Here is a 140,405-nt window from a genome sequence, read left to right on the forward strand (position 1 = left end):
CTGTCGGCTGGTGATGGACAGAGAACAGGGCTCCTATGATGATGTCACCGGGGATGTGTGCCACGACTCGCCGCTCGTTAGACTGGGCATCGCCAACAGTCCCACGCCACGCCCATACAGGCAGGGCCAGGATGATCCAGATCATCTTATTGGTTAATTTGTTAACAATAGAAAATGTCTTGATGATGTCCAGTTTGGTCAAGAACTACTATCCTTCGTGAGAGTAAAGTTCCTCTCCATTGTGAAGAGTGGTGGCAAGCCAAAAATAATAATACAAATGTGGACTTCCTCCTCCTGCTGTGGAAGTCAAGGACGGGCCATTGTCACGTTACCAATAAGGAGTGCCAGAGAGAAGCCGTGTATGTTGGGAAATACTTTAGACTCCTTCTGGTCGAAACTGGACTCCCCTCTGATTGGTTGAGGAATATCCTCCTCTATGGTGAAGCGGTGGTCTCCATGGTAACAGGTAACAGACAGGTAAAGGGGCTGGTCATTACCTGTAAACAGAGAGGTAGTGGGGGGTTCGGGTCTGAACGCAGCAGGGGACATCAATCCTTTATAGGGGCTTACTTTGCTGTTTTCACATCAATCTGTTATCTACCTGTGACACATCAGGGAGCAGGGAAGGCTGTCAGAGAGGAGGGAGAACAATAACATTCAACCAGACCAAGTCTCAGAGCACAGGAACCATACCCAGTGGGAACCTATCCAAGCAGTTTATACTCTCACATGAATCCTACCACAGCTTCACACCATTGCCTCATCAGAATATATATAATACGTTTGCATGCTTTGAGGTCTTGTGTAGCTTTTCAAAGGATCAGAGACACAATTCACAAAATGATCATGATGAACAACACTCTCACTCTACCTCATGTCATATAGGCCTTGTAAACTATAACTAAAACGCTTGTGTATTTCAAGCAAATATATTTAACCTCAATTATGCATAAGAACATATTGTAACCACAGGTAGAACATATGTCAATAGATTTCAGCAGCTGAAAGCACTAAGTAAATGAGTTTGAAGGGGATGGGTCCAACTTTGCGCAAATAGACTTGATCAAGGTCGTCGGAATGTCGGCAGAGTTGGGGGCTCAACAGTTCGAGCCCGGCCGGTGTCCCCTCGAGCGCTAGGCGAGAAACGAGGGGGTCAAGGGAAGTAATTAATAATGACAGCGTCATTACAGCGCCATTAACAGGAGAGCTGTTCGCTCGGGATCCATTCTTCCTAAGAGCCATTCATCCTGCAGCCCGCAAGACCGATTTATCATAATCAGATTCCTCCACCACCACCGTGTTTCTCTCTCGCGCGCTCTGTCTCTTTCCCACCAAGGCTGCGCGCGGTATTACATACCTGTCGCTCTGTATGTGCTCAAGTATAGGTCACATTTCACTTTATTACGGAACCGGGCGGTATTACATACCTGTCGCTCTGTATGTGCTCAAGTATAGGTCACATTTCACTTTATTACGGAACCGAATGAATTTATCCTCTTCTCTATCACATAAACATACATCTGCTCAAATAGGCATGAACGTTGTTCAGCCCGTTGGCTACAGAGGTCACTGCGCTTCTCGCCGGTATAAATTCTCAATAGGCTAGCCTGCCACATTCAACACACCACGGTTATCCCGTTAAATAAACCGCGTTAATACGCCGAACAATCAATAGTCTGGGAGATTTAAGTTGCCCATAGATTTCGTCATTGATTGGGTGAGTAAACAACGGGAGAGGATAGCAGGATTTTCACATGATGTGCCTGTGCCCATTGAATAGGATATATGTGCCTTTGTAGCCTATGGATGCCATTGTGAAGTCTGCCAACGGGAATGTGTTCCCAGCAGGGGCAGACTGGCCATCTAGCATTTCGGGCAAATGCCAGATAGGCTGGTCCCTTTTTAGCCCAGTGGGCCTAACTAACTTGATGTTTTTTTCTCAGCAAAATGATCATTAGCCAGATAATGATGGTATTAAGGGAAAAATGGGGCGGTGTGTTAGAAATGGCAGGGACGATTTCTGATCCCAGTCTGCTCCTGGCTCCATGGCTAAACAATGTCAAATAAGGAGACATGGCAATGGTCTGTCTGTCTTTCTGTCTGTCTCATAGCTTGTGTAAACGGGACGGATCTGGTAGCTGCATGCGCTTGTCCTCCAGAGCTGTCCGCGGTGCTGAAATTGAGTCGTCGCGCGCATCACCGTTTGCCCAGACAACCATCGCAGAGAAGAGAGTTCTGTAACTTTTAAATTTCCCTTGACAATGTTAACATCAAAACCCTCACCGGTCAAAAAGACTTAAAGACAGAAGGCTGGCTGCCACACGGAATGATGTTACCGAGGGGAGGTGTGTGTGTGGGGGGGGGGGGGGGGGGGGGAGTAAATAGAGCGGAGGCTATCTGCTGTGTCTCACTGTTGCATTACACAGGCTGAACGCGCCGTTACGTTACATCCAAATGTACACACATAGAGCCTTACCGTGTCAATCTGCGACCTCGTTCATTTCCACGGGATAAAGGCAGAACACGCACAGAGTGCTCGCGACCAAGGCCACAGCTCGAGCTCTTCTCGTCTTCATGTCACGCACAAACTCTGCCGGTGCGATGTCTGCTCACGCATCGCGCGCCAAACCCCTAGTCTAACCCCCTCCTCTCAACCAGTATGTCTCGCGACAGGGCAGGTTACCTGGCAGCTCTCTATATCCACACACTGTGCTGAGGAGTGACTATCATAGCAGTCTGTCTATCTGACACAACTCCACTCAGGGAGAACTGCAGTTGGTGAGCTTGTGTTTTTTGTTTGGGTTATTTCCTGCGGCGCGTGCCGCTTTCAGACCGCAAGGTGACTGCCTCGCGTCCTTCGAAACACCGCTCAGCGCGCGCCCTCCCTTCCAGCGAAGATGTTTGTGAATGAATTCCCGCATCGAACCTGTGACACTAGGCTGAATCACCAAATACACACTGATCATCAGATCACACACACGTGTGTGTGTGTGTGTGTGTGTGTGTGTGTGTGTGTGTGTGTGTGTGTGTGTGTGTGTGTGTGTGTGTGTGTGTGTGTGTGTGTGTGTGTGTGTCTATGTCTGTGTCTGTGTGTGTGTGTGTGTGTGTGTGTGTGTGTGTGTGTGTGTGTGTGTGTGTGTCTATGTCTGTGTCTGTGTGTGTGTGTGTGTGTGTGTGTGTGTGTGTGTGTGTGTGTGTGTGTGTGTGTGTGTGTGTGTGTGTGTGTGTGTGTGTGTGTGTGTGTGTGTGGCCTTTCAAACGGATTATGTCAAGTCTACCACCCGATGGCCGTCCTGAGACATTGATGGAATGAGCGACTAGGTGCGTTTATCGATCCAAGACACTGTCACTAATCTCTCTCTCGCTCTCAATCTCTCTCTCGTTCTCTCGAGCTCTCTCTCTCACACAAACACACACACACACACACACACACACACACACACACACACACACACACACACACACACACACACACACACACACACATGCATTAGGCTCAGTAGCACAAACGGCAGTCTGAACCAGGCGGGCACAACACACAGATGCGGGCTATTACCTACCTTATAAGCTCTCTAATAGTAGTATCGCCCATCACACAGAGCTTTGAAGGTTGTATTGCAGGCAGTCAAAATGTACTTTGGTGCTAAAACGTTCCCGATATCATATATTATTTAAAATTAATAGAAACATTGAATATCGTCCACACTAATTCCAGGATGACACAAATAGCGCGGGAATCGAATCAGACCAACCGGGCTCTGACACAATGGCCGTTAATACACGGTAAAGCTCGAGTAAACAGCCGTCTGCCCTCTGCTGGCCTGCCCGCCTCTCAACGTGAATACACACATCTAACATGTTCATCATTCGTTTAGAACAAAATAATACAACTCAACAGTATCAAAGAAAAAGCTTAAAGGTAAATGAAAAATGAATGACTTTGTATTTGTTGCTTTTTACAGATTGACTGTTCTGTTGATAACGTGTTTTTCCTGAATGTAAGACTAGCCCAAAAGTTAAATGGGAAAAGCTATTTGAATAGGCCTACCTCAACTAGACCACCGTGCATGTTCTGGAGAAACCCCACTCCACGTACTGATCAGAGCATCATGGTCGTGATGAATCCACGTTTTCACTATGGCAACGACGGAACACCGAGTCTGTTCCTGCGCTCTTTCGCTCGCTCGCTGTCTGTCGCGCTTGCTCTGCGCGGCTCCAATATGGGGGCTTCATCGCGGCCACGCTCTGCGCGTCACAGGCCAACTACCGATCTGACAGTCTCCTCTCTATCTCTCTATATATATATCCCTCTCTATCTCTCTCTCTATGTCTCTCTTCCTCTCTCTCCGTATCTCTCTCTGTCTATCAAGCTACACTCTGTTTGCTCTCTCTTTTGAATACAGTATGTACAGGCTAAGTGTGTTTGTGTTAATGGATGGAGAGATGTGCAGATACAGATTCAGGGGGAGTGTTTAGGGGCTTGGCCAGAAACAAGGCCAGAATTAAATCGCCAGCCAAATGCAAGAGGGATTAGAAGACACACACACATGCACACGCACACACACGCACACACTCACACACACACGGCAGCGCTGGGTAGGGTGCACCTTTTGCAGGCTCCCTAGACTTTGCTATTTAGTGTGTATTTCTGTGTTAATTCTTTGTTTACTCAAAACATTTGTGCTTGCTAAAATACTATTCCATTTTTTATCTCATTATTATTAGTATATATCTTTATGACTTTCTTTACTCATTCATTTATTTTATTGTTGCTGAACTGCTGAGAGGTGAGCCTGTCCATAGGTGAGCCTGTCGATAGGTGAGCCTGTCGATAGGTGAGCCTGTCCATAGGTGAGCCGGTCGATAGGTGAGCCTGTCGATGGGTGAGCCTGTCGATGGGTGAGCCAGTCGAGGGGTGAGCCTGTCGATAGGTGAGCCTGTCGATAGGTGAGCCTGTCTATAGGGGATCCTGTCGATAGGTGAGCCTGTCGATAGGTGATTCTGTCGAGGGGTGAGCCTGTCGAGGGGTGAGCCTGTCGAGAGGTGAGCCTGTCGATAGGTGAGCCTGTCGATAGGTGAGCCTGTCGAGGGGTGAGCCTGTCAATAGGTTAGCCTGTCGATAGGTGATCCGGTCGATAGGTGAGCCTGTCGATAGGTGAGCCGGTCGATAGGTGAGCCTGTCGATAGGTGAGCCTGTCGATAAGTGAGCCTGTCCATGGGTGAGCCTGTCCATGGGTGAGCCTGTCGAGGGCTGAGCCTGTCGAGGGGTGAGCCTGTCGAGGGGTGAGCCTGTCGATAGGTGAGCCTGTCGATAAGTGAGCCTGTCGATGGGTGATCCTGTCGATAGGTGAGCATGTCGATAGGTGAGCCTGTCGATAGGTGAGCCTGTCGATAGGTGAGCCTGTCCATAGGTGAGCCTGTCCATAGGTGAGCCTGTCCATGGGTGAGCCTGTCGAGGGGTGAGCCTGTCGAGGGGTGAGCCTGTCGAGGGGTGAGCCTGTCGATGGGTGAGCCTGTCGATAGGTGAGCCGGTCGATAGGTGAGCCTGTCGATAGGTGAGCCTGTCCATAGGTGAGCCTGTCGATAGGTGAGCCGGGCAATAGGTGAGCCTGTCGCTAGGTGAGCCTGTCCATAGGTGAGCCTGTCGATAGTTGAGCCGGTCGATAGGTGAGCCTGTCGATAGGTGAGCCTGTCGATAAGTGAGCCTGTTGATGGGTGATCCTGTCGATAGGTGAGCATGTCGATAGGTGAGCCTGTCGATAGGTGAGCCTGTCGATAGGTGAGCCTGTCCATAGGTGAGCCTGTCCATAGGTGAGCCTGTCCATGGGTGAGCCTGTCGAGGGGTGAGCCTGTCGAGGGGTGAGCCTGTCGAGGGGTGAGCCTGTCGAGGGGTGAGCCTGTCGATGGGTGAGCCTGTCGATAGGTGAGCCGGTCGATAGGTGAGCCTGTCGATAGGTGAGCCTGTCCATAGGTGAGCCTGTCGATAGGTGAGCCGGGCAATAGGTGAGCCTGTCGCTAGGTGAGCCTGTCCATAGGTGAGCCTGTCGATAGTTGAGCCGGTCGATAGGTGAGCCTGTCGATAGGTGAGCCTGTCGATAGGTGAGCCGGTCGACAGGTGAGCCTGTCTATAGGTGAGCCTGTCGATAGGTGAGCCTGTCCATAGGTGAGCCTGTCGATAGGTGAGCCTGTCGATAGGTGAGCCTGTCGATAGGTGAGCCGGGCGATAGGTGAGCCTGTCGCTAGGTGAGCCTGTCCATAGGTGAGCCTGTCGATAGGTGAGCCGGTCGATAGGTGAGCCTGTCGATAGGTGAGCCTGTCGATAGGTGAGCCGGTCGACAGGTGAGCCTGTCTATAGGTGAGCCTGTCGATAGGTGAGCCTGTCCATAGGTGAGCCTGTCGATAGGTGAGCCTGTCCATAGGTGAGCCTGTCCATAGGTGAGCCTGTCCATAGGTGAGCCTGTCGAGGGGTGAGCCTGTCGAGGGGTGAGCCTGTCGAGGGGTGAGCCTGTCGAGGGGTGAGCCTGTCGATAGGTGAGCCTGTCGATAGGTGAGCCTGTCGATAGGTGAGCCGGTCGATAGGTGAGCCTGTCGATAGGTGAGCCGGTCGATAGGTGAGCCTGTCGATAGGTGAGCCTGTCGATAGGTGAGCCGGTCGATAGGTGAGCCTGTCGATGGGTGAGCCTGTCGATGGGTGAGCCAGTCGAGGGGTGAGCCTGTCTATAGGTGAGCCTGTCGATAGGTGAGCCTGTCTATAGGGGATCCTGTCGATAGGTGAGCCTGTCGATAGGTGATTCTGTCGAGGGGTGAGCCTGTCGAGGGGTGAGCCTGTCGAGAGGTGAGCCTGTCGATAGGTGAGCCTGTCGATAGGTGAGCCTGTCGAGGGGTGAGCCTGTCAATAGGTTAGCCTGTCGATAGGTGAGCCTGTCGAGAGGTGAGCCTGTCGATAGGTGAGCCGGTCAATAGGTGAGCCGGTCGATGGGTGAGCCGGTCGATGGGTGAGCCGGTCGATGGGTGAGCCGGTCGATGGGTGAGCCGGTCGATGGGTGAGCCGGTCGATGGGTGAGCCGGTCGATGGGTGAGCCGGTCGATGGGTGAGCCTGCAGGTAAGCATTTCATTGCCAGCCAAGTCACCCGTGATACAAGTCAGTATCTGACGCCGATCCATGTCTGAGGACGCCAGGAGATGACATGGACACCGGACAGTAGGGGCAACAGAGAGCGTTGTTACCTTCAAGTACGTTTCAGTTTTGTTTGTGCATTGTGGACAAGGATGGTGGATAGGTGTCAGCATCTGCCTCTGGTTGCAAGTTCAAATTCAGTAATAGAAAGTCGTTTTTTAGTATTTTGTTTTAAGCCTATCACAAACCTTAACCCTAACCTTAACCCTAACCTGAACCCTAACCTTAACCCTAACCTGAACCCTAACCTTAACCCTAACCTTAACCCTAACCTGAACCCTAACCTTAACCCTAACCTGAACCCTAACCTTAACCCTAACCTTAACCCTAACCTTAACCCTAACCTTAACCCTAACCTTAACCCTAACCTTAACCCTAACCTTAACCCTAACCTGAACCCTAACCTTAACCCTAACCTTAACCCTAACCTTAACCCTAACCTTAACCCTAACCTGAACCCTAACCTTAACCCTAACCTGAACCCTAACCTTAACCCTAACCTTAACCCTAACCTTAACCCTAACCTTAACCCTAACCTTAACCCTAACCTTAACCCTAACCTTAACCCTAACCTTAACCCTAACCTTAACCCTAACCTTAACCCTAACCTGAACCCTAACCTTAACCCTAACCTGAACCCTAACCTTAACCCTAACCTGAACCCTAACCTGAACCCTAACCTTAACCCTAACCTTAACCCTAACCTGAACCCTAACCTGAACCCTAACCTTAACCCTAACCTTAACCCTAACCTGAACCCTAACCTTAACCCTAACCTTAACCCTAACCTTAACCCTAACCTTAACCCTAACCTTAACCCTAACCTGAACCCTAACCTTAACCCTAACCTTAACCCTAACCTTAACCCTAACCTTAACCCTAACCTTAACCCTAACCTGAACCCTAACCTTAACCCTAACCTGAACCCTAACCTTAACCCTAACCTGAACCCTAACCTTAACCCTAACCTTAACCCTAACCTGAACCCTAACCTTAACCCTAACCTTAACCCTAACCTTAACCCTAACCTGAACCCTAACCTGAACCCTAACCTTAACCCTAACCTGAACCCTAACCTTAACCCTAACCTTAACCCTAACCTTAACCCTAACCTGAACCCTAACCTGAACCCTAACCTTAACCCTAACCTTAACCCTAACCTGAACCCTAACCTGAACCCTAACCTTAACCCTAACCTGAACCCTAACCTTAACCCTAACCTTAACCCTAACCTTAACCCTAACCTGAACCCTAACCTGAACCCTAACCTGAACCCTAACCTTAACCCTAACCTGAACCCTAACCTGAACCCTAACCTTAACCCTAACCTTAACCCTAACCTTAACCCTAACCTTAAACATTCATAGTTAATGCCTGAACTTAACCTTAAACACTTTTGTTTGATGTTTGCAATGACTTTGAAATTTGACGTTTGAGAAACATGGATGTGTATAGGACAAATCATCTAACTGTGTACTCCATGTACTGTCTATATGACAAATCAACTAACTGTGTACTCCATGTACTGTATATAGGACAAATCAACTAACCTGAACTTGAACACACCTACATGCATGCTGAACATTCAGAGCTTTAATGCAGTGACAGTCTGACTATAACATTCACGTCTCCCCCATCTCTCTCCCCGCTCTCTCTCCCTCTTTACCCATCTCTCCCCCTCTCTCCCTCATCTCCCTCCCTCATCTCCCTCATCTCTCTCTCTCCCTCCCTCTTTACCCCTCTCTCCCTCATCTCCCTCTCTCCCTCATCTCTCTCCCTCCCTCATCTCCCTCATCTCCCTCTCTCCCTCATCTCTCTCCCTCCCTCATCTCTCTGTCTCCCTCCCTCTTTACCCCTCTCTCCCTCATCTCCCTCTCTCCCTCACCTCTCTCCCTCCCTCATCTCCCTCATCTCTCTCTCCCTCCCTCATCTCTCTCTCTCTCTCCCTCTTTACCCATCTCTCCCCCTCTCTCCCTCATCTCCCTCATCTCTCTCTCCCTCCCTCTTTACCCCTCTCTCCCTCATCTCTCTCTCTCCCTCCCTCTTTACCCCTCTCTCCCTCACCTCTCTCTCTCCCTCATCTCTCTCCCTCCCTCATATCTCTCTCCCCCCCATCTCCCTCATCTCCCTCTCTCTCCCTCATCTCTCTCTCCCTCCCTCATCTCCCTCATCTCTCTCTCCCTCCCTCTTTACCCCTCTCTCCCTCATCTCTCTCCCTCCCTCATCTCTCTCTCCCTCCCTCATCTCCCTCATCTCTCTCTCTCCCTCCCTCTTTACCCCTCTCTCCCTCATCTCTCTCCCTCCCTCATTTCTCTCTCCCTCCCTCATCTCCCTCTCTCTCCCTAATTTCTCTCCCTCCCTCATCTCTCTCTCCCTCCCTCATCTCCCTCTCTCTCCCTAATTTCTCTCCCTCCCTCCCTCCCTCATCTCTCTCCCTCCCTCATCTCCCTCTCTCTCCCTCATCTCTCTCCCTCCCTCATCTCTCTCCCTCCATCATCTTTCTCTCTCTCCCTCATCTCTCTCCCTCGCTCATCTCTCTCTCCCTCCCTCATCTCCCTCTCGCTCCCTCATCTCTCTCTCCCTCCCTCATCTCTCTCCCCCTCATCTCTCTCTCTCTCCTTATCTCTCTTTTTCTCTCTAATACACACACTCATACTCTGATTCTATTCTCTCACAGCACACACAATTACACACCTCCATTAATAATATGGGCTACACTCTGCTATGCTACACACACACACACACACACACACACACACACACACACACACACACACACACACACACACACACACACACACACACACACACACACACACAAAGCCTGTCCTTCCATTGGGAGATAAGAGTGAAATAACTTTCCTTCCGTTCACTGCCACACAGTTCAGCTGGGCCAAATTAAATTACCTCCTCTGTGTGAAGGAGAAGAGACCTGAGCTTCATTAACACAGAATGTGTCTGTGTCTGTGTGTGTGTGTGTGTGTGTGCGTGCGTGCGTGCGTGTGTGTGTGTGTGTGTGCGTGCGTATTAAATTTAACCTCCAAACTCCATCATCACTGAGACACAACTGGTCAAACCAGACATATGACTCAGCATAAAAGTCCTGGGACACTATGAGTGTTCATGTACACTCACACACACACACACACACACACACACACACACACACACACACACACACACACACACACACACACACACACACACACACACACACACACACACACACACAAACATGAATAGCGCAACGTCCATTTAATTTGCGTCTGTGATATGTAAACCCTGAAAGAAACTGCTCATCACAGATGTAAACAGAGAATGTTCCAGTGTCACGTCACCATGGCAACCACTGACAGCTGTTGCAAAAGAGATGTAATGACAATCTCCCAATGGGACGGCTAATCTGTAATTGCTCTCACAAACGCCAGAGTCAAGCTAACACACACACACACACACACACACACACACACACACACACACACACTGCAGTGTTAAAGATCTCTTCCACCCCAAGACGATATCGATATTAACTGAAGACATTATTTGGATCATAATGGTCCATACGCACAGAAAGTCTGCGTCCAGGGATTTGTTCCAAAAAAAAAGGAGAGGAGAGGAGAGGAAGTTTGGGTCAATGCTTGAACGCTCTGTCAAACATTCTGTGACCCATGGGGTTATATGATATCATATTAATCAGAATGTGATCAATAACTGAATTTATATAAATTGACTTGAATTTTTAACCAATAATATGAGTGAAAGAGGAGGGTGTCTAGATTAGGAGAAATTTGATTGGACGTTTTCATCCATCAAATACCCAATAAAACGTCATCCTGTCTGCTCAATTAGTGACATTCATAAAGCAATATCTCAGAGCTGCTATGACAGACACTACACAAACACACAAACACACACACATGTGCACGCACACAAACACACACACACATGTGCACGCACGCACGCACACACACACACACACACACACACACACACATGTGCACGCACACACACACACATACACACATGTGCAAGCACACACACACACATACACACATGTGCACCCACACAAACACACAAACATGCTTGCACTACCACACACACAAAAACATTCCCTCTCTCTCTCTCTCTCTCTCTCTCTCTCTCTCTCTCTCTCTCTCTCTCTCTCTCACACACACACACACACACACACACACACATGTGCACGCACACACACACACATACACACACACACTGTACTCCCACACACACAAAAACATTCTCTCTCTCTCTCACACACAGACACACACACACGTAAAGACACACACACACACACACACAAAAAGAGAATGTTACAGTAAGTAAATAAATGATTCAATGGCATATCAAAACAACACTGGGTATCCTCTGTTTCCATAGAGACACCATTGATTTAATGTCACTACTCAGTGATTTTTCTCTCTTTGTCTAACTAGGACAAATATACACACATACACACATACACACAAGTACTGACAAATCTGCGTAAGTGGAGATTTAAATGATGAAACATGTGCTCTCTAGTAAATTGCTCACGTCTATCTTGTCTGACTAACCAGGCCTGGGAAGGCAATCAGAGAGACATCATAACAGTCATCTATAAAACACCTCTCTCTCACACAAAGCTGACACAAGTTGGCCCTACACTGAAGGTGTTTTTTTGTCTCTAGGGTTATTATTTACTCTTATTTCAACAGGGAAGTCATATTGAGACTAAAAGTCTATTTTGTAAATGAGCCCTGCACAATACAAAAACGAAACACATCAATAGGCAAGTGTGGATAAATATACACATTAAATACAGTGCCTTGCGAAAGTATTCGGCCCCCTTGAACTTTGCGACCTTTTGCCACATTCCAGGCTTCAAACATAAAGATATAAAACTGTATTTTTTTGTGAAGAATCAACAACAAGTGGGACACAATCATGAAGTGGAACGACATTTATTGGATATTTCAAACTTTTTTAACAAATCAAAAACTGAAAAATTGGGCGTGCAAAATTATTCAGCCCCTTTACTTTCAGTGCAGCAAACTCTCTCCAGAAGTTCAGTGAGGATCTCTGAATGATCCAATGTTGACCTAAATGACTAATGATGATAAATACAATCCACCTGTGTGTAATCAAGTCTCCGTATAAATGCACCTGCACTGTGATAGTCTCAGAGGTCCGTTAAAAGCGCAGAGAGCATCATGAAGAACAAGGAACACACCAGGCAGGTCCGAGATACTGTTGTGAAGAAGTTTAAAGCCGGATTTGGATACAAAAAGATTTCCCAAGCTTTAAACATCCCAAGGAGCACTGTGCAAGCGATAATATTGAAATGGAAGGAGTATCAGACCACTGCAAATCTACCAAGACCTGGCCGTCCCTCTAAACTTTCAGCTCATACAAGGAGAAGACTGATCAGAGATGCAGCCAAGAGGCCCATGATCACTCTGGATGAACTGCAGAGATCTACAGCTGAGGTGGGAGACTCTGTCCATAGGACAACAATCAGTCGTATATTGCACAAATCTGGCCTTTATGGAAGAGTGGCAAGAAGAAAGCCATTTCTTAAAGATATCCATAAAAAGTGTTGTTTAAAGTTTGCCACAAGCCACCTGGGAGACACACCAAACATGTGGAAGAAGGTGCTCTGGTCAGATGAAAACAAAATTGAACTTTTTGGCAACAATGCAAAACGTTATGTTTGGCGTAAAAGCAACACAGCTGAACACACCATCCCCACTGTCAAACATGGTGGTGGCAGCATCATGGTTTGGGCCTGCTTTTCTTCAGCAGGGACAGGGAAGATGGTTAAAATTGATTGGAAGATGGATGGAGCCAAATACAGGACCATTCTGGAAGAAAACCTGATGGAGTCTGCAAAAGATCTGAGACTGGGACGGAGATTTGTCTTCCAACAAGACAATGATCCAAAACATAAAGCAAAATCTACAATGGAATGGTTCAAAAATAAACATATCCAGGTGTTAGAATGGCCAAGTCAAAGTCCAGACCTGAATCCAATCGAGAATCTGTGGAAAGAACTGAAAACTGCTGTTCACAAATGCTCTCCATCCAACCTCACTGAGCTCGAGCTGTTTTGCAAGGAGGAATGGGAAAAAATTTCAGTCTCTCGATGTGCAAAACTGATAGAGACATACCCCAAGCGACTTACAGCTGTAATCGCAGCAAAAGGTGGTGCTACAAAGTATTAACTTAAGGGGGCTGAATAATTTTGCATGCCCAATTATTCAGTTTTTGGTTTGTTAAAAAAGTTTGAAATATCCAGTAAATATCGTTCCACTTCATGATTGTGTCCCACTTGTTGTTGATTCTTCACAAAAAAATACAGTTTTATATCTTTATGTTTGAAGCCTGAAATGTGGCAAAAGGTCGCAAAGTTCAAGGGGGCCGAATACTTTCGCAAGGCACTGTACATATTAAGATACAAAACACAGTCAATTAAAACAAACACATTCTTCAGAATGAAAATCCTCTGTCAGCTACCTGGATTGCCCTAGCGACAGCAAAGCATCCAATCCAAAAACATATTTTGGAGATTCTTCCAAACATAGGGTGCAATGAAGTTAAAGGCAAATAAGACTCCAGAGTTAACCAAACCTGTGAACGGGTTTGATAAGAGTAAACTGATCCTAAATCTGTTCCAAGGGCAACTTCTACCTTTACAGCCAAATCATCTTCAGTCACTCCCTCTAGCGAGAGTAGTCCTGTGGGCCAGCCCGCTCATTAGGCAGCTGCCTATGGCGTCAGATTGACGAGGGCGGCGTTTTCTGAGCTAAACTGACCACGATGCACCTCCAACAACAACACATAAACTAACACATATTTCTACCCAAAGTCAATGACAGTTCCTCTCAACCAGTGGCTTATGGGCTTTTTAGGTGAGAGCTGATGCCGCCCTTTGATAATCAGTGTCCACTTTGTCAAAGCAGCGACGTAAAATATGTTGTTTGTCCTTTCCCATCGTTGTTCTCCAGGGTGCTGTGGAGAGACGCATCTCTTCAGCGCTCCTCCAACGTTCCGTCAAAACAATAATCTGACATAAATCATATAGCAGACATAAAATATGTTAGAAAGACTATGTGGCCTTTTCTGTAGCCTACAGGCTGGAGATAAAAATGTATGATAATGTAATGAGACACTTACGTCATGCAGGTTTGTCCAATCAGATAGCATAACCTAAACGGCGCTCAATCAAATAAAAAAAGCCCTGTCATGTTTACAAAAACACATATCCTTAAAAACAAGACAGTTCAAAATAAATGGACAATCTGGAATGTTCAATCACACGTGTTGTCCCGGAGTTTCACCCCGTTGTCATGACCAGTGGTTTCAAGTTTTGTATCCGTCAAGCTGATCCTAGTGGCAAATAAAATACATTTTTGTCGCTGTGCGAAAACATTGCAAATAGGCTCAGGATAACTCCTGATAAAGTTGGGTAGTTGATATTCAGAGCTTAAATCACCAATGCATTGGCGGGTTTTACAGATGGTGGGCTGATCACATGGTCACAACCTTACATTGGGGGCGGACATGGTAGGCTACACCCCAGTAAGCATGGACCGATGCCGACACCTTTTGGAAGTCTTTTTTTGGTGCAGTTCCGGACCAGCCTTGATTTCCATATCCACTGATATATATCGGATATATATGGTCCGGTCTGGACCAGCCTTGATTTCCACATCCACTGATATATATCGGATATATATGGTCCGGTCCGGACCAGCCTTGATTTCCATATCCACTGATATATATCGGATATATATGGTCCGGTCCGGACCAGCCTTGATTTCCATATCCACTGATATATATCGGATATATATGGTCCGGTCCGGACCAGCCTTGATTTCCATATCCACTGATATATATCGGATATATATGGTCCGGTCCGGACCAGCCTTGATTTCCATATCCACTGATATATATCGGATATATACGGTCCGGTCCGGACCAGCCTTGATTTCCACATCCACTGATATATATCGGATATATACGGTCCGGTCTGGACCAGCCTTGATTTCCATATCCACTGATATATATCGGATATATATGGTCCGGTCTGGACCAGCCTTGATTTCCACATCCACTGATATATATCGGATATATACGGTCCGGTCTGGACCAGCCTTGATTTCCATATCCACTGATATATATCGGATATATATGGTCCGGTCTGGACCAGCCTTGATTTCCATATCCACTGATATATATCGGATATATATGGTCCGGTCTGGACCAGCCTTGATTTCCATATCCACTGATATATATCGGATATATATGGTCCGGTCTGGACCAGCCTTGATTTCCACATCCACTGATATATATCGGATATATATGGTCCGGTCTGGACCAGCCTTGATTTCCATATCCACTGATATATATCGGATATATATGGTCCGGTCTGGACCAGCCTTGATTTCCACATCCACTGATATATATCGGATATATATGGTCCGGTCCGGACCAGCCTTGATTTCCACATCCACTGATATATATCGGATATATACGGTCCGGTCCGGACCAGCCTTGATTTCCACATCCACTGATATATATCGGATATATACGGTCCGGTCCGGACCAGCCTTGATTTCCACATCCACTGATATATATCGGATATATACGGTCCAGATTTTGTCCGGTCTGGACCAGCCTTGATTAGGTCCAAACATATACGTCTATAAATGACTTATTTTCAACTTTTATTCAGAACAAAAAACGAGCCTGATTTTATCATCCTGGAAATATATATATTTTCAACTTTCATTCAGACCCAAAAATGAACCTGATTTCAACATCCGGGAAATACGTTGTTTTTAACCTCCAGAAAATATGCATTTTCAACATCCTGAAAAATATGAATTTTAAACATAGGGAAAAACTTTTTTCACCTTTCATTCATAACCTAAATTTAACCTAACGTCAATGTCTGGAAAATACTTATTTTAGACGTCGTTTCAACTTCAATGTGCTTTCTGGGACTATTCTAGTTTATTTTGGTGGGCCGCATTTTTTGCTTTCGTTTGTTTCGTTTGTGGGATATGCTCATGTCATACCTCCACCCAGTGGTGAGTTGGCTGTACAGACACAGCCGGTCATCCAGCCAGCCAATATGAGTGGTTATTCTGTTTTAGACGTTTCCAAATCGCATTTGATGCTTCATTTGTCTCTGGTTTTCTTTAAATCCATTAAACGTCATCGCAGAACCGTAATATAAGAATAGAAAAATGTCTTTGTTGTAATTGAACGTGTTGGTTTGTTTCTTAGAAGCCACGTTGTAATATAATGTAGGTCATGAAACATGGTGTGACTGACATGACACGACCATTTCAGCTGTTTTGGTGTGACATTTAGCCTATAGAGACCAAGTAGTTGATTATGTATGCTAAATGCAATATTATTTCTACAAGGGGTTATCTAATCATTATTTCCTTCCTATTTCTGTTTGGGAAATTGCCTACCTGACTTCAACTCACGCCTAGGTATTCAACAGAGCCAACATCTGATGAGAAATCAAACTGCTATAATTGCACTCAATTACTTGATCTTATCTGACCACAGATCTGACTGCAGGCCAGGGACACATATTTCACATATTGTGTGTGTGTGTGTGTGAGAGAGAGAGAGAGAGAGAGAGAGAGAGAGAGAGAGAGATACAGAGTGCGAGAGAGAGAGAGAGAGAGAGAGAGAGGGTGAGATATTGCTGTTGGAGAGACTCTCAGCTAGCTGAACAGGGGAGCCCCGTGGACACCGTAATCCTGTGACGTTCATGTCCACACGCTCCAGTGCGTTTTCATCGGGATTAGCCGCACCTCGTGCCCCGCTACGGGAGCATGTGAGTGGCTTATGATCTCGAGTTGTGCACCAGCCTCCCTCAACAACCCCACAGCAGAACATGCCCCTTTCACCGGCTCATGACAAGATGTCTGGATAATACCCACTCATACAGTACATACCCAGTTCAAAAGGCTTCATTCATTGTTATGTTGTGCGTAAAGATTCGGTCATACTACAGGCTGCAATGTGGAGGAGGGGTGACTGTCCCTCAGACCCCTCTGATCAATTAGATGGTATTACTAAATTTTGTGTAACATCGCTAATTACAGCATCACCATAGAAACAAATTGTTAACCAAATGATGCCTACTGTTCATCTTTGAGTGGGGTTTTACCTATTCGTTCCCAAGAGTAAATGCTCAATCTCATTGTGTTCTACTCTATAATATAGTAATACTGTCACTGTAATCTTTCATCTCGTTCCTTTGGGCACTTAGCAAATTGCAGGTCTGCTAAACCCAAACTTGAACGTTGTGAACATTCTGTACTTCTTTTAACAGTGGCCAAGTAGGCTACAGTGGCTATTTGATCATAATGAAGGTCTACCAACGTTGCCTACCATCAAAAACAATGGAGAAAATGCATCCCATAACATTTTAACAATAGCTGTTCTATCATTCAGCCTACAATAGCAGCCAACGCCTGGTGTTGATATAGGCTACATTCCATAAAACCTTTGAAAAATACATGCAGTGCTTGACATTGACCTGGTTACCCACTTGTAACAGACAAGGAGATTACAGAAAATGTTGTTGTGTTGTTTGATGCAAGAAACCACTTTACACGGCGGTCTCAGGGGAGCTGCACGGCGGTCTCAGGGGAGCTGCACGGCGGTCTCAGGGGAGCTGCACGGCGGTCTCAGGGGAGCTGCACGGCGGTCTCAGGGGAGCTGCACGGCGGTCTCAGGGGAGCTGCACGGCAGTCTCAGGGGTCTCAGGGGAGCTGCACGGCGGTCTCAGGGGAGCTGCACGGCGGTCTCAGGGGAGCTGCACGGCGGTCTCAGGGGAGCTGCACGGCGGTCTCAGGGGAGCTGCACGGCGGTCTCAGGGGAGCTGCACGGCGGTCTCAGGGGAGCTGCACGGCGGTCTCAGGGGAGCTGCACGGCGGTCTCAGGGGAGCTGTACGGCGGTCTCAGGGGAGCTGCACGGCGGTCTCAGGGGAGCTGCACGGCGGTCTCAGGGGAGCTGCACGGCGGTCTCAGGGGAGCTGCACGGCGGTCTCAGGGGAGCTGCACGGCGGTCTCAGGGGAGCTGCACGGCGGTCTCAGGGGAGCTGCACGGCGGTCTCAGGGCTACTGCGCACCAACACACTTGCTCAGTTTCGAGGGAACATTGTGTCACTGTGTTTGTAACATGGTTGACCCGAAGACCTATAAGGTGCCTTGACCATTGAGCACTAAGTAATTTCCAAATAGTTTATTAATTATTTATTCTAACAGTAGCCGACAATAGGCTACTCTGTTCCTGTTTTGAGCATTCCACTGGGATAGGTGTAAATCTTCTCCTGTGTCCTTTTCCCTCTCTAGATAATGTCCTAAAACAGCAGACATTAGCATGAGGTTATGGTACAGGAGCTTGTCTGTTCCACGCTGTGAGATGGGCTATTATGTGAGAGTTCCTCACAAGTTGGAACCACTCCACTCTCTCACCCCAGATCATGCACACACATTCCAGGCCGGCAAGGCCTGGGGGAAGAGGGATGTGGTCAGCTGGTCTCGAGACAGAATGAGGCTGAACTATATTATCCCAAGCATGTGATGGTATGGGGAGGGAAGCAGAGGGGAGAGAGAGGGTGTGGGCAAGTGGAAGTTACATTGTGAGTTAACATGATTCTTTCTTTCCCCCGGACTCTGCGTTACAGACTTATACCGGCTGGACCTGCTGTGTGACTACAGCCGGCTGCACTCGCTTCTTCGCCGTGCGCTTTGGTTAGTCTGGCTGTGTAGTGAGCTCTTGGGTGTGGTAGTTGATCAGTCATGGTTCTTCTGGGTGTGTTGGGTAGCCTGCTCCAGATGCTGTTCCTGCGGTCGTGTGTGGGCCAGTTCCCCCGGCCTTGCGCCAACACAGAGGCGCTGCGTACCAAGCAGTGCTGCCCGGTGTGGGAGGGGGACGGGTCGGCCTGTGGAGCCACGTCAGGCCGAGGGTTCTGTCAGGACGTGACGGTATCGGAAGAGCCCCACGGGCCACAGTACCCACACACTGGGATAGACGACCGAGAACGGTGGCCGCTGGCCTTCTACAACCGCACATGCCAGTGTGCAGGTAACTACGGGGGTTTTGACTGTGGAGAGTGCAGGTTCGGCTACTTCGGCCCCGGCTGTGCCGAGCAGCGGGAGTCTGTGAGGAGGAACTTCCTCTCGCTGTCGGTGGCGGAACAACAGCGGTTCATCGCCTACCTGAACTTGGCCAAGAACACCGTCACCGCTGACTACGTCATTGTCACAGGAACTCGCGCTGAGATGGGTACAAATGGAGAGAACCCAATGTTTTCAGACGTGAGTGTATACGACCTGTTTGTGTGGATGCACTACTACGTGTCCAGGGACACACTTCTTGGGGGACCAGGAAATGTTTGGCCGGACATAGACTTTGCACACGAGTCTGCGGCGTTCCTGCCATGGCACCGAGTGTATCTGCTGCACTGGGAGCACGAGATCAGGAAGATGACGGGGGATTTTAACTTCACTATCCCATACTGGGACTGGCGAGATGCAACAGACTGTACGGTGTGCACGGACAACCTGATGGGTGGGCGGAGCCCGCTGAACCCCAACCTCATCAGCCCAGGCTCTGTGTTCTCTTCATGGAAGGTAAACAAACACATGTGACACAGGTAGAGTGATGTGAACAGTAGTGTGTGTGTGTGTGTGTGTGTGTGTGTGTGTGTGTGTGTGTGTGTGTGTGTGTGTGTGTGTGTGTGTGTGTGTGTGTGTGCGTGTGCGTGTGTGCGTGCGTGCATACGTGCGTGCGTGCGTGTGTGTGTGTGTGCACCATGTGACATCACTGAATCATGAGCCAAGAGTCTGGAGCTGTTATACACATTGATCACAGTGATGACTACTCCTAACTAGGGCCAATCCCTGGGCCCGAGCCCACCAACATTACAATATGAGGTCACATTCTAAACCGCTCATCTAGACAAGTGCCTGAGATAGCAAATAATACCTCTCAACCAAAGCCTCCTTCCTATGTGATTTGAGACCCAGCCTGAGAGAGTTCTGCTTAATTCAGAGCAGAGGAATGACAGGGGAAACAGAGACTGGAGAGGGACTATTGTTCAGCAGTCCGTGTCTGTAGTCTGTGTATAGTCAGTGTATAGTCTGTCTATAGTCAGTGTATAGTCAGTGTATAGTCTGTCTATGGTCTGTGTATAGTCAGTGTATAGTCTGTCTATAGTCTGTCTATAGTCTGTTTATAGTCTGTTTATAGTCTGTCTATAGTCTGTCTATAGTCTGTCTATAGTCTGTCTATAGTCAGTGTATAGTCAGTGTATAGTCTGTCTATAGTCTGTTTATAGTCAGTCTATAGTCTGTCTATAGTCAGTGTATAGTCAGTGTATAGTCAGTCTATAGTCTGTCTATAGTCTGTCTATAGTCTGTCTATAGTCAGTCTATAGTCTGTCTATAGTCTGTCTATAGTCTGTCTATAGTCAGTCTATAGTCTGTCTATAGTCTGTTTATAGTCAGTCTATAGTCTGTCTATAGTCTGTTTATAGTCAGTCTATAGTCTGTCTATAGTCTGTTTATAGTCTGTGTATAGTCAGTGTATAGTCTGTCTATAGTCAGTGTATAGTCAGTGTATAGTCTGTCTATAGTCTGTTTATAGTCAGTCTATAGTCTGTTTATAGTCTGTGTATAGTCTGTCTATAGTCTGTTGATAGTCTGTTTATAGTCTGTCTATAGTCTGTCTATAGTCTGTTTATGGTCTGTCTATAGTCTGTTTATAGTCTGTCTATAGTCTGTTTATAGTCTGTTTATAGTCTGTCTATAGTCTCTCTATAGTCTGTCTATAGTCTGTCCATAGTCTGTGTACAGTCTGTGTACAGTCTGTGTATAGTGGGGGATCTCTGACACAGCTAATGTTGTGTGACTTGTTCAGACACATGGTTAATTTAACACAGCAGATGTACAGGTAATGGAGTGGGTTATTTTATCACAACCAGAGAGCAGAGAGAGAGAACGAGAGAGTGTGATAAAGAGAGAGAGAGAGAGAACGAGAGAGTGTGATAAAGAGAGAGAGAGAGAGAGAGAGAGAGAGTTGTCGGCTCCATGTAGTAACCTAGAGAGAGAGAGAGAGAGAGAGTTATCTGCTCTATGTAGTAACCTAGAGAGAGAGATTGAGAGAGAGAGAGAGAAAGAGAGAGAGACTGAGTGTATGTGTGCATGCCTGTGAGTACCTGTGTGTGCCCGTGTGTACCTGTGTGTACCTGTGTGTACCTCTGTGTACCTGTGTGTACCTGTGTGTACCTGTCAGTACCTGTGTGTACCTTTGAGTACCTGTGTGTACCTGTGTGTACCTGTGTGTACCTGTGAGTACCTGTGTGTACCTGTGTGTACCTGTGTGTACCTGTGAGTACCCGTGTGTACCTGTCAGTACCTGTGTGTACCTGTGAGTACCCGTGTGTACCTGTGAGTACCTGTGAGTACCTGTGAGTACCTGTGTGTACCTGTGTGTACCTGTGTGTACCTGTGAGTACCTGTGTGTACCTGTGCAGTAGAGTATGCATCCAGACATAGAAGAGTACAACAGCAGATGTGTATACTGTATGTGTGTTTGTGCTGTATTGTAACATGGCGTTGTGTGTGTGTGTGTGTGTGTGTGTGTGTGTGTGTGTGTGTGTGTGTGTGTGTGTGTGTGTGTGTGTGTGTGTGTGTGTGTGTACCTACCTGTGCAGGTGATCTGTACCCAGCCAGAGGAGTACAACAGCAGAGCAGCACTGTGTCCCGGGACAGGGGAGGGGCCTCTGCTGCGCAACCCTGGTAACCACGACCCTAACCGTGTGAGGCATCTGCCCACCTCGGCCGACGTGGACTTCGTGGTGGGTATAGAGACTTACGAGACGGGAGCCATGGACCGCCAAGCCAACATGAGCTTCAGGAACTCGCTGGAGGGTAGGGAGACACTCAGACATAGGCCGCCATTTTGACTTCTATACAGTTAAAACCCTATATTTTCAGTGGGATCTTCTCCTTAAGTGATGTGTATGATAAGGTGGTGCTTATTTGTGCAAGTAAACATGTGTGTGTGTGTGTGTGTGTTTAGGTTTTGCGAGTCCTGAGACGGGGATGGCTATAACAGGACAGAGTACGATGCACAACGCCCTCCACGTCTTCATGAACGGAACCATGAGCTCAGTACAGGGCTCAGCCAATGATCCCATCTTCCTCCTGCACCACACCTTCATAGACAGGTGACAACACGCACACGCACGCACACACACACACACACACACACACACAACATATACATGCACACACACTCCCTCGTCAACATGTGTGTCTGCTTCTACACAAACCCATTAGCAAGCCCACGTTGACAAACCCGAGCTAAAGCAAGCCCACATTGACAAACACAAACTAAATTGGCTTCCAATTTATAAGCGTACATAATTACATCAATTGCATTTCTAAAGGCTAAAGTAATTTGTTCCCCTCAACATATAATTAGAAAAAGAGAGAGAGAGGGAGGGAGAGAGCGAGAGAGAGGGTTACATAGATACTATAGAGAGGGAGGGAGAGAGAGAAAGAGAGAGGGAGAGGGAGAGAGAGAGAGAGAGAGAGAGAGGGTTACATAAATACTGTAGAGAGAGGGAGAGGGAGAGGGAGAGCGAGAGAGAGAGAGAGAGAGAGAGAGAAACAGAGGAGAGAGAGAGAGAGAGAGAGAGAGAGATGACTGCACATAACTTTGCCTATTTTTCACATCCTGGGAAGTGGCTGTGTAAATGCCCAAACCATTTGTCAATTTTATCTCTCTATTTTGTCTTTCTTTTTTATCTCTCCATCTAAGAGAGAAGTCCCCCTAAAGAGGGAAGAATAGAATAGATAGATCTTAACAGGGCCATTCAAAAAAACACTACTCTGCCACTGTATAACAATAACAATAATACAAGCAGCCAGTAACTGTTGTCAACTAAAACAAATATTCTCCCCTTCACCCTCTCATCCCTCCCGTCCTATCCCCCCTCCCCCCTCCCCTTCACCCTCTCATCCCTCCCGTCCTATCCCCCCTCCCCTCTCCCCTTCACCCTCTCATCCCTCCGGTCCTATCCCCCCTCCCCTCTCCCCTTCACCCTCTCATCCCTCCCGTCCTATCCCCCCTCCCCTCTCCCCTTCACCCTCTCATCCCTCCCGTCCTATCCCCCCTCCCCTCTCCCCTTCACCCTCTCATCCCTCCGGTCCTATCCCCCCTCCCCTCTCCCCTTCACCCTCTCATCCGTCCCGTCCTATCCCCCCTCCCCCCTCCCCTTCACCCTCTCATCCCTCCCGTCCTATCCCCCCTCCCTCTCCCCTTCACCCTCTCATCCCTCCCGTCCTATCCCCCCTCCCCTCTCCCCTTCACCCTCTCATCCCTCCCGTCCTATCCCCCCTCCCCTCTCCCCTTCACCCTCTCATCCCTCCGGTCCTATCCCCCCTCCCCTCTCCCCTTCACCCTCTCATCCGTCCCGTCCTATCCCCCCTCCCCCCTCCCCTTCACCCTCTCATCCCTCCCGTCCTATCCCCCCTCCCTCTCCCCTTCACCGTCTCATCCCTCCCGTCCTATCCCCCCTCCCTCTCCTCTTCACCCTCTCATCCCTCCCGTCCTATCCCCCCTCCCCCCTCCCCTTCACCCTCTCATCCCTCCCGTCCTATCCCCCCTCCCGGCCTTCACCCTCTCATCCCTCCCGTCCTATCCCCCCTCCCCCCTCCCCTTCACCCTCTCATCCCTCCCGTCCTATCCCCCCTCCCCTCTCCCCTTCACCCTCTCATCCCTCCCGTCCTATCCCCCTCCCCCCTCCCCTTCACCCTCTCATTCCTCCCGTCCTATCCCCCCTCCCTCTCCCCTTCACCCTCTCATCCCTCCCGTCCTATCCCCCCTCCCTCTCCCCTTCACCCTCTCATCCCTCCCGTCCTATCCCCCCTCCCTCTCCCCTTCACCCTCTCATCCCTCCCGTCCTATCCCCCCTCCCTCTCCCCTTCACCCTCTCATCCCTCCCGTCCTATCCCCCCTCCCCCCTCCCCCCTCCCCTTCATCCTCTCATCCCTCCCGTCCTATCCCCCCTCCCCCCTCCCCTTCACCCTCTCATCCCTCCCGTCCTATCCCCCCTCCCCCCTCCCCTTCACCCTCTCATCCCTCCCGTCCTATCCCCCCTCCCTCTCCCCTTCACCCTCTCATCCCTCCCGTCCTATCCCCCCTCCCACTCCCCTTCACCCTCTCATCCCTGTCGTCCTATCCCCCCTCCCTCTCCCCTTCACCCTCTCATCCCTCCCGTCCTATCCCCCCTCCCTCTCCCCTTCACCCTCTCATCCCTCCCGTCCTATCCCCCCTCCCTCTCCCCTTCACCCTCTCATCCCTCCCGTCCTATCCCCCCTCCCCTCTCCTCTTCACCCTCTCATCCCTCCCGTCCTATCCCCCCTCCCCCCTCCTCTTCACCCTCTCATCCCTCCCGTCCTATCACCCCTCCCCTCTCCTCTTCCCCCTCTCATCCCTCCTGTTCTATCCCCTCTCCCCTCTTCCTATCCCCCTCCCCTCTTCCTATCCCCCTCCCCTCTCCTATCCCTCCTCCCCTCTTCCTATCCCTCCTCCCCTCTCCTATCCCTCCTCCCCTCTTCCTATCCGCCCCTCCCCTCTTCCTATCCCTCCTCCCCTCTTCCTATACCCCCTCCCCTCTCCTTGCCTTCCTCCCCTCTCCTATCCCTTCCTCCCCTCTTCCTATCCCCCCACCCCTCTTCCTATCCCTCCTCCCCTCTCCTATCCCCTATCCTATCCCTCCTCCCCTCTCCTATCCCTCCTCCCCTCTCCTATCCCCCCTCCCCTCTCCTATCCCTCCTCCCCTCTTCCTATCCCTCCTCCCCTCTCCTATCCCCCCTCCCCTCTTCCTATCCCTCCTCCCCTCTCCTATCCCTCCTCCCCTCTCCTATCCCCCCTCCCCTCTTCCTCTCCTCCCCTCTCAGTATCTATGAACAGTGGTTGAGGAGACACACGCCGCCTCGCTCCCGCTACCCAACAGCCAACGCTCCGATTGGTCACAACGATGGTTACTACATGGTTCCCTTCCTGCCACTCTACCGCAACGGTGACTACTTCCTGGGCAACAAGGTCCTGGGTTACGAATACTCCTACCTGCTTGACCCAGGTCAGTACCCTGACACACACAAACCTAGCCAAATACTTGCTGGACCCAGACCAGTTACCCTAAACCCAGTCCCCAGGCTATTGCACACAGAAATGCCCCTGCCCATAACACCACCCTCCCCCTCCCCTCTCTCTCTCCCTCTCTCTCTCTCTCTCTCTCTCTCTCTCACATTCTCTGTATCTCTCTCTCTCTCTCTCTCTTTCTATCTCTCTCTCTCGCGCTCTCTCGCACTATGTATCTCTCTCTCTCTCTCGCTCTCTCACATTCTCTGTATCTCTCTCTCTCTCTCTCTCTCTCTCTCGCACTATGTATCTCTCTCTCTCTCTCACTCTCTTGCTCTCTCTCCTCACGCTCTCTCTCACATTATCTGTATCTCTCTCTCACTCTCTCTCTCACTATGTATCTCTCTCTCTCTCTCTCTCTCTCTCTCTCTCTCTCTCTCTCTCTCTCACACTATGTATCTCTCTCTCTCTCTCTCTCACTCTCTTGCTCTCTCTCCCTCACTCTCTCTCTCGCTCTCTCTCACATTCTCTGTATCTCTCTCTCTCTCTCTCTCTCTCTCTCTCTCTCACTATGTATCTCTCTCTCTCTCGCTCTCTCTCACATTCTCTGTATCTCTCTCTCTCTCTCTCTCTGTCTCTCTCGCGCTCTCTCGCACTATTTATCTCTCTCTCTCTCGCATTCTGTATCTCTCTCTCTCTCTCTCTCTCTCTCTCACATTCTCTGTATCTCTCTCTCTCTCTCTCTCTCTCTCTCTCTCTCTCTCTCTCAGGAACGAGGTTTGTCCAGGAGTTCCTGACTCCCTACATGCAGGAGGCTCAGCTGATCTGGCAGTGGCTCCTGGGAGCAGGACTCATCGGGGCCATCCTGGCAGGAATTGTCATGACGACCGGGGCCCTGTTTGTCAGGAGGCGGAGCCAGAACAGGAAGATGAAGTCGACTTCATCCTTCGGGGAGAGACAACCCCTCTTACATAGCAGCTCAGAGGAAGGATCAGGGACCTCCTACCAGACCACACTGTAATACACACACACACACAAACACACAAAGACACACACACAAACACAAACACACACACACTAAGACACAAACACACAACGACACACACACACTAAGACACACACACTAAGACACACACACACACACACACACACACACACACATACACACACACACACACACACACACACAAACACACAACGACACACACACACTAAGACACACACACTCACACACACACACACACACACACACACACACACACACACACACACACACACACACACACACACACACACACACACACACACACACACCAGAGACATTTCATTCCAATATGCCTCGTTCTGCTGCTCTTGATCTGGGGGTTAATCTGACACATATCAAACAGTAGGGAGACGTTCAGTGACAAACATGAAATGACCAATCATATTAAAGTCCAACTGCAGTCCAGTCCTGAGTCCCGTTCAGGACCACAACACTACAGTCAAACTGTATGGGACATGTATTTGGGTCTGTTAGTGTTGGTTTTGTTTCCACTCAGTCCAGTCCTGAGTCCCGTTCAGGACCACAACACTACAGTCAAACTGTATGGGACAGGTATTTGGGTCTGTTAGTGTTGGTTTTGTTTCCACTCAGTCCAGTCCTGAGTCCCGTTCAGGACCACAACACTACAGTCAAACTGTATGGGACAGGTATTTGGGTCTGTTAGTGTTGGTTTTGTTTCCACTCAGTGCTGTCCTGAGTCCCGTTCAGGACCACAACACTACAGTCAAACTGTATGGGACAGGTATTTGGGTCTGTTAGTGTTGGTTTTGTTTCCACTCAGTCCAGTCCTGAGTCCCGTTCAGGACCACAACACTACAGTCAAACTGTATGGGACAGGTATTTGGGTCTGTTAGTGTTGGTTTTGTTTCCACTCAGTCCAGTCCTGAGTCCCGTTCAGGACCACAACACTACAGTCAAACTGTATGGGACATGTATTTGGGTCTGTTAGTGTTGGTTTTGTTTCCACTCAGTCCAGTCCTGAGTCCCGTTCAGGACCACAACACTACAGTCAAACTGTATGGGACAGGTATTTGGGTCTGTTAGTGTTGGTTTTGTTTCCACTCAGTCCAGTCCTGAGTCCCGTTCAGGACCACAACACTACAGTCAAACTGTATGGGACAGGTATTTGGGTCTGTTAGTGTTGGTTTTGTTTCCACTCAGTCCAGTCCTGAGTCCCGTTCAGGACCACAACACTACAGTCAAACTGTATGGGACAGGTATTTGGGTCTGTTAGTGTTGGTTTTGTTTCCACTCAGTGCTGTCTATGGGTCCCTGTCCCCATTCCCTCCCCTATTCCCCCCGTCCTTCCCCTCTCCCCACTGCCATGGAGATGCTGGTGCTATGGGGATGTTGTACTGTGTACTGTTAATACTGTGTACGGTATGATGATGTATACTGTTGATACTGTGTACTGTATTATACTGTGTACTGTTGATACTGTATACTGTATTATACTGTGTACTGTTGATACTGTTTACTGTATTATACTGTGTACTGTTGATACTGTGTACTGTGTTATACTGTGTACTGCATTATACTGTGTACTGTTAATACTGTGTACTGTTGATACTGTATACTGTATTATACTGTGTACTGTTGATACTGTGTACTGTATTATACTGTGTACTGTTGATACTGTGTACTGTATTATACTGTGTACTTTAATACTGTGCACTGTATTATACTGTGTACTGTACTTTACTGTGTACTTTAATACTGTGTACTGTTGATACTGTGTACTGTAGATACTGTGTACTGTATTATACTGTGTGTACTGTTGATACTGTGTACTGTGTGATAACTATGCCACTATGAGAACCAGAGGGCAAATGAATAATATACATTTAATTTGAATATGGTGCATTAAATCCATCTTGATTCAATGTGTGTGTCCAGGATAGTTGTGGCTTGACTGGCTGTGGAAAGACAAGTTGGCAGAAATAGACAGTGGACACATAGTAACCATGTAGTAACCATGTAGTAACCGTGTAGTGATAATTTAGTAATCATGTAGTAACCATGTAGTAACCACATAGTAACCATGTAGTAATCATGTAGTAATCACGCAGTAACCATGTAGTAATCATGTAGTACCCATGTAGTAACCATGTAGTAACCATGTAGTAACCATGTAGTTAACATGTAGTAATCATGTAGTACCCATGTAGTAACCATGTAGTAACCACGTAGTAATCATGTAGTACCCATGTAGTAACCATGTAGTAACCATGTAGTTAACATGTAGTAACCGTGTAGTAACCATGTAGTAACCATGTAGTAACCACGTAGTAACCATGTAGTAATCATGTAGTACCCATGTAGTAACCATGTAGTAACCATGTAGTTAACATGTAGTAACCGTGTAGTAATCATGTAGTAATCACGCAGTAACCATGTAGTAACCATGTAGTTAACATGTAGTAACCGTGTAGTAACCATGTAGTAACCATGTAGTAACCATGTAGTTAACATGTAGTAACCGTGTAGTAATGTAGTTAACATGTAGTAACCGTGTAGTTAACATGTAGTAACCGTGTAGTAACCATGTAGTAACCATGTAGTAACCATGTAGTTAACATGTAGTAACCGTGTAGTAATGTAGTTAACATGTAGTAACCGTGTAGTTAACATGTAGTAACCGTGTAGTAACCGTGTAGTAACCATGTAGTAACATGTAGTTAACATGTAGTAACCGTGTAGTAACCATGTAGTAACCATGTAGTAACCATGTAGTTAACATGTAGTAACCGTGTAGTAATGTAGTTAACATGTAGTAAATAGTTCTGTATAAAAAAAGCTTTTTTAATAAGGGTTGTGTTTTGTTCTCATCAAAACAATCCAACATCCAAAATAACATTATTATTTTTCTTTATTTTAACTATTTTCTACATTGTAGAATAATAGTGAAGACATCACAACTATGAAATAACACATATGGAATCATGTAGTATCCAAAAAAGTGTTAAACAAATCTAAATGTATTTTATGTTTTAGTTTCTTCAAAGTAGCCAACCTTAAACTTGATGACAGCTTTGTACACTCTTGAAATTCTCTCAACCAGCTTCATGAGGAATGCTTTTCCAACAGTCTTGAAAGAGTTCCCACATATGCTGAGCACTTGTTGGCTGCTTTTCTTTCACTGTGCGGATCAACTCATCCCAAACCATCTCAATTGGGTTAAGGTCGGGTGATTGTGAAGGCCAAGTCATCTGATGCAGCACTCCATCACTCTCCTACTCGGTCAAATAGCCCTTACACAGCCTGGAGGTGTGTTTTGGGTCACTGTCCTGTTGAAAAACAAATGATAGTCCCACTAAGTGTTACCCAGATGGGACGGCGTATTGCTGCAAAATGCTGTGATAGCCATGCTGGTTAAGTGTGCCTTGAATTCTAAATAAATCACTGAGTGTCACCAGCAAAACACCCCCACACCATCACACCTCCACCTCCATGCTTCACAGTGGGAACCACACATGCAGAGATCATCCATTCACCTACTCTGCATCTCACAAAGACACGACAGTTGAAACCAAAGATCTCAAATTTGGACTCATCAGACCAAAGGACAGATTTCCACCTCTTCTTATTGGTGTCCTTTAGTAGTGGTTTCTTTACAGCAATTCGACCATGAAGGCCTGATTCACGCAGTCTCCTCTGAACAGTTGATGTTGAGATGTGTCTGTTACTTGAACTCCGTGAAGCATTTATTTGGGCTGGTAACTCTAATGAAGTTCTCCTCTACAGCAGAAGTAACTCTGGGTCTTCCTTTCCTGTGCGGGTCCTCATGAGAGACAGTTTCATCATAGCACTTGATGGTTTTTTCAACTGCACTTGAAGAAACTTTCAAAGTTCTTGACATTTTCCGTATTGACTGTCCTTCATGTCTTAAAGTAATGATGGACTGTCATTTGTCTTTCCTTATTTGAGCTGTTCTTGCCATAATATGGACTTGGTCTTTTACCAAATAGGGCTATCAAATTAACTTTTAACAAGGCACACCTGTTAATTCTAATGCATTCATGGTGACTACCTCATGAAGCTGGTTGAGAGAATGTCAAGAAAGTGCAAAGCTGTCATCAAGTTTAAGGGTGGCTACTTTGAAGATTCTCAAATATAAAATATATTTTGATTTGTTTAACACTTTTTTGGTCACTACATGATTCCATATGTGTTATTTCATAGTTTTGATATCTGTAACACTGCGAGTCGTAAAGCAAGTTCAGGTAGTTAATAAATAAACACGAAACACAAACAGGGGCCTGTTGCACAAAAGTAGAATTAAGACATCCGGGATAAATGACTCAGCTGAGCTCAATGAAGCCAAAACATGTGCGTCCAGGCTTAATTGGTTGCACAAAGACCAAGCCAGGATGAGCAGACACGGATTCATTAAGCCAGGTGAAACCAATCCTGGATAGGTGCGCGCTCACGGCTCACTCAAATAGACCCCGCCACAGATCACAGATTAACTGATTTACCATGGCAACTAGAGCCGCGTACTTTTCCCCGTCGGAAGCACAAATCCTCATGGAGGCATACGAGGAGGTAAAAGATATAATTAAGAAGAAAGGCAACACCGCCACAGTGATAAAGCAAAGAGAAAAAGCGTGGCAAAGTATTGCAGACCGCCTGAATGCGTAAGTAGTGCACAATTACACACTCACCGCTCCGCTGAAACATCACAATTACAATTCAAATATTTAATTCACATCTCCAAAAATGCAGTTGTACTGTAATTATGAAACGGTTAATTTTTTTTATTGAAATGCACTGCAGATATGAGTGAAATTGTGTAAAGTAACTCCATCACACTGTATAAAGCTATGATAAAATTTTTGATATTTTTACTGAAAACAAGACAAAAATACCAAGTAATTTTTTGCAGTGTGACTCCATTAAGTGTGTGTGTGTGTGTGTGTGTGTGTGTGTAGATTAAACATGAACGGGCCAAAACGGACATGGCAGCAGGTCAAAATCAAATACAAGAACATTCTGCAGAATGGTATGGTCCCTGACTAATATTTAACAAAGCACAAGCATATATTGTACCCAGAAGGTGCCTGCTCACACATTGTCTGTACTGTTTTAGCAGTGAAAAAGAATACCCACAGACAAGGCACGGGTGGTGGGTCACCAAAGGCTGACCTTACCCCAGCAGAGGACATGGCCTTGGAGCTAAATAAAGGCAGGCCCGTCTTAGAGGGGATCCCTGGGGGGAAAGAGACGAGCATAGGTTCCTCCCAAGATGCCACCCGCTTCATTCAAGGTATGTCCTTCCATCTCTACATGGGATACAACCACATTCATATTGAATCAATTTGGACTGTCTGACTTTGGTTTACCTATTGCCTTGCAGTGTCTGGCAGCACTGTGTTCCTGTTAGAGCCACCAGCACAAGCACCAGACGATGCTGATCCAGTGAGTACTCCATCAAAGGCATACTGTAGGCCTGGCATGTCTTGTCTACTAGCTTCAATATGAATCCGATTAAATGTGATAGGGTGAAGGCCCCAGTGCAGCAGCAACAGCACATGATGGAGACGATGATGAGGAGGAGACCATCTCTCTGGATTCCAGAAGGCATGAGGTATCATGTTAAGACTGTGAAAGTACTATTTACTCTACAATGGTGAGGAGTCCTCATCAAAATCAAAAAATCTAATTTCTTTTACAGGACCCAGATGCTATACAGTGGGAAAACCAGCCTGGCAACATAGTGCGTATTAATAAAAGGACACCACATCCTGCCAAATTCCAGCTGCGCTAATTGTATTGTGTTCACAGAGCTCACAAGCTATCAGAAAGTTGTATGGCAACCACCTCCGGTGCCAAATAGAACTGGCAGACATAGACATTCAGTACAAGAAGAAAAAGATGGAAAATCTTGCACTGGAGTTCGAAATAAAAAAGAGGACAATTAGGAAACTGGACCTTGAAATAAAAAAACTTGAGAGGGAGGTGAGATATGCCTTCAATGTACACTGTATGCTAACTGTAACACAAATGTATTAATCATTATTTTTCTTTCCTCCCCCAGCTCCAAGAAGATGACACAGCTCAAAATAAAAATTAGGTATATTCTCGTAAAGTCAAGTGAGCCATGACATATGAGCTCTTATTGTGAGCACACAGGACGGTGGCATCTTTCTAAGGTTTTTTTTATTTTCCCAGCAATCAGTACAACCAAGTCATCGTTATAAGGCATCGCCCTCTTTTGCCCACCCCCCCCAGCACCAGGTGTGGCCACTAGCCTATATGAAGGCCCAAAATTGTGTGTTCCTTTCTGCTCTGACAATGGCATGCCCATTCGTGCGAGATGTGGTGGATGAAGAAGCACTTGTGCTGAGGAGAGCCTTCAGGTGAGAAAGGGTCTTCAGGGACCGGTTGGACCCACTGGCCTTCCCTGATGACCATCTATATGAAAGATACAGGTTTTCTGCAGATGGCATCAGGTATCTATGCAGACTACTGGGTCCCAGGATTAAGCACCGCACTGCACGGAGCCATGCACTGAGTGTGGAGCAAATGGTTTGTGTGGCCTTGCGCTTTTTTGCTAGTGGAGCCTTCCTGTACTCAGTGGGGGATGCAGAACAGCTGAACAAGGCCACAATTTGCCGCACAATAAGGAGTGTGTGTCTGGCTATCAAAGCATTAGCAGATGTCTTCATCTCCTTCCCTGGCCACAGAAGACTCTGTGACATCAAAGAGGAGTTCTATAGGATTGCAGGTAAGAGGATCTACAAATTACAGGACAACTGTTAACACATAGTAGGATACTCATTACTTTGTGTGACAGGTTTCCCCAATGTCATTGGTGCAGTGGACTGCACACACATAAGGATAAAAGCCCCCTCAGGTGCCCATGAGGCCGATTTTGTGAATAGGAAATCCTTTCACAGCATTAATGTTCAGGTGAACATAACTTTTTGATATTGTCCATTGACGAACACTCTGCATTGCCAGTGATGTGCATTGATTGGTGTAATATTCCTCATCTTATGATTTCAGATGGTCTGCAATGCTGACTGTGTGATCAGCAATGTTGTGGCAAAATGGCCTGGCTCAGTCCATGACTCCAGAATCTTTCGGGCCTCTGAAATCTATCAGTGCCTATCACAAGGTAAGCCACACAACCCCTATTTATAACCATCATGGCTGTGTCAAGAATATCACTGTGTTTATGAGGTAGTAATGATGAGATTTTGTGTTGACAGGTGAATTCTCTGGTGTGTTGCTGGGAGACAGGGGGTATGGCTGCCAGCCTTTTCTCCTGACACCTTTCACAGACCCCCAGGAAGCACAGCAGGCCTACAACCATGCCCATGCCAGGACCAGGGCCAGAGTTGAAATGACCTTTGGCCTCCTGAAGGCACGCTTTCACTGCCTTCACAAATTAAGGGTCAGCCCTGTTAGGGCATGTGATATTACTGTGGCTTGTGCTGTCCTCCACAATGTGGCCTGCCTGAGGAAGGAGAGGGCCCCCAGAGTGCCACCAGCCATGGACTGGGACAATCCGGCAATCTTCCCTGATGACGACAGTGGTCGGCTGCTGAGGGACCAATATGTGTTGAATTATTTTAGTTAGTATGTGTGCTTTCAATTTTGGTTAAATATGTCCTGCGGTGGCAGAGGAATTTGGGTTTTTTTGGGTTCGTTTTTTGACGAATTTGGCCTCTTATGATGTTTGTGCGGTATACTGTGTGTAATACAAGGCTGCAGGGAGGCTACTGCATCCATTCATTTGTCTGTTCAGTTGATGTGTATGGATTTGTCCTGCATTTATTTTAGTGTGCAGACATGCAGGGTGTGTTATACACATTCAAAGGTCTGTATATGTATCATTTTGTATAATATGCTTAGATTCTGTGCTTTCCATCTTGTAGAGTCACTGTGACTTCAGTTTTGAAAGGAGCTGATGGTTTACCTGCTTTGTTTTGTCCTTATTCAATAAAGGAACATAATGTTACACATTGTGTTTTTATATTCATATGGAATGTGTATTTGTTTATATGACAGAGTACTAGGGCCACACTGAAGAAAAAGGATAAAGTCATAAATTTATGAGGCTGGTTCTTTCTGCAGAAAAGCTACATATTGTTTTTACAGTTTTGATACTTATGACAATGTGATACTTAATATTATGGCACATCAGCATGTCTTTGTTTATGAAACCATACTGAAGTACAATTTCACGAAATGCCCCACATCTGTCATTTTAACAACTGTCCTCTTTTAAAACAACTGGTTACAATATTATGACTTGTGTTTTTTTCCCCTCTGTGGCCCTAATATTCTAGCATTTTATATATAGCCTTATAGTCTATGGGAAACTGTAAATTATCTAATGATAGCAACATCATCTAAAAATCATTTTTTATCCAAAATCATTGAAATTAATGATCACAAACGTTTAAATAACAGTGGGTCTAGTTATATGTGATAACAATGTATAGTGAGCAGTGAAATAACTATTGGTTTCCATTTGTGGTGACTGCTGACTGACATTAGGGATGAGATTAAATAGATCCTGGAATTTAGCCTGGTCTGGAGCAGGCTAGCTCCACAGAATAAATCTCCATGGTAATTTATACCATAACATATCCTCCTGCCCCCTATCCATCTTTAGTGCAACCGGATTACGGATCAATTGAGCCAGGATCACCAAGATATCCTGGCTTAATCCCTTATCCTAGTTTTGTGCAACAGGCCCCTGGTCATCTACTGCCTCTGATCTGGCGGAGTCACTAAACACAAATGCTTTGTTTGTAAATTATGTCTGAGTGTTGAAGTGTGTCCCTAGCTATCCGTTAAAAATAATAATGCTGTCTGGTTTGCTTAGTATTTACTTCTACTTTTGATACTTAAGTATATTTTAGCAATTACATTTACTTTTGATACTTAAGTAAATTTAAAACCAAATACTTTTAGACTTTAACTATATTCTCCTACATTAATTTAACATTTCCACAAACTTCAAAGTGTTTCCTTTCAAATGGTATCTATAATATGTATATCCTGGCTTCAGGTCCTGAGCTACAGGCAGTTAGATCTGGGTCAGATGTCATTTTAGGGGATCTTTTCTGTAAAGGGTCCGATCCTTAAGAGGTTACTACTCAAGTAGTATTTTACTGGGTGGCTTTCACTTTTACTTGAGTCATTTTCTATTAAGGTATCTTTACTTTTACTACAGTACAATTGGGTATTTTTTCCACCACCACTCTGAACTGTGAATCATGAACAAGATCAAATAAAAGATGCATGATTCCCATTCCACACGGTGTCTGCTGGAGGCAGAGGGAAATTAAAAGCACTGCAGTGATAAAACACCCTCTGAAAGACTCTGTGAAAGCACTGCAGTAATAAAACACCCTCTGAAAGACTCTGTGAAAGCACTGCAGTAATAAAACACCCTCTGAAAGACTCTGTGAAAGCACTGCAGTAATACAACACCCTCTGAAAGACTCTGTGAAAGCACTGCAGTAATAAAATGCCCTCTGAAAGACTCTGTTAAAGCACTGCAGTAATACAACACCTTCTGAAAGACTCTGTGAAAGCACTGCAGTAATACAACACCCTCTGAAAGACTCTGTGAAAGCACTGCAGTAATACAACACCTTCTGAAAGACTCTGTGAAAGCACTGCAGTAATACAACACCTTCTGAAAGACTCTGTGAAAGCACTGCAGTAATAAAACGCCCTCTGAAAGACTCTGTGAAAGCACTGCTTTGTGTAGAAGGAAGATTTCACAGCCAGCGGGGCTGAATAAAGAAGGTAGTGTGCACTGCACAGTGCTCACTCACACACACACACACACACAAATAATGCACACACAAATTATGCATGCACACACACACACATACACACACACACACACACACATACACACTAAAATGTGCTGCATGGTGAATCTGAAGTCTGCATTGGCCGTGCAGCATTTACGGTGATACGGCCTCTGCAAAAGTCAGGGCATTCATACTTCTTGCGCTTTGGGGAGCAGGAATTTGTCAAGGATGTGAGTTTGTGTTTATACAGGACCTCCCGGCCTCACCTACCGTCAGCCAATCATGAGTTCGATTTGGCCTCTGCATGCCTCCGGAGAGTCCACAGTTGCATCACACACACCCTCCACACAAAGCCTCCGACCACATTTTCGGATCAAGTATAAATTGGCTTTAACACCCACAACACAACCCCAGTGGCATATATTCATGGATGCCAAAGGAAGCCAGCCCCCCCCCCCCCCCCCCCCCCCCAAAAAAAAATAAATAAGAAGAAATAAGAAAGATAAAAAATAATAATGTATCTTTCGTCTCTCTGTTTTCACAATTTTCCTTCAATTCGCAAGAGGCTGCATGTATCTCACCGGAGAAAGCATCCAAGCCAGCGAAACAGCGCCCCTCTGTCTCTGTATGTGTAGCCCATCTATCTGATGCTGTCTGGTCAAAAAGAGTATGACATTGTTGCCGCCCGTAGCATTGAATACAAGGGAAGCCAGCGAGCATTTGGCCTCCCTTGATAAAACTTTTTTATAAAATAATAGCCAATCAGTGTTGAGCTGAACTGAGTGAGCTCACCTGTGAATGGTCCTGGCGTACCAAAAAAAAAAGTGTAAAGGGAAGTCAGCTTGGATTTGGCTTCACACCAATCACATCACACCAATCATATCATACCAATCATATCACACCAATCATATCACACCAATCATATCACATCAAAAGCCAGACGTCATTGCAATCTCAACCACACTGCACACTGCCCTAACCCATCTGGACAAGAGGAATACCTATGTGAGAATGCTGTTCATCGACTACAGCTCGGCATTCAACACCATAGTACCCTCCAAGCTCGTCATCAAGCTCGAGACCCTGGGTCTCGACCCCGCCCTGTGCAACTGGGTACTGGACTTCCTGACGGGCCGCCCCCAGGTGGTGAGGGTAGGCAACAACATCTCCTCCCCGCTGATCCTCAACACTGGGGCCCCACAAGGGTGCGTTCTGAGCCCTCTCCTGTACTCCCTGTTCACCCACGACTGCGTGGCCACGCACGCCTCCAACTCAATCATCAAGTTTGCGGACGACACAACAGTGGTAGGCTTGATTACCAACAACGATGAGACGGCCTACAGGGAGGAGGTGAGGGCCCTCGGAGTGTGGTGTCAGGAAAATAACCTCACACTCAACGTCAACAAAACTAAGGAGATGATTGTGGACTTCAGGAAACAGCAGAGGGAACACCCCCCTATCCACATCGATGGAACAGTAGTGGAGAGGGTAGCAAGTTTTAAGTTCCTCGGCATACACATCACAGACAAACTGAATTGCTCCACTCACACAGACAGCATCGTGAAGAAGGCGCAGCAGCGCCTCTTCAACCTCAGGAGGCTGAAGAAATTCGGCTTGTCACCAAAAGCACTCACAAACTTCTACAGATGCACAATCGAGAGCATCCTGGCGGGCTGTATCACCGCCTGGTATGGCAACTGCACCGCCCTCAACCGTAAGCCTCTCCAGAGGGTAGTGAGGTCTGCACAACGCATCACCGGGGGCAAACTACCTGCCCTCCAGGACACCTACACCACCCGATGTCACAGGAAGGCCATAAAGATCATCAAGGACATCAACCACCCGAGCCACTGCCTGTTCACCCCGCTATCATCCAGAAGGCGAGGTCAGTACAGGTGCATCAAAGCTGGGACCGAGAGACTGAAAAACAGCTTCTATCTCAAGGCCATCAGACTGTTAAACAGCCACCACTAACACTGAGTGGCTGCTGCCAACACACTGACTCAACTCCAGCCACTTTAATAATGGGAATTGATGGGAAATGATGTAAATATATCACTAACCACTTTAAACAATGCTACCTTATATAATGTTACTTACCCTACATTATTCATCTCATATGCATACTGTACTCTATATCATCGACTGTATCCTTATGTAATACATGTATCACTAGCCACTTTAAACTATGCCACTTTGTTTACATACTCATCTCATTTGTACATACTGTACTCGATACCATCTACTGTATCTTGCCTATGCTGCTCTGTACCATCACTCATTCATATATCCTTATGTACATATTCTTTATCCCCTTACACTGTGTACAAGACAGTAGTTTTGGAATTGTTAGTTAGATTACTTGTTATTACTGCATTGTCGGAACTAGAAGCACAAGCATTTCGCTACACTCGCATTAACATCTGCTAACCATGTGTATGTGACAAATAAAATTTGATTTGATTTGATTTGATTTGATTGACAGAAGGAACTTGAATTGTTGTTCTCCGGTGGCTAGCTAGCTAAAATTGTCCCTTTCCTAAATTAGCCACGGATTGTGCCCCTTGTCTGAGAGGATGGGTGTTCAATGTGTAGCTCCAGTAGATGTAGTAGGCTAATTTTAACTAGCTGGCTCCTCGTTGCCCATGAAAGGAAGCTAGGTTAGCGAGCAATACTTTTAGCCAGGTAGCCTAGGACACCAAAAACTAAAAGGGTGTTCTGTCTGAGAGAGTCACAGACAATTTCATCAACATGAAAGAGAGGAGGACAGCATTGGCGTTTCTCGACAAGTTGGGTGACTCAACATGTTTTCTCTACTTGCACACACTCACACCATAGACATCTACATCATACTTAGCTTATGTTGATTGGACTAAATAGTGTTTTTGGTATCTTTTAGTTGTTATTGAAAACTAAACATAGGTGATTTGATGATGTTGAAATGTTAAAGTTGAAATAGTCCTGCCTGGAATAGTGGAGGCAGCTCCTGTTTTCTTTGTGACTTGCGGTAACTCTCTGTGGTTCTAAATTCAATAGTTGGTTTAGTGGTCTGATAATGTTGGAAACATTAACTTGTCTGTTACATTCAATATGCTTTGTGTACTTCACCGGACAGTGTCAGTTCACTTGCTCTTCTCTCATTTCAGAATGTATCTCTTTGTACAATCATTTCAGCTCCACCAGAGAAAATGGAAAGAAAGAGAGAAAGGAACATAGTGGGAAAGATTGGAAAGATAATGTTCTCTGGCAGTTCTGTAGAAAGGAGAAGCAGAAAGGGTGACCGAACACATTCCACCTCCATACACACTGAATGTAACTGCTGAAACAAAAAATGTGATTATTTTTCCTAGTGAAGGTTTCCGTCCTTCACTATCTCTATCCATCTCTTAGCTCTTTATCTTTCTCTCTTCACCAATCTGTGGTGTACCCTGCCCTCTACTGGCTGGCTGGCTGGAGTGAGTGAGTGAGTGAGTGAGTGAGTGAGTGAGTGAGTGAGTGAGTGAGTGACAACCAACTGTGTTTTTGAGTGTCCCACCAGTGTCTGGCTGACGAAGAGCTGCAGGTTCAGATAATCAGGTCTGTTTTCCTGCCACAGCTAGAGAGAGAGAGAGAGAGAGAGAGATAGAGAGATGGAATGAGAGAGAGAGAGAGAGAGAGAGAGAGGGAGATAGAGGTTGAGAGAGTGAAAGAGAGAGGGTGAGAGAGATGAGAGAGAGCGAGAGAGATGGAATGAGAGAGAGAGAGAGAGAGAGAGAGAGAGAGAGATGGAATGAGAGAGAGAGAGAGGGAGAGAGAGAGAGAATGAGAGAGAGAGAATGAGATATGGAATGAGAGAGAGAGAGAGAGAGAGAGAGAGAGAGAGAGAGAGATATGGAATGAGAGAGAGAGAGAGAGAGAGAGAGAGAGAGAGAGAGAGAGAGGGAGAGAGAGAGAGAGAATGAGATATGGAATGAGAGAGAGAGAGAGAGAGAGAGAGATAAGATAAGAGAAGATAAGATAGATAGATAGATAGATAGATAGATAGATAGATAGATAGATAGATAGACAGATAGATAGATAGATAGATAGATAGATAGATAAATAGACAGATAGATAGATAGACATAAATTTCAACATACCTAAAAATACTTCAATCAGTCATAGAGCCCTTCATTGCCCTTTATGGTTGTGAGGTCTGGGGTCCGCTCACCAACCAAGACTTCACAAAATGGGACAAACACCAAATTGAGACTCTGCATGCAGAATTCTGCAAAAATATCCTCCGTGTACAACTTAGAACACCAAATAATGCATGCAGAGCAGAATTAGGTTGATACCCACTAATTATCAAAATCCAGAAAAGAGCCATTGAATTTTACAACCACCTAAAAGGAAGCGATTCCCAAAGCTTCCATAACAATGCCATCACCTACAGAGAGATGAACATGGAGAAGAGTCCCCTAAGCAAGCTGGTCTTGGGGCTCTGTTTACAAACACAAATACACCCCACAGAGCCCCAGGACAGCAGCACAATTAGACCCAACCAAATCATGAGAAAACAAAAAGATAATTACTTGACACATTGGAAAGAATTAACAAAAAAAAACTGAGCAAACTAGAATGCTATTTGTCCCTAAACAGAGAGTACACAGCGGCAGAATACCTGACCACTGTGACTGACCCAAACATAAGGAAAGCTTTGACTATGTACAGACTCAGTGAGCATAGCCTTGCTATTGAGAAAGGCCGCCGTAGGTAGACATGGCTCTCAAGAGAAGACAGGCTATGTGCTCACTGCCCACAAAATGAGGTGGAAACTGAGCTGCACTTCCTAACCTCCTGCCCAATGTATGACCATTGTAGAGACACATATTTCCCTCAGATTACACAGATCCACAAAGAATTCGAAAACAAATCCAATTTTGATAAACTCCCATATCTATTGGGGGAAATACCACAGTGTGCCATCACAGCAGCAAGATTTGTGACCTGTTGTCACAAGAAAAGGGCAACCAGTGAAGAACAAACACCTTTGTAAATACAACCCATATTTATGTTTATTTATTTTATCTTTTGTCCTTTAAGCAATTGTACATTGTTAAAACACTGTATATATATAATATGACATTTGTGGGGTCTGAAATTATTGACACCTTTGATAAAGATGGGCAATAATGACTGTATAAAATAAATATTTTAAATACTGAGCTATATTGTCTGCAAAATTATATTATTTTATGCTAATACAATTGCTCAGAGAAAGAGATGTACTTTTAGCAAGTAATACTTATTTCTCAAAAAGGCAGGGGTCAAAAGTATTGGCACCCCTAAAGATTCTAAGAAATAAAGTAGTCAAAAGTTTAGTATTTGGTCCCATATTCCTAGCACACAATGACTACTTCAAGCTTGTGACTCTACAAACTTGTTGGATGAATTTACAGTTCCTTTGGTTCAGATTATTTTGTGCCCAAAATAAATTAATGGTAAAAATTGACTTTGGAGTCACTTTTATTGTACATAAACTTTGACCCTCTGTAAATTCACACTCATCATTATTAATGATCCATTCAGGATTTTCCGTAGTCATGGTAACATCCACATTAACGTAGAAGTGTTTAGAAACATTATTTTCTTATTTATAATAAAAGGGACTCCAAAATGATACAATCCATTATTTACCATTCATTTCTATTGGGCACAACATTATCTGAAACACGCCCAAAACAAACTGCAAATATATCCACCAAGTTGTAGAGTCACAAGCTTGATGTCGTCATTGCATGCTGGGAAATATGGGACTACTTTACTGATTTTATTGTCCCTGTGGGGGACATTATGTTTTGGGATCGCGTTTAAAATGGTATTCAAGAAAAAGGACAATGCTGTAGACATTAAATTCACAAAATGTAAAAATACTAAAGTATTTTATAAGAATCTTTAGGGAGGTCAATTTGTATGCCTACTTTTTCGGAGAAAAATAATAATACTTTCTCTGAGCGATTGTATTAATATAAAATATTATAATTTCCTATTTTTTTGCATACAATATAGCTCAAAAACTTTATTAACCCTAGCTCTAACCCTAACCAATACTCTGGACAAGATGGCGCTGGAGAGCAAGGCTGACGTTTTACGTATTCCTAACTAATTGTGTTTTTTTGTTTGTTTCTTTGTAACTTATTTTTTTTAAACTTATTTTGTACATAATGTTGCTGCTACAGTCTCTTATGACCGAAAATAACTTCTGGGCATCAGAACTGCGATTACTCAGCACGGACTGGCAGAATCCTTTTTTTCTTTAGCGAGCCCGAAGTGAATACACCTGTATTCATGTGACAGATGACATTTAATTTGAACCCTAAATGTAACCCTAACCTTAATCCTTAGAAACTCAGCTAAAAAAATAAACGTCCTCACTGTCAACTGCGTTCATTTTCAGAAAACTTAACATGTGTACATATTTGTATGAACATAACCAGATTCAACAACTGAGACATAAACTGTTCACCCTCGGATCCAACAATTCCCAGACGTGCTCAATGGAATTGAGATCGGTCAGCAAGACGCAGCGACTCACGTGAGCAGCTGGTGTGTCATATGACCGAGGGGAAAGTTCCTTCTGATTGTACAAAAGCGCAGAGGACATTACACAAACCCGTCTCCCAGGTGCATCGAAGTACGGGGAAATATAGTCTACATTTTTCTAGTTGTGCTTATACGTAGACTCAAATATCTGCAAACAGGAGCGTGGTGTGACGCGATGAAGGTGAGCGGTGTGTTGTTGTGTGTGTTCCTGCTCTGGGTGGAGGGCTCCCAGGCTGATACCCCGGCCAACTGCACATATGAAGACCTGTTGGGCACCTGGGTGTTCCAAGTATCGAAGGGGGGACAAGACAAAGGCATCAACTGCTCCATGATGGGTAAGAGCTGGAAATACGGAACGACCTCACGCTTTAAGCAATCAAGTAGGCTATGTAACAAACTTTTAATTGGTTAAAGTGTTAACTTGACCCGGTAGTCTATTGCCTTAGTTTGTAGGCTATTGATTTAGCTTTTATATCGAGCATTGTGTAATTGTTACAACTTTCACCTCTGCCCAATGTTACAATGTCTACCCCGTCTTACTTTGCAATACAGAAGAAGCTCACATTTTAATTGAGTAGTAATTACCAAAATGTCTCTGTTTTTAAAAAGACACCATTGATAAGTCGATAACGGTGCGCCTGGAGAAGCTGTCTGTGGCGGTGGACGACCTGGGGAACACGGGATTCTTCACCCTCATCTACAATCAGGGCTTTGAGGTTGTCCTCAACGACTACAAGTGGTTTGGCTTCTTCAAGGCAGGTTTAAGATCTCACTTGTTTCATTCAGGGTTCCACTTTAGTCTGTAACAGTAGCATACTATGATCTATGTCAAGAGGTCTGGAACATTTTTGGTGAATATGGAATTACATTGTCATTTAATCTCCAGCCTGTAGGCTACAGAAAAGACCACATCCTTGTTCTACCATATTCTATCTGCTACAGGATTGTTGATGGGATGTTGACGTGCTGCACAGATGTTTCTATAGCAGCTTCCTGGAGAGGTGTGCTGGGAATGGACAAGCAGTGGACACTGATTATCAAAGGGTGGCATAAGCTCTCACGTAAAAACCCATATGCCACTGGTTGAGAGGAACTGTCATTGACTTTGGGCAGAATTGTGAGGTTTTATGTGTTAGGTGCATCTTGGTCAGTTTAGCTCAGTCAATGCCATCTATTCCTCCTGATGACCGGGCTGGCCGTGATGGAAGTCCTCCTACCTTGTAGCCTTGTACATTAAGTTTCAGACACATGGCTGGTCACCTTTCCTGTTATTGCAGGGTTGGTAGTTCAATCACTAATCTGACTTTTACATCTCAGTTGCTACACTGATATATTCAGGCTTGTGTTTCAAAGATACTTTCAGTGTTCTGTTGATCCTTTTTCATTTGGGGTTGTATTTCGTTTGGCTTTGTCACGTGACTTCCTTGTGACTATCAGGGGAAATGTTCCGTGTTGTCCCTCCTACATGGTTTAGCTGACATCTGCACGTCACTTGTACTTCCTTATTGAAACCGTCTGGACTTGTTTCAGCACAGTGACACACCACATGCTTCACTAGAAAAGCCCATTGTTAGTTACTCATTGCTGCTGTTCATAACGCCACACTGTCTGCTCATATTGAAAGCGGTTATCAGGGTAACTGCCACCTCCACTTGCATAAAACATCACTGACTTGTAGCTCTTGTGTTTTTTAAACTTTAACTCGGGCCATAAAGATTCAATATGTGATCGTCCTCTTTCTACACAACACACAGGGATGCCTCGTACAGACTGATTTTTCTCCTCTCTGTTCCAGTACTCTGAGCAGGGCTCTGAGGTGACCAGCTACTGTGACCAGACTCTGCCAGGCTGGGTCCATGATTCTCTGGTAAACAACTGGGCCTGCTTCACTGCCAAGAGGGTTGTCCCAACACCCCCTCGCTCCATAGACACACACCGCTACCATCCCAATGACCTGTGAGTAGCCTCAGGGTTTTATAGCAGGCTTGACACTCTGTGCCCAATAATAATGCTCTCCAATAATCACCTATGTTTTCACATTAAAGTCCTATAATTGGCTAGAAGGCTATTTTCATCCATGGTCCCATTTTAGTGTGAGCATTGCTCATATTGAAAAACAAGCAGTCTGCTTAGTTTAGACTCTCTTTTACGTTGGCTGTCAGTCACTGCTCATGTGTTGTGTGAGTCATGTGTTCTGGTCTGAGCAGTGCTCTCTCCCTCTGGCTGTTCTAGTGCTCCTGCATTTGTTCATTCTGTTTTCATTCCTTCAGGCTGTGTAGGTCTGTTTACTCCTCTCATGTGGGGTATATGTCAATCAATTCATTCAAATGAATATTTATAAAGCCTGATTTTTACATCAGCCGATGTCACAAAGTGCTATACAGAAACCCAGCCTAAAACCCCAAACAGCAAGCAATGTAGAAGCAGTCTTTACGTTTGTGTCGGTCTGTTTTCTCCTCCCCCAGGTTGGTGTAGGTCTGTTTACTCCTCCCCCAGGTTGGTGTAGGTCTGTTTACTCCTCCCCCAGGTTGGTGTCGGTCTGTTTACTCCTCCCCCAGGTTGGTGTAGGTCTGTTTACTCCTCCCTCCCCTCCCCCAGGTTCCTCCAGAGGTCCTACAAACACAACCTGGACTTCATTGACTCCATCAACGTGGCTCAGAGCTCCTGGAAAGCCATGGCCTACAGCGAACATGAGACCTACACTCTGCAGCAGCTAATACACAGAGCCGGGGGACCAGCTTCACACATCCCCAGGTACAGTCATTCACTTGTGACACTATGTATTGAAACAGGAATTCAATTATGAAACTCATTTTGACTTCACACAAGGAAGAAGCAGGATGTCTGTCAGCTGTGAGATTTGTTACTTCTGAAAGAAAAGGGTGACAATCAGGGGCTTAACGTTGTTTTTTAAGTGTGGGGGGGACATCATTTATTATATTTTATCCTGTCAAACACTCCACACAGCCCACCTGACTGCTCGGCGGCGTCCGCATGGTCCTAAAGCACACCTTCGCCTCATTTTGCATCACATTCCAACGATCAAACTGGGGGTGACGAAAGCAATTTCATAATGTGGGAGGGACAGGTCCACAGTGACAGTTGTGCCCCTGGAGAGAATAGTCATGGCAGATGAGTCCAAGGCTAGAGGGTTCTGTTTTAGGATAATGGGACACAGTCTCTGGCCCCAACTCGTCTAGACTGCTCTGGTATGACGGATAGTAAGAGGCACTCTGTACAGGGGCTTACAAATGCCTGAGGTTTCTTTCTCTCTCAACCCCCAGCTGAGTTGTATTTCTCTCCACTCGTTCACTCCCCCCTCATGGATTTTAAAGGAATGGTTTGGTGTCAGAAATATGTTGAACTAAGTACAGTCATTATGGTGACACCAATCCATAGTGTGGGGGGGACTAGTGATCACCTCAGGAGACTGTGGGGTAGAGATCACCTTGGTGGTGGTCAGTAGGTATGAAACGGGACTCTAAAACAGAGGTAGTACCTAAAGGTGTTCAATAGGAACACTCATTTTGGATTCATTGCAAAACATGTCCATGGTGTACCCTTATTGTATGAGTCTATGCTCCTCCCCAGACGTGTTGGCCCCGCCCCTGTGACATCAACGCTAGCCAAGATGGCGGCCGGCCTCCCTGAGCGCTGGGACTGGAGAGATGTCAACGGAGTCAACTACCTCAGTCCTGTCCGCAACCAGGGTAACGCACACCGGGTCAAATACCTACACTTGTCTATCGTGACTGTTGGCAAAATGTCTCCTCTCACAACCCATGTGTTTAATGTTCAGCCTTGCTGCTGTGTCTGAGGCCTTAGGAATGTCCTCTACAGGGCAGGGTACCACTGCCTGTCCTAGTTAGAGAACTGCTAAATCAATGTTCCTGTCTCAACCCCACAGATAACATGCTCGTGTGTAGTGATTATTGCGTCACCCTCCATGTGACACCTCTTACCACATTTTCATCTCCAGCATAAATGGGCTTTTAGGATTCATTCCCACAGAACTCTAGTTGCAGGTTAAAGATGATCCACGGACTGCTTGACCGGGTGTCTGGTTCTTAGTGGTGACTGATATTACAGTGAGGTTTTTGATTGGTTGTGACAGTGCAGGGTTTGATTGGTACTCTGTGGGCTCCAGCTTCGTGTGGTAGCTGCTATTCCTTTGCCTTAATGGGAATGTTGGAGGCTCGTGTCCGGCTCCAAACCAACAACACCGAGACTCCCATCTTCAGCCCACAGCAGGTCGTGTCCTGCTCCCAGTACTCCCAAGGTAATGAGCGAACACACTCTGCATAATTGTACCTTAACGGTGTTTGTGTATTTCTCCCATATCTAAGCCCTCTTACTTCTCCCTCTCAGGTTGTGACGGTGGTTTCCCCTACCTCATTGGGAAGTACGTCCAGGACTTTGGGATCGTGGAAGAGTCGTGTTATCCATACGCTGGGACAGATTCCCCGTGTGACGTTCCCGATGGCTGTCTCCGCCACTACACTTCGGACTACAGCTACGTCGGAGGGTTCTACGGAGGCTGCAGCGAGTCTGCCATGATGCTGGAACTGGTCAAGAACGGACCCATGGGGGTGGCCTTTGAGGTGGGACACACACACACACACACGTTGGTTTGAGCATTGGCTAGCTCTATAGGAATAATGGCCAGTATTAGTTGTTCTAAGTCAAAATGACCAGGTGTCTTCCTCACACTGTTCTCGTCCAGGTGTATCCTGACTTCATGCACTACAAGGAGGGTATCTACCACCACACGGGCCTCCATGACTCCTACAACCCGTTTGAGCTGACCAACCACGCGGTGCTGCTGGTGGGCTACGGCCAATGTCACGTCACGGGTCAGAAGTTCTGGGTGGTGAAGAACAGCTGGGGGACGACGTGGGGCGAGGAGGGCTTCTTCAGGGTCAGACGGGGGTCTGACGAGTGTGCCATCGAGAGCATCGCTGTGGCAGCCAAGCCCATCCCTAAACTGTAGAGGGTCTACGGGGGTGGGAGGGAAAGGGTTCATTTTTAGGCATTTTCCCAATTGGAACCTAGCCTGAAGTCTACAATTGCATATAAATGTGATATTTTGAAATGGCTGGGACGTTGTCAGAGTTGGTGACTGTAAAAGTGTTCCCCCCACGCTCGCTAGACAGTCTGATCCTTGCCAGTCAGATGCAATTTTGTGAATGATGCCAAAAGGGAACCTGCTATAATTCCCTGTACCTGGGATTTGTAGTTTTATTAGTATGTTGTAGTTAGTCTGGTGATTGATAGGAGGGCAGAGAACCTCTACTCTTTATCTGTAATCTCAGGGGAGACTGTCCTGTGATCTTAAATATATTCCTTGTTGCAAGTCATCTCTGTACTGTCCTCTCCTATCTCTGCTGATGCTGTAAATTGGAGTCTCCTGGGAATGTTCAAAGGGACTGGCTCATGCTGTTGGAAGGGATGCAGTATGATTCAATGTTGCCTTTCATTAGAAATGTCAGTTTTCCAATAAGATCACATCATGCATGTTCAGATTGTCTGCGTATTTACAATTTGAAAGAAAATAAATAATATTTGTAGAAATATTTTCAGCGGTGCTGACATTTTTACTTTTCTATACTGACTGCTTAAGATTGATCAATGTGTGTGCATAACTTCTAAACTCAGCAAAAAAAGAAATATCCTCTCACTGTCAACTGCGTTTATTTTAAACAACGTAACATGTGCAAATATTTGTATGAACATAAGATTCAACAACCTGAGACATGAACTGAACAAGTTCCAGACATGTGACAAACAAATGTTATGTGTCCCTGAACAAAGAGGGGGGGGGGGGGGGGGTCAAAAGTAAGTCAGTATTTGGTGTGGCCACCCTCCACTACAGTCACTAGACGGTGCTATAACCCCAGATATCAGCCCCTCCACTACAATCACTAGACGGTGCTATAACCCCAGATATCAGCCCCTCCACTACAGTCACTAGACGGTGCTATAACCCCAGATATCAGCCCCTCCACTACAGTCACTAGATGGTGCTATAACCACAGATATCAGCCCCTCCACTACAATCACTAGACGGTGCTATAACCCCAGATATCAGCCCCTCCACTACAGTCACTAGACGGTGCTATAACCCCAGATATCAGCCCCTCCACTACAGTCACTAGATGGTGCTATAACCACAGATATCAGCCCCTCCACTACAGTCACTAGACGGTGCTATAACCCCAGATATCAGCCCCTCCACTACAATCACTAGACGGTGCTATAACCCCAGATATCAGCCCCTCCACTACAATCACTAGACGGTGCTATAACCCCAGATATCAGCCCCTCCACTACAGTCACTAGACGGTGCTATAACCCCAGATATCAGCCCCTCCACTACAGTCACTAGACGGTGCTATAACCCCAGATATCAGCCCCTCCACTACAATCACTAGACGGTGCTATAACCCCAGATATCAGCCCCTCCACTACAGTCACTAGACGGTGCTATAACCCCAGATATCAGCCCCTCCACTACAGTCACTAGACGGTGCTATAACCCCAGATATCAGCCCCTCCACTACAGTCACTAGACGGTGCTATAACCACAGATATCAGCCCCTCCACTACAGTCACTAGACGGTGCTATAACCCCAGATATCAGCCCCTCCACTACAATCACTAGACGGTGCTATAACCCCAGATATCAGCCCCTCCACTACAATCACTAGACGGTGCTATAACCCCAGATATCAGCCCCTCCACTACAGTCACTAGACGGTGCTATAACCCCAGATATCAGCCCCTCCACTACAGTCACTAGACGGTGCTATAACCCCAGATATCAGCCCCTCCACTACAATCACTAGACGGTGCTATAACCCCAGATATCAGCCCCTCCACTACAGTCACTAGACGGTGCTATAACCCCAGATATCAGCCCCTCCACTACAGTCACTAGACGGTGCTATAACCCCAGATATCAGCCCCTCCACTACAGTCACTAGACGGTGCTATAACCACAGATATCAGCCCCTCCACTACAGTCACTAGACGGTGCTATAACCCCAGATATCAGCCCCTCCACTACAATCACTAGACGGTGCTATAACCCCAGATATCAGCCCCTCCACTACAATCACTAGACGGTGCTATAACCCCAGATATCAGCCCCTCCACTACAGTCACTAGACGGTGCTATAACCCCAGATATCAGCCCCTCCACTACAGTCACTAGACGGTGCTATAACCCCAGATATCAGCCCCTCCACTACAATCACTAGACGGTGCTATAACCCCAGATATCAGCCCCTCCACTACAGTCACTAGACGGTGCTATAACCCCAGATATCAGCCCCTCCACTACAGTCACTAGACGGTGCTATAACCCCAGATATCAGCCCCTCCACTACAGTCACTAGACGGTGCTATAACCACATATCAGCCCCTCCACTACAGTCATGGAAATATCTTCAGAGGAAACAAGTTATTTCTCTTTCCCTCTCTCTCTCTATATATATATTTCTTTATTTCACCATCTCTTTCTCTCTCCACCTCTCTCTACCTATCCCACTACTCTACCCTTCTCATGTTCTTCTCGTGTTCTCAAACCCTGCAGAATACTGGGCCCAGGACTTCAGGTACTGTACATAGGATACCCTACTAATGGTGTGTGTTCTTATAAAGATGGATGTTTCTGTGATAAAGGGGGACTATAACATTCTCTCCTCCAGAATACACTTACAGGTACAGCCTGGGGGAGGGGGTGGGGCTTCCTAAGATTCCAGTGCATCCTATTGGCTATCATGATGCCATCCACTAAAGTGAGTATTATGACGGCAACTAATCAGAGCTCACACACACACACGCACATTTCCTGTGAGTAATGTATCTTCCTGTATGATGTCACCCTTGGCAGGAATATGGGAGGAGACATCCCACCCAATAACTGGAATGTGTCCTATGGGATTGGACCGGGCTTCACTGACAGCTTTAGTACACAGTAAGACACCATAGACCTGTCTCTCTCTCTCTCCCTCCCCCCTCTCAAACCTCTCTCTCTCCCTCCCCCCTCTCAAACCTCTCTCCCTCCCTCCCCCCTCTCAAACCTCTCTCCCTCCCTTCCCCCTCAAACCTCTCTCCCTCCCTTCCCCCTCAAACCTCTCTCCCTCCCTTCCCCCTCAAACCTCTCTCCCTCCCTTCCCCCTCAAACCTCTCTCCCTGAAGTCTCCTCCTCCCTAATCCTTCTCCTATTTTTCTTCATCCCCACTCTCTCTCTCTCCCCCTCTCTTCCCCCTCATTCCTTCCCCTCTCCTCCACCTCTTTCTAATTCTCTGGAGTGTTGCCCAGAGCAGTAAAATAGAGGCTCCTTGTGTGTCCTGCGTGAGAGAGAGACACACACATACATTTTCACACAATGAGTGGGGCTGAGGTAGCCTGCTCCCAGATCTGTTTGTGCTTTGGCCTACTTCATTATCAAGCAAGCGAGAAGGTTGAGGCTGGCACCCAGGCTAGGGGTGAGGGAGGGGCCTCTGGCACCCAGGCTAGGGGTGAGGGAGGGGCCTCTGGCACCCAGGCTAGGGGTGAGGGAGGGGCCTCTGGCACCCAGGCTAGGGGTGAGGGAGGGGCCTCTGGCACCCAGGCTAGGGGTGAGGGAGGGGCCTCTGGCACCCAGGCTAGGGGTGAGGGAGGGGCCTCTGGCACCCAGGCTAGGGGTGAGGGAGGGGCCTCTGGCACCCAGGCTAGGGGTGAGGGATGGGGCTCTGGCACCCAGGCTAGGAGTGAGGGATGGGGCTCTGGTACCAATGCTAGGGGTGAGGGAGGGGGTTCTGGCACCAAGGCTAGGGGTGAGGGAGGGGGCTCTGGCACCAAGGCTAGGGGTGAGGGAGGGGGCTCTGGCACCAGGGTGAGGGAGGGGGCTCTGGCACCCAGGCTAGGGGTGAGGGAGGGGGCTCTGGCACCCAGGCTAGGGGTGAGGGAGGGGGCTCTGGCACCAAGGCTAGGGGTGAGGGAGGGGGCTCTGGCACCAAGGCTAAGGTGGAGGGAGGGGGCTCTGGCACCCAGACTAGGGGTGAGGGAGGGGGCTCTGGCACCAAGGCTAGAGGTGAGGGAGGGGGTTCTGGCACCCAGACTAGGGGTGCGGGAGGAGGCTCTGGCACCAAGGCTAGGGGTGAGGAAGGGGCCTCTGGCACCCAGACTAGGGGTGAGGAAAGAGGGTTCTCTTTGTTCCCATCAACAGCAGTGGAGGACAATTGGGGCTACTAAAACACGTAGTCTCTGTCTCCTCTCTGTGGTTCTCAGGAAGGTGCGTATGAACATCCTCCCTAGCAACCAGGTGACCCGGATATACAACGTCATCGGGAGGATACCAGGGGCCGTGGAGACAGGTACCGCTTCCCACAACCTGAATGTTCTAGTAACCTGCTGACCAGGTTTATGGGAACATTGTGTGAGAGTTTGGCCCACAGCTTGTGTAGCCAGTGGACATGACGTTGGGAGACAATAGCTCAGAGTTTGTTGTGGTCCAGTAACTGTACAGAGCTTCCAGTCCATAACTCAACACCAACATCTATCATCACTGTTTCATTTGAAATACCACAACACTTGATTCATAACAGAGTGAGGAGCACAGCAGATGGTGATTGTGACCCCTCTCCCCCCTCCTCTCTCTGTTGGCAGATCGCTATGTGATCCTCGGGGGGCCACCGGAATGCTTGGGTGTTTGGGGGGGTCGACCCGGTAACGGGGTGCACGAGAGTGTGAGGAGCGTTGAGAAACTGCTCAGCAAAGGTGTGTGTGTGTGGGGAGATCAGATTAACACACACATGCATTTAAACACACACACACACACACACCACTATGTACTGAGATGAGTCTTTATGATAGCTGCATCATAAAAACAGAAAACAGTAGATACTAATTTGCATGCAAAACTCTAAGGATGACTGTTCCCATATGGTAGCAGTCTGGAGGAGTTCCAGAATGTTCTATCCATCCTGTTTCCTCATATTATGTTTGTCATTGAGACGTGGTGTATACTGTATTTTAGAGGTTCAATGCATTTGGCCCAGAATGTGTTAAGTACTTTCTGTCTGTTTGTGTATTTGGACCATTGTATTTGCCAGTTGAGACACAGGAGTTTGGACTGCTGGAAAATGGTGTGTGTGTGTGTGTGTGCTGCAGGTACACACAGAGGATAAACTGCACCACCTCTCTCCACACCTTGATGTATGACATCACCAAACAGGTCAACTTGAATCAACTGTCTATCAACTGTCCATTTCAGGATTACACTGTGTGACGCCTTGTTTTCCAGGGACTTTTCTAGACTTTTTTCAATGGTTTTCAATTGGAATGGTTCTCAGCACTGAAACACAATAAAAGGCATCTGGCAGAAGTAAATTCAAACACAAATGTAATTTTATATATAACCATGTTTTCACGAATTTCATGATTATAATCGTGAAGCCCATTTAAAAGATTAGAGGTAAAAGGGTTACCTCTAATGTGGTTACTTTCACAGGGTACAGACCAACGACTGCGATACATCCAAGTCAGACCCATCAAGTCAGACCCATCACGTCAGACCCATCAAGTCAGACCCATCAAGTCAGACCCATCACGTCAGACCCATCACGTCAGACCCATCACGTCAGACCCATCAAGTCAGACCCATCACGTCAGACCCATCACGTCAGACCCATCACGTCAGACCCATCAAGTCAGACCCATCAAGTCAGACCCATCAAGTCAGACCCATCACGTCAGACCCATCACGTCAGACCCATCACGTCAGACCCATCACGTCAGACCCATCAAGTCAGACCCATCACGTCAGATCCATCAAGTCAGACCCATCAAGTCAGACCCATCACGTCAGACCCATCACGTCAGACCCATCAAGTCAGACCCATCACGTCAGACCCATCACGTCAGACCCATCACGTCAGACCCATCACGTCAGACCCATCAAGTCAGACCCATCAAGTCAGACCCATCAAGTCAGACCCATCACGTCAGACCCATCACGTCAGACCCATCAAGTCAGACCCATCATGTCAGACCCATCAAGTCAGACCCATCACATCAGACCCATCACGTCAGACCCATCACGTCACACCCATCACGTCAGACCCATCACGTCAGACCCATCACGTCAGACCCATCACGTCACACCCATCACGTCAGACCCATCACGTCAGACCCATCACGTCAGACCCATCACGTCACACACATCACGTCAGACCCATCACGTCAGACCCATCACGTCAGACCCATCAAGTCAGACCCATCACGTCAGACCCATCACGTCAGACCCATCACGTCAGACCCATCACGTCAGACCCATCAAGTCAGACCCATCAAGTCAGACCCATCACGTCAGACCCATCACGTCAGACCCATCACGTCAGACCCATCACGTCAGACCCATCAAGTCAGACCCATCACGTCAGACCCATCAAGTCAGACCCATCAAGTCAGACCCATCACCCAGGTACAGTACTCTCATTCTACAGATGAGACCCAGGTACAGTACTCTCATTCTACAGGTGAGACCCAGGTACAGTACTCTCATTCTACAGGTGAGACCCAGGTACAGTACTCTCATTCTACAGGTGAGACCCAGGTACAATACACTCATTCTAGAGGTGAGACCCAGGTACAGTACTCTCATTCTACAGATGAGACCCAGGTACAGTACTCTCATTCTACAGGTGAGACCCAGGTACAGTACTCTCATTCTACAGGTGAGACCCAGGTACAGTACTCTCATTCTACAGATGAGACCCAGGTACAGTACTCTCATTCTACAGGTGAGACCCAGGTACAGTACTCCCATTCTACAGATGAGACCCAGGTACAGTACTCTCATTCTACAGGTGAGACCCAGGTACAGTACTCTCATTCTACAGGTGAGACCCAGGTACAGTACTCTCATTCTACAGATGAGACCCAGGTACAGTACTCTCATTCTACAGATGAGACCCAGGTACAGTACTCTCATTCTACAGGTGAGACCCAGGTACAGTACTCTCATTCTACAGGTGAGACCCAGGTACAGTACTCCCATTCTACAGATGAGACCCAGGTACAGTACTCCCATTCTACAGATGAGACCCAGGTACAGTACTCTCATTCTACAGGTGAGACCCAGGTACAGTACTCTCATTCTACAGATGAGACCCAGGTACAGTACTCTCATTCTACAGGTGAGACCCAGGTACAATACTCTCATTCTACAGGTGAGACCCAGGTACAGTACTCTCATTCTACAGGTGAGACCCAGGTACAGTACTCTCATTCTACAGGTGAGACCCAGGTACAGTACTCTCATTCTACAGGTGAGACCCAGGTACAGTACTCTCATTCTACAGATGAGACCCAGGTACAGTACTCCCATTCTACAGATGAGACCCAGGTACAGTACTCCCATTCTACAGGTGAGACCCAGGTACAGTACTCTCATTCTACAGGTGAGACCCAGGTACAGTACTCTCATTCTACAGGTGAGACCCAGGTACAGTACTCTCATTCTACAGGTGAGACCCAGGTACAGTACTCCCATTCTACAGATGAGACCCAGGTACAGTACTCTCATTCTACAGATGAGACCCAGGTACAGTACTCTCATTCTACAGATGAGACCCAGGTACAGTACTCTCATTCTACAGGTGAGACCCAGGTACAGTACTCTCATTCTACAGGTGAGACCCAGGTACAGTACTCTCATTCTACAGATGAGACCCAGGTACAGTACTCTCATTCTACAGGTGAGACCCAGGTACAGTACTCTCATTCTACAGGTGAGACCCAGGTACAGTACTCTCATTCTACAGGTGAGACCCAGGTACAGTACTCTCATTCTACAGATGAGACCCAGGTACAGTACTCTCATTCTACAGATGAGACCCAGGTACAGTACTCTCATTCTACAGGTGAGACCCAGGTACAGTACTCTCATTCTACAGATGAGACCCAGGTACAGTACTCTCATTCTACAGGTGAGACCCAGGTACAGTACTCTCATTCTACAGATGAGACCCAGGTACAGTACTCCCATTCTACAGGTGAGACCCAGGTACAGTACTCTCATTCTACAGGTGAGACCCAGGTACAGTACTCTCATTCTACAGGTGAGACCCAGGTACAGTACTCCCATTCTACAGGTGAGACCCAGGTACAGTACTCTCATTCTACAGGTGAGACCCAGGTACAGTACTCTCATTCTACAGGTGAGACCCAGGTACAGTACTCTCATTCTACAGATGAGACCCAGGTACAATACTCTCATTCTACAGATGAGACCCAGGTACAGTACTCTCATTCTACAGATGAGACCCAGGTACAGTACTCTCATTCTACAGGTGAGACCCAGGTACAGTACTCTCATTCTACAGATGAGACCCAGGTACAGTACTCTCATTCTACAGGTGAGACCCAGGTACAGTACTCTCATTCTACAGGTGAGACCCAGGTACAGTACTCTCATTCTACAGGTGAGACCCAGGTACAGTACTCTCATTCTACAGATGAGACCCAGGTACAGTACTCTCATTCTACAGATGAGACCCAGGTACAATACACTCATTCTACAGGTGAGACCCAGGTACAGTACACTCTCATTCTACAGGTGAGTGTAGTATCTGAGCCAGTCTGAAGCCACACCCTCTCCCACCCTGCCTAACACTGTGTGTAGTATCTGAGCCAGTCTGAAGCCACACCCTCTCCCACCCTGCCTAACACTCTGTGTAGTATCTGAGCCAGTCTGAAGCCACACCCTCTCCCACCCTGCCTAACACTCTGTGTAGTATCTGAGCCAGTCTGAAGCCACACCCTCTCCCACCCTGCCTAACACTCTGTGTAGTATCTGAGCCAGTCTGAAGCCACACCCTCTCCCATGCTGCCTAACACTCTGTGTAGTATCTGAGCCAGTCTGAAGCCACACCCTCTCCCACGCTGCCTAACACTCTGTGTAGTATCTGAGCCAGTCTGAAGCCACACCCTCTCCCACGCTGCCTAACACTCTGTGTAGTATCTGAGCCAGTCTGAAGCCACACCCTCTCCCACCCTGCCTAACACTGTGTGTAGTATCTGAGCCAGTCTGAAGCCACACCCTCTCCCACGCTGCCTAACACTCTGTGTAGTATCTGAGCCAGTCTGAAGCCACACCCTCTCCCACCCTGCCTAACACTCTGTGTAGTATCTGAGCCAGTCTGAAGCCACAACCTCTCCCATGCTGCCTTACACTCTGTGTAGTATCTGAGCCAGTCTGAAGCCACACCCTCTCCCACGCTGCCTAACACTCTGTGTAGTATCTGAGCCAGTCTGAAGCCACACCCTCTCCCACCCTGCCTAACACTCTGTGTAGTATCTGAGCCAGTCTGAAGCCACACCCTCTCCCACCCTGCCTAACACTGTGTGTAGTATCTGAGCCAGTCTGAAGCCACACCCTCTCCCACGCTGCCTAACACTCTGTGTAGTATCTGAGCCAGTCTGAAGCCACACCCTCTCCCACGCTGCCTAACACTCTGTGTAGTATCTGAGCCAGTCTGAAGCCACACCCTCTCCCACGCTGCATAACACTCTGTGTAGTATCTGAGCCAGTCTGAAGCCACACCCTCTCCCATGCTGCCTAACACTCTGTGTAGTATCTGAGCCAGTCTGAAGCCACACCCTCTCCCACGCTGCCTAACACTCTGTGTAGTATCTGAGCCAGTCTGAAGCCACACCCTCTCCCACCGCTGAACGTACCATGTGCTTTTAGTAAAACAACTTTTAATAAAGTCATGGTTTGTGAGCGTTAACTCTCTGGTATGAAGATAGCCGACACTGTAATTACAATGTAGGTTCAGAGGTTTATTAAGTCTGTGGGAGAGAACATTGTTTTCATACAAGGCAAATAAAACTAACTACAGCAAGTAAAGAGTGAAACTAAATCACAGATCTCAGAAGTGAGCAAAAACAATTAAAACCCTAAACAAAAAGACTGTTAAAGCAAGAGAACTTCATTTGACAGGTTACATTTTCTGGAAGGCCACTAATATCAATAAATGGCACAAATATTCTCACATGCAATTGACAAAGAACAGAAGGACTGTGTGTGTGTGTCATAAATGAAAAGGTATCAAACACATATGGAAACCACATTTGACTTTGTTCAATTCCTTCCAGCCATTCCAATGAGCCTGTCCTCCTCTGGTGTGTGTGGGTGTTTGAGAACAGTTTACATTCTGACTGGCTGTCCCCAATTGCTCCTTAGATACAGATCCTGATGAGGGATGCTAGGGTGATAGCTGCCTGCATCTCTTTTCAAGTGAGGAGGTAGTAGGAAGACCTGATGGTTACTGTGTTTCAGTAGGATGACCTGATGGTTACTGTGTTTCAGTAGGATGACCTGATGGTTGTCGCCTTCAGACAGTGTTTCAGTAGGAAGACCTGATGGTTACTGTGTTTCAGTAGGAAGACCTGATGGTTACTGTGTTTCAGTAGGATGACCTGATGGTTGTCGCCTTCAGACAGTGTTTCAGTGAAGTTTAGCCTCCGCATTCTGAGTAGAATGTCAGAAATAAATACTGCTCTCAGCCGATCTTCAACAGGTTCACTAAAACATATGGGAGGAGCATGTACCATGTGATTGATTTCATTCTGTCTAGTTCTACGCCTTTCCAATCCCATTCCCCCCCTCAGTGGGCATGTCTGTGGGAGAGGGTAGGTCCAGACGGGCCCAGGTGATTGGCTCCCCCTTCCCCATAGAGATCTCCATCTTGGAAGACATCATGTTCACCACGCTGCTACTCACATCGATCACCTAGGAGACATGAGAGGGAGATGAACTATGACTACCACAGAGATCCTATGAAATGACTTAAGAGTTCTAATAGTTACTTTATATGATGATTTCTGCCTATCCACACGGTCACAATGAACAGCTCATTACCCTCATCACTCATTACCACCATCATCTTCATCACTCACCCCCCATAAGTTGATCTTCTGCTCAAACTCCCTCAAAGACCACACGGATGATCACCTAGAACACAGATATACTAACCACTGACACAAAAGGCAAGCATTTTCAAATATCTGTTTGCCTGTGTGTGGTGTGTACCGTGGTGCCGTTGGCCTCTGCATAGCTGAACTCTGGTAGAGAGTTCTTGGCATAGATCGAGATGATGACCTGGCCGCCTGTCTGGTGCCAATCAAACCTACACGGTACCACCTTCATCCCCTGGAGGGGGCAGAGAGAATTAAAAATAGGGGGGTGGGGGCATGCGCACTTTTGATTGTGTGAATCTGTCTGAGTCAGTGCCTGAGATAAACTCTGAAGGGGTGCTGACCTTGTCTGGTTTCCTCCAGAGGTGACTTCCTGTGGTACAGCCCTCCTGGGCCAGGAAACAGTTAAAGTCAGACGTCTTCCTCCTACAGCAGCTCCAGAACTTCATCCTGACAGACAGGGGACAAGCCCAGAACAGAGGCCAACAACAGTCATTGATCACACATCTATCCAGATATACTGTACAGGAGGAGGACATCAGAATCTCAAGTGTTTTTGGGTCTCACCCCTCGTGGAAGTTAGGGACTCCAGGGTGGTGTTTACACTTCTCCTCGTTACTCCCTGGACCAGAGAAAGACTACAAGGGAGAGGAACCAGGACACACACCAACACAATACACTAAATCAAAACAGCTATTCATCTCATCACTCTCTGAGCCATGACTGGTAACTTCTACACACACTGAGAAATGGAGTAGTACTCTACCTTGGAGCAGCCTCCATTCTTACAGGACGTGCCAATCTTCACCTCCTCCCCCTCTTCCTCTAGTGAGAGACAGTGACAGAGAGCCTGTGAGCCACCCACCTCTCAATCCTATCAGAGCCAGGTTAAAGGTCCATTATGACAGCAGCATACCTGTGTTGCGAGGTTGTCCGTTCTCTGCCAGCTGCAGTTTCTCCAGAGCCTGTCTCAGAGAGGAGAACACCTTCTGCTGAAGTCTGACCAGGGGCTCATCACCACTGAAACACACACACGCGTGATCACTAAGGATAAACACAAACTGTGTGTGTGTCACCTGAGTAAAGTGTGTTACCTGGGTCTGTGTATCAGCTCTAGTGGTTTAGGAGCCTGAATGATATAGGGGTCACCACGAGGCTTTAGCTCCTCCCCCTTCTCTCTCCTCCCCTCTGAGCTCGTCACCTCCGGCAGGATCGGCTCCACTGGCTTCTCTCTGTTATGGATACCTCTGCTGCAGCCCTGAGGAGAGAAACACACCCTTCAACTTTAGCATATCCACATGTAATACTGAACACTTCTGAAACTTTACAAAGGCCTCTTCTCTTCTATCTCGGGGAGAGGGAGCAGACAGAGCCGGGGGGTTTGGGGGGGTTAACTCACCTCTATGCTGAGGAAGTCTGAGAAGTCCGTGGTGCGTCTCGTGCAGCAGGACCAGCCCTACAGGACAGTCAGGTCAACCACAATACGGGTTCATTACCCACACAGTCAATAGTCTATAAAAATCTTTCTCCACCTCGTTTCCTCTCCTTCATCTGCTTTTATCACCTGTTTTGTGTTCAGGTAAGTGGAGATGAATGAGAGGTGATTAGCAGAGGACACCACTGTACATTAACCAGATGCTTTTATCCAGAGCAACTTACAGGAGAAAGTGCCTTGCTCAAGGGCACGCGGACAGATGTCTCACCTAGTCGTCGCTGGGATTCGAACCAGCAGCCTTACCGTTATTGTCCCAACAGTCTTACTCACATACTGTGTTTAGTGGTTCTGTCAGGGTAAGGTTGACCCTACCTTAAGAGCATCGTGAAAAACAGGCACGCCAGGGTGAAAGGTACAGGCATCTATGGAGGAGAACATTCATTAATATGATAGAGCAAAATATGGACATAACTATCTAGCTTCATAAAACATATGAAAAATATATATTTCATTGTATCAACACATTCCTTTCAGATCATACAAAAAAATGTCGGTGATCCGCCCTGGTTATATTTATGTCTCCGCCGTGTTCCGTGCGATTCCGTAACGGGAGTGGCGCACAAAAATCCACAAAGGCACACGTTTGCAGCTGTCACTTGCTAATACTAAAGAACGTGGACAATATCTAACATTTAACTATTCCTAAACTGAGAATGCCGTGTGTAGACATTCATAGGTTGTTATACACAGCCAGTTAAATTCATTTTTAGCTCCACTTACCACCAGCGTTGTCGTCTGGGTCAAATCGTTGTCCGCAACCTTTGTTGTAGCACATCAACGTCATGATGAACGAACTGAGATAACTCGTCGGGCTATTCAAATATACTATATTCAATTAGGATGTAAAGCAGCCAGATTTTTAATACAATATTTTGATCTATAGTATGCAGTTGATAAGCGTGCCTGGCCACGTGTTTCCTCCTGTACATTTGCCGCACACAGTTCCGGGAAATGCCGGTGGAGTTCGGGAACTTTCGTTAACCAGCCAGCCAGTGTTGTTTGCAGGCATGTACGAATAGACGAAGCAAGAGAAATAACTGGACTCAATCTGTCAAGATCTTTCTTCTCCAGCAGGTGGCGTTTTTTTTTCGCTCATCAAGCAAGGAGTTTTTGTATGGAGGTCAATGAGTGTCGAATTTGGTTAACGAACAATGTAATTGTCTATTTGATCGAATAGATGTTTTGTAATGATTAGGATGTTACGAGTGTGTGTGAGTGAGTGAGAGACAGAGAGAGAGAGACATTGTTAAAACACTGTATATATATATATATAATATGACATTTGTAATGTCTTTACTGTTTTGAAACCTCTGTATGTGTGATGTTTACTGTTAATTTTTGTTGTTTTTCACTTTATATATTCACTTTGTATGTTGTCTACCTCACTTGCTTTGGCAATGTTAACACATGTTTCCCATGCCAATAAAGCCCTTGAATTGAATTGAATTGAATTGACAGAGAGAGAGACAGAGAGAGTGTCAGTACCTTGAAGTCGAGTTTTCCTTGGTAGATGTCGATCCCGTTCATGACAAACAGCACCTTGCAGTCTGGCTGCTCCAGGAAGTCCATGGAGTGTGTCTCATTGTGGTACGTCTGCAGCAGCTCCAACTTACTGATGTCCTTCTTCTCAACTATGTTCCGTTCCCTCAGGACTGCATCTCCCGGAACGGAAACACAAACGGAATGTCCAAATTAGCCCATTCCTCTGTCCAATCCCACTAATCATGCTGCCTGGGGAGGGGAACCGGGCCGAACCTAGTGCATGGGGTTGACCCCGCTGTGGAGATTTAGGGTTCAACGTAGACATACTTAAGGTACAGATGCTGGCGTAAAGTGTAAAGTACTACTTAAGTCGTTTTTTGGGGTATCTGTACTTTACTATTTATATTTTGGACAACTTTTAATTTTACTTCACTACATTCCTAAAGAAAATATGTCTTACTATATTTTTCCCTGACACCCAAAAGTACTCATTACATTTTGAATGCTTAGCAGGACAGGAAAATGGTCAAATTCCCACACTTATCAACATCCCTGGTCATCTCTACTGCCTCTGATCTGGAGGACTCACTAAACAGAGAACATCCCTGGTCATCTCTACTGCCTCTGATCTGGTGGACTCACTAAACAGAGAACATCCCTGGTCATCCCTACTGCCTCTGATCTGGTAGACTCTCTAAACAGAGAACATCCCTGGTCATCTCTACTGCCTCTGATCTGGAGGACTCACTAAACATTATTATTAGTTTGTAAATTAAGTGTGTTGGAGTGGGCTCCTGGCTTTAAAAAAAACAAGATAATTGTGTTGTCTGGTTTGCTTAATATAAGGATTTTGAAATGATTTATACTTTTACAATTAATACTTAAGTATATTTAAAACCAAATACTTTGACTTTTACTGAAGTTTCACTTTTACTTGAGTCTTTTTATATTAAGATATCTTTACTTTTACTACAGTATGACTTTTGTGTACTTTTTCCACTACTGTATTTGAAAGGATTTTCAAATGCAATTTGGTTGACTATTATTATTATAATGTTTTTTACAAATAACCATTCAAACACAAAGCAATTGTTTTGGGCTGTGTATTTTCAAATGGTGTGCAAATGGTGTGAGGAGGTAAGGCAATAAATAGGCCATAGTAGCGAAGTAATTACAAATTAGCAGAATTACACTGGAGTGATAGATGAGCAGATGATGATGTGCAAGTAGAAATACTGGTGTGCAAAAGAGCAGAAAAGTAAATAAAAACAATATGGGGATGAGGTAGGTAGATTGGGTGGGCTATTTACAGATGGACTATGTACAGCTGCAGCGATCGTTTAGCTGCTCAGAAAGCTGATGTTTAAAGTTAGTGAGAGAAATATGTGTCCAGCTTCAGCGATTTTTGCAATTCGTTCCAGTCACTGGCAGCAGAGAACTGGAAGGAAAGGCGGCCAAAGTAGGTGTTGGCTTTGGGGATGACCGGTGAGATATACCTGCTGGAGCACGTGCTACGGGTGGGTGTTGTTATCATGACCAGTGAGCTGAGATAAGGCGGAGCTTTACCTAGCATAGACTTATAGATGACCTGGAGCCAGTGGGTCTGGCGACAAATATGTAGCAACGGCCAGCCGACTAGAGCGTACAGGTCACAGTGGTGGGTGGTATAAGGGGCTATGGTAACAAAACGGATGGCACTGTGATAGACTGCATCCAGTTTGCTGAGTAGAGTATTGGAGGCTATTTTGTAGATGACATTGCCAAAGTCGAGGATCGGCAGTTTTACTAAGGTATGTTTAGCGGCGTGAGTGAAGGAGGCTTTGTTGCGAAATAGAAAGCCGATTGTAGATTTGATTTTGGATTGGAGATGTTTAATAGTCTGTAAGGAGAGTTTACAGTCTAGCCAGACACCTAGGTATTTGTAGTTGTCCAAATATTCTAGGTCAGAACGTCCAGAGTAGTGATGCTAGTCGGGCAGCGAACGGTTGAAAGTATACATTTAGTTTAACTAGCGTTTAAGAGTAGTTGGAGGCCACGGAAGGAGTGTTGTATGGCTTTGAAACTCGTTTGGAGGTTAGTTAACACAGTGTCCAAAGAGGGGCCAGATGTATACAGAATGGTGTTGTCTGCTTAGAGGTGGATCAGGGAACCACCCGCAGCAAGAGTGACATCGTTGATATATACAGAGAAAAGAGTCGGCCCGAGAATTGAAACCTGTGGTACCCCCATAGAGATTGCCAGAGGTCCGGACAACAGGCCCTCCGATTTGACACACTGAACTCTGTCTGCGAAGTAGCTGGTGAACCAGGCGAGGCAGTCATTTGAGAAACCAAGGCTATTGAGTCTGCCGATAAGAATGCGGTGATTGACAGAGTCGAAAGCCTTGGCCAGGTTGATGAAGACGGCTGCACAGTACTGTCTTTTATCAATGGCGGTTATGATATGGTTTAGTACCTTTAGCGTGGCTGAGGTGCACCCGTGACCAGCTCGGAAACCGGATTGTACAGCAGAGAAGGTACAGTGGGATTCTAAATGGTCGGTGATCTGTTTATTAACTTGGCTTTCGAAGACTTTAGAAAGGCAGGGCATGATGGATATACAGTGCCTTGCGAAAGTATTCGGCCCCCTTGAACTTTGCGACCTTTTGCCACATTTCAGGCTTCAAACATAAAGATATAAAACTGTATTTTTTTGTGAAGAATCAACAACAAGTGGGACACAGTCATGAAGTGGAACGACATTTATTGGATATTTCAAACTTTTTTAACAAGTCTCCGTATAAATGCACCTGCACTGTGATAGTCTCAGAGGTCCGTTAAAAGCGCAGAGAGCATCATGAAGAACAAGGAACACACCAGGCAGGTCCGAGATACTGTTGTGAAGAAGTTTAAAGCCGGATTTGGATACAAAAAGATTTCCCAAGCTTTAAACATCCCAAGGAGCACTGTGCAAACGATAATATTGAAATGGAAGGAGTATCAGACCACTGCAAATCTAACAAGACCTGGCCGTCCCTCTAAACTTTCAGCTCATACAAGGAGAAGACTGATCAGAGATGCAGCCAAGAGGCCCATGATCACTCTGGATGAACTGCAGAGATCTACAGCTGAGGTGGGAGACTCTGTCCATAGGACAACAATCAGTCGTATATTGCACAAATCTGGCCTTTATGGAAGAGTGGCAAGAAGAAAGCCATTTCTTAAAGATATCCATAAAAAGTGTTGTTTAAAGTTTGCCACAAGCCACCTGGGAGACACACCAAACATGTGGAAGAAGGTGCTCTGGTCAGATGAAACCAAAATTGAACTTTTTGGCAACAATGCAAAACGTTATGTTTGGCGTAAAAGCAACACAGCTCATCACCCTGAACACACCATCCCCACTGTCAAACATGGTGGTGGCAGCATCATGGTTTGGGCCTGCTTTTCTTCAGCAGGGACAGGGAAGATGGTTAAAATTGATGGGAAGATGGATGGAGCCAAATATAGGACCATTCTGGAAGAAAACCTGATGGAGTCTGCAAAAGACCTGAGACTGGGACGGAGATTTGTCTTCCAACAAGACAATGATCCAAAACATAAAGCAAAATCTACAATGGAATGGTTCAAAAATAAACATATCCAGGTGTTAGAATGGCCAAGTCAAAGTCCAGACCTGAATCCAATCGAGAATCTGTGGAAAGAACTGAAAACTGCTGTTCACAAATGCTCTCCATCCAACCTCACTGAGCTCGATCTGTTTTGCAAGGAGGAATGGGAAAGAATTTTAGTTTCTCGATGTGCAAAACTGATAGAGACATACCCCAAGCGACTTACAGCTGTAATCGCAGCAAAAGGTGGCGCTACAAAGTATTAACTTAAGGGGGCTGAATAATTTTGCACGCCCAATTTTTTGGTTTTTGATTTGTTAAACAAGTTTGAAATATCCAATAAATGTCGTTCCACTTCATGATTGTGTCCCACTTGTTGATTCTTCACAAAAAAATACAGTTTTATATCTTTATGTTTGAAGCCTGAAATGTCGCAAAGGTCGCAAAGTTCAAGGGGGCCGAATACTTTCGCAAGGCACTGTAGGTCTATAACAGTTTGGACAGCCTGGTTTGCGGTAGCCAGGAGGAAAGCATGGCCAGCCGTAGAGAAATTATTATTGAAATTCTCAATTATTGTGGATTTATCCGTGGTGACCGTGTTTCCTTGCCTCAGTGTAGTGGGCAGCTGGGAGGAGATGCTCTTGTTCTCCATGGACTTTACAGTGTCTCAAAACGTTTTGGAGTCAGAGCTACAGGGTGCAAATTTCTGTTTGAAAAAGCTAGCCTTTGCTTTCCTGACTGACTGCGTGTATTGGTTCCTGACTTCCCTGAACAGTTGCATATCGCGGGGACTATTCGATGCTATTGCAGTATCTGTTCTTAGTTCTACTTTTTTTGAAAGGGGCATGCTTATTCAATATGGTGGGGAAATTACTTTTAAAGAACGACCATGCATCCTCGACTGACGGGATGAGGTCAATATCCTTCCAGGATACCCCGGCCAGGTCGATTAGAAAGGCCTGCTCGCAGAAGTGTTTAAGGGAGCGTTTGACAGTGATGAGGGGTGGTCGTTTGACTGCGGACCCATAGTGGATGCAGGCAATGAGGCAGTGATCTCTGAGATCCTGATTGAAAACAGCAGAGGTGTATTTAGAGGGCAAGTTGGTCAGGATGACGTCTATGAGGGTGCCCTTGTTTACAGATTTAGGGTTGTACCTGGTGGGTTCCTTGATAATTTTAGATTGAGGGCATCTAGCTTAGATTGTAAGACTGCCGGGGTGTTAAGCATATCCGAGTTTAGGTCACCTAACAGAACAAACTCTGAAGATAGATGAGGGGCAATCAATTCACATATGGTGTCCAGGGCACAGCTGGGAGCTGAGGGGGGTCTATAACAGGCAGCAACATTGAGACTTATTTTTGGAGAGATTCATTTTTAAAATTAGAAGCTCAAACTGTTTGGGCGTAGACCTGGAAAGTATGACAGAACTTTGCAAGCTATCTCTGCAGTAGATTGCAACTCCTCCCCCTTTGGCAGTTCTATCTTGATGGAAAATGTTGTAGTTGGGTATGAAAATCTCAGAATGTTTGGTGACCTTTCTAAGCCAGGATTCAGACACGGCTAGGACATCTGGGTTGGCGGAGTGTGCTAAAGCAGTGGGTAAAACAAATTTAGGGAGAAGGCTTCTGATGTTAACATGCATGAAACCAAGGTTTTTCGAATACAGAAGTCAAGAAATGAGAGTGCCTGGGGACACCTCCACATCACCCGAGGAGCAGAGGAGGCGTAGGATCAGGGTACGGCTAAAGGCTATCAAAACTGGCCGTCTAGTGCGTTGGGGACAGAGAATAAAAGGAGCAGATTTCAGGGCATGGTAGAATAGATTCAGGGAATCATGTGCAGACAGGGGTATGGTGGGGTGCAGGTACAGTGGAGGTAAGCCCAGGAGAGGTTGCATCTCTGGACATGCTGGTTATACAGGGTGAGGTCACCGCATGTGACGAATTGCAAAAATCGCTGAAGTTGGAGACTTTTATCTCCCTCACCAACTTCAAACATCTGCTATCTGAGCAGCTAACCGGTCGCTGCAGCTGTACATAGTCTATCGGTAAATAGACCACCCAATTTACCTACCTCATCCCCATACTGTTTATATTTATTTACTTTTCTGCTCTTTTGCACACCAGTATCTCTACCTGTACATGACCATCTGATCATTTATCACTGGTGTTAATCTGCTAAATTTTAATTATTCACCTACCTCCTCATGCCTTTTGCACACAATGTATATAGACTTTTTTTTCCCTACTGTGTTATTGACTTGTTAATTGTTTACTCCATGTGTAACTCTGTGTTGTCTGTTCACACTGCTATGCTTTATCTTGGCCAGGTCGCAGTTGAAATGAGAACTTGTTCTCAACTAGCCTACCTGGTTAAATAAAGGTGAAATAAATAAAAAATGTGTGGGAGGTGGGACAAAGGAGGTATCTGAGGCATGTAGAGTGGGACTAGGGGCTCCGCAGTAAACTAGAACAATGATAACTATCCTAAACAACAGTATACAAGGCATATTGACATTTGAGAGACATAAAGCGAGGCATAAAGCAATCACAGGTGTTGATTGGGAGAGCTAGCTAAGACAACAACGGGTAAGACAACAGCTAATCAGCTAAGACAACAGGTAAAATGGCGATGAATGGGCAGAGAGGTTCGGTTAACTCCACCCAGGACCGGAGTTCGGGACTAGGGCTGACAGATAAACAAAAAATTAACAAAGTGGAATACCGTGATAAATTAACAGTCCAGCAGGTATCAGCTATGTAGCCAGTTTGTGTGTAATACCCAGTGATAGCATAGTGTGAGTGGTGAAGAGTTGTGTAGCACAGCCAGAAGAGGACTGGCCACCCCTCAGAGCCTGGTTCCTCTCAAGGTTTCTTCCTAGGTTCTGGCCTTTCTAGGGAGTTTTTCCTAGCCATCTACACCTGCATTGCTTGCTGTTTGGGGTTTTAGGCTGTGTTTCTGTAGAGCACTTTGAGATATCAGCTGATGTAAGGACTTTATAAATTTGTTTTGGAGTTGTGTAGTTCCAGTTTCCCAGAAAAGCTCTGAGCCTCTGATGTTCTCGTCCTCTTCTCCACAGAAGTCATAACTAGAGGGAGGCCTCACCTGGTTCCAGCTCCCCTGCAGGATTCTGACAGCAAATAAAACAGATTCACTTTTCTCTAAAAGGTGTATTACTAATTGCGTAGGCTGTGGTTGGTTTCAAAAGGTACAGTTGGACCTGGAAAGGCCAGTTATGAAAGTCTGCTAACAGCCTCTAGCTGTAACCATATGTACAGGTTTCTCTAACCAGGTAGCTAACAGCCTCTAGCTGTAACCAGATGTACAGGTTTCTCTAACCAGGTAGCTAACAGCCTCTAGCTGTAACCAGATGTACAGGTTTCTCTAACCAGGTAGCTAACAGCCTCTAGCTGTAACCAGGTAGCTAGCAGCCTCTAGCTGTAACCAGATGTACAGGTTTCTCTACCCAGGTAGCTAGCAGCCTCTAGCTGAAACCAGATGTACAGGTTTCTCTAACCAGGAAGCTAACAGCCTCTAGCTGTAACCAGATGTACAGGTTTCTCTAACCAGGAAGCTAACAGCCTGGGGTCACAACAAATTAAAACTTTGGTCATCTTAATGTAAAGGGAAAATAGCCCCAATGACTCATTTTTTATTTAAACATGATAACACACGAGTCATCAGACTCTAAAATCATTCAAACACTTGTTTCAGGGGCCTTACAGACAGTGATACTGAGTCCATTTCGGTTCCACTAACAGGCTCAAATCACAAGTCTCCTGTGACGGGGAAGAGATTCTGGGGCTGTCGGTGAAATGGCAGGGGGTTGAAGTAGGTAGGTAGGCTGACTATGGCCTGGTGGTACTTGTACCAAATTAAGACACTGGCAGGTTGACTTTCTGGACAGAATTTAATCAAAACGCCTTTGAAAATATTCCCAAACTATACAGTGGAATACCCTACTCACAAATTAATGACCGTGTAGTATTTGAGAATGGAAATCTTTCTGAGCATTAAATCCAGACCGTTATTTTGGATTAAGTCGCACTGCCATAAGGTAAAACGTGGAATTCCCTTCACAAAACTTCACCTTTCAAAATATTTGCTAGATTGTTTTATACTTTTTATTTGAAAGATAATACATGTGTGTATATATGATACAAAAGGTTTTAAAGCAAGTTTAAAGCAGGTTTAAAAAGCCAAAGAAGATGAGATGAAAAAGTCAAAGTGTAATGCATCATCATCATCATCATCATCATGATTCAGTGTACCAGTATACACGTACAGTAGGTGACCTATAACAGTATTGGATACCTCACCACCCCATTGAACAGGGCTTCACTAATACAATTACATCATTAGGAGGTCAAATTAAATAAAACATTGAGATTTTAAATCTCAAAAGAAACCAAATTATTAAAACCCAAAATAGCACTAAGTAAATATAATATAACCTCTGGTGAAAGTACACTTGTATTTATTGCACATAAAATGATTATTCTTGGGAGAGTTTAAAGTGTTTAGGGCGATTAGATGTTCATTCACATCTTTCTCCTGAAGTTCATCTGTGGGGAGAGAGAGAGAGGGAAAAAAACATGTTTTATTAGTGAGAAGAGAGGAACACACTGGATAATCACCCAGACACCTAAGTGAATAGCAGGTCTGCATTGATGAAATGAGTCGACTGTCAAAACGCTGGAAGTAGTGCTCCCAAAAGGCATGTTATTACACAGTCCTGCAGACAGTCAGGTGTAATGTAGCAAACAGGGAATTTAGAAAACACGTCACCACAAACTAACACCGTAACCCCAAGGGACGATCCGTACCCCCCCCCCCCCCCCCCCCCCCGACAGACACACCCCTGCAGCACAGCCCAGTTAACAAAGCAGCTGAGTGAAACAGAAATGATAGAAAACCTGCTCAGATGAATGGGCTTTCCAACCAACACCTCAGGTTCCTAAACACACACCGTATCGCTGTAGTTAGACACATGGTCTGATACGGGGTGGTGGGGGGGAGGGGTCAAACAGCATGTCCAATGTGGCTAGAAATCATCTCGTATGCAAATGATCATACAACGCTTGTCCAGAGAAAGGAAGTGGTTCTCACCTTGCGTGCGCTGGTGGGGTTCTTTGGAGACTTGCTGCTGTTGGTCCGTGGGGACTTCCTCTGTGCCTTCCCTGCCGGCTGAGGGGACTTCACACTCCCGGCTCCACTGCGGGGAGACTTCCCGTCTCCGGACCGCGGGACACGGGAGCTTTTGTTCCCTGGGGATTTACGGGTGGAGCTGCGAATCTTACTCATGCCTCTCTGTAGGAAGCCGCTCTTGGAAGCTGCCTTACGAGGCGTGTTGTCAATGGAGAACACCATGGACTGTCTCCGCTCAGCCTGAAAGAGAGGATGGGTGGATATTTTAGGCCTACTGCTTGGAGTATGCTAACAACCATTGCTGCTAAGAAAACAAACCAGAGGAAGAGAGAGACTCACAGGGCTAAGAGGCTGGCGGTTGTTGGATGAGCTGAAACGACCTCCTTTAGGGGTAAGAGGGCGCGGGAAACAGCTGGTTGCCATCCTCTTAGCCTGAGAAAAGAGAATTCAGTAACTGTAGAATTAAACAAACCGGTTAATGATTGAACCCCCACATTAACATCTACATCCTCCCCTCCACCCTCACCTCCCCTCCCCTCCACCCTCACCTCCCCTCCACCCTCACCTCCCCTCCACCCTCACCTCAGGTGTGTCTGGTTCCTGGTCTTTGGCTGAGCGTTTGAGTGACAGGTTGCTCCCCCTGAGGTTGTGCGTGTTCTGGTTGTTCAGGGTGCTGCTGGCTTTAGGTTTGGGGGGCATCAGTGAGAGGCGGTGAGAGCCGTAGGCTGGCCTGGTGGCCGTGGTGCTGTCGGCCGGTCCCGGGTGGAGTGAGAGCCGGTGGGATGACAGAGACTCCTGAATCTGTCCGGGCATCACAGAGGCTCTACGGATGGTCTCCGTGGGGTCGCCCATGCGCAGGTCATCGTCGGTGAACTCAAAGGACGGTCCCAGGCTGGGCTGCAAGGGGGAGGAGGCAGGGTTTGGAGATTGGATGATTACAAGCAAAACATATTTTTGAGAAAGTGACAGATGGCTAGATGGAGAGTGAGGAACAGTGTACCCTGGACTCCAGAGGATAGCTGCTCTTTAGATGAGGCAGACAGGACTGGTTTCTGGCCTGCAGCTCAGCGATGCGTAGCCAGTCATCAGCAGCATGCTCAGGCTCATTCTCTGCCCCCACACAGAACTGGCCCGTACCTACACAACGTGCAGAACATAAACATACTGTAGTACAAACTCTGGGCCAATCAACCTCTTGGTGCCTCCTTGAACATCTGGAAGGCAATGGAGAAGTGTCACCGGCTAAGGACAAGGGGCTCGTTGTAGAATGTGTGTAAACGTTTCGTACTCTGTGGAGCTGCAACGTGGACGGTGCTACGACGGTATCCAGGGAGACTGAGGAGCTGATCGCTCAACGCAACGGCAGGTTTTCCGGGTGTGTGGAAGATCTCCATGGAGACAGGTCGTGCAGTGTGTGTTCTTCCGGTGATGTTGGGATGGGAGTGGACGGAGGCCAGGCTGTAGAACGTCTCGTTGTCACTATCCCCTCCTGCTCCTCTGCGACCAGGAGTCGTCTGCATGGGGGGGGGAGAGAGGAGAAGTCAACCATCCCACTCACTCCTCAGCAGGTCAACCAACCTAAAAGACCGCTAGATGGGCATTGAAAACCAAAAGGTGATACAGGGTGCTCCCAAGAATGTAGCGAGAGAGAGAAGTGAGAGTGGTGAGAGAGAGAGGTGAGAGTGGTGAGAGTGGTGAGAGAGAGAGAAGTGAGAGTGAGCGCGAGAGGTGAGAGAGAGAAGCGGGAGTGAGAGAACGAGAGAGAGAATGTGAGAGAGAGAGAGAGAGAGAGAGAAAACGTGCAGTGAGAGGTGTCCCAGTGCTCCCTCCACCTTGCTCATGGTGATGTTGATGACCTGGGTGGTCCTTCGGCGTCTAGCTGAGGAGGTGGGTGGTCTCTTCCTGGCTGAGTCCAGAGCCAGCTCTCCCAGAGATGTGATGCTGCTCTCCAGCCGGCGCTCAGTACTGGTCCTGGGGAGAATAACCCTGATGAACTTCTTTATAGTAGCAGTTAAACTAGTGGTGCCGGTCCTGGAGAGAATAACCCTGATGAACTTCTTTATAGTAGCAGTTAAACTAGTGGTGCCGGTCCTGGAGAGAATAACCCTGATGAACTTCTTTATAGTAGCAGTTAAACTAGTGGTGCCGGTCCTGGAGAGAATAACCCTGATGAACTTCTTTATAGTAGCAGTTAAACTAGTGGTGCCGGTCCTGGAGAATAACCCTGATGAACTTCTTTATAGTAGCAGTTAAACTAGTGGTGCCGGTCCTGGAGAGAATAACCCTGATGAACTTCTTTATAGTAGCAGTTAAACTAGTGGTGCCGGTCCTGGGGAGAATAACCCTGATTAACTTCTTTATAGTAGCAGTTAAACTAGTGGTGCCGGTCCTGGGGAGAATAACCCTGATTAACTTCTTTATAGTAGCAGTTAAACTAGTGGTGCCGGTCCTGGAGAGAATAACCCTGATGAACTTCTTTATAGTAGCAGTTAAACTAGTGGTGCCGGTCCTGGAGAATAACCCTGATGAACTTCTTTATAGTAGCAGTTAAACTAGTGGTGCCGGTCCTGGAGAATAACCCTGATTAACTTCTTTATAGTAGCAGTTAAACTAGTGGTGCCGGTCCTGGGGAGAATAACCCTGATTAACTTCTTTATAGTAGCAGTTAAACTAGTGGTGCCGGTCCTGGAGAGAATAACCCTGATTAACTTCTTTATAGTAGCAGTTAAACTAGTGGTGCCGGTCCTGGAGAATAACCCTGATTAACTTCTTTATAGTAGCAGTTAAACTAGTGGTGCCGGTCCTGGGGAGAATAACCCTGATTAACTTCTTTATAGTAGCAGTTAAACTAGTGGTGCCGGTCCTGGGGAGAATAACCCTGATTAACTTCTTTATATTAGCAGTTAAACTAGTGGTGCCGGTCCTGGGGAGAATAACCCTGATGAACTTCTTTATAGTAGCAGTTAAACTAGTGGTGCCGGTCCTGGAGAATAACCCTGATTAACTTCTTTATAGTAGCAGTTAAACTAGTGGTGCCGGTCCTGGAGAATAACCCTGATTAACTTCTTTATAGTAGCAGTTAAACTAGTGGTGCCGGTCCTGGGGAATAACCCTGATTAACTTCTTTATAGTAGCAGTTAAACTAGTGGTGCCGGTCCTGGAGAATAACCCTGATTAACTTCTTTATAGTAGCAGTTAAACTAGTGGTGCCGGTCCTGGAGAATAACCCTGATTAACTTCTTTATAGTAGCAGTTAAACTAGTGGTGCCGGTCCTGGAGAATAACCCTGATTAACTTCTTTATAGTAGCAGTTAAACTAGTGGTGCCGGTCCTGGGGAATAACCCTGATTAACTTCTTTATAGTAGCAGTTAAACTAGTGGTGCCGGTCCTGGAGAATAACCCTGATTAACTTCTTTATAGTAGCAGTTAAACTAGTGGTGCCGGTCCTGGGGAGAATAACCCTGATTAACTTCTTTATAGTAGCAGTTAAACTAGTGGTGCCGGTCCTGGAGAATAACCCTGATTAACTTCTTTATAGTAGCAGTTAAACTAGTGGTGCCGGTCCAGGGGAGAATAACCCTGATTAACTTCTTTATAGTAGCAGTTAAACTAGTGGTGCCGGTCCTGGAGAGAATAACCCTGATGAACTTCTTTATAGTAGCAGTTAAACTAGTGGTGCCGGTCCTGGAGAGAATAACCCTGATGAACTTCTTTATAGTAGCAGTTAAACTAGTGGTGCCGGTCCTGGGGAGAATAACCCTGATTAACTTCTTTATAGTAGCAGTTAAACTAGTGGTGCCGGTCCTGGGGAGAATAACCCTGATTAACTTCTTTATATTAGCAGTTAAACTAGTGGTGCCGGTCCTGGGGAGAATAACCCTGATTAACTTCTTTATAGTAGCAGTTAAACTAGTGGTGCCGGTCCAGGGGAGAATAACCCTGATTAACTTCTTTATAGTAGCAGTTAAACTAGTGGTGCCGGTCCTGGAGAGAATAACCCTGATGAACTTCTTTATAGTAGCAGTTAAACTAGTGGTGCCGGTCCTGGGGAGAATAACCCTGATTAACTTCTTTATAGTAGCAGTTAAACTAGTGGTGCCGGTCCTGGGGAGAATAACCCTGATTAACTTCTTTATAGTAGCAGTTAAACTAGTGGTGCCGGTCCTGGGGAGAATAACCCTGATTAACTTCTTTATAGTAGCAGTTAAACTAGTGGTGCCGGTCCTGGGGAGAATAACCCTGATGAACTTCTGTATAGTAGCAGTTAAACTAGTGGTGCCGGTCCTGGGGAGAATAACCCTGATTAACTTCTTTATAGTAGCAGTTAAACTAGTGGTGCCGGTCCTGGAGAATAACCCTGATTAACTTCTTTATAGTAGCAGTTAAACTAGTGGTGCCGGTCCTGGAGAGAATAACCCTGATTAACTTCTTTATAGTAGCAGTTAAACTAGTGGTGCCGGTCCTGGAGAATAACCCTGATTAACTTCTTTATAGTAGCAGTTAAACTAGTGGTGCCGGTCCTGGGGAGAATAACCCTGATTAACTTCTTTATAGTAGCAGTTAAACTAGTGGTGCCGGTCCTGGAGAATAACCCTGATTAACTTCTTTATAGTAGCAGTTAAACTAGTGGTGCCGGTCCTGGGGAGAATAACCCTGATTAACTTCTTTATAGTAGCAGTTAAACTAGTGGTGCCGGTCCTGGGGAGAATAACCCTGATTAACTTCTTTATAGTAGCAGTTAAACTAGTGGTGCCGGTCCTGGAGAATAACCCTGATTAACTTCTTTATAGTAGCAGTTAAACTAGTGGTGCCGGTCCTGGAGAACAACCCTGATTAACTTCTTTATAGTAGCAGTTAAACTAGTGGTGCCGGTCCTGGGGAGAATAACCCTGATTAACTTCTTTATAGTAGCAGTTAAACTAGTGGTGCCGGTCCTGGGGAGAATAACCCTGATTAACTTCTTTATAGTAGCAGTTAAACTAGTGGTGCCGGTCCTGGGGAGAATAACCCTGATTAACTTCTTTATAGTAGCAGTTAAACTAGTGGTGCCGGTCCTGGGGAGAATAACCCTGATGAACTTCTGTATAGTAGCAGTTAAACTAGTGGTGCCGGTCCTGGGGAGAATAACCCTGATTAACTTCTTTATAGTAGCAGTTAAACTAGTGGTGCCGGTCCTGGAGAATAACCCTGATTAACTTCTTTATAGTAGCAGTTAAACTAGTGGTGCCGGTCCTGGGGAGAATAACCCCGATTAACTTCTTTATAGTAGCAGTTAAACTAGTGGTGCCGGTCCTGGAGAATAACCCTGATTAACTTCTTTATAGTAGCAGTTAAACTAGTGGTGCCGGTCCTGGAGAACAACCCTGATTAACTTCTTTATAGTAGCAGTTAAACTAGTGGTGCCGGTCCTGGGGAGAATAACCCTGATTAACTTCTTTATAGTAGCAGTTAAACTAGTGGTGCCGGTCCTGGGGAGAATAACCCTGATTAACTTCTTTATATTAGCAGTTAAACTAGTGGTGCCGGTCCTGGGGAGAATAACCCTGATTAACTTCTTTATAGTAGCAGTTAAACTAGTGGTGCCGGTCCTGGGGAGAATAACCCTGATTAACTTCTTTATAGTAGCAGTTAAACTAGTGGTGCCGGTCCTGGAGAGAATAACCCTGATGAACTTCTTTATAGTAGCAGTTAAACTAGTGGTGCCGGTCCTGGAGAATAACCCTGATTAACTTCTTTATAGTAGCAGTTAAACTAGTGGTGCCGGTCCTGGAGAATAACCCTGATTAACTTCTTTATAGTAGCAGTTAAACTAGTGGTGCCGGTCCTGGAGAATAACCCTGATTAACTTCTTTATAGTAGCAGTTAAACTAGTGGTGCCGGTCCTGGAGAACAACCCTGATTAACTTCTTTATATTAGCAGTTAAACTAGTGGTGCCGGTCCTGGGGAGAATAACCCTGATTAACTTCTTTATAGTAGCAGTTAAACTAGTGGTGCCGGTCCTGGAGAGAATAACCCTGATGAACTTCTTTATAGTAGCAGTTAAACTAGTGGTGCCGGTCCTGGAGAATAACCCTGATTAACTTCTTTATAGTAGCAGTTAAACTAGTGGTGCCGGTCCTGGGGAGAATAACCCTGATTAACTTCTTTATAGTAGCAGTTAAACTAGTGGTGCCGGTCCTGGAGAGAATAACCCTGATTAACTTCTTTATAGTAGCAGTTAAACTAGTGGTGCCGGTCCTGGAGAATAACCCTGATTAACTTCTTTATAGTAGCAGTTAAACTAGTGGTGCCGGTCCTGGGGAGAATAACCCTGATTAACTTCTTTATATTAGCAGTTAAACTAGTGGTGCCGGTCCTGGAGAATAACCCTGATTAACTTCTTTATAGTAGCAGTTAAACTAGTGGTGCCGGTCCTGGAGAATAACCCTGATTAACTTCTTTATAGTAGCATTTAAACTAGTGGTGCCGGTCCTGGGGAGAATAACCCTGATTAACTTCTTTATAGTAGCAGTTAAACTAGTGGTGCCGGTCCTGGGGAGAATAACCCTGATTAACTTCTTTATAGTAGCAGTTAAACTAGTGGTGCCGGTCCTGGAGAATAACCCTCATTAACTTCTTTATAGTAGCAGTTAAACTAGTGGTGCCGAACACACATTCTAAACCTACCTGTTGATCTGACGGGTATTCATGGGGGTGAAGTAGAGGGTCTCCAGTGAATCCCCTCCCAGAGCACGCCGTTTAGCAGCTACGCGCTCCGAGCTACGCACCAGGGGAGTACTGGACTCGTCAGGCTCCATTGGCCTCCTACAGGGCAGGGAGAGACGAAGATGTATACCAGTCACCTAGCTGCAAGTCAAGGTCAGAGGAGATGGAGACGGAAGAGAAGGTGGGTTACGTGGTAGTGTTGAGGGAGTCGTCCAGGCTCAGGTCCAGGCTGTCGCCGCTGATCTCCTGGTGAGTCTGGCTCTGGGGGACTTTCAGGGAGACACTCTCTCTACCCCCTCTCATCTTCTCAATCCTGCCTGGTCCCCTCTCAGGTCGAACCTGGCTCTGCTCCCGAAGGTGACGATCAGCAAACGCAAGCTGTAAAAAAAAAACCACACAAATAATGTTAGTTTCATGTCAACATGAAGCTGACATCCTGTATGATATAATGCATAATATAACCTGATTGAGAGGTATACCTGTGCTTCCAGAGTGTTGATCTTGGAGCCGAGGCTCTTCTCTTTGCTCCTGGCCTTCTCCAGCTCCTTCTGCAGCAGCTTCATCTCTGTGGTAACAGCGTTGACCTCATGCTCTCTGACCTCTAGGCTGCGCTGCAGCTCCGTCACCTGCTCCTGAGACTCCACAAGCTGCTGCTTCTTCCCCGAGTAGTGGCTCTTGGCCTTCTCAACCTGGGAACAAAAATATACCACACCTCAACCTCCAAGACAAACCGGAATAATTCTATCCACTGCCAGGGTGAGGTGTGTGTTAGCTCAGAGATGTGTTATGTGGTTGTGTTTACTGGTCAGACTCACCTGTGTTTTGTAGTGTTCCACTACCTCAGTGTTGGCAGCAAGTTGTTTCCGTAGATCTCTGACCTGCTTCTCCCACTCTGTTCCCTCCATCTGTTCTCTCAGCAAGGCCAGTTCCTCTTGCAGTACAGCCTCCAGCCTCTGGGCGGCACTACATTTAATCTCCAGGACCTGGTTACCCTCAGTCAGCCTCTCCTTCTCCAGGAGCAGGGCATCCAGCTGTTGTCTCTGGCCACTTTCTGTGCTCTCTGCCTGGGCTCGCAGCTCAGCCATGCTCCCTTCCAGCTCGCTCTGGTTCTGCTCTGCCTGGAGGGCCCGGGTTAACAGAGCCTCCTTCTCTTGCTGGAGCACAGAGAACTGCTCCATCAACTCCTTCTCCACCTGGCCTGCTGCCTGCCCTTCCTCCTTCTGCCTGGCTAGATCCTCCCTCAGGACAGCCTCCTGGTGCTCCAGGCTCTGCTGGTGGAGGGACACCTCCCCTCTCAGTGTCTCCTTGGCCTCCCTCTCCTGGAGGACTGTGGCCTGCACCTCCTGTAGCAGTCCCTTCTGTAGGGAGTTTTCCTCCTGCTGCTTGGCCAGCTGCACCTGTAAGGCAGTGTGCTCCTCTCTCAGGGGGCCCTCGCTCTGCACCTCCTCCAGACGGCTGACATATGTGGAGATCTCCTGGCGGAGTTGTGTAGCCTCCTGTCTCAAGGTGCTGAGCTCCAAGTCCTTAGCTGCTTGGAGGGCCACCATCTTCAGAGTGGCCTCCTCTCTGGCTCTCTCCTCCTTCACGGTCAGCTCTCTCAGCTCCTCCTGTTGCCTGGCCAGCTCCTCTCTCAGTACCTCCACTGACTCCTTCTCCATATGGGCCTCCTGCAGCACCTCCTTCTGAAGGGAGATCTCCTGCTCTCTCTTAGCTAGCTGCTCCTGTAAGGTAGTGGCCTCCTCTCTCAGAGTGCTGAGCTGCAGGTCTTTAGCTGCAGCCAGAGACGACACTACCTCCAGCTGAGCCTGTAGGGCCTCCATCTTCACAGTTGTCTCCTCTCTTGCGTTGCCCTCCTGCTCCCTCAGCTCCTCCTTCCCCCTCTGCACCTCCTCCAGACGGCTGACATGTGTGGAGATCTCCTGGCGGAGTTGTGTAGCCTCCTGTCTCAGGGTGCTGATCTCCAAGTCCTTAGCTGCTTGGAGGGCCACCATCTTCAGAGTGGCCTCCTCTCTGGCTCTCTCCTCCTTCACGGTCAGCTCTTTCAGGGCCTCCTGCTGCTCCTCCAGGCTCTGTTCTAAGGATTGAGCTCTCTGCTGCTGGCGGATTAACTCCTCTCTCAGCTCCTCCTGTTGCCTGGCCAGCTCCTCTCTCAGTACCTCCACTGACTCCTTCTCCATGTGGGCCTCCTGCAGCACCTCCTTCTGAAGGGAGATCTCCTGCTCCCTCTTAGCTAGCTGCTGCTGTAAGGTAGTGGCCTTCTCTGTCAGAGTGCTGAGCTGCAGGTCTTTAGCTGCTTGGAGGGCCTCCATCTTCAGAGTGGCCTCCTCTGTGCTCTTCGCCTCCTGCTCCCTCAGGGCAGCCTCCTGGTGCTCCAGGCTCTGCTGGAGCTCTGCAGCTCTCTGCTGGTGGAGGGTCACCTCCCCTCTCAGAGCGTCTACCGCCTCCTCCTGGAGGGCTGCAGCCTGGGCCTCCTGCAAGACCTTCTGTAGGGAGCTGTCCTCCTGCTGCTGGACAAGCTGCTCCTTCAGCTCTCTAAGGGCCTCCTGCTTCTCCTCCAGGCTCTGCTGGAGCTCTGCAGCTCTCTGCTGGTGGAGGGACACCTCTCCCCTCAGCTCCTCCTGCTCCTTGGCCAGCTCCTCCTGTAAGGCTCTGTGCTCCTCGCTCAACATGCTCTCCATCCGAATCTTCTCTGACTGCACGTCCTTTAGATCAGCTGCCCGTTTGGCATTCTCCTGGCAGAGTACAGAGGCCTCCTCTCTCAGAGTGTTGAGCTGCAGGTCTTTAGCAGCAGCCAGAGACAACACTACCTCCAGCTGAGCCTGTAGGGCCTCCATCTTCACAGTTGTCTCCTCTCTTGAGTTTCCCTCCTGCTCCTCCTTCCCCCTCTGCACCTCCTCCAGACGGCTGACATGTGTGGAGATCTCCTGGCGGAGTTGTGTAGCCTCCTGTCTCAGGGTGCTGAGCTCCAAGTCCTTAGCTGCTTGGAGGGCCACCATCTTCAGAGTGGCCTCCTCTCTGGCTCTCTCCTCCTTCACGGTCAGCTCTTTCAGGGCCTCCTGCTGCTCCTCCAGGCTCTGTTCTAAGGACTGAGCTCTCTGCTGCTGGCGGATTAACTCCTCTCTCAGCTCCTCCTGTTGCCTGGCCAGCTCCTCTCTCAGTACCTCCACTGACTCCTTCTCCATGTGGGCCTCCTGCAGCACCTCCTTCTGAAGGGAGATCTCCTGCTCTCTCTTAGCTAGCTGCTCCTGTAAGGTAGTGGCCTTCTCTCTCAGAGTGCTGAGCTGCAGGTCTTTAGCTGCTGCCAGAGACGACACTACCTCCAGCTGAGCCTGTAGGGCCTCCATCTTCACAGTGGCCTCCTCTCTGGTGCTCTCAGTCTGCTCCTTTAACACTCTCATAGCAACCTCCTGCACCTCCAGGCTCTGCTGGAGCACTGAAGCTCTCTGCTGATGAAGGGACACCTCCCCTCTCAGTTCCTCCTGCTGCCTGGCTAGCTCCTCCTTCCCCCTCTGCACGACCTCCAGATGGCTGACATGTGTAGAGATCTCCTGGCGGAGTCGAGTGGCCTCCAGTCTGGCGCTATCCTCCTGCTGCCTCAGCTCTTCCACCAGTGTTCCTCTGTGCTCCAGGTCCTGCTCCAGCCTCTCATACTCCTGTCTCTTCCTATCATTGTCCTGGATGGCTGAGTCCAGCTGCTGCTGTAGGGCTGACACGCTCTCCTCCAGTTCCATACGTTTAGACTCCTGTTCCCCAGCCAACTGCCTCGCCTCCTCAACTGACAGGGCCTCCGCGGCACGCCTCCTCTCCACCTCCTCCTGCTGCGAGATGACTTCCTCCTTGAGTGAGGTCAGTTCTTCCTGTCGTCTCTGGGAGGCAAGAGAGGTGGTGGACTGTAGCTCCTCCTCCAGCCTCCGGAGGCTCTCCTCCTTCTCCCTGAGAGACGACTCCTTCTCCCTGAGAGCTGCCGAGGTCTCCTCATTCCTCTCCCGGACCTCTTCGACCTGCTCCTTCACTATCCGCAGCTGCTCCAGCTGGGCAGTGTGCTCTTCTCTCAGGGCCTCCATGTTTTTGCCCTCCTGACACAACTCCTTCAGCAGAGAGATCTGGTCCATCAGGCCAGCGAGCCGCTCTCTCATGTTATTGATTTCATTCTCCTGAGCGGCAAGCTCCTCCCGTAGCTCCTCCTGCTGTAAGCGGTACTCCTCTTGTTGCATGGCTAGCTGCTCCTCCCTGGCCCTCACCTCCTCTCTCAGGCTGCTGAGCTCCAGGTCTTTGGCTTCAGCGAGAGACGAGGCAGTGGCTCTCTCTGTCTGGAGGGTCTCTATGTTCTCTGTGGACTGGAGGAGGAGACACTCCTTCTCCCTCTGAGCCTCCTCCAGCTGGGCCATCTGTTCCCCCAGGCTCCTCACCTCCTCCTGGAGACGAGAGAGCTCCTCCCTCACCGCTTCCTTCTCCCTGTGGGCTTCGGACTGCGCCTCCTTTTCTAGGGAGATCTCCTCTTGCTGCCTAGCCAATTGTTCCTGCAGAGCAGTGTGCTCCTGCCTCAGGCTGCAGAGGTCCGTAGCATGTGCAGTTATCTCCTGGTGCAGTCGAGTGGCCTCCTCTCTAACGGCCTCCTCCTGCTCCTTCAGCTCTTTTAACGCCTTCTCAGATGCAGCCATCTCCTCCTGTAGGACCTCCCTCTGTAGAGCGCTCTCCTGCTGCTGCTTGGTAAGCTGCTTCTCCCTGACCTGCACCTCCTCCTCAGCCCTCCTCAGAGAGTCACCCATGGTGTCCACGTGGCTGGTCAGCTCCTGGATCTCCTCTCTGGCCTTCCTCTCCTGCCGCTCCATAGCCAGGTTCAGCTCCCCTCTCTGAATGCACTCCTGCTGCACCTCCTCCCCCAGCGCCTTCACCTCCTGCTCCCTTTGTTGTACAGTCTGGGTAAGGCTGGCCACCTCAGCAGTCAGGGTGTGGAGCTGGGCAGTCAGGGACTCCCTCTCCTCCTTGGAGGCCAGCTCCAGAGCCTCTCTGTCAGCCCGCAGAGCACTCAGGGCTTCCTGGAGCTCAGTCACCAGGACCTGCAGTCTCTGGCTCTCTGCCTGTAGCGAGGCCCTCTCCTGGGCATGCAGGGTGGCAGCCTGCTCCTTCTCCCCCTTCAGACGGGCGATGGTGCACTCACACTCTGCGTGCCTGAGGGTGGCATCAGCCAGCTCCTGTTTCAGCTGCTCCCACTGTGGGGGTAAACAAGGAAGGACGTGTGGTTAAAAACACTGAAACTAAAATTTGGATGTAATGTCACCCTTGAACATTGTGACAAATGATCCAGCTTTAAGTATCTGGGTAAATGCTAACCTCCAAGATAGGGCCCATAACCTCTCCTTTTTCCTGCATTTTGGCTTTACTCAGCTCGTCCTCTAGAGAGGAGATCTTGCTCTGCAGGATCAGCATCTGTTCATTCAGACACTCCTAACAGACAGAAAGAAGAATGAAGAGAACGTAAAAAGAGTAAGCACAAATTGAGATCTTCTGGGCCTCTAGTCATAAAGAGTCTCCCGAGTGCTGATCTAGAAGCAGGCCCCCTCTGTCCAAGTCATTTTTAGTCATTGTGTTGTAAAATGGCAAAACTGATCAAATATCAGCACTCCTACTCAGACACTTTATGAATATGGGACCTGTTCTATAGGCCTCACCTTCTGAGCAGTGGCCCGGTTGAGTTCAGCCTGAAGGTGGCAGTGTCTGCTGCTCCACTCCCCCTGAGCAGAGTCCTGGGCCTCAGTCAGCCTGTCCACCTCAGCCTCAGCACTCGCCAACCGAGCAATCACTTCACGCATCTGACACACACAAATGATGAGACAGTTGTCCGTTAGTAAATCACTATAGGCTGTGTATGGTTTAAATGACTTGATTTCAAAAGGTTAAACTGCAGCCATTTTTATCTCAATATCAAACCTTTTCTGGGTAAACATTTAGTATCTTAATGTTGTTATTTTTTCTATTAAAATTGTCAAAAAGTAAACCAAAATAGCTCATTAGCAAAGAGCAATTTCTCAAGCAATCCTTTTTCTAGGACTGTCTGGGAGTGGTCTGAGTGAGGGGTCTAATTGGACGAGCTTAAAAGGGAGGGATATGCAACCTGAAAACTTGCTGTTATTGGCAGAGGTTTTGAAACTCTCTCTGTTGTTATTGGTCCATTAACTTTTACCATCTGGTGAGGTCACCGGTCAGGCCAAAACTCCATCCCACCAAAACAGGCTGGAATTCCAGCTGTCTTATCAAACAGATCTCACACTAAAAGGGTATTATAACTTTCACAACCTCAGTGTGGGGGAAATGTTTATATTATATATTTATATATATAAAAACAGAGGGAAAATCAAATGTTTTCCTGCACTGGGCCTTGAAGCTAGCGTGTACAAGGAGAGTCCTTCACCTGGGCAGAAAGGGTGCCATTCTCCTCTGTCAGGTTATCCACCTTCCGCTCCATCTGAGATGAGTTAGTCTTTAACGCCTGGCACTCCTTCAGCACCTCATGGAGACGGGTGCGCAGCCTAATAGAGAGAGAACGCAGTTACACACACACACCTAGCATTACCTCAGTATGACCTTGACCCTCCTCTCTCTCCCTTCCTACCCCTCGTTCTTGCTGTGCAGTTCTTGTAGCTCATCCCGGGGCTCCTGCTCCTGCTCAGCCTGTTCCCTCAGCAGCTTCTCAATACGGTGCTGCAACTGACAGATCTGACTCTCTACAGGAGGGTGAAAGAGCAGTGTTAGGTTCTAAATATCAGAGTAAGAAATCTACAGGCACTATGAAAGCTCCAACCAAGTTTAATCACCCATTGCTCGCAGTCAGCGTTCCAATAACATCTGGTGTAAACCCTCGACTATATCTTTGAATATTTCAAAGGGATACCTGATAATTAACAATATCCCAAGTTCAGCCAGAACTCATCAGCAGGAACAGTAAGAATCCAGAGGAAGTAGTGGAGAAACAGCAGGTACATCCTTATTAAAATCAGACAGAGCCAGGTAGGTAGGTACCTCTCTGGGTGAGGGTGGCGGCGCTGGTGGTCAGGTCTTTCTCCAGCTCATCCCTCATGTCTCTCTCCTGACGCAGCTGCCTCTGCAGCTTCTTCAGCTGGAACTGAGGAGTGTTCATCACATCCTGCAGGGGAGAACTGCACAGGCGGGTGGGAGAAAACAGGAAAAGGCACCGGTTACTCACAAAGATCAGTGTTCCCACCTAGCATACAGATCATTAGTCCAGCGAGCAAACATCAGCTGTTCTAGACTAGTACCTCACTAGGGCCGTAGCTAGGATACCATAGATGGGATACTAGAAGAGGAACGAGTGAGCACTAACAGAGGAGACACGGAGGGACAGAGTAATACCTGACAGACGAGGACGCAACAGTTTGTAGGTCCAGAAACTGAACTGAACCGATCTTCTTTCTGCGCCGGAAAACCGGGGACTCCTCATCGTTGAACAAGGAGGATGAGGAGGTACTGGAGATGTCACTGTTGAAACTAAACAGGGCTGAGAGAGAAAGAGTATGCGTGTTTCTGTACTGCAACCATAAGGTGAACTGTTGAACGTAACCTGAAACATGTGAGTGAAGGCTTACGCTTCTTCCTTAGATATTTCTCCAAGTTCTCACTCAAGTAGAGGCTATTCTCATTGTCCAAAACAAAGCGGAGCATGGAGGCAAGCTCAACCTTTAGGGAGGAAAAACAGAAGTTAGTCACATAAGTGCACTGCTATCGGGCAACAAGAAAAAATGTAAGTTCATGGTATGCCACTAAGAGCACAAGGACCCTCCTACCTCAAACTTGTATTCCAGTTGGTTCAGGTCAACATGGTTGTTGATCACACTATGGTAGTACAGGAGCACAAGCACCTGAGAACAACACAAGTATAAAAACAGGCCACCCAGGGGATCTGGGTTAGAGGTGGGCTGGATCATTAACTCACTGCATGTAACCAATAAACTTTGCTTTGAGAGAGAGTTGGGTCAAGTGTAGAGCTGAACACAATGCAGTGGCCTCTGAGCATTCCATCCATCAATTCATGATGTATACTTGGGCTCGAGATCACATTTGGTCAGTGAATAAAACCCAGTTGTATGAACCTGATACCTTGGATAACTCCACCTCCAAGTTTAGGCCATTGCAGATGTTGTCCCAAGAGATGAGAGCTCCCCGTTCTGTGCTGCACCTACAGTCACCTGGAAAAACACAACAGCAGGACTATTAGCCATGTGTCTGTGGGGGAAAACAAAACCCCCCTCCCCCCATGACCAGTGAGTGTGACTCACCTTGCAGGAAGTCAGAGACCACTTTCAGCCTCTCCTGAACAGGCTGGTCCAAATAGGACTTAGCGGGCTCTTCCTTTCTCCTGTCAGAATCACAAACATCAATGATCAACACAAGAAGCAAAACTACCAAATCAGCGAAATCCAGACGAGGACAAATATCTATGGTTCTAAGCTATTACGGAACATTGTTTTTACTCACAGTTTATAGACGAGCTTCAACAACAAAACGCCATCCTGTAAATCGTTGATGCGCCGCACCGGGACGTCCACATTCAGGTGGTTAACCTAGTGACGAAAAAAATTATGTATTCAATTTAGCAAGGCATACCAAACGAAGTACTTAGAGCTTATATTGGTTACGACCACAGAAAACAAAGCAGACTTACCCATTCCAACAGTGCATGCTCTTTATCAAGGTGAAGCACCATCTTTGCTGCTCACTAGACAATGGAAAACAGACAGACATTAGTATCAATCATTCCACTGTATGGAAGAAAGAAGAACGCTCAGTCTAAGAAGCTAGCTTGCTATCATAAGCTATCAGCAACTCCAACTACACTACGTGACCAAAAGTATGTGGACACCTGCACGGGAAACATCTCATTCCAAAATCATGGGCATTAATATTATGGAGTTGGTCCCCCCTTGGCTGTCATAACAGGAGAGGAGATGGCTGCAAAGTTCTTCCACACCGATCTCGACAAACCATTTCTGTATGGACCTCGCTTTGTGCACAGGGGCGTTGTCATTCTGAAACAGGAAAAGGCATTGTCCAAACTGTTGCCAAAAGTTGGAAGCACAGAATCATCGAGAATGTCATTGTAGGCTGTAGCGTTAAGATGTCCATTTACTGGAACTAATGGGGCCTAGGCCAAAACATGAAAAACAGCCCCAGACCATTAGTCCTCCTCCACCAAACTTTACAGTTGGCACTATGCATTGGGGTAGGTAGCGTTCTCCTGGCATCCACCAAACACAGATTCATCCGTCGGACTGCCAGATGGTGAAGCGTGATTCATCACTCCAGAGAACTCTTTTCCACTTCTCCAGAGTCCAATGGCGGCGAGCTTTACACCACTCCAGACGACACTTGGCATGGAGATCTTGGGCTTTTGTGCAGCTGCTCAGCCATGGAAACCCATTTCATGAAGCTCGCGAAGAAAAGTTATTGTTCTGACCTTGCTTCCAGAGGCAGTTTGTAACTCATCAGTGCGTGTTGCAAACGAGGACAGTTGACTTTGATGTGCTACGAGCTTCAGCACTCACATTCTGTGAGCTTGTGTGGCCTACCACTTCGCAGCCAAGCCATTGTTGCTCCCAGATGTTTCCACTTCATAATAACAGCACTTACAATTGACGGGGCAGCTCCAGCAGGGCAGACATTTGAGGAATTTACTAGTTGGAAATGTTGCATCCTATGAGGGTGCCACATTGAACGGTTCAGTAAAGCCATTCTACTGCCAATGTTAATCTATGGAAATTACAGGCTGTGTGCTGAAATAGCCGAATCCTCTAATTTGAAGGTGTCAACATACATTTGTATACTGTATATAGTGTAGCTATTTAGTTAACGTTACTAGCTACCTAAAGATAAAGTAACTTGTTACTTAGAGAAAGGAATATCAAAAGGATATCTGGGTAATAGCTAACGTTAGCTAGCTACTCGACAGCTATAAATGGTACTTAAAGAAAGGAATTTATGGTTACTACCTAACGGCTAACGTTACTCCCAGTGCTAACGTTAGCAACTAGCTAACAGTCAGTGAGACTAGCAAACTAAACGTTACACTAACTTGTTAATTAAACAACTATTAACGAGTAGAAGTATGTCTTACCTTTGAAATTAGCTAGCTATTGGTAGAAAACATTTAGAAATTCCGTCTCGAAAATACCAAACTCTAGGTAGCACCCGCTTACCAAAATAACTTTGTGTTTCGAACACCAGGTCTATTTTTGAAGTGCTAAGAAGTATACTCTTTCAAATTTCGGCGCTGGTGATTATCAAGCCTTCCTATTGGAGGCATTCAGAGCTGCAAGACGCCAATTGGTTATTTGTGCAGAACTCGCCATTTTGTGAGCGAATAAAAATCTAATGTAGTTTTCAGTTCATCATTTCTTATGAATAAAACATTAATAGTAATTATTCAAACGTATACACTATTCTATTGTAAGGGAACATTTCTGAACATTATTCAATGGGCTTTCTGCAACAATGTACAATTTAATAAATAAAATAAATACGTTTAATTAAATATTTAAACTACAATTCCCATATTCCGAAGACTCGTCTCCTTGGAAACCGACTGTTGTAGTGTAGTTCTCGCTCATTGTGATGAAAATACAAACAAGTGTCTAGCACATGATAGCTAGCTAGCTGTGTGTGGGGGTTTTTAGGGGTAAAATAGCTCAATTACGTTTGATTCATTGTAGGCAGAAAACTTGTTATAGAAATCTAGAAATGTAGCTATGTCATTTTTATTTTGTATGCCTTGAACAGAGATGAAGTCAAGTGAATAGACGTTGTTTGAGTTGTAGCTAACTTAGCAGGAACGTTAACGATAGCATGGACAAAATAGCTAGGCTAAGTGCAAAGATGATACAGTAATCCTCCTTTCAATTAGCTGGATTCATTTAAATATTATATTTATTATCGTACAGGTTAGCCAAAAGGCTGTAAAATGTATGGCGCTCCTGTGGATTTATCATTCAAATGCCTCAGCTCAATGACAGGTAAACCAGCAGGTTCTTTCACATGACTATTAATGCGGATGAAGGAAAGGATTCCACTATTGAGATGCAATTCAGAGCGTTGTACTTCTTCCTCAACACTTTTTTACCAGTGGAGGTTGCTGAGAGGAGGACGGCTCATATTAATGGCTGGAATGGAGTCAATGGAGTGGTATCAACCACATGGAAACCACGTCTGATTTGTTTGATACTCTTCCATTGACTCCATTCCAGCTATTATTATGAGCCGTCCTCCCCTCAGAAGCCTCCACTGCTCTCTACCCTCTTGTGCCTGTGTCTCAATAGTCGTGGCTTCCTTTCCTATTCTCAATGCCCCTTCTAAGTCCTCTCACACAACTTCTCTCTCAGACGCTCTGACGGAGGAGCCAAATCAGGGCTTGCGGCCACTGAAGCGAAATGCAGAGAAGAAGTTCTGCAGCCGCTCGCTGCGTCTCAACAACAACATCATCACAGACTTGAGTGGCTTCAATGATATGGTCTCAGCCTTCCTCTCAGAGCCCTCACAGCTCGCCTGGGTCGACCTGTCCTTCAACGACATCTCACACATAGACCCAGTGAGTTGAGTCCACGTAGTCACGTACATACAGTGGCTCTGGTCAAAAGTAGTGCACTATATAGGGGATATTGTGTAAAATCGAGACAAGTCTACTGTCTCCCTGAACAGCCACAGCCTGGCAGGGGGGTCAAATGAAGGGCTCTAGTACATTAGCAGTGATCACTCTAAACCCTGTGTGTGTGAACTTTGTGTCCCAGGTCCTGGTGGAGCTGAAGGAACTGCGGGTGTTGTATCTCCATGGTAACAGCATCTGTAACCTTTCAGAGGTGGATAAGCTGGGCGCCCTGCCCTTCCTACATACACTCACCCTGCACGGCAACACCATGGAGAATGAGGGGAGCAACAGGTACACACACACTTAGCATCACAGGGATTAAATGAGAAAGGTGAGGACAGCTGCTAAACCTACACATGCACACAGTAAACTCATCCACACACACATACGCAAACACAGGCCGGCACCAATGTGCCTCCCCTTAGCCCCAGATGGGGGGGTGGGATGGGTTACAGGGGTTGTTTATTCCACTCATACTCTTAGTGTGATCTCAACGTGCTGTCTGAATGCTGTCTGTTCGCAGAGGGCTATGTGGCTCTGAGCCCTGTGTGTAATAGGTGCTGGGTTAGAGTTGCAGCTGTGTAGCATTCTGACTGGCGCATCAAATGAGCAGAGATATCCTGTTACACACCAGCTCTCTGCTTGTCTGCATAGCAACACGGCCAAATCCTACGGAGTTTTGAGCATTCTCCCTCTCTACTCAGTGCTAAATGACTACTGGTTTACAGTGTATGTATGTGTTCAGCCCTGGAGCCTTATGGTAAAAAAAAAAAACTGAAGTTTGTGTACCTGGACAAACACCCAGTTATAAGAACCCCTGTGTGTGTGTGTGTGTGTGTGTAGGGGGTATGTGATTGCGGCTCTGCCTCACTTGAAGAAGTTGGACTTCAGTGCTGTTACACGGCAGGAGCGAATCATGGCCCAAGTCTGGCATCGCCCTGGGAACCTTGGCAAAAACACCAGGAAGAACCAGGACAACTGACCTGTCACCACAGAAACGGAGGGAGGGGGGGACACAATCGTCATGCCAACCAACCAAAAGGTTCCAGAACAACAGGCTTACATCAGGAGGCCTTCTGACTGAAGCATCATGTAAAAGTACAATATGAATCTACTCATCAGAAACTCTGTCTGGTGTCTGTCTTAGAGTTGGGGGGGGATAGTACATCTACAGTAGATGTGATTTCTGCTTAATTAGGATATTCCTGACCTTTTTGCCACCTTGACCTATATAATTATTAAACTGGAACAGAGGCCACCCAGGCTAAAGGTATAGAGTCCTCTCAATCAAACTGTCCAATATGCACCTTTTTACACTAAACAAAAATATAACGCAACATGCAACAATTTCAAAGATTTTAGTTACAGTTCATATAAGGAAATCAGTCAATTTTAATAATTCACTAGGCCCTAAATCTATGGATTTCACATGACTGGGAATACAGATACCTTACAAAAAAAGGTAGGGGCGTGAATCACAAAACCAGTCAGTATCTGGTGTGACCACCCTTTGCTTCATGCAGCGGGACACATCTCCTTCGCATAGAGCTGATCAGGCTGTTGATTGTGGCCTGTGGAATGTTGCTGGATATTGGCGGGAACTGGAACACGCTGTCGTACATGTCGATCCAGAGCATCCCAAACATGCTCAATGGGTGACATGTCTGGTGAGAATGCAGGCCATGGGAGAACTGGGACATGTTCAGCCTCCAGGAGTTGTGTAAAGATTCTTGTGACATGGAACCGTGGATTATCATGATAAAACGTGATGGCGGTGGATGAATGGCACGACAATGTGCCTGAGGATCTCGTCACTGTATCTCTGTGCATTCAAATCACCATCAATAAAATTCTATCGTATTCATTGTCCGTAGCTTATACCATAACCACACTGCCACCATGGGACACTCTGTTCACAATGTTGACATCAGCAAACCGCTCATCCACACAATGCTATACACGCTGTCTGCCATCTGCCCGGTACAGTTGAAGCCAGGATTCATCCGTGAAGAGCACACTTCTCCAGCATTCCATTGGCCGTCGAAGGTGAGCATTTGCCCACTACAGTTACAACGCCGAACTGCAGTCAGGTCACGACCCTGGTGAGGACGACGAGCACGCAGATTAACTTCCCTGAGATGATTTCTGACAGTTTGTGCAAACCCACATTTTCATCAGCCCTCCGAGTGGCTGGTCTTATACGATCCCGCAGGTGAAGTAGCCGGATGTGGTGGTCCTGCACTGGCGTGGTTACATGTGGTATGCGGTCGCACTGCCAAATTCTCTAAAACGACATTGCGCCTTATGGTAGAGAAGTAAACAATCAATAATCTGGCAATTGCCCTAGTAGACGCTCCTGAAGCATGCCAATTGCACTCTCCCTCAAAACATCTGTGGCATTGTCATGTGACAAAACTGCACATGTTAGTGGCCTTTTATTGTCCCCAGCACAAGGTGCACCTGTGTAATGATCATGCTGTTTAATCATCTTCTTGATATGTTATACCTGTCAACTGGATGGATTATCTTGACAAAGGAGAAATGCTCACTAAACAGGATGTAAACAAACTTGTGCACAAAATTTGAGAGAGAGCTTTTTGTGCGTATAGAACATTTCTGGGATTTTTTTTATTTATTTCAGCTCATGAAACATGGGACCAACACTTTACATGTTGTGTTTATATTTGTTCAGTATAGGTGTGTTACTTTGTGTTGAAATCTGAATCTGAGAATTTACACTTTACCACGTGAATCAGTAGGTATGAGATATACCAGAGAATCCCTATCATGGTAAATAATATCTTCTGAGAAAGTGTTTTTAAATGATATCCATTAGTTACGCTATGCACACTAAATGAGATGTGATTCAGTGTTCTTTAGGTTTGTTGCAATGTTACCCCACACAACTATTTCTCTACAGTCCTACAGAACACCAGTCATTGTTGAACATCTTTAATGCATTACATAATTAAATGGGTGTAACAGAATATCTTAAACGTTTTGGTACTAGCCTAAGAAATTAACAATGTAATCCCAGTAATATTACACATTGAAATAACAAAAACAAACGTAACGTTCTCAGCACACTGCAAAAAGCCCAAATTAAAGGTCTTGTGGACACAGCCTTCCAGATCATCACTTTAATGACCCCCACATAAATAAATCACTAACACCTCTGATCGTTTTAATTGAGGACACCAAGGTTATGGTTGTTTATCCCAAACTGCCATGATAGATGTTCTTTTCTAGGTTCATTTAAGTAACGCATTACAAGCAGTTGTTTTGTTTAAAAATCAAACAAACTTGGATGTTAATAGGGGTTCTTGTCATAAAAACTGGGTTTCTGTATCCTTAGTTTTGATTGGCTCCAAAAACCGCCCCATTAGAGCTTTAGCCAATCCTGACCAACAGACGCTCTACAAAGGGGAGGTGCATAGAATCCATTTTGTGACTTCGTCAAAAGCAACAATCTGTACATAGAAGGCACAAACACTTAACTGATGAATTTACATTACAAGCCCCTGAACACGACCCATCCACCCAGACCCCTACCTTCACTAAGCCCTACCCCCATCTATTGTTTCTGTGAAATCTAAAAGATACGAATCCAAGGACTGCCAGCTAAATGATTGAAGTGCTAGGAGGAAGCATGTTTCTGCTAGAAATCAGAGGCAGAGAAAACAGTGTGGATTCCCACACCTGTCCCCCACCCCCCATTCGCCCCTGCACTCCACCAGCATGAGCAGATCTCAAAGTAACACTCATACGGCTCATGTCGGATTTGACCATTCGTTCAACTATAGAATCTAAGTCCCTGTTGTTTTTAAACCTACCCAACCAAGTTCTGTCTTACTTCATTAGGTCAATCTAAAGATTCCAACAAAGATATGGAAAATTATAGTGATGGCTCTTTCTAGACATTTGTATTGATGACATGAGGGGTGGGATGTGTGTTCTGGGTGACGGGTTCACACAGTGTCAGAACAACAGCATCACCCTCTTTTCCTAGCTGTGGTTAGTTAGTACATTGCCGTAGCTGCAGATCAGACGAGGACAGCTACTCCTGAAAACGCAGAGCCAGAACAGTCTTGCCATGCCACGTTTAGTCATTAGACTCAGTCACTCTTCAAAACAAGATACTTTAAAATAACAAAAACAAAAAAAGAACCATTATCGTTACACTGCGATGAATTTTAAAATTCCTTGACACCCCTCGTGAAGGAAGGATGAATGATGGCTTTGAAAGGTCAAGGGGGAGGTAGGTCAAGCGGGTCAAGTTAACCCTCTCAGCAGGGGAGATCTGGTTGTCATAATCCTCAGCTGTAGCAGCAGGTTGCCAGTCACATAGCTGGGTAGCACAAGGACTGAGACACAGGGTGCAGGGTCGGGCATGGGAGACAGGACAGGGGGGGGGTATTATGGAGGGTAGATCAGGGGATGGCAAATTGAACCACTAGTTCTTCTTTAGCGTCCACCTTGATCTGAGAGATTGCACTGTAAGCATAGGCAGCCATCTTGGACACCTGTAAATCAATCAGAACAGAATAGGTTAACATGCATTAACCAGCTACATAATGTGTTGCTTGTTTGTTTTAGCTCCAGAGCTGCCATACACTAACAGGTTTATGGATAGGGAAAGCATAGGACTGTTATAGAAAAATGACCTGATGTATGTCTGTGAATGACACTGTGTGTGTGTGTTAGGGGTGTAACAATACACGTATTCATACCGAACCGTTCAGGGACCTCAGTTTGGTCCGCACTGTGAATCCGAATGAAAACACAACATAATAATAATATAACCCTTGGAATATAACCTGGGCCAACGCTGTGTTGTATGCCTCAATGTTTTCAGGCTATTCTGTTACAACAACTAGAGCCTATGCGCACTTTGTAAATCAAAATTCAAATCTTGATTGGCTCATTTCAAAATGTCCTTTTGTGAGGCAAAGCCAGGAACTAGTTCTGTACGGTGGCGAGCGGTGGGGTGCATAAACCAGGAGGATTGTCCATCAGCGTTTAAATATTCAGTTTGGGAACATTTTGGTTTCCCAGTAGATGACAAAACGGTGAAGGACATAGAGAGTATGTCTCCACTGCTCAAGGAGAATAACCTCTGCAGCTGCCAACATCTCGAACACCGACATCACCTCAGTATTCTTACCACTGGAGCAAGACCGGGGCGCAAAAAATATACAAATAAATGTGTTATCGCCCCTCGGCATTCAGGCAGCCCTTCGCAGCGGATTTTGACCGAACCAAAGAAATAACAAGAGCGATAGGTATGTTTATAGCCGTGGATAAGCGCCCATTCTCAGTGGTTGAGGGGAATAAGGGGGTTTCAGCACCTCGTGAAAGTGCTCGAGCCACGTTAACTAACTTCGCCCTCATGCACCCATTTCAGCAAAACCGGTAGTAACCGCTCTATAAGCGAGGTGAAAGCCGAAGTAGTCAATGAATCGGCACATCAAATGTTATGTCACATGCGCCGAATACAACGCGTGTAGACTTTACCGTGAAATGCTTACTTACGAGCCCTATCCTAACAATGCAGTTAAAATGTAGTAAAATTTGCTAATAAAAATACTAAATAGTAACACCGATAACAAGGCTATATACAAGGAGTACCAGTACCGAGTCGATGTGCAGGGGTACGAGGTAGTGGAGGTTATATGTACAGTTAGGGGTTAAAGTGATTAGGCAATCAGGATAGGTAAGAGTAGCAGCAGCATGTGAAGAGTGCGAGTGGTGTCAACATGCATGTGTGTTTTGTGCATGAGAGAGTACGTAGTATGTGCGTCTGTGTTGGAGATTCAGTGTCAGTAGAGCCCAATGAGTCTGCATAGAGTCGGTCAGCCAGAACAAGAAAGGGTCAATTCAAATACTTCAGGCAGCCATTTCATTATCTGTTCAGCAGCCATTTCATTATCTGTTCAGCAGCCATTTCATTATCTGTTCAGCAGCCATTTCATTATCTGTTCAGCAGCCATTTCATTATCTGTTCAGCAGCCATTTCATTATCTGTTCAGCAGCCATTTCATTATCTGTTCAGCAGCCATTTCGTTATCTGTTCAGCAGCCATTTCATTAACTGTTCAGCAGCCATTTCATTATCTGTTCAGCAGCCATTTCGTTATCTGTTCAGCAGCCATTTCGTTATCTGTTCAGCAGCCATTTCATTATCTGTTCAGCAGCCATTTCGTTATCTGTTCAGCAGCCATTTCGTTATCTGTTCAGCAGCCATTTCGTTATCTGTTCAGCAGCCATTTCATTATCTGTTCAGCAGCCATTTCATTATCTGTTCAGCAGCCATTTCATTATCTGTTCAGCAGCCATTTCATTATCTGTTCAGCAGCCATTTCGTTATCTGTTCAGCAGCCATTTCGTTATCTGTTCAGCAGCCATTTCGTTATCTGTTCAGCAGCCATTTCGTTAACTGTTCAGCAGCCATTTCATTAACTGTTCAATAGTCTTATGGCTTGGGGGTAGAAGCTGTTCAGGAGCCTTTTGGTCCCAGACTTGGCGCTCCGGTACAGCTTGCTGTGCGGTAACAGAGTGAAGTCTATGACTTGGATGGCTGGGATCTTTGACAATTTTTCAGGCCTTCCTCTGACCGCCTAGTATAGAGGTCCTGGATGGTAGGAAACTTGGCCCCAGTGATGTACTGGGCCATACGCACTACCATTTGTAGGGCCTTCTGGTCGGATGCCAAGCAGTTGCCGTACCAAGCGGTGATGCAGCCAGTCAAGATTCTCTCAATGGTGCAGCTGTAGAACTTTGAGGATCTGAGTGCCCATAACAAATATTTTCAGTCTCCTAAGAGGGAATAGGCATTGTTGTGCCTTTATAACAACTGTTGGTGAGTATGTGGACTAGAGATCGACCGATTAATTAGCGCCGATTTCAAGTTTATAACAATCGGAAATGTGTATTTTTGCAGAGTCAGGGTATTTGTAACAGTTTGGGCAGCCTGGCTCGTTGCGAACTTATTTGCCAGAATTGTACATAATTATGACATAACATTGAAGGTTGTGCAATGTAACAGGAATATTTAGACTTAGGGATGCCACCCGTTAGATATAATACGGAACGGTTCTGTATTTCACTGAACGAATAAATGTTTTATTTTCAAAATGATAGTTTCCGGATTTGAACATATTAATAACCTAAGGCTCGTATTTCTGTGATTATTATGTTATAATTAAGTGTATGATTTGATAGAGCAGTCTGACTGAGCGATGGTAGGCAGCAGCAGACTCGTAAGTATTCATTCAAACAGCACTTTCGTGCGTTTTGCCAGCAGCTCTTCGCAAGCACAGCACTGTTTTATGACATATCAGCCTAATGGCTGGTGTAACCGATGTGAAATGGCTTGCTAGTTAGCGGGGTGCGCACTAATAGCGTTTCAAACATCACTCGCTCTGAGACTTGGAGTAGTTATTCCCCTTGCTCTGCAAGGGCCGCTTTTGTGGAGCGATGGGTAACGCTACTTCGAGGGTGACTGTTGTCGCTGTGTTGCTGGTTCGAGCCCAGGTACGGGCGAGGAGAGGGACGGAAGCTATACTGTTACACTGGCAATACTAAAGTGCCTATAAGAACATCCAATAGTCAAAGGTATATGAAATACAAATGGTATAGAGGGAAATAGTCCTATAAATACTATATTAACTACAACCTAAACCCTCTTACCGTGGAATATTGAAGTCTCATGTTATAAAGGAACTTTCATATGTTCTCATGTTCTGATCAAGGAACTGAAACGTTAGCTTTTTTACATGGCACATATTTCACTTTTACTTCTCCAACACTTTGTTTTTGCATTATTTAAACCAAATTGAACATGTTTCATTATTTATTTGAGGCTAAATGTATTTTTATTGATGTATTATATTAAGTCAAAATAAGTGTTCATTCAGTATTGTTGTAATTGTCATTATTACAAATAAAAATAAATCAAATAAAAATACAAAAAAATTGGACGATTTAAATCGGTATCCAGCTTTTTTTGGTCCTCCAATAAATCGGTATCGGCGTTGGAAAATCATAATCATGTTAATTCCTTAGTGACGTGGATACTGAAGAACTCGAAGCACTCGACCTGCTCCACTACAGCCCGTCAATGTGAATGGGAGCGTACTCAGCCCTCCATTTCCTGTAGTCCACAATCAGCTCCTTAGTGTTTCTGACGCTGAGGGAGAGGTTATCGTGGTTCATCTGTGGTTCTGTTGGGGCGTTATGCAAATTGTGATGGGTCTAGGGTTTCTGGGATGATGGTGTTGATGTGACTCATGACCAGCCTTTCAAAGCACTTAATGGCTACAGATGTGAGTGCTACGGATCCATAGTCATTTAGAGACAGGTTACCTTAGTGTTCTTGGTCACAGGGACTATGGTGGTCTGCTTGAAACATGTAGGTATTACAGACTGGGTCAGGGAGAGGTTGAAAATGTCAGTGAAATCACTTGCCAGTTGGTCAGTGCACGCTCAGAGTACGCGTTCTGGTAATCCATCTGGCCCCGTGGCCTTGTGAATGTTAACCTGTTCAAAGGTCTTGCTCACGTCGGCTACGGAGAGCAAGATCCCACAGTCGTCTGGAACAGCTGGTGCTCGCATGCATGGTTCAATGTTGCTTGCCTCGAAGCGGGCACAGAAGGTATGCAGCTCGTCTGGTAGGGTCGCGTCACTGGGCAGCTCGTGGCTGGGTTTCCCTTTGTATTCTGTGATAGTTTGCAAGCCCTGCTACATCCAACGAGTGTCAGAACCGGTGTAGTAGAATTCGATCTGTCCTGTATTGATGCTTTGCCGTTTTGATGGCTCATCAGAGGCACCCTTAGTTGTGCTTACTACAGATGGACCTCCAGGGCTACAGAGAGCTACTTAACAGTGACAGCCCATCACCTTACACCGGAGCGGGAAATGATCTACCGTGCTACAGACACGTCCCCTTTATGAGAGTCACACACGTGTGCATCTTTTTCTCTTTGTAAGAAAACATTACAGCATAGGTCTATACAATGTCTAAGCCATGTTTATATATTGATTTCACACACATAGTGCACTTTATTTTAGTGTTGTTGTGTAATCAGGTGTTTTCATTTAAGAAAATACAAAGTGTTGTTATTCCTGATTATGCTCATTAGGCCCTAAACAACTGATGATCATATAGAATCAGGAATACCAATTTTTGTTTATATAAGAAAATGTTAACTAGAGTAACTGTTGGCATTTTATTTTCCTGCTTTACCGAAACCGAACAGTGACTTCAAAACCGCAATATGTACCAAAACGTGGGTTTGGTGAACCGTTACACCCCTGGTGTGCGTGCGTTTACCTGTTGTACATCCGAGTATGGCACCAGATCACTAGCGAGCACTTGGTGTGGCTGGCTGGTGAGGGAAGGGAGAGGGAGGGGCTTCTTCTGAGACAGACTGTTACTCAACAAGGCCAGTTTTACACTGAAACACACAATAAAGACAGGTCAGTACCGAAACACATGGCCGGTCAAAACCCACTCCAAAACACAGACACATTAAGCAACTACCTCCACACACCAACCTGTATTGCCGAGCTTTATCCATATACTCATGCTGCTCCATGCCTTGAGAGTCCGCAGCCGAGACATCAATGATATTCCTAAGAAACAGAGACAAAGGTAATCAGCAGAATTAAATCCCAAATGGATAAATCCACAATGAGGGAGGAGAAGAAACATGTGTGTCTTACAGGGCTGTCTTGAAAAGGATGGATGTGAGTAAGGCCTGTTCGTCTGTGCGGGCTGAGGGCACACTGCCGGAGCTCCATTCTGTACTGTTGAGGGGCTTGCTGTCTGGGTTCGGGTGGGGGATCAGCGGCTTATACACGTCAGGGTCCTGAGGCACAACATACGCATCACACTCACAAACTATCACAACATCCTCCATCACTTGCTGTTAAGGTACCCAGATTGACCATGCTTATTGTTAAAATGAGCATGATATGACCTCTGAACTAAAGTATAAAACAAAAAGGCACCCTACAAACTATGACTACTCATCCCTGATCACTAAGTCCATAGGGATCTGCTGCTGCGACAGGCAGATAAGAATGAACCCAAAGAAAAGATAGTTACCTAAGCCTGATGATATTGGAGAGTATACTTCAACAGTATTATCCTGTGTTATAACAGGGTTAGCAAAGCAGTGGCAGGCTCTGTGTGTACAACAGTCATCTGATAAATGGTAATACGTTATCCCCCCCACCTCACATTTTCCAAACGTGAAAATAAAAACAAAAACTTTATTTCCCCTTCAGCAAATTCCATTTTGGCCCATGTCACAACTGGAAACCTGAGATCATATGACATGCATCTGGGAGAAGTTAACGCGCTGGCAAGTTCAACTGCGTTACCGAATGTGAACCGTTGAGGCCCAATTAACAGAAGTGGTCACGTTTTACCGGACCTGATTGATGATCATCATGACAGGTGAGAATTTAAACAAAGTGTTGTCTGCCCTGCAAGTAGCTAGCTACTGACGTACAGATTAACTGGTTAAGGTAATTAGCAAACTAGATACTGCCAATAATTTGTCAGCAAAGGTTGTCACTATTTTGAAACTTCACTTAACGAGCTAATGTTGTTAGGTGTGTTGGCCAATTTGCCAATCAGGTTACTACATTTCCATGGCCCAATCTTTCTTGCACAGCTAACAGTTATCTGAAAGGTCTGACTAGCTCAGCTATCTATCTGTTGGGTCGTAGTTGGCTAACTTAGAAATTGTTTCCTTTTAACGCGCAATGATGCACCATCTTTTCACTTTTGACTAGTGGAATTTGATACAACAAAACTGTCTCGCAACGTCCTGATGACCCCCAAAGAAAGTAACGTTACTGTTATTATCAAATAGTATGTTGCAACCTAGATAACCAACTAGCCTATAGTGAGTTACCTGCTCGGTGTTCTCGTTTTCCCTGCTATAACAGCAACCCATAGCGTCCGCTGGACGTTCGCTAGTCCGCGAACGCAATTTCCAACTACTTCTCCCGGGAAACTATATAATAAGAGAAACAGTCTCGGTCCACTTTCTCTCTTACCGCTTCTGTCAGCGACTACTACAAACGAAGCCTATCACATGACATCAGTTTTTGAGCAGCCAAAGACCGGGCAACAAACATAATGACATCCGGCCACTGTGAAGCCAGCATGGGAACACAGACTCCCCAATCACGTGACATGGGGTATTTCATGTTTTAAGACTTGCGAAGTGTGACTTGTTATTGTTTTATTTGGGGTACGGAACCTGCATACAACAGACGGGGCGAAAGGGAAATACAGAACGACGAGATGGCAAAAATACATTGTTAACACATGCTCGTTGTGGGCATGTTCTGCGGAGACTGCTATCGCAAGATAAAAGAGAAAAGTAATCTTTCAGACGCCCCCCCTGGTCTACAGAGCCACTTTTACAGCCCTCAATAACCATTGCATTTGATGAAAGAACACGTTTGACGAGTTTGCATGACTGGGTGACGCCAGACGCCCTCTCATTACACATCAGACTACTAGCTACTAGGCTGCGTACTTCTCTTCCAGGACTGCTAAACAACCCCTGTGCTGCTTTGTTTTTATCTACGCCTGTTGTCAGTATGGCTCAGCTGATAATATCACTTTGCGTGTTGGTGTCTATTTGTCTCGCCTCGGTTTTGACCAAAGACAGCAGCCACGTTCAGTTTGCGCCCGAAAGTCTCAGTACCTCCACGGTTCGCTCGGTGTGTAAGCCCATCCCCAGCACACTTTCTCTGTGCTACGGCGTCGGTTACCGGGAGATGCGGCTTCCCAACCTGCTGGGGCACGACTCGTTAAAAGAAGCCCAGCAGCAGTCGGCCGCGTGGCTACCGTTGGTCTCCAAACTCTGCCACCGGGATACCAAGAAGTTCTTGTGCTCGCTCTTCGCCCCGGTGTGCTTACCGGAGGGGGCGGTGCGCCCCTGCCGTGGGCTGTGCGAGGCTGTGAGGGACGATTGTCTTCCGGTGATGAGCGCTTTCGGGTTCCCGTGGCCCAACATGTTCAACTGCACTCGGTTCCCGCGCGGGACCCATCTCTGCATTCCCACCACGACCCGAGACACAGAGCGTGCGCAGAAGGAAGAGGGACACGAGGAGGCATCAAAGGGTTTGTACCTATCATCATTGGGAGGTGAACCTCTGCAAAAAATGTCCACTCTCTTTCACACACATGTTCACCCTTCTCGGTGGCATGTCTCTTGGTGTCCTCAGGAACAGTGATCTGTGATGCATGCAGTCTGGCTGCTGAGGGAGAGATAGACAACCAGAACAACTTCTGCAAGAGTCCATATGGTGAGTGATATGTATATGGCATTGGTTGCACTTTACAAAAAGGTTTATAGAGGTCAATAACGTGTTTACATGTTTTTTAAAAAGTGTTTATAGACCTGTATTTCTGTGTTTCCTCTCAGCCTTTAAACTGCGTATTGGGAGTGTTTCTGTAGTGCAGGGTGACCGCAGGGTCGTCCCTCTGGCCCGGAGTCGCATCCTGAGGTGGGAGGGTGGAGGCGCAGAGAAGGCCGAGGGCGTCGGGGGGGCCATGGCCTACAGTGCCCTTTGGTTGCAGGAGGGGGGTACCTGCACCTGTCCTGCCCTGGAGGAGGCAGATGTGGGGGAGGGGAAGGAGTCCCTGGCAGGGGTGTGGTACCTGGGCCTTGCTGACACACAGGAGGGCAGGCTGGTCCTCACTAGGCTGGTGAGGTGGAGGAGGAGCGACAAAGAACTCAAGAAGTTAGTCAGGAGACTGCTCAAACAACCCTGCTGATGATGTCATCATACAAACATAGAGAGACTTTCCAATTTGGCGAATTGGATGCGGATGAGGACACCACAGCCCTGTTACATTTCAGCCTCTAGACCGAGACAATATCTCTTCCATATCCCTTTCATTTTCATGTCACCTAGCTCTGGAGAAGTGATGCCTTCATCATATTTCTGTCAACTGAATGGACTGGATAGATAGATCTATGAAGACCTGTGGGGAAGAGAGACCACCAGAGGTCCAGTGTCTGTGTGTTTGGATCCATGTTCTGGACACCTGTCACATGTGAGACATTTAGAAAAATGTAAATGATGTATTACGTTCTGAATATAAAAAAAATCATGTTTTTTTTAATCAATTGTGAGGACATGATTATGATTTGTGTAAGCCGAGTCAGACGACACAATTACCAGTGAGGCACAGAGCAGCATTAGTTCCATTCAAAGCAGAGTATTATTGTCTGATAGTAACATCAAAGACTGCCGGGTAACAGTGTCTAATAAACGTTATATTGAACCATAAATACTGGTCACCTTTTAATTTCTGTGTGTGTTTTCTGGATCCTTCTGTTTGTGGCAAGAGAGAAACCTGACTCTAGACTCACTCCACACCTGTGACTGTACACCTGATCCACCCATGTCTGCCTGTCTGTCTCTGCCTGCCTGTCTGTCTGTGTCTCTCTCCCATTCTCCACCCACCATCATCTGTGTGTTGAGTCAGATCCACCATAATTCCCTGTAGCCTACCAGTGATGTCTTGCTGTATGTTTACTATGACATCAGAATTAGTCAATAATAAACTCATTGTGAGAAACAATGGGCGGGGGAGGGGTACTGTGAATAAAACAGACATGCCCCAGGTGGGTAGTGAATAATTCAGATACCCAGCTCCCTTACTTGAACCCCCTCTGCCCTCACCTGCGGAGCTATGACTACAACCACACACGATAACCATTCAGCATTTCTTCTGTCTCTGCCAAACATCTACAGCCAGGTGAGTCTTTATTCACAGCCAGCAGGTGAGTCTTTACTCACAGCCAGCAAGGTGAGTCTTTACTCACAGCCAGCAGGTGAGTCTTTACTCACAGCCAGCAGGTGAGTCTTTACTCACAGCCAGCAGGTGAGTCTTTACTCACAGCCAGCAGGTGAGTCTTTACTCACAGCCAGCAGGTGAGTCTTTACTCACAGCCAGGTGAGTCTTGTTTTTACTGCACAGCGGGAATGTGAGAGAGAGTATTCTTTTTACAAGAGGCTTGTGTTGTGGGATGGGGAGTTGTAGTACAATGTAGCGTTGGTTGTCAGTGAGGTGCAGGAAATCTCCTGTCACTCAGTGTAAAGCTTTAGTAACTGCAGTTTGGAGTTGGCCAGAGGAGCATCTGTGTATGTGGTTTATATCCAAAATACATGGACTGTAGTGTTTTGTGTGTAGAGACCTGAAATAGGAGGATTTTACATGAATTCAGGAATATGTATTTATTTGTATGTATTTTATTTTGTGTGCTGGCAGTCACCCATCTCCTGGTGTGTGTTCAGGTATGTGTGTGTGTGTACCTAGCTGTATGTCTGTGTACCACTCTCATTGTGTCTGTCCCTTGCAGCAGTACCATGGTGTCTGGTGCTATAGCGTTGGCCTTCCTCCCCCTGGTGTTGACTTTCATTATTCGTTACCGCTACTACTTTGTGCTGTTCTACCGGGCGGTGCTAGTCAGGATGTGGTATGACTGTACGACGGGGCTGAGCAGGGAGGAGAGGGCCTTCCAGTACGTTCTGACCCACGCCATCCCCGGCGACCCAGAAAGTATCCTGGAAACCTTTGACCTCTGGTGCAGCAAGGTGGAGTTCATCAGCAACATCGGCCCCAAAAAAGGTGACCCACTGACCACAACCCTCCCCCTAATTCTTATATTCTGTTCTCTCATCTGACCACAGCATTGTGTCTGCCTGTGTGTGCAGGTAAGATCATGGACCGGATTCTTTCTGAGCACTGCCCTCTGACCGTGCTGGAGCTAGGGTCCCACTGTGGGTACAGCACAGTGCGTATCGCCCGGGCACTGCCCCTGGGTGCCAGGCTCTACAGTGTAGAAATGGATGCGATAAACGCTGCCATAGCAGAGAAGATCATACGGCTGGCGGGCTTCGACGATGACACGGTGAGAGCAGAGCGCACACACACGGTGAGAGAGTAAAACACAAACACAAAAAGACCCGGTGAGATCAAATCTGGTCATACCTCCCCCACCCCCAGGTGGAGCTGATAGTGAGTCCGTCAGATGAGGTAATCCCAAGGTTGCGGGCAGACTACGGTCTGGAGCGGTTGGACTTTGTGTTCATGGACCACTGGAAAAAATGCTACCGTCCTGACTTGCAGGTAACTAATTCATTCATAACCCCCTATGACCTCAAGTCTGTTTATATGTTGTTGTTCCCGTCTATGTAAATCAGGAGTGTCAAACTCATTCCACGGAGGGCCAAGTGTCTGCAGGTTTTGTGTTTTCCTTTCAATTAAGACCTAGACATTCAGGTGAGGGGAGTTAGTGACCTTAATTCACCAATCAAGAACAAGGGTGGAGCAAAAACCCCGCAGCCACTCGGCCATCTGTGGAATGAGTTTGACACGATGTACACTATATATACAAATGTATGTGGACACCCCTTCAATTTAGTGGATTCGGCTATTTCAGCCACACCCGTTGCTGACAGGTGTATAAAACCGAGCATACAGCCATGCGATCTCCATAGACAAACATTGGCAGTAGAATGGTCTAACTGAAGAGCTCAGCGACTATCAATGTGGCACCATCATAGGGTGGCACCTTTCCAACAAGTCAGTTTGTAAAATTTCTGCCGTGCTAGAACTGCCCCGGTCAACTGGGAGTACTGTTATTGTGAAGTGGACTTGGCACTCCGGTACCGCTTGCCATGCGGTAGTAGAGAGAACACTATGACTGGGGTGGCTGTTATTGCAGCAAAGGGGGGACCAACTCCATATTAACGCCCATGATTTTGGAATGACAAGTTTGACGAGCAGGTGTCTAAATACTATTGGTCATGAAGTATATGGTATTTTGTGTGGACACCAGGAGGAGCCGTTGCTTCAGTAACAGCTCACTGTGCTGTGGATACAGGAATTCCACGGATGGCCGAGTGTCTGCGGGTTTTAGCTCCTCCCTTCTACTTGATTAATGAATTAAGATCACTAATTAGTAAGGAACTACCTCACCTGGTTATCTAGGTCTTAATTGAAAGTGAAAAAACAAAAAATCAGCAGGCACTTGCCCCTTCATAGAATGAGTTTGACACCCCTGATATAACACTTCAAATCAAATTAAAATACAACAGGTGTAGACTTTACTGTGGAATGCTTACCTACAAGCCCTTAGCCAACAGGTGTAGACTTTACTGTGGAATGCTTACTTACAAGCCCTTAGCCAACAGGTGTAGACTTTACAGTGAAATGCTTACCTACAAGCCCTTAGCCAACAGGTGTAGACTTTACTGTGGAATGCTTACCTACAAGCCCTTAGCCAACAGGTGTAGACTTTACAGTGAAATGCTTACCTACAAGCCCTTAGCCAACAGGTGTAGACTTTACTGTGGAATGCTTACCTACAAGCCCTTAGCCAACAGGTGTAGACTTTACAGTGAAATGCTTACTTACAAGCCCTTAGCCAACAGGTGTAGACTTTACTGTGGAATGCTTACCTACAAGCCCTTAGCCAACAGGTGTAGACTTTACAGTGAAATGCTTACCTACAAGCCCTTAGCCAACAGGTGTAGACTTTACAGTGAAATGCTTACCTACAAGCCCTTAACCAACAGGTGTAGACTTTACTGTGGAATGCTTACTTACAAGCCCTTAGCCAACAGGTGTAGACTTTACAGTGAAATGCTTACCTACAAGCCCTTAGCCAACAGGTGTAGACTTTACAGTGAAATGCTTACTTACAAGCCCTTAGCCAACAGGTGTAGACTTTACTGTGGAATGCTTACCTACAAGCCCTTAGCCAACAGGTGTAGACTTTACAGTGAAATGCTTACTTACAAGCCCTTAGCCAACAGGTGTAGACTTTACTGTGGAATGCTTACCTACAAGCCCTTAGCCAACAGGTGTAGACTTTACAGTGAAATGCTTACCTACAAGCCCTTAGCCAACAGGTGTAGACTTTACTGTGGAATGCTTACCTACAAGCCCTTAGCCAACAGGTGTAGACTTTACAGTGAAATGCTTACTTACAAGCCCTTAGCCAACAGGTGTAGACTTTACTGTGGAATGCTTACCTACAAGCCCTTAGCCAACAGGTGTAGACTTTACAGTGAAATGCTTACCTACAAGCCCTTAGCCAACAGGTGTAGACTTTACAGTGAAATGCTTACCTACAAGCCCTTAACCAACAGGTGTAGACTTTACTGTGGAATGCTTACTTACAAGCCCTTAGCCAACAGGTGTAGACTTTACAGTGAAATGCTTACCTACAAGCCCTTAACCAACAGGTGTAGACTTTACAGTGAAATGCTTACCTACAAGCCCTTAGCCAACAGGTGTAGACTTTACAGTGAAATGCTTACCTACAAGCCCTTAGCCAACAGGTGTAGACTTTACTGTGGAATGCTTACCTACAAGCCCTTAGCCAACAGGTGTAGACTTTACAGTGAAATGCTTACTTACAAGCCCTTAGCCAACAGGTGTAGACTTTACTGTGGAATGCTTACTTACAAGCCCTTAGCCAACAGGTGTAGACTTTACTGTGGAATGCTTACCTACAAGCCCTTAGCCAACAGGTGTAGACTTTACAGTGAAATGCTTACTTACAAGCCCTTAGCCAACAGGTGTAGACTTTACAGTGAAATGCTTACCTACAAGCCCTTAGCCAACAGGTGTAGACTTTACTGTGGAACGCTTACCTACAAGCCCTTAGCCAACAGGTGTAGACTTTACAGTGAAATGCTTACCTACAAGCCCTTAGCCAACAGGTGTAGACTTTACTGTGGAATGCTTACTTACAAGCCCTTAGCCAACAGGTGTAGACTTTACTGTGGAATGCTTACTTACAAGCCCTTAGCCAACAGGTGTAGACTTTACAGTGAAATGCTTACTTACAAGCCCTTAGCCAACAGGTGTAGACTTTACTGTGGAATGCTTACTTACAAGCCCTTAGCCAACAGGTGTAGACTTTACAGTGAAATGCTTACTTACAAGCCCTTAGCCAACAATGCAGAATAAAAATGTAAAAGTAAGAAAATATTTGCACAAAAAAACAAAAGTAACACAATAAGGAACAATACAATTACAATAGAGGCTACAGACAGGGGTACCAGTACCGAGTCAATACAGACGTACAGGTTAGTCAAGGTAACTGAGGTAGTGTGTACATGTAGGTAGGGGTAAAGTGACTATGCAGAGATAATAAACAGGTTAGTTGAGGTAATTGAGGTAATATGTGCATGTACGTAATGGTAAAGTGACTATGCAGAGATAATAAACAGGTTAGTTGAGATAATTGAGGTAATATGTGCATGTACGTAATGGTAAAGTGACTATGCAGAGATAATAAACAGAGTTGCAGATACATGAAAAAGGGGGTCAATGCTATTAGTCCAGGTAGCCATTTTATTAACTGTTCATCAGTCTAATGGCTTGGAAGTAGCTGTTAATGACGCAGAGGAACCTGAAGCTCTCAACCCGCTCCACCACAGACATGTCGATGTGACTGGGGGCTTGCTCCCCCTTTTCCTGTAGTCCACGATCAGTTCCTTTGTCTTGCTGACATTGTGGGAAAGGTTGTTCTCCTGGAACCACACTGCCAGACCACTGACTTCCTCCCTGTAGACTGTCTCATCGTTGTCGGTAATCAGGCCTACCACCGTTGTAGTTGACAAACTTAATGATGGTGTTGGAGTCGTGTGTAGCCATGCAGTCGTAGGTGAACAGGGAGTAGAGGAGGGGTCTGAGCACGCACCCCTAAGGGGCCCCCATGTTGAGGATCAGCGTGGCGGATGTGTTGTTACCTACCCTCACCACCTGGGGGCGGCCCGTCAAGAAGTCCACAATCGAGTTGCAGTGGGAGGTGTTTAGTCCCAGGGTCCTTAGCTTAGTGATGAACTTTGAGGGCACTATGGGGTTGAACGCTGAGCTGTAGTCAATGAACAGCATTCTCACATAGGTGTTCCTTTTGTCCAGGTGGTAGAGGGCAGTGTGGAGTGCAATAGAGATTGTGTCATCTGTGGATCTGTTGGGGCGGTATGCGAATTATGGTGGGTCTAGGGTTTCTGGGATGATGGTGTTGATGTGACTCATGACCAGCACTTCAAAGCACTTCATGGCTACAGATGTGAGTGCTACAGGTCGGTAGTCATTTAGGCAGGTTACCTTAGTGTTCTTGGGCACAGGGACTATGGTGTCTGCTTGAAACATCTAGGTATTACTGACTTGGTCAGGGAGAGGTTGAAAATGTCAGTGAAAACACTTGACAGTTGGTCAGCGTCCTGGATAAGTCTGAATGTTGACCAGGTCTTCTTTATCCCCCTCTATAACTCCCCTTCTTAACCCTCACCTCCTAACCCTCCCCTAACCCTCACCTAGCCCTCCTCTAACCCTCACCTCATAGCCCTCCTCTAACCTTCACCTCCTAGCCCTCCTCTAACCCTCACCTCCTAGCCCTCCTCTAACCCTCACCTCCTAGCCCTCCTCTAACAGTCACCTCCTAGCCCTCCTCTAACCCTCACCTCCTAACCGTCCTCTAATCCTCCTCTAACCCTCACCTCCTAACCGTCCTCTAACCCTCACCTCCTAACCCTCCTCTAACCCTCACCTCCTAACCCTCACCTCCTAACCCTCATCTCCTAACCCTCCTCTAACCCTCACCTCCTAACCCTCACCTCCTAACCCTCACCTCCTAACCCTCACCCTCCTCTAACCCTCACCCTCCTCTAACCCTCACCCTCCTCTAACCCTCACCCTCCTCTAACCCTAAACTACTTCGAGGCAAGTAACTATGAAACATGCATGAGAGCACCAGCTGTCCTGGAAGACTGTGTGATCACGCTCTCTGCAGCCGATGTGAGTAAGACCTTTAGACAGGTCAACATTCACAAGGCCAGACGGATTACCAGGATGTGTACTGCGAGCATGCGCTGACCAACTGGCAAGTTTCTTCACTGACATTTTGAACCTCTCCCTGTCCGAGTCTATAATACCAACATGTGCGTGTTCAGTCTCCTCCTGTACTCCCTGTTCACTCATGACTGCACGGCCAGGCACGACTCCAACACCATCAATAAGTTTGCCAATGACACAACAGTGGTAGGCCTGATCACTGGCAACGATGAGACAGCCTATAGGGAGGAGATCAGAGACCTGGCCGTGTGGTGCCAGGACAACAACCTCTCCCTCAACATGATCAAGACAAAGGAGATGATCATGGACTACAGGAAAAAGGCCGAGCACACCCCCATTCACATCAACGGGGCTGCAGTGGAGCAGATTGAGAGCGTCAAGTTCCTTGGTGTCCACATCACCAACAAACTAACATGGTCCAAACACACCACAACAAAACCTATTCCCCCTCAGGCATGGGTCCTCAGATCCTCAAAAAGGTTCTACAGCTATACCATCTAGAGCATCTTGACTGGTTGCATCACGGCCTGGTATGGCAACTGCTCGGCCTCCGACCGCAAGGCACTACAGAGGGTAGTGTGAATGGCCCACTGGGGCCAAACTTCCTGCCATCCAGGACCTCTATACCAGGCGGTGTCAGAGGAAGGCCCTAAAAATTGTCAAAGACTCCAGCCACCCCGTTCTCTCTGCTACCGCACGGCAAGCGGTACCGGAGCGCCAAGTCTAGGTCCAAGAGGCTTCTTAACAGCTTCTACCCCCAAGCCATAAGACTCCTGAACACCTAATCAAATGGCTACTCAGACTATTTGCATTTCTCCACCCGCTTTACACCACTGCTACTCTGTTATAATTTATACAGTCACTTTAATAACTATCTACATGTACATATTACCTCAACTAACCAGTGCCCCCTCACATTGACATCTGTACCGGTACCCCCGTGTATAAAGTCTCGCCATTGTTATTTTAATGCTGCTCTATAATTACTTAGATTTTTAAATTATTTTTAAACTGCATTGTTGGTTAGGGGCTCGTAAGTAAGCATTTCACAGTAAGGTTGTATTCAACATTTCACTGTAAGGTCTACCTACACCTGTTGTATTCAGCATTACACTGTAAGGTCTACCTACACCTGTTGTATTCAACATTTCACTGTCAGGTCTACTACACCTGTTGTATTCAACCTTTCACTGTAAGGTCTACCTACACCTGTTGTATTCAACATTTCACTGTCAGGTCTACTACACCTGTTGTATTCAACATTTCACTGTCAGGTCTACTACACCTGTTGTATTCGGCGCATGTGACTAATACAATTTGATTTGATTTACAACTCACCTCTTAATACTCACCTCTAACTCCTAACCCTCCACCTGTATTGTGGTCTGCAGGCTCTGGAGGGCTCTGGTCTGCTGGGAAAAGGCTCTGTAGTGCTTGCCGACAACGTCCTATTTCCGGGTGCTCCTAACTTCCTCCGACACGTCCGCAAGAGTGGCCTCTACGAGTGGAAGATCCACAGGGCCACTCTAGAGTACAGCAAGGGCATCAGGGATGGGATGGCTGAACTTGTTTACCAGGGGATCAAGTAGGGTGGGGGCATAGTGACGGACACACTCATCTGTTACCTAGACATACGAGACTGAGGTTGGGGGCAACTTACTTTTGTTCTCGGAGCCTACTAGTCTTCTGCTATTTTCTGCTTAGTGCCCCCTGCTGGTTGAATATCATTCTGACAGTCTCTCACGTGTTTTACAGGTCTGTCTGTTGCATTAATAAATCCATTACATACTTTCTCTGTACATTGTTTTTATTTATTTACATAAGAAACTTGACCAATTAAAGTTATTTACTTTACATACAACTGAGCTTCTGTTAAGTTCCTTTTTACAAATTGTTGAATACTGACATTCTATAGCACGTGTTCTTACTCTCCAGGTTTCTGTTGGCTACACACACACACACACACACACACCACACACACACACACCTCAAGTGCTGTGGTTTATGCCAATTCAGCGGTTTTAAGAGAACCCATTCAGATGTGACACATGACTGGCGGCTGGGGGGTGTCAAAGTACACACTCCAACAGAATAACGAGCACCAGAGAGGGGAGTGAGTTCGCACTCAATGTCCTTGAGTTAAATGTGTGTGTAGTCTAAACAAGGGGTCTGACTGTCTCGACCTGTTGGGGAGGACAGAACTGGCAGAGGGGGGGTTGAGGTGGAGGCCGCTTTCTTTTTCCTAATGTTGCAAAACCACTTATCTGAAGAAACTTTTACAGTTCAGTCTTCACACATTGCAACTGTAAAACACTGAATGAGAGAACACACACTTTCTCCATGCAGTAAACCATCACACAGCTCACCCTGTCGTGTCCCATGGTGGGTGTGAACAGCAGGGAAAGTTCACCAGCCAAGACACACTGTCAGGAAGAGTAGATGAGCACCTATCCTGCTGAAGAGCTACTAAGGGGAAATCAGAGAGTAGCGAGGATTACTCTGGTCTAGATCATCCACTGGTCTTGGTCTTGGTCTGCTCCCTCCATGTCCACCTGCAGTTTGAGCGAGATGACAGAGAGATGACTAAAATGTATAATAAGAGGTTCTAGTATTTCCCTTTGATACTGTTCCACAGACGTGACCCCTAACCCCTGATTGTGTGTGTGTGTGTTTTAGACCTCGTTGACCTCGCCGTCATCCGGTGACTCGTTGTAGTCGTTCATCTCATCTATGTCCTGCATGTCCTCTTCATCCTCAGAGTCTTCTTCACTATCTTCCTCATCCTCATCCTCCTCCTCTTCCTCCTCGTCAAATGTCTGCTACACACCCACAGAGAACAAAAACAAAAGCCACACACACCCCAGAGTGAGTATGGAAAATGACAAAAAAACACCCCTCAGCAGAAATACAGTACCAGTCGAAAGTTTGGACACGTCTACTCATTCAAGGGTTTTTCTTTATTTTTACTATTTTCTACATTGTACAATAATAGTAAAGACATCACAACTATGAAATAACACATATGGAATCATGTAGTAACCAAAAATGTGTTCAATCAAAATATATTTTATATTTCAGATTCTTCAAAGTAGCCACCCTATGCGCAAAGCTGTCATCAAGGTACTCTGACATTGGTATAATTTAAAGGACAACTATGTCTTATTTTCATCCAAATATTGACACAAAATTGTAAACTATGTGTATAATTTGAGGAATGAAATGTCATGAGATAATAAAACCTAGTTGGTAATCTTCCCTTTCTGTGTACCACACCACCATATCAACATGCCCAAGTTCACACAGGGTAGGGGGTTTAGGATCACCATCTTTAACTTGGTTTGAATTCGAGCTAGCGAGCAACACAAACACCAGTGTTTTACTTTTGCATGTGCTGTTCTCTCCTACTGTAGCCTCTCCTCACTGTCTTTGGATGGTATAATTAAAGCTTGTGCTTTTCCTCCCTCCTCTGACCCTAATGACTCTACCTAATCTGGGAGCTGTTAGGAATAAACACAAAATGCAAACATTAACGTCTCTATTTTATTGAATTGTAATGCCTTTCCACCCCAGCACATGGAACCAACTACAAAATACATTACAATTGGATGTACTGGTGCATCTCTGGCAATATACAATATTGTTTGGGGACCTTCTTATCGTGGAATGTAATTGTTTGACTTTCTTATATTGTATTAGATTTTGTCTGATGTAATTGTATATGCAGGGCTCCCTTGTGAAAGTGAACCTGGTCTCAATGATTTTTCCCTGCTTAAATAAAGGTTAAATAAAAAATGTGAACATAGTCACCCTTTGTAATATCTCATGACACTTGGTCAACATCCATACACATCTCATATACATTTGGGTCAACTATTAGATGAAAATACAAGTGACTGACTAAAATAAATGTTATTTAAAGCTCTGATACCTCGAAGATTGGCTTCCCAATAGGCATCAGGTTATTGTCCTTCTCTGCGATGCTTTGTAACTAAGGGGGAGAGAGAGAGGTCAGTGTTGGTCTGAACTCAGATTGGCTCTGTGACTCCTGCCAGTGCTGCTCTGTCTTTTCTCTCTCAGTGTGTGTGTGTGTACCCAGGTCTGGTGCTGCTCTGTGTTTACTCTCTCGGTGTGTGTGTGTACCCAGGTCTGGTGCTGCTCTGTGTTTTCTCTCTCGGTGTGTGTGTGTGTACCCAGGTCTGGTGCTACTCTGTGTTTACTCTCTCGGTGTGTGTGTGTACCCAGGTCTGGTGCTGCTCTGTGTTTACTCTCTCGGTGTGTGTGTGTACCCAGGTCTGGTGCTGCTCTGTGTTTTCTCTCTCGGTGTGTGTGTGTGTGTACCCAGGTCTGGTGCTGCTCTGTGTTTTCTCTCGATGTGTGTGTGTACCCAGGTCTGGTGCTGCTCTGTGTTCTCTCTCGGTGTGTGTGTACCCAGGTCTGGTGCTGCTCTGTGTTTACTGTCTCGGTGTGTGTGTGTACCCAGGTCTGGTGCTGCTCTGTGTTTTCTCTCTCGGTGTGTGTGTGTACCCAGGTCTGGTGCTGCTCTGTGTTTTCTCTCTCGGTGTGTGTGTGTGTACCCAGGTCTGGTGCTGCTGCTCCTGTTGGTGTAACTCTGTCTCATCCACACACGGCCGGTCCAGGTTGAACCACAGAGACTCTGTCAACCGGGGAAACAGCGAGGGAAACAGCATGGACATCTCTGTCTGAAAGGAAACACACTTCCCTGAGGCAGGATAGATATCAGCACCCACCTAGATAACAGACCTGGCTAGATTAGTACACAGCTGATCAGACGTTGGTTTCAGTGACCCAAAAAAACTGATTGGGGGGTGTAGCTAGCGATAGATAGCTGTAAGAAATGACACAACAATGTTTTCAACATAGCTAGCTAACATCTGCTAACTTGGGTAGGTTAGCTACATTGCTAGTTACTGTAAGTACTGCACGGTTTGGGTTTTGCATGCTTTAAATTGTATCTGCTAAGCTATTACAAATCTGTCTTACTAACTAGCTAGCTAACTCTCTTCATCCTGCATAATGTAGCTAAGGTTAGCCAGCTAGCTAACACTGCAATAATGTTAGCTAGCTATGTTACGAAACAATATCTTATACCGTTACATCAATAATAAAAATACTGTAAATGTTCACCGTCTTACCTGTAAAACCACTATCCCGTCTTGCTGTCAAAATAGAAATTTCAACTGACCGGAAATCGGTGTTCGTTTGTAAACGCTCCGGGTGTATAGGCATATAATTTCAAAAAGATTCCGCTTTATGAACCGTTCTCAATGGTTTAAATTATATACTATATAGATTATAAACTGCAAGGATGATCATACTCTTTGACCATACTGCGAGAAAGTTTAAGTTTCGGCTTAGTAAAGCAGGCACACCTATGTATAACGCTTTAGTTTCATTAAACTTTCACTTGAGGGGTAGCTACTCTCTGAGAAACTGTAAAAAATAGTTTCAGAACTTATTTTGAATAGAAAATATACTTTACACCTGTCTCTGTATGTTATAGGTAGTTTATTCATGCAAATGTGACTTTGAAGGACATTGAAACCTGCCTGAAATAATTACCCTGCCTGAAATGCATATCACATGATCAAGTTAAACACTTAATATGAGCTCATGACCTTTGGGTGCAGTAAACCAGTAATTTCCACATTCACTAATTAACAGTGAAGAAAATATTATGTGAGGCTTGGTGATAACGGTTTTATGCTGCATAGTATGCATACTCTGACCTCTAAGTCAGCTGTCATAAACCTGAGGAGTTACACACATTGTATATAACAAACTCTGAACCAATTATATTAATTTGGGGACAGGTCAAAAAGCATTAAACATTTATGGCTAGTTGGCTTGCACTTGCTAGCTAATTTGTCCTATTTAGCTAGCTTGCTGTTGCTAGCTAATTTGTCCTGGGATATAAACATTGAGTTATTATTTTACCTGAAATGCACAAGGTCCTCTACTCTGACAATTAATCCACACATAAAACGGTCAACCGAATCGTTTCTAGTCATCTCTCTTCCTTCCAGGCTTTTTCTTCTCTTGACTCTATATTGCGATTGGCAACTTTCATAAATTAGGTGCATTACCGCCACTGACCTGGTTCATCTTTCACTCACCCCCTTGCGTATAACTAATGAGGAGATGACATGTTGGTACCTGCTTCCAGAAACCAATGAGGAGATGGGAGAGGCAGGACTTGCAGCGCGATCTGTGTCAGAAATATAACTGATTTCTATTTTAGCCCTTGGCAACGCAGACGCTCGTTGGCGTGTGCGAACAGTGTGGGTGCAATGATTGAATAACATAGATTTCAACATTCATTTTGCAACGCATGCGACGCGAGTGGTGTGGTCAGCCCATTAGTGTGGTGCGCGCTAATAGCGTTTCAATTGGTAACATCACTTGCTCTGACACCTTGAAGTAGTTGTCTCCATTGCTCTGCAAGGGCCGCTACTTTTGTGGAGCGATGGGTAACAATGCTTCGTGGGAGGCAGTTGCTAATATGTGAAGAAGGGTCCCTGGTTCGAGCCCAGGTAGGAGCGAGAATAGGGACGTTAGCAACACTGTTACACGATGACAGATAACTGCAACATCCTGTGTTAGATATGTCACAAGACATGTTCTCTTTAAGAGTGATTTGTTTTAAAGTTTCTAGAAGTTTTACTGCAGTAATCTATCAGGTCATGCTGCCATTTTCACACCTTCAGTGCATAAACTACTGGTGGATGGAATCTTACCGTGACGAGGCTGAGACCTTGGCTTGAGATAACAGGAAACCTCCCTCACAGAGAGACCTCACAATACACACACACACACACACACACACACACACACACACACACACACCCAGAGGCAGACTTTGCTCCGTTGAGACCATTCTCATGTGGTTGCATGTCAGGGAGTTTCCCACAAGCCACGGACACATATGATCATACACACACCTGAGGTTACAAAAGCTGCCCTGCCATTGTAAAGGACTCAAAATCACGTTTAGGTGATTGAAACAGGACTTCTGCACCACTGCATTTGACAAGGTATTGTGAATCCATTGTTGTATTATTCTAATTGGCTCATGCATCATATGTCTAGATGTTGGTTAATTTGAGAGAGTGTGAGATTTACAGTAAATTGACAGATTATTAAGATGACTATGCTTTGTGAAGAATGTGTGTGCTGGAAAGGTTTAATACAACACTAAAATGTTCCTCCTGTAACAGACCAGCAGTTAGTTAACTGTTAGACATCTTTTTCAATGTGTTTTTAGCAGATTTCTGGGTTGTTCATCTGTTCGCGTGTGTGTGTGTGTGTGTGTGTGTGTGTGTGTGTGTGTGTGTGTGTGTGTGTGTGTGTGTGTGTGTGTGTGTGTGTGTGTGTGTGTGTGTGTGTGTATCTGTGTGTGTGTGTGTCTGTGTGTCTGTGTGTGTGTGCTTTACCCATGCAGTGTGTTGATAGAAGTGTAGTTAGTATCTGTGTGTTCTCTCCTCCACCGACCCAGCTGTAGAGACATGTGGTGGGTATTGATCCTGCTGCTTTCCCTGGCCAGCCAGGCTCAGTCTTTAGAAAAGCTCAACATGTGTATGGATGCAAAACACCACAAAAAAGAGCCTGGCGCCGAAGGACAACTCTATCAACAGGTGTGTGTGTGTGTGTGTGTGTGTGTGTGTGTGTGTGTGTGTGTGTGTGTGTGTGTGTGTGGAAGTAGAGTGAGTGGAATGGTGGAAAACTGCATACATTTATTAATCTTTAAATTAACAATGAATCTATCTATGTTCGTTCTTTTCCTCCTGTAGTGTGTTCCACGGAGGGATAATGTTATTTTCATCCTGTAGTGTGCTCCATGAAGGGATAATGTTAGTTCCTCCTGTAATGTGTTCCATGGAGGGATAATGTTATTTTCCTCCTGTAGTGTGCTCCATGGAGGGATAATGTTATTTCCTCCTGTAGTGTGTTCCACGGAGGGATAATGTTATTTTCCTCCTGTAGTGTGCTCCATGGAGGGATAATGTTATTTCCTCCTGTAGCGTGTTCCACGGAGGGATAATGTTATTTTCCTCCTGTAGTGTGCTCCATGGAGGGATAATGTTATTTCCTCCTGTAGTGTGCTCCATGGAGGGATAATTACATTTTCCTCCTGTAGTGTTCTCCATGGAGGGATAATTACATTTTCCTCCTGTAGTGTGCTCCATGGAAAGATAATGCCTGTTGTACAGCTAACACCAGTGCGGAGGCCCATGATGATAACTCCTACCTCTACAACTTTAACTGGAATCACTGTGGTATCATGACCTCCAAATGCAAGAAACACTTCACCCAGGACACCTGCTTCTACGAGTGTTCACCTCACCTGGGGCCCTGGATACAGCAGGTAAAGGCATACATCATTTCCTAGGCAGATAATCTATCAGTTGGCCAGACTAGACAAAGGCCCCCAGCATTGAGGGAATTTGAATAATCTGGCCCGGGCAGGTGTGGTTTCCGTCAGGTGAAAAGTGATTTCATTCGTTTTGAAACTGGGCTGCCTCCCGGGTGTGATGCGGGTACCTCGTTCTGGCTGACTGAAAAGTCGGCTCAAAACAAAAGTGATGTAGTCCTAGGTTACGCACGTGAGTAGGATTCAGTAGGATTAATAAATAGGATTCAGTAGGATTAATAAATAGGATTCAGTAGGATTAATAAATAGGATTCAGTAGGATTAATACATAGGATTTAGTAGGATTAATACATAGGATTCAGTAGGATTAATAAATAGGATTCAGTAGGATTAATAAATAGGATTCAGTAGGATTAATAAATAGGATTCAGTAGGATTAATAAATAGGATTCAGTAGGATTAATAAATAGGATTCAGTAGGATTAATAAATAGGATTCAGTAGGATTAATACATAGGATTCAGTAGGATTAATAAATAGGATTCAGTAGGATTAATAAATAGGATTCAGTAGGATTAATACATAGGATTCAGTAGGATTAATAAATAGGATTCAGTAGGATTAATAAATAGTATTCAGTAGGATTAATAAATAGGATTCAGTAGGATTAATAAATAGGATTCAGTAGGATTAATACATAGGATTCAGTAGGATTAATACATAGGATTCAGTAGGATTAATAAATAGGATTCAGTAGGATTAATAAATAGGATTCAGTAGGATTAATAAATAGGATTCAGTAGGATTAATACATAGGATTCAGTAGGATTAATAAATAGGATTCAGTAGGATTAATAAATAGTATTCAGTAGGATTAATAAATAGTATTCAGTAGGATTAATAAATAGTATTCAGTAGGATTAATAAATAGGATTCAGTAGGATTAATAAATAGGATTCAGTAGGATTAATACATAGGATTCAGTAGGATTAATACATTGGATTAACGGCGCAGATTACTGTTTAACTTGAGCGAGGCGCATCGGCTTCGCCCAGCCATGTGACGGGCCATAGACCGGTTCAACCCAGACCAGCTTAATTGAATCCCCTTGGTGTCTCAGCCATGGCACAACCCCTGAAATAAAGTATGTGCACCACAAAAAAATGGAGGGAAATCAAGGAGTTTCCCATAGCTAGCTTCTATATGTATTTTATACTGTACAATGTCAAATGAATCAACATTCTATGACTTTTATTGTGTAGGTGGACCAGTCTTGGCGTAAGGAGCGGATCCTATACGTGCCTCTGTGTCAGGAGGACTGCCACAGCTGGTGGGATGACTGCAAGGATGACTTCACCTGCAAACAGGACTGGCACTACGGCTGGGACTGGACCACAGGTACACACACACACACACACACACACACACACACACACACACACACACACACACACACACACACACACACACACACACACACACACACACACACACACACACACACACACACACACATACACACACACACACATATATACACACACACACACACACATATACACACACACACACACACACACACATATACACACACATGTACACACACATATACACACACACACACACATACACACACACACACACACACACACACACACACACACAAGATTGAACTCTTTGGCCTGAATTCCAAGCTTCACATCTGGAGGAAACCAGGCACCATCCCCATGCTGAAGCATGGTAGTGGCAGCATCATGCTGTGGGGATGTTTTTCAGCAGTGGGACTGGGAGACTAGTCAGGATCGAGGTAAATATTAATGGAGCAAAGTACAGAGAGATCCTTGATGAAAACCTGATCCAGAGCACTCAGACCGGGGCGAAGGTTCACCTTCCAGCAGAACAACGACCCTAAGCACACAGCCAAGATAACCCAGCAGTGGCTTCGGGACAAGTCTCTGAATGTCCTTGAGCGGCCCAGCCAGAGCTCGGACTTGAAGGCGATCTCACATCTCTGGAGAGACCTGTAAATAGCTGTGCAGCAACGCTCCCCATCCATCCTGACAGAGCTTGAGAGGATCTGCAAAGAATTAGAGAAACTCCCCAAACACCGATGTGCCAAGCCTGTAGTGTCATACCCAAGAAGACTTGAGGCTGTAATCGCTGTCAAAGGTACTTCAACAAAGTACTGAGTAAAGGGTCTGAATACTAATGTAAATGTGTTATTTCAGTTCATTTTATTTGATATTATTTGCTAAAATTTCAAAATAATCATTATGGGATATTGTGTGTAGATTGATGAGAGTGAAAAACAATTGAATACGTTTTAAAATAAGGCTGTAATGTTACAAAATGTGGAAAAAGTAAAAGGGTCTTCATACTTTCTGAATGCACCCCAATGACCTCGTACCCCTGCACATGGACTCGGTACTGGTACTCTGTGTATATTACCAAGTTATCCTTACTCATTGTGTATTTATTATGACTTTTATTATTACAGGTTATAACTTGTTATTATTATTTCTCTAGTTTATTTCTCTCTGCATTTCACAAGGAAGCATTTCACTGTTAGTCTACATCTGTTGTTTAAGAAGCATGTGACAAATAACATTTGATTTGACACACACACACACACACACACACACACACACACACACACACACACACACACACTAACATACATACATTGTTTTCTTTAAATGCAAAATAAAACATTGTTTCTTCATCCCATCCTCTCCACCCCGTCTCTCCTCCCTCTCCACCCCTGTCTCTCCTCCCTCTCCACCCCTGTCTCTCCTCTCTATCCCTCTTCCATCCTCTCCACCCCTGTCTCTCCTCTCTTCTCTCCACTCTATCTCTCTTCCATCCTTCCACCCCTGTCTCTCCTCTCTTCTCTCCGCTCTATCCCTCTTCCATCCTCTCCACCCCTGTCTCTCCTCTCTTCTCTCCACTCTATCCCTCTTCCATCCTCTCCACCCCTGTCTCTCCTCTCTTCTCTCCACTCTATCCCTCTTCCATCCTCTCCACCCCTGTCTCTCCTCCCTTTCTCCTCTCTTCTCTCCACTATATCCCTCTTCCATCCTCTCCTCCCTCTCTCGTCTCTTCTCTCCACTCTATCCCTCTTCCATCCTCTCCTCCCTCTCTCCTCTCTTCTCTCCACTCTATCCCTCTTCCATCCTCTCCTCCCTCTCTCCTCTCTTCACTATTTCCCTCTTCCATCCTCTCCTCTCTTCTCTCCCCTCTATCACTCTTCCATCCTCTCCTCCCTCTCTCTCTCAGGCCGTAACCGTTGTCCTGCTGAGGCTAGTTGTCGTAAGTGGACAGATATCTTCCCTACAGCCCAGATAATGTGTGAGAAGATCTGGTCTGACTCCTACAGCTACACCAACCTGCCCAAGTCTTCTGGCCGCTGCATGCAGCTGTGGTTCACCGGGAAGAACCCCAATGAGAAGGTGGCGGAATACTACCTGAACCACGCCCCCTGGCAACGTGCTATCCCCGCCTCACTCCTCCTCCTGGCAACAATGTCATTAAGCGTTGTCCTGCTCTGAATAAAACCACAGATGTTCATGTCATGGATGGCTTTATGTGTCCTTGTCTCCCTACACACATTAACCGTCTCTCTGTGACTATATGTCTCAAATCAAATCCTATTCCACATGTGCACTACTTCTGACCAGAGACATAGGGGAATAAGTGCTTCAGTCCTCACCGTCACTCCCTCTTCCTTCTGTCCTCTTCTCCCTTCACTCCTCTCTTTCCTCTACTGTAGAAGGGTTCAGCGTTTAGCTTGAGTCCCTCCCTGGCACTCAGACTGCCAACAGAACCTTACTCTCTGTCTAGGATGTTGGGATATTTCAGGGAACCAAAAACATGACCAGTCTGAGAGGGAGGCCAATCGGCTTCAGTTCTCAGTAATTAGAGGGTTCCAATCCCCAGTGTGTGTGTGTGTGTGTGTGCGTGCGTGCGTGCGTGTGTGTGTGTGTGTGTGTGTGCGTGCGTGCAGTCTGTTCTCGTCTTTTATTTTTCTGTTTGTCTTAAGGGTGTGGCTAGCCTCCCGTTACTTGTGGTTACCAGGCCATAACCCCTGCTACCTAGGATGCAGCACACACTCTCTCACATGAGCACATAAACACACTCACACTCATGTTGCCTCCACACACACTTACAGAACACACACATACACACCACACTCTGTCTGATGACATAGCCAGAAATAGCAGAAAGATGGACATGGTCAATATGGCTATTAATACACAGCCTCTCTCTGAGGTCACACACACACACTCACCTCACTCTCTGTGTGTGTGTGTGTGTGTGTGTGTGTGTGTGTGTGTGTAAGTGGAGAGTGGAATGGTGTAAAACAGCATACCCGTATTCATATTTAAATTGAGCTTTAGGAATAGGTTGAAGGATCAGGCTTTTGGTTTACAGAATCATTTACAACAAAACAAACGTGTTTAGTAGCAGTCCTGTTGGAGCGCTGCTATTTTCTGACCACTAGGTGGACTCACACTTCGCATAGAAAATGCAACACTAAAAACATGAAGTGAATTCCTATTAATTAGTACTATATTAATAAACATTAAGATGCACAACACAAAATTACGTTTATTTGTTTTGTGAGGCCTAGTCTTGTGTCTTGGTTGAAATGAACAGCGAAAGGGACAGAGTTGAGGTCGCAGTAGCTGCAATGCCTCCCACTCTCCGGTTACTCCATCTCCATGATTTCCGTGGGAAGCGCCGCGGAGCCTCTATGGCAGACTTTCAGGAACTGAGGAAGCGTCAGAAACGACCTACCGAGAAGTATTAACTTCTCACTTTTCTCGCGTTTCCCAACTCTGATTCACACTACTCGCACTCGAATCTTTGTCGATTTATCGCCTCGTTCAGCTTGTTTAACTCAGGAAACCGTGTGTTTTCTGGGGCTGTTGCGATGGCCGGTGGCAGCGGGGTGTCGCCGCTGGGGCTAGCGCCTCCGTTGTGGTATCACCGGGACCTGAGTCGAGCTGCTGCCGAGGAGCTGCTGGCCCGCGCGGGACGAGACGGGAGTTTCCTGGTTCGGGACAGCGAAAGTGTTAACGGGGCGTACGCCTTGTGTGTGCTGTGAGTAACCGGATTTACTGTTATCATTGGGAAAGTGTGGCTTTACTCAGGATAGACTAGCAGGGTTCAAACTTCTGAGTTGCCTGTCTTTCATTTGTCCCATGGTTGGCAGGGACTAACTAGTTATTTCACTAACTAGGACTATCTGGAAAAGTCAGTTTCTTAAAACAGCGCCTGTCAACTCATCACAACAACTCAATTTAAGTTTGTAGTCTTGTTTTTCTACAGCCAACAGTAGCCCTATTTCAACCGCAACCACTACTATGTAGCCTAATATAATCATTGTGGAGGTAATAAGTAGGAAACAGTGCTCAGGGAAAGGAGGAAAAGGGTTGACTGCATATCATTGAACCAGGGCCTTTGTCCTGTCCGCTATGCGAGTGGGTTGCATGGGCAGCCATTGTCGCTACTACTGTGTAATAAAATGAGTATTTCCAATCTACTCCTTGGTACTTAGAGAGACGTGTTACCTGGTCAGGTCACTTGGTCATGTAAAACAACACAGACATGACCTAGGCACAATACACACACAAACACAGTTCTTCTGGTCCAGACAGTACAGCGTTAGTCACATGTCATGTCACACACACACACACAGGAGACAGGAGTTCTCCCTGGTGGCTGTCATGGCATCACCTCACACAAATTTACAGCTCTCCCAGGCCTCTCCCTAGCGTGTGACACACACACACACTTCCCCTTCCTATCAGACAGGAGCATTTTCTGAAAATAGGACTAGCTGATATTTCAGAGCACTGATAAATAGTGGTGGTTGACAGATACTACAGAGAGGGAGAGGAACAGCCGTGTCATCTGTCTGTGGAACCAACTGTCACAGATGAAGGTGGGGAAGTGTGTAGGTGTTGTGGAAGTAGGAATGGCTGTGTTAAAAAGATGAGAGTGCAGAGACAAAGTGGTGGTTTACAGATACAGTGGGACGAACAAGTATGTGAACCCTTTAGAATTACCTGGATTTCTGCAGAAATTGCTCATAAAAAGTCACAACAATAGACAAACACAGTCTGCTTAAACTAGTAACACACAAACAATTATAATTGTTCATGTCTTTATTGAACACACTGTGTCAACATTCACAGTGCAGGGTGGAAAAAAGTATATGAACCTTTGAGGTTTAATAACAGGTTGACCCTCCTTTGGCAGCAATAATCTCTACCAAACGTTTTCTGTATTTGTGGATCAGACCTGCACAACGGTCAGGAGGAGTTTTAGACCATTCCTCTTTACAAAACTGTTTCAGTTCAACAATATTGTTGGGATGTCTGGTGTGAACTTCTCTATTGAGGTCATGCCACAGCATCTCAATAGGGTTGAGGTCAGGACTCTGACTGGGCCACTCCAGAAGGTGTAATGTCTTTTGTTCAAGCCATTCTGTTGTTGATTTACTTCTTTATTTTGGGTCGTTGTCCTGTTGCATCACCTAACTTCTGTTGCGCTTCAATTGGCGGACAGATAGCCTAACATTCTCCTGCAAAATGTCTTGATACACTTTGGAATACATTTTTCTGTTGATGATAGCATGCTGTCCAGGCCCTGAGGAAGCAAAGCAGCCCCAAACCGTGATGCTCCCTCCAACATGCTTTACAGTTGGGATGAGATTTTGATGTTGGTCTGCTGTGCCTTTTTTTTCTCCACACATAGTGTTGTGTTTTCCTTCCAAACAACTCAACTGTAGTTTCATCTGTCTACAGAATATCTTGCCAGTAGCACCGTGGAACATTCAGGTGCTCTTTTGCAAACTTCACATGTGCAGCAATGTTTTTTTTGGACAGCAGTGGCTTCTTCCGTGGTGTCCTCCCATGAACACCATTCTTGATTAGTGCTTTATGTATCGAAGACTCGTCAACAGAGATGTTAGTATGTTCCAGAGATTTCTGGAAGTCTTTAGCTGACACTCTAGGATTCTTCTTAACCTCATTGATCATTCTGCGCTGTGCTCTTGCAGTCATTTTGGCAGGACGGCCGCTCCTAGGAAGAATAGCAACAGTGCTGAACTTCCTCCATTTATATACTATTTATCTTACCGTGGACTGACCTTTAGAGATACTTTTGTAACACTTTCCAGCTTTATGCAAGTCAACAATTCTTCATCTTATGTATTCTGAGATCTCTTTTGTTCGAGGCATGGTTCACATCAGGCAATGCTTCTTGTGAATAGCAAACTCACATTTTGTGAGTGTTTTTAATAGGACAAGGCAGCTCGAACCAACATCTCCAATCTCGTCTCATTGATTGTACTCCAGGTTAGCTGACTCCTGACTCCAATTAGCTTTTGGAGAAGTCATTAGCCTAGGGGTTCACATAGTCTTACCAACCTACACTGTGAATGTTTAAATTATGTATTCAATATAGACAAGAAAAATACAGTGAGAGGACTGGAGGGAAACTGTGAGAGGACTGGAGGGAAACTGTGAGAGGACTGGAGGGAAACTGTGAGAGGACTGGAGGGAAACTGTGAGAGGACTGGAGGGAAACTGTGAGAGGACTGGAGGGAAACCGTGAGAGGACTGGAGGGAAACTGTGAGAGGACTGGAGGGAAACCGTGAGCGGACTGGAGGGAAACCGTGAGAGGACTGGAGGGAAACCGTGAGAGGACTGGAGGGAAACCGTGAGAGGACTGGAGGGAAACCCAGAGAGGACTGGAGGGAAACCCAGAGAGGACCGGAGGGAAACCCAGAGAGGACCGGAGGGAAACCCAGAGAGGACCGGAGGGAAACCCAGAGAGGACCGGAGGGAAACCCAGAGAGGACTGGAGGGAAACAGAGGGATGGAGGCATAATGCACTAAACACAGCACTGGTTTATCATAAACTCACACATAGGGGGTCCGAAGCTTACTGTTGACCTCTTAGCTCTCAGCCCGCTACCTCCCACTCTACCATATCTCTCTCTTTCTCTCCATTTCTCCTCTCGCTCTCAATTCAATTCAAAGGTCTTTATTGACTTGGGGAACATATGTTTACATTGCCAAAGCAAGTGAAATTGGCCATAAACAAAAGTTCAGTAAACAATCATAAATTAACGGTAAACATTGCACTCACAAATGTTTTTAAGTAATATAGACATTTCTAATGTTATATTATTGGCTATGTAAGGGGAAGGTGCAAATAGTTGAAGTATGGAAGGGGAAATAAATAGACAGTAAATATAGTTTATTTTTACTATGTTTATTCTTCATTGGTTGCTCTTTTCTTGTGGCAACAGGTCACAAATCTTGCTGCTGTGATTTGACACTGTGGTATTGTACCCAATAGATATGGGAGTTGATCAAAAATTGATTTTGTTTTCAAATTCTTTGTGGGTCTGTGTAGTCTGAGGGAAATATGTGTCTCTAATATGGTCATACATTTGGCAGGAGGTGAGGAAGTGCAGCTCAGTTTTCACCTCATTGTGTGGGCAGTCTGCACATAGGCAGACCTGGCTCTCGAGAAGACCGGCTATGGCAGCCTCTCTCAATAGCAAGGCTATGCTCACAGTACATAGTGAAAGCTTTCCTTTATGTTTTTGGAGTCAGTCACAGTGGTCAGGTATTCTGCCACTGTGTACTCTCTGTTTAGGGACAAATAGCATTCTAGTTTGCTCTGTTTTTTTTTTGTTAATTACTTGACATATTGGAAATAATTATATTTTTGTTTTCTCATGATTTGGTTGGGTCTAATTGTGTTGCTGTCCTGGGGCTCTGTGGGGTGTGTTTGTGTTTGTGAACAGAGCCCCAGGACCAGCTTGCTTAGGGGACTCTTCTCCGGGTTAATTTCTCTGTAGGTGATGGCTTTGTTATGGAAGGTTTGGGAATCACTTCCTTTAACCTTTCTGATCTCCCCATCCCGGATCCGGGTTCGTGAATACAGACTCAAGCTCATTACCATAACGCAACGTTAACTATTCATGAAAATCGCAAATGAAATGAAATAAATATGCTAGCTCTCAAGCTTAGCCTTTTGTTAACAACACTGTCATCTCAGATTTTCAAAATATGCTTCTCAACCATTGCAAAACAAGCATTTGTGTAACAGTATTGATGGCTAACGTAGCATTTAGCATTAGCATTCAGCTGGCAACATTTACACAAAAAAACAGAAAAGCATTCAAAAAAATCATTTACCTTTGAAGAACTTCAGATGTTTTCAATGAGGAGACTCTCAGATAGCAAATGTTCAGTTTTTCCTGAAAGATTATTTGTTTAGGACAAATCGCTCCGTTTTCTGCGTCACGTTTAGCTATGAAAAAACCCCTGTATCCAGGATTGTGTAAATCTATCAGCAAGCTCATTAGCATAACACAACGTTAACTATTTATGAAAATCGCAAATGAAATGAAATAAATATGCCATCTCTCAAGCTTAGCCTTTTGTAAACAACACTGTCATCTCAGATTTTCAAAATATGCTTCTCAACCATAGGAAAACAATAATTTGTGTAAAAGTAGCTAGCTAGAGTTAGCATTTCGCGTTAGCATTTAGTGTTAGCATTAGCGTTAGCATCCAGCACGCAACATTAACAAAAACATAAAAGCCTTCAAATAAAATCATTTACCTTTGAAGAACTTCTGATGTTTTCAATGAGGATACTTACTCTCAGTTAGATAGCAGATGCTCAGTTTTTCCAAAAAGATTCCTTGTGTATTAGAAATAGCTCCGTTTTATACATCACATTTGGCTACCAAAAAAAATCCATAAATTCAGTCCTCAAAACGCAAACTTTTTTCCAAATTAACTCCATAATATCGACTGAAAACATGGCAAACGTTGTTTAGAATCAATCATCAAGGTGTTTTTCACATATCTCTTCATTGATACATCGTTCTTGGACACATGCTTTCTCCCCTGAATCAAATGGTAAAGTAGAAGCAGCTGGCAATTGCGCACCGAATTCGACGCAGGACACCAGGCGGACACTTGGAAAATGTAGTCTCTTATGGTCAATCTTCCAATGATATGCCTACAAATACGTCACAATGCTGCTAAGACCTTGGGCGAACGACAGAAAGTGTAGGCTCATTCGTTGCGCAATCACAGCCATATAAGGAGAGAATGGAAAACAGAGCTTCAGAAATTCTGCTAATTCCTGGGTGATGCATCATCTTGGTTTCGCCTGTAGAATGAGTTCTGGGGCACTTACAGACAAAATCTTTCCAAAACTGTCAAGAATATGCATAGTCGAGCATCTTTTCGTGACAAAATATCGCGCTTAAAACGGGAACGTTTTTTATCCAAAAATGAAATAGCGCCCCTAGAGCTCTAACTGGTTAAGGTGGTTGTACAATTCAATGGCTCTTTTCTGGATTTTGATAATTAGTGGGTATCGGCCTAATTCTGCTCTGCATGCATTATTTGGCGTTTTACGTTGTACACGGAGGATATTTTAGCAGAATTCTGCATGCGGTGTCTTAAGTTGTATTCCTGGTGTAGTTGAGTGTTGCAACAGGAACAATAGCAGTGTTCTACAGTAGCCAACTACCCTATGAGATCAGAGCAGGAAGAGATGTCTAACTCCTCTCCACCACTCACACACACCGTGAAAGACTGTGTGTGTTTTTTTCAAACATCTCAGCTTGTTTTGGAGTGTGATTTCCTCTTCCTCATACCCGTGTGATCACCAGACGTAGCCTGGGGAAAAAAATCTTCATGAAAATGCTAAAAATAGAACAGTTGACCCAGCCTTGTGGCTCACCCTTACGTGTGTGTGGTAGGTAGGTAGGTGGGTGGAATAGTCTGAATCAGATCACACTATTTGTGTTTCCTTTGTGTTATGTTTTACCAACATGGTCGCCAGATGTGTTCTGATGTAAAACAACTGATGAGGTGGTAGCAGCCAAAGTTTCCTGTAGACATCGTGTTATTGATAGCCTGTTGCTTTACGCTCGGAGAGAGAAGAAGGTACTGACGTGGGCAGGGAGGTCTCGTCTGTCTGTCTGTCTGTGTCTCTGTCTCTGTGTCTGTCGGGCGGTCTCTCTCTCGGTCGGTCGGGCGGTCTCTCTCTCGGTCGGTCGGGTGGTCTCTCTCTCGGTCGGTCGGGCGGTCTCTCTCTCTCTCGGTCGGTCGGTCTGTCTCTCTTGGTCGGTCGGTCTGTCTCTCTCGGTCGGTCGGTCTGTCTCTCTCTCGGTCGGTCGGTCGGTCTGTCTCTCTCTCTCGGTCTGTCTCTCTCTCGCTCTCTCTCTCTCTCGCTCGGTCTCTCTCTCTCGGTCGGTCGGTCTGTCTCTCTCTCTCGGTCGGTCTGTCTCTCTCTCTCTCTGTCTCTGTCTCTCTCAATTCAATTCAAGGGCTTTATTGACATGGGAAACATGTGTTAACATTGCCAAAGCAAGTGAGGTAGATAATATATAAAGTGAAATAAACAATAAAAATTAACAGCAAACATTACACATACAGAAGTTTCAAAACAATAAAGACATTACAAATGTCATATTATATACAGTCCCTTGCGAAAGTATTCGGCCCCCTTGAACTTTGCGACCTTTTGCCACATTTCAGGCTTCAAAAATAAAGATATAAAACTGTATTTTTTTGTGAAGAATCAACAACAAGTGGGACACAATCATAAAGTGGAACGACATTTATTGGATATTTCAAACTTTTTTAACAAATCTAAAACTGAAAAATTGGGCGTGCAAAATTATTCAGCCCCCTTAAGTTAATACTTTGTCGCGCCACCTTTTGCTGCGATTACAGCTGTAAGTCGCTTGGGGTATGTCTCTATCAGTTTTGCACATCGAGAGACTGAAATATTTTCCCATTCCTCCTTGCAAAACAGCTCGAGCTCAGTGAGGTTGGATGGAGAGCATTTGTGAACAGCAGTTTTCAGTTCTTTCCACAGATTCTCGATTGGATTCAGGTCTGGACTTTGACTTGGCCTTAATATGGTCGAATCTGGAAACTATCATTTTATTTTAACTAAATATGCAGGTTTAAAAATATATACTTCTGTGCATTGATTTTAAGAAACGCATTGATGTTTATGGTTAAGTACACATTGGAGCAACGATACGCACCGCATCGATTATATGTAACGCAGGACACGCTAGATAAACTAGTAATATCATCAACCATGTGTAGTTAACTAGTGATTATGATTGATTGTTTTTTTATAAGATAAGTTTAATGCTAGCTAGCAACTTACCTTGGCTTACTGCATTCGCGTAACAAGGAAGACTCCTCATGGAGTACAATAAGAGGTAGGTGGTTAGATTGTTGGACTAGTTATCTGTAAGTTTGCAAGATTGAATCCCAGAGCTGACAAGGTAAAAATCTGTTGTTCTGCCCCTGAACAGGCAGTTAACCCACCGTTCCAAGGCCGTCATTGAAAATAAGAATGTGTTCTTAACTGGTTAAATAAAGATTCCATAAAGGTGTAAAAAAAGAAACTTTAAAAAATTGTCCAAATCGGTGTCCAAAAATACCAATTTCCGATTGTTATGAAAACTTTAAATCGGCCCTAATTAATAGGCCATTCTGATTAATCGGTCGACCTCTTTTGCAAACTTCACATGTGCAGCAATGTTTTTTTTGGACAGCAGTGGCTTCTTCCGTGGTGTCCTCCCATGAACACCATTCTTGATTAGTGCTTTATGTATCGAAGACTCGTCAACAGAGATGTTAGCATGTTCCAGAGATTTCTGTAAGTCTTTAGCTGACACTCTAGGATTCTTCTTAACCTCATTGATCATTCTGCGCTGTGCTCTTGCAGTCATTTTGGCAGGACGGCCGCTCCTAGGAAGAGTAGCAACAGTGCTGAACTTCCTCCATTTATATACTATTTATCTTACCGTGGACTGACTTTTAGAAATACCTTTGTAACCCTTTCCAGCTTTATGCAAGTCAACAATTCTTCATCTTATGTATTCTGAGATCTCTTTTGTTCGAGGCATGGTTCACATCAGGCAATGCTTCTTGTGAATAGCAAACTCACATTTTGTGAGTGTTTTTAATAGGACAAGGCAGCTCGAACCAACATCTCCAATCTCGTCTCATTGATTGTACTCCAGGTTAGCTGACTCCTGACTCCAATTAGCTTTTGGAGAAGTCATTAGCCTAGGGTTCACATAGTCTTACCAACCTACACTGGGAATGTTTAAATGATGTATTCAATATAGACAAGAAAAATACAGTGAGAGGACTGGAGGGAAACTGTGAGAGGACTGGAGGGAAACTGTGAGAGGACTGGAGGGAAACCGTGAGAGGACTGGAGGGAAACCGTGAGAGGACTGGAGGGAAACCCAGAGAGGACTGGAGGGAAACCCAGAGAGGACTGGAGGGAAACCCAGAGAGGACCGGAGGGAAACCCAGAGAGGACCGGAGGGAAACCCAGAGAGGACCGGAGGGAAACCCAGAGAGGACCGGAGGGAAACCCAGAGAGGACCGGAGGGAAACCCAGAGAGGACCGGAGGGAACCGTGAGAGGACCGGAGGGAACCGTGAGAGGACCGGAGGGAAACCGTGAGAGGACCGGAGGGAAACCCAGAGAGGACTGGAGGGAAACAGAGGGATGGAGGCATAATGCACTAAACACAGCACTGGTTTATCATAAACTCACACATAGGGGGTCCGAAGCTTACTGTTGACCTCTTAGCTCTCAGCCCGCTACCTCCCACTCTACCATATCTCTCTCTTTCTCTCCATTTCTCCTCTCGCTCTCAATTCAATTCAAAGGTCTTTATTGACTTGGGGAACAAATGTTTACATTGCCAAAGCAAGTGAAATTGGCCATAAACAAAAGTTCAGTAAACAATCATAAATTAACGGTAAACATTGCACTCACAAATGTTTTTAAGTAATATAGACATTTCTAATGTTATATTATTGGCTATGTAAGGGGAAGGTGCAAATAGTTGAAGTATGGAAGGGGAAATAAATAGACAGTAAATATAGTTTATTTTTACTATGTTTATTCTTCATTGGTTGCTCTTTTCTTGTGGCAACAGGTCACAAATCTTGCTGCTGTGATTTGACACTGTGGTATTGTACCCAATAGATATGGGAGTTGATCAAAAATTGATTTTGTTTTCAAATTCTTTGTGGGTCTGTGTAGTCTGAGGGAAATATGTGTCTCTAATATGGTCATACATTTGGCAGGAGGTGAGGAAGTGCAGCTCAGTTTTCACCTCATTGTGTGGGCAGTCTGCACATAGGCAGACCTGGCTCTCGAGAAGACCGGCTATGCTCACAGTACATAGTGAAAGCTTTCCTTTATGTTTTTGGAGTCAGTCACAGTGGTCAGGTATTCTGCCACTGTGTACTCTCTGTTTAGGGACAAATAGCATTCTAGTTTGCTCTGTTTTTTTTTTGTTAATTACTTGACATATTGGAAATAATTATATTTTTGTTTTCTCATGATTTGGTTGGGTCTAATTGTGTTGCTGTCCTGGGGCTCTGTGGGGTGTGTTTGTGTTTGTGAACAGAGCCCCAGGACCAGCTTGCTTAGGGGACTCTTCTCCAGGTTCATCTCTCTGTAGGTTATGGCTTTGTTATGGAAGGTTTGGGAATCACTTCCTTTAAGGTGGTTGTACAATTCAATGGCTCTTTTCTGGATTTTGATAATTAGTGGGTATCGGCCTAATTCTGCTCTGCATGCATTATTTGGCGTTTTACGTTGTACACGCATTTGTGTAGTGCAGATGCACTCACACCTGCCTGCTGCCATTCCTGAGAAAGCTCTGTACTGGTGGTGCCCCGATCCCGCTGCTGAATCAACTTTAGGAGACGGTCCTGGCGCTTGCTGGACTTTCTTGGGCGCCCTGAAACCTTCTTCACAACAATTGAACCGCTCTCCTTCAAGTTCTTGATGATCTGATAAATGGTTGATTTAGGTGCAATCTTACTGGCAGCAATATCCTTGCCTGTGAAGCCCTTTTTGTGCAAAGCAATGATGACGGCACGTGTTTCCTTGCAGGTAACCATGGTTGACAGAGGAAGAACAGCGATTCCAAGCACCACCCTCCTTTTGAAGCTTCCAGTCTGTTATTCGAACTCAATCAGCATGACAGAGTGATCTTCAGCCTTGTCCTCGTCAACACTCACACCTGTGTCTTAATGACATTCTGGAGTATATGCAAATTGCCATCATACAAACTGAGGCAGCAGACTGTGAAAATTAATATTTGTGTCATTCTCAACTTTTGGCCACGACTGTACATATTGCAAAAGTTTACTTTGGATATTTACAATATAAAAATAATAAGAATCAAAATTGTCAACGAGACAACAGTAACAACAATAACCATACATTGAACAATAACAATAAGAATACAGTAGAGGACATGTGCAGGTTGATTGGTCTGTCAGACACTGTCCCTCATCTTATGGCAGTCAGCAATGTAGTGCACTGCCAACCCACAGCTCTCTGCGTCCTCCCCCAACAGGACGGGTAGCCTACTCTCATCAGAGAGTTCTTAGAAACCTTGAATAAGGGTTTCAAATTTGGGGAAATGACACTCTCTAATTGTTTTATATTTTTTTACATTTTGTCAGGAAATGCAGCTCTGTCTCAGGTTCTGCTGTGGTGCAGTGGTTGCACAGCCTTTCCTCTACAGGGAGCCAGGTTTTCCTGTGTCTACCCTTCTCAATGGCAAGGCTGTGCTCACTGAGCCTGTACTTTGTCAAGGTTTTTCTTAGGTTTTGATCAGTAAACATTGTCAAATAGTTAGCCACTGTGTACGTTAGGGCCAGATAGCACTGCATTTTGCTTTGTGCTTGTGTTTCCCAATAAGCAATGCAGTTTTGTTTTGACTGTGTTGTAATTTGGTTTATTCTGATTGGATGTTCTGGTCCTGAGGCTTCAGTGTGTTAGTAGAACAGGTTTGTGAACTCAGCCCCAGGACCAGCTGGATGAGGGGACTCTTTTCTTTGCTCAGCTCTTGGCATTGCAGGGCTTGGTAATGATATGAGAGGGGGTCACTGTATTTTAGATGTTTCCAAAACTTAATTGCTCTTTTTTGAGTTTTTATTATTAGTGGATATTGGCCTAATTCTGCCCTGCATGCATTGTTTGTAGTTTTCCTCTGGACATGTAGGAGAATCTTGAACTCTGCATGCAGGGTTTCAATGGGGTGTTTGTCCCATTTGATGAAATCTTGTTTTTCAAGTGTACCCCACACCTCGCTGCCATAAAGTGCAATTGGTTCAAATACACATTAAATTAGGTATTTCAATTTGAATTGGCTTTTTAATGGCGTAGAATGCCCTGTGTGCTTTCTCTCTCTGTTTATTCACTGCCTCATTAAGGTGTCCAGTTGAGCTTATTTTTAAACCTAAGTAATTTGGCAGTAAACCCCAAAAAGACTAAAATAATGATTTTCCAAAGAAGATCCAGATCTCAGGGAATTAGACCAAAGTTCTCAATTGGTACAAAATATATAGAAAACTGCACACACACAAACTGCTCTAGCAGGTCCAGGCTCTGCTGTAGGCCATGTGCTGTGGGTGACAGCAGGCATAGGTCATCTGCGAAGAGTAGGCATTTAACTTCTGAATTGTGGAGACTAACACCAGGGTCTGTGGATTTTTCTAGAATAGTGGCCAAGTCGTTAATGTAAATATTGAAGAGTACAGAGCTCAGATTACAACCCTGATGAAGGCCCCTCCCCTGGTTAAAAAATTCAGTTATTTTCTTACCAATTTTAATGCTGCACGTATTGCCAGTATCCATTGATTTAATTATGTCATATGTTTTACCCCCTACACCACTTCCAATAACTTTGTAGAACAGTCCTGTATGCCATATAGAATCAAATGCTTTTTGGAAGTCGATAAAGCAAGCATATATTTTGGTATTATTTTGGTGGACATGTTTATCTATCAGGGTGTGTCGGGTGTAAATATGCTGAGTCGTGTGATGTTTTGGTATAAATCCAATTTGGCGTTTACTCAAGACATTGTGCTTATTAAAACCTTTTTAGGATTTACGGCGAAAGCATACCATGCGATTATCTGTGGACAACGCCTCCCTTACAAAAGCATACAAACATTTTCCAGCCAAGTAGAGGAGTCACAAAAGTCAGAAATAGGGATAAAATGAATCACTTACCTTTGATGATCTTCATCTGGTTGCACTCACGAGTCCCTGTTACACAATAAATGTTCATTTTGTTCGATAAAGTTCCTCTTTATATCCCAAAAACTCTGTTTTGTTGATGCATTTTGTTCAGTAATCCACTGGCTCAAAGGCGGTCACAACAGGCAGATGAATGCATCCTAATAGTACCGGTAAAGTTCATCGAAACATGTCAAACGATGTTTATAATTAATCCTCAGGTTGTCAATTGTCTAAATAATCAATCATATTTCAACCGGACAATAGCGTATTCAATAGAAAGGAAAAACAATGAACGGCGCGCAATTGGTCAGGCGCGCAACACAGCTCTGGTTCATTCTATAGTCCACTGACAGAATGGTCTCATTCTTCCTAACTTTTCAGAAAACAAGCCTGAAACAATGTCTAAAGACTGTTGACATCCAGTGGAAGCCATAGAAACTGCAATCTGTGTCCTAACCCATTACATACTGTAAAGGCAGGCAATTGAAAACTACACATATCAAAAATATCCCACTTCCTGGATGTATTTTCCTCATGTTTTCGCCTGCCATATCAGTTCTGTTATACTCACAAACATTATTTTAACAGTTCTGGAGTGTTTTCTATCCAAATCTACCAATTATATGGATATCCTAGCTTCTGGGCCTGAGTAACAGGCAGTTTACTTTGGGCACCTCAGTCATCCGAACTTCCGAATACTGCCCCTTATCCCAAAAAAGTTACATTTATAATACTTCAGAAAACCTTACTGTTCACACAAAAGCCTCTGGAATTGTTAGGGTCAAATTTGTCCTTGATTCCAGATGTCAGGGAAATAACCTACACTCAGGATCAAATTAAACAGTTTTAATATAGCCAATTGATATTTTGCACTTGTGACTTTGAGCATCTCGTTTAGGATGCCATCAGGTCCGCAGGCTTTTTTAAAATTTATTTGAGAGCCTGAAGTTTCTTAGAGCTCCTGGTCAGTAATAGTTTAGTTTCTTATAGAGCTCCTGGTCAGTAATAGTTTAGTTTCTTATAGAGCTCCTGGTCAGTAATTGGGGAGTCCAGTTGATTTTGATTGTCCTTTATAGCTTTTTGTAATCCATTCAACTCCTCATGAATTGGCCGTTGCTCTGCGTTTGTGTCAATTTGAACGGTGTTGTAGAGTGTTTTAAAATGGGTTGTCCATATGTCACCATTTTCTATCACTAATTCCTCATTTCGATTTTTAAAACGTTTTTTTTTCCAATTTCTCCAGAATTTGTTTGTGTTTATGGACTCCTCAATTAATGTCAGCTGTTGTACTGTGCTGTTTTGGTTCCGAGTGTTACGTTTATAGAGTTTTAAAGTCTCACAGTAATGAAGGCGTAATATACCATTGTTTGGGTCTCTGTGCTTTTGGTTGAATAGTTTTCCAATTTTTTTCCTTATAATTTTACAATCGGCATCAAAACAGTTGTCATCTGTGATCTTTTTTGTTTTGTTTTTTATCAATTTCAATTGTTCTCCTTTGCCGTTTGCCTGAATATATAGTTGATGTTTTTTACTGCTAGATTGATGCCTTCTTCACTGTGAGTGAATGTGGAATCCAGAAAGTTATCTAACATGGAACCCAAACCGGCTGCGCGCTTGCGCCATCGTGCGCCAACGTGCATCATTTTATTTTGTCCCCCTACACCAAACGCGATCACGACACGCAGGTTCAAATATCAAAACAAACTCTGAACCAATGTCATTAATTTGGGGACAGGTCGAAAAGCATTAAACATGTATGGCAATTTAGCTAATTAGCTTGTACTTGCTAGCTAATTTGTCCTATTTAGCTAGCTTGCTGTTGCTAGCTAATTTGTCCTGGGATATAAACATTGAGTTGTTATTTTACCTGATATGCATAAGGTCCTCTACTCCGACAATTAATCCACACATAAAACGGCCAACTGAATCGTTTCTAGTCATCTCTCCACTTTCCAGACTTTTTCATCTTTGAACCTATATGGTGATCGGCATCTAAACTTTCATAGTATTTCAATCACCCACGTGGGTATAACCAATGAGGAGATGGCACGTGGGTACCTGCTTCTATAAACCAATGAGGAGATGGGAGAGGCAGGACTTCCAGCACGATCTGTGTCAGAAATAGAAAGGAGTTCTATTTTAGCCCTTGGCATCGCAGACGCTCGTTGGCGTGCGAGCAGTGTGGGTGCAATAATTGAATAACATGGATTTCAAAATGTATTTTGCGATGCTCGCGCACGCATGTAAGAGGGTTTGGATATTTCTCTCTCTCTCGCTCTCTATCTCTCTGTCCCTCTTTGTCTCTGTCGCTCTCATATATTTATATGTTTAGCAAGCTTAATTGCCGTTATGTACAAGGTCAGTGTTGCCGAAGTGATAGACACACCCCAAAATATGGGTGGAAAACAGTGGCAACAATAAGATGAGTAGATATGCTAGTCCATGCGACGTTTCAATTCGTCGCATGGACTCTACAAGGTGTCAAGAGCGTTCCACAGGGATGCTGGCCCACGTTGACGCCAATGCTTCCCATAATTGTGTCAAGTTGGCTGGATGTCCTTTGGGTGGTGGATCATTCTTGATTCAACTGTTGAGCGTGGGAAAAAACGGCATAGTTGCAGTTCTTGACTCAAACCGGTGTGCCTGGAACCTACTACCATACCCTGTTCAAAGGCACTTAAATCTTTTGTCTTGCCCTTTGACCCTCTGAATGGCACACATTATTTTTTTATTTTTTATTTCACCTTTATTTAACCAGGAACAAGTTCTCATTTACAATTGCGACCTGGCCAAGATAAAGCAAAGCAGTGTCGACTGTTTGGGCTAAATTATAGGTGGGCTATGTACAGGTGCAGTAATCTGTGAGCTGCTCTGACAGCTGGTGCTTAAAGCTAGTGAGGGAGATAAGTGTTTCCAGTTTCAGAGATTTCTGTAGTTCGTTCCCGTCATTGACAGCAGAGAACTGGAAGGAGAGGTGGCCAAAGGAAGAATTGGTTTTGGGGGTGACCATACCTGCTGGAGCGCGTGCTACAGGTGGGTGCTGCTATGGTGACCAGCGAGCTGAGATAAGGGGGGACTTTACCTAGCAGGGTCTTGTAGATGACCTGGAGCCAGTGGGTTTGGCGACGAGTATGAAGCGAGGGCCAGCCAACGAGAGCGTACAGGTCGCAGTGGTGGGTAGTATATGGGGCTTTGGTGACAAAACGGATGGCACTGTGATAGACTGCATCCAATTTGTTGCGTAGGGAATTGGAGGCTATTTTGTAAATGACATCGCCGAAGCCGAGGATTGGTAGGATGGTCAGTTTTACAAGGGTATGTTTGGCAGCATGAGTGAAGGAGGCTTTGTTGCATAGGAAGCAAGTTCTTGATTTAACTTTGGATTGGAGATGTTTGATGTGAGTCTGGCAGGAGAGTTTACAGTCTAACCAGACACCTAGATAGGTATTTGTAGTTGTCCACATATTCTAAGTCAGAACCGTCGAGAGTAGTGATGCTGGACGTGCGGGCAGGTGCAGGCAGCAATTGGTTGAAGAGCATGCATTTAGTTTTACTTGCATTTAAGAGCAGTTGGAGGCCACGGAAGGAGAGTTGTATGGCATTGAAGCTCGTCTGGAGGTTAGTTAACACAGTGTCAAAAGAAGGGCCAGATATATACAGAATGGTGTCGTCTGCGTAGAGGTGGATCAGAGAATCACCAGCAGCAAGAGTGACATCATTGATGTATACAGAGAAGAGAGTCACCCCCATAGAGAGGCACCCCCATAGAGACTGCCAGATCCCCGGACAACATGCCCTCCGATTTGACACACTGAACTCTATCAGAGAAGTAGTTGGTGAACCAAGCGAGGCAGTCATTTGAGAAACCAAGGCTGTCGAGTCTGCCGATGTGGTGATGGACAGAGTCGAAAGCCTTGGCCAGATACACAATCCATGTCTCAAGGCTTACAAATCCTTCTCTAACCTGTCTCCTCACCTTCCACTACACTGATTGAAGAGGATTTAACAAGTAACATTAATAAGGGGTCATAGCTTTCACCTGTATTCACCTGGTCAGTCTATTTCATGGAGCGAGCAGGTGCTCTATACTCAGTGTATAAATGTAGCCTATACTTTACAAAGGGTTTGTGGTATTAGAGATATAATATAATATAACAAATAAAACCAATATACAAAAATCTAATAATGGTCACTGTTTAAGTTTATTTTTGTTTCATTGTTCTCTCTCTTTCTCCCTGCCTCCTTAACTGCTCATCGAGATATTGATTAACAGAGTGACGACTGTGGGATTGCTCTCTCCGTAACCGATGTGAGTAAGGCCTTTAAGCAGGTTAACATTCACACGGCCTTGGGGCCAGATGGATTACCAGGACCAGCTTGTCATGCGGCAGCAGGAAAGGACCATCCCCAAACTGTTGCCACAAAGTTGGAAGCACAGAATCATCTAGAATGTCATTGTATGCTGTAGTGTTAAGATTTCCCTTCACTGAAACTAAGAGGCCTAACCCGAACCATGATAAACAGCCCCAGACCGTGATTCATTCCTCCACCAAACTTAACAGTTGGCAGTATGCATTGGGGCAGGTATCGTTCTTCTGGCATCCGCCAAACACAGATTTGTCCGTCGACCTGCCAGATGGTGAGATGTGATTCATCACTCTAGAGATCTCGTTTCCACTGCTCCAGTCCAATGGCGGTGAGCTTTACACCACTCCAGCCAATGCATGGCATTTCTCATGGTGATCTGAGGCTTGTGTACGGCTGCTCGGCCATGGAAACCCATTTCATGAAGCTCCTGTTGAACAGTTATTGTGCTGACGTTGCTTCCAGAGACAGTTTGGAACTTGGTAGTGAGTGTTGCAACCGAGGACAGACGATTTGTAGCACTCCGCAGTCCCGTTCTGTGAGCTGTGTGGCCTACCAGGACCTCTATACCAGGCGGTGTCAGAGGAAGGCCCTGTTTGGTTAACTATTTAACTTTCTGCACTAACTCTTTCGATTCATCACATATGCTGCTGTTACTGTTTATTATCTATCCTGTCATTTTATCCCTACCAATATGTACATATCTACCTGAAATACCTCGTATGGCTGGCTGGCTGGCAGGCAGGCCAGGCAGGGCAAGGCTGGCAGGCAGAAAATATATAGGTCAAACTGGCATGTTTTGCATAGACAACATTGCAGCACAATGACACACTTACACTACAGGAAACTTTGGTAAATATGTGTTCTTCCTTTTCTTGCCATTGTGTGTAGGGGTGAGTAAGTTCTATCAGCAGTAATGCCATGTTGGCTGAGTTTGACAGACAGCAGCAGGTTGAAACTCCCTCCAGATCCCCATCACACACTTTGCAGGGAATCTGTAATTCCTGTGGTGAAAGTACTAATGTCTCCCTTTTCCTCTCCCTTCCCTCTCCAACTCCTCCCTCCTCTCTCTTCTCCTCTCATCCCTCTTTACATCCTTTGCTCTCTCCTTCCTCGCTCGCTCTCTCCTTCTTCTCGCTCTCTCTCTGCTTGCTCTCTCCTTGCTCTCTCCATCTCTCTCTCCTTCCTCTCCCGCTCTCTCTCTCTCCTTCCTCTCTCTCTCTCCTTTCTCCTTCCTCTCTAGGTTTCAGAAGCATGTCCACACCTATAGGGTTCTCCCAGATGAAGAGGGATTCTTGGCAGTCCAGGTACCATTATACACCACCTCCATACACACCAATGGGTGTGAGTTGGTATTTTTTTCTATGTATATCTAGCGTGTATACAGTGGGGCAAAAAAGTATTTAGTCAGCCACCAATTGTGCAATATCTCCCACTTAAAAAGATGAGAGAGGCCTGTAATTTTCATCATAGGTACACTTCAACTGTGACAGACAAAATTAGAGAAAAAAATCCAGAAAATCACATTGTAGGATTTTTAATGAATATATTTGCAAATTATGGTGGAAAATAAATATTTGGTCAATAACACAAGTTTATCTCAATACTTTGTTATATACCCTTTGTTGGCAATGACAGAGGTCAAACGTTTTCTGTAAGTCTTCACAAGGTTTTCACACACTGTTGCTGGTATTTTGGCCCATTCCTCCATGCAGATCTCCTCTAGAGCAGTGATGTTTTGGGGCTGTTGCTGGGCAACACGGACTTTCAACTCCCTCCAAAGATGTTCT

The 140,405-nt window shown here is 45.8% G+C and overlaps 12 protein-coding genes across 25 annotated transcripts in view; 7 read left to right on the forward strand and 5 right to left on the reverse strand.

The window, feature by feature from the left end:
• Positions 1–2,920, reverse strand: part of LOC110503210 (metabotropic glutamate receptor 5) — a 131,712-nt gene extending 128,792 nt beyond the window's left edge. Inside the window, exons 1-2 of the mRNA XM_036961649.1 lie at positions 2,477–2,920; positions 1–497 (exon numbers count right to left, since the gene is read on the reverse strand). The exon at positions 1–497 is cut by the window's left edge and continues 8 nt beyond it. Coding sequence (XP_036817544.1) covers positions 1–145 — 145 coding nt within the window. The 5' untranslated portion in view covers positions 146–497; positions 2,477–2,920. The remainder of the gene's footprint in view (positions 498–2,476) is intronic.
• Positions 2,921–18,802: 15,882 nt separating this feature from the next.
• On the forward strand, positions 18,803–28,292 carry tyr (tyrosinase). The gene is given in 7 exon segments (NM_001124222.1): positions 18,803–19,844; positions 21,929–22,145; positions 22,297–22,444; positions 25,185–25,366; positions 26,139–26,284; positions 26,286–26,870; positions 27,441–28,292. Coding segments are annotated over 6 exon segments (1,542 nt in total). The 5' UTR covers positions 18,803–19,010; the 3' UTR covers positions 26,301–26,870; positions 27,441–28,292.
• Positions 28,293–42,712: 14,420 nt separating this feature from the next.
• Positions 42,713–48,334, forward strand: LOC110503180 (dipeptidyl peptidase 1). Its single transcript, XM_021581538.2, has 8 exons — positions 42,713–43,094; positions 43,369–43,514; positions 44,555–44,715; positions 45,358–45,513; positions 46,351–46,469; positions 46,907–47,038; positions 47,128–47,360; positions 47,483–48,334. The coding sequence occupies exons 1-8, from the start codon at positions 42,935–42,937 to the stop codon at positions 47,747–47,749; spliced, it is 1,374 nt and encodes a 457-aa protein (XP_021437213.2). The 5' UTR covers positions 42,713–42,934; the 3' UTR covers positions 47,750–48,334.
• Positions 48,335–57,570: 9,236 nt separating this feature from the next.
• On the reverse strand, positions 57,571–61,241 carry LOC110503182 (cysteine and histidine-rich domain-containing protein 1). Its single transcript, XM_021581540.2, is given in 12 exon segments — positions 57,571–58,543; positions 58,711–58,738; positions 58,740–58,765; positions 58,844–58,963; positions 59,073–59,178; positions 59,296–59,366; positions 59,495–59,553; positions 59,645–59,748; positions 59,823–59,986; positions 60,128–60,184; positions 60,536–60,585; positions 60,944–61,241. Coding segments are annotated over 12 exon segments (1,002 nt in total). The 5' UTR covers positions 61,008–61,241; the 3' UTR covers positions 57,571–58,390.
• A 7,691-nt stretch (positions 61,242–68,932) lies between these two features.
• Positions 68,933–87,442, reverse strand: numa1 (nuclear mitotic apparatus protein 1). 4 transcript variants are annotated; one of them, XM_036961534.1, is made up of 25 exons: positions 87,280–87,442; positions 85,831–85,884; positions 85,644–85,729; positions 85,445–85,524; positions 85,266–85,354; positions 84,953–85,027; positions 84,755–84,845; positions 84,522–84,666; positions 84,171–84,307; positions 83,764–83,875; positions 83,563–83,680; positions 82,823–82,963; positions 82,485–82,598; positions 77,966–82,363; positions 77,630–77,839; positions 77,341–77,528; positions 77,112–77,249; positions 72,300–72,414; positions 71,732–71,957; positions 71,444–71,580; positions 71,026–71,340; positions 70,783–70,875; positions 70,405–70,683; positions 70,212–70,252; positions 68,933–69,860 (listed from the first exon to the last, which is right to left on the reverse strand). In XM_036961534.1, exons 2-25 carry the CDS (start codon positions 85,870–85,872, stop codon positions 69,857–69,859), a joined length of 7,374 nt encoding a protein of 2,457 aa, XP_036817429.1. In that variant the 5' UTR covers positions 85,873–85,884; positions 87,280–87,442; the 3' UTR covers positions 68,933–69,856. The 4 variants fall into 4 exon arrangements, with proteins under 4 accessions (XP_036817429.1, XP_036817425.1, XP_036817426.1 ...); XM_036961530.1 differs by having other exon boundaries at positions 72,276–72,414; XM_036961531.1 differs by having other exon boundaries at positions 72,276–72,414; positions 87,362–87,430.
• A 317-nt stretch (positions 87,443–87,759) lies between these two features.
• lrrc51 (leucine rich repeat containing 51) lies at positions 87,760–90,072 on the forward strand. 2 transcript variants are annotated; one of them, XM_021581543.2, is made up of 5 exons: positions 87,760–87,840; positions 88,103–88,174; positions 88,541–88,746; positions 88,946–89,094; positions 89,647–90,072. In XM_021581543.2, the coding sequence occupies exons 2-5, from the start codon at positions 88,123–88,125 to the stop codon at positions 89,783–89,785; spliced, it is 546 nt and encodes a 181-aa protein (XP_021437218.1). In that variant the 5' UTR covers positions 87,760–87,840; positions 88,103–88,122; the 3' UTR covers positions 89,786–90,072. The 2 variants fall into 2 exon arrangements, with proteins under 2 accessions (XP_021437218.1, XP_021437217.1); XM_021581542.2 differs by having other exon boundaries at positions 87,782–88,174.
• Positions 90,073–91,738: 1,666 nt separating this feature from the next.
• Positions 91,739–100,669, reverse strand: LOC110503186 (ragulator complex protein LAMTOR1). Of its 2 annotated transcripts, none has more exons than XM_021581546.2 (5): positions 100,532–100,669; positions 98,526–98,671; positions 98,358–98,435; positions 98,134–98,257; positions 91,739–93,326 (listed from the first exon to the last, which is right to left on the reverse strand). In XM_021581546.2, exons 1-5 carry the CDS (start codon positions 100,559–100,561, stop codon positions 93,234–93,236), a joined length of 471 nt encoding a protein of 156 aa, XP_021437221.1. In that variant the 5' UTR covers positions 100,562–100,669; the 3' UTR covers positions 91,739–93,233. The 2 variants fall into 2 exon arrangements, with proteins under 2 accessions (XP_021437221.1, XP_021437220.1); XM_021581545.2 differs by lacking the exon at positions 100,532–100,669 and adding an exon at positions 99,728–99,934.
• Positions 100,010–102,127, forward strand: sfrp2l (secreted frizzled-related protein 2 like). Its single transcript, XM_021581544.2, has 3 exons — positions 100,010–100,950; positions 101,055–101,135; positions 101,255–102,127. Exons 1-3 carry the CDS (start codon positions 100,425–100,427, stop codon positions 101,605–101,607), a joined length of 960 nt encoding a protein of 319 aa, XP_021437219.2. The 5' UTR covers positions 100,010–100,424; the 3' UTR covers positions 101,608–102,127.
• A 128-nt stretch (positions 102,128–102,255) lies between these two features.
• On the forward strand, positions 102,256–110,513 carry tomt (transmembrane O-methyltransferase). Of its 2 annotated transcripts, XM_036961536.1 has the most exons (5): positions 102,256–102,597; positions 103,202–103,470; positions 103,557–103,753; positions 103,849–103,971; positions 110,109–110,513. In XM_036961536.1, exons 2-5 carry the CDS (start codon positions 103,209–103,211, stop codon positions 110,304–110,306), a joined length of 780 nt encoding a protein of 259 aa, XP_036817431.1. In that variant the 5' UTR covers positions 102,256–102,597; positions 103,202–103,208; the 3' UTR covers positions 110,307–110,513. The 2 variants fall into 2 exon arrangements, with proteins under 2 accessions (XP_036817431.1, XP_036817430.1); XM_036961535.1 differs by having other exon boundaries at positions 102,256–103,470.
• Positions 110,507–113,958, reverse strand: anapc15 (anaphase promoting complex subunit 15). 7 transcript variants are annotated; one of them, XM_021581550.2, is made up of 5 exons: positions 113,871–113,958; positions 113,292–113,417; positions 112,646–112,705; positions 111,405–111,536; positions 110,507–111,269 (listed from the first exon to the last, which is right to left on the reverse strand). In XM_021581550.2, exons 2-5 carry the CDS (start codon positions 113,409–113,411, stop codon positions 111,222–111,224), a joined length of 360 nt encoding a protein of 119 aa, XP_021437225.1. In that variant the 5' UTR covers positions 113,412–113,417; positions 113,871–113,958; the 3' UTR covers positions 110,507–111,221. The 7 variants fall into 7 exon arrangements, with proteins under 7 accessions (XP_021437225.1, XP_021437222.1, XP_021437226.1 ...); XM_021581547.2 differs by having other exon boundaries at positions 111,396–111,536; XM_021581551.2 differs by having other exon boundaries at positions 113,292–113,413; positions 113,871–113,955.
• A 1,580-nt stretch (positions 113,959–115,538) lies between these two features.
• folr (folate receptor) lies at positions 115,539–120,677 on the forward strand. Of its 2 annotated transcripts, none has more exons than XM_036961176.1 (5): positions 115,539–115,769; positions 116,231–116,369; positions 116,912–117,100; positions 118,368–118,503; positions 120,382–120,677. In XM_036961176.1, exons 2-5 carry the CDS (start codon positions 116,241–116,243, stop codon positions 120,651–120,653), a joined length of 726 nt encoding a protein of 241 aa, XP_036817071.1. In that variant the 5' UTR covers positions 115,539–115,769; positions 116,231–116,240; the 3' UTR covers positions 120,654–120,677. The 2 variants fall into 2 exon arrangements, with proteins under 2 accessions (XP_036817071.1, XP_036817072.1); XM_036961177.1 differs by having other exon boundaries at positions 115,567–115,769; positions 116,177–116,369.
• A 1,096-nt stretch (positions 120,678–121,773) lies between these two features.
• Positions 121,774–140,405, forward strand: part of inppl1a (inositol polyphosphate phosphatase-like 1a) — a 77,695-nt gene continuing 59,063 nt past the window's right edge. The window contains exons 1-2 of the mRNA XM_036961175.1: positions 121,774–122,208; positions 139,859–139,922. Coding sequence (XP_036817070.1) covers positions 122,039–122,208; positions 139,859–139,922 — 234 coding nt within the window. The 5' untranslated portion in view covers positions 121,774–122,038. The remainder of the gene's footprint in view (positions 122,209–139,858; positions 139,923–140,405) is intronic.

The sequence above is a fragment of the Oncorhynchus mykiss genome, chromosome 24 (genome assembly GCF_013265735.2).
Source record: "Oncorhynchus mykiss isolate Arlee chromosome 24, USDA_OmykA_1.1, whole genome shotgun sequence".
NCBI lineage: Eukaryota > Metazoa > Chordata > Actinopteri > Salmoniformes > Salmonidae > Oncorhynchus > Oncorhynchus mykiss.

Bases quoted from the DNA above. Each gene is read 5' to 3' on its own strand.
- LOC110503180 (XM_021581538.2), top strand. From the start codon at position 42,935: ATGAAGGTGAGCGGTGTGTTGTTGTGTGTGTTCCTGCTCTGGGTGGAG. The intron at 45,514-46,350 runs GTACAGTCATTC...GCTCCTCCCCAG, and splicing joins CCAGCTTCACACATCCCCAG to ACGTGTTGGCCCCGCCCCTG. The intron at 47,361-47,482 runs GTGGGACACACA...GTTCTCGTCCAG, and splicing joins CCATGGGGGTGGCCTTTGAG to GTGTATCCTGACTTCATGCA.
- numa1 (XM_036961530.1), bottom strand. From the start codon at position 85,872: ATGGTGCTTCACCTTGATAAAGAGCATGCACTGTTGGAATGG. The intron at 84,308-84,521 runs GTATTACTCTGT...CCGCCTGTGCAG, and splicing joins GTTGCGTCCTCGTCTGTCAG to TTCTCCCCTGCAGGATGTGA. The intron at 70,684-70,782 runs GTGAGTCTCTCT...CCTCTCTTTCAG, and splicing joins ACCGCCAGCCTCTTAGCCCT to GCTGAGCGGAGACAGTCCAT.
- lrrc51 (XM_021581543.2), top strand. From the start codon at position 88,123: ATGTATGGCGCTCCTGTGGATTTATCATTCAAATGCCTCAGCTCAATG. The intron at 88,175-88,540 runs GTAAACCAGCAG...CTTCTCTCTCAG, and splicing joins ATGCCTCAGCTCAATGACAG to ACGCTCTGACGGAGGAGCCA. The intron at 88,747-88,945 runs GTGAGTTGAGTC...TTTGTGTCCCAG, and splicing joins ACATCTCACACATAGACCCA to GTCCTGGTGGAGCTGAAGGA.
- LOC110503186 (XM_021581545.2), bottom strand. From the start codon at position 99,769: ATGGGTTGCTGTTATAGCAGGGAAAACGAGAACACCGAGCAG. The intron at 98,672-99,727 runs GTAACTCACTAT...GTTGTGCCTCAG, and splicing joins AAAACGAGAACACCGAGCAG to GACCCTGACGTGTATAAGCC. The intron at 98,258-98,357 runs GTTGGTGTGTGG...TGTGTGTTTCAG, and splicing joins GATAAAGCTCGGCAATACAG to TGTAAAACTGGCCTTGTTGA.
- sfrp2l (XM_021581544.2), top strand. From the start codon at position 100,425: ATGGCTCAGCTGATAATATCACTTTGCGTGTTGGTGTCTATTTGTCTC. The intron at 100,951-101,054 runs GTTTGTACCTAT...TGGTGTCCTCAG, and splicing joins ACACGAGGAGGCATCAAAGG to GAACAGTGATCTGTGATGCA. The intron at 101,136-101,254 runs GTGAGTGATATG...GTTTCCTCTCAG, and splicing joins CTTCTGCAAGAGTCCATATG to CCTTTAAACTGCGTATTGGG.
- tomt (XM_036961535.1), top strand. From the start codon at position 103,071: ATGTATTTATTTGTATGTATTTTATTTTGTGTGCTGGCAGTCACCCAT. The intron at 103,471-103,556 runs GTGACCCACTGA...CTGTGTGTGCAG, and splicing joins CAACATCGGCCCCAAAAAAG to GTAAGATCATGGACCGGATT. The intron at 103,972-110,108 runs GTAACTAATTCA...TGTGGTCTGCAG, and splicing joins GCTACCGTCCTGACTTGCAG to GCTCTGGAGGGCTCTGGTCT.
- anapc15 (XM_021581547.2), bottom strand. From the start codon at position 113,411: ATGTCCATGCTGTTTCCCTCGCTGTTTCCCCGGTTGACAGAGTCTCTG. The intron at 111,537-112,645 runs GTATCAGAGCTT...GTGGGTGTGTAG, and splicing joins TTGGGAAGCCAATCTTCGAG to CAGACATTTGACGAGGAGGA. The intron at 111,270-111,395 runs GTCTAAAACACA...CTCAAACTGCAG, and splicing joins ATGACGGCGAGGTCAACGAG to GTGGACATGGAGGGAGCAGA.
- folr (XM_036961176.1), top strand. From the start codon at position 116,241: ATGTGGTGGGTATTGATCCTGCTGCTTTCCCTGGCCAGCCAGGCTCAG. The intron at 116,370-116,911 runs GTGTGTGTGTGT...TTCCTCCTGTAG, and splicing joins AAGGACAACTCTATCAACAG to TGTGCTCCATGGAAAGATAA. The intron at 117,101-118,367 runs GTAAAGGCATAC...TTTATTGTGTAG, and splicing joins TGGGGCCCTGGATACAGCAG to GTGGACCAGTCTTGGCGTAA.